The 142,105-nt window shown below is 46.2% G+C and overlaps 5 protein-coding genes across 9 annotated transcripts; 1 reads left to right on the top strand and 4 right to left on the bottom strand.

Moving 5' to 3' along the window:
- Window positions 1-20,607: 20,607 nt before the first annotated feature.
- Window positions 20,608-45,639, bottom strand: MKNK1 (MAPK interacting serine/threonine kinase 1). Of its 3 annotated transcripts, none has more exons than XM_072867935.1 (14): window positions 45,526-45,639; window positions 44,414-44,500; window positions 39,685-39,791; window positions 36,139-36,237; window positions 35,160-35,257; window positions 33,608-33,687; window positions 32,090-32,163; window positions 29,830-29,934; window positions 26,705-26,760; window positions 26,025-26,120; window positions 24,870-25,064; window positions 24,062-24,226; window positions 23,347-23,390; window positions 20,608-22,429 (listed from the first exon to the last, which is right to left on the bottom strand). In XM_072867935.1, the coding sequence occupies exons 4-14, from the start codon at window positions 36,233-36,235 to the stop codon at window positions 22,201-22,203; spliced, it is 1,239 nt and encodes a 412-aa protein (XP_072724036.1). In that variant the 5' UTR covers window positions 36,236-36,237; window positions 39,685-39,791; window positions 44,414-44,500; window positions 45,526-45,639; the 3' UTR covers window positions 20,608-22,200. The 3 variants fall into 3 exon arrangements, with proteins under 3 accessions (XP_072724036.1, XP_072724035.1, XP_072724037.1); XM_072867934.1 differs by lacking the exons at window positions 44,414-44,500; window positions 45,526-45,639 and adding exons at window positions 42,792-43,079; window positions 43,760-43,850 and having other exon boundaries at window positions 36,139-36,261; XM_072867936.1 differs by lacking the exons at window positions 44,414-44,500; window positions 45,526-45,639 and adding exons at window positions 42,792-43,079; window positions 43,760-43,850.
- An 11,456-nt stretch (window positions 45,640-57,095) lies between these two features.
- On the bottom strand, window positions 57,096-80,832 carry MOB3C (MOB kinase activator 3C). Of its 3 annotated transcripts, none has more exons than XM_072867141.1 (5): window positions 80,621-80,832; window positions 79,978-80,149; window positions 72,185-72,680; window positions 62,930-63,132; window positions 57,096-58,640 (listed from the first exon to the last, which is right to left on the bottom strand). In XM_072867141.1, the coding sequence occupies exons 3-5, from the start codon at window positions 72,600-72,602 to the stop codon at window positions 58,611-58,613; spliced, it is 651 nt and encodes a 216-aa protein (XP_072723242.1). In that variant the 5' UTR covers window positions 72,603-72,680; window positions 79,978-80,149; window positions 80,621-80,832; the 3' UTR covers window positions 57,096-58,610. The 3 variants fall into 3 exon arrangements, with proteins under 3 accessions (XP_072723242.1, XP_072723243.1, XP_072723244.1); XM_072867142.1 differs by having other exon boundaries at window positions 80,684-80,832; XM_072867143.1 differs by lacking the exon at window positions 62,930-63,132.
- Window positions 80,833-86,519: 5,687 nt separating this feature from the next.
- On the bottom strand, window positions 86,520-97,913 carry ATPAF1 (ATP synthase mitochondrial F1 complex assembly factor 1). The gene is made up of 9 exons (XM_072868191.1): window positions 97,679-97,913; window positions 97,193-97,301; window positions 96,582-96,632; window positions 95,779-95,841; window positions 94,299-94,349; window positions 92,432-92,479; window positions 90,294-90,389; window positions 89,600-89,707; window positions 86,520-88,623 (listed from the first exon to the last, which is right to left on the bottom strand). The coding sequence occupies exons 1-9, from the start codon at window positions 97,873-97,875 to the stop codon at window positions 88,429-88,431; spliced, it is 918 nt and encodes a 305-aa protein (XP_072724292.1). The 5' UTR covers window positions 97,876-97,913; the 3' UTR covers window positions 86,520-88,428.
- A 2,576-nt stretch (window positions 97,914-100,489) lies between these two features.
- EFCAB14 (EF-hand calcium binding domain 14) lies at window positions 100,490-117,108 on the bottom strand. Its single transcript, XM_072867673.1, has 11 exons — window positions 116,726-117,108; window positions 115,612-115,760; window positions 112,114-112,259; window positions 110,070-110,168; window positions 107,106-107,216; window positions 106,152-106,232; window positions 105,098-105,289; window positions 104,361-104,441; window positions 103,048-103,159; window positions 102,060-102,191; window positions 100,490-101,000 (listed from the first exon to the last, which is right to left on the bottom strand). The coding sequence occupies exons 1-11, from the start codon at window positions 116,905-116,907 to the stop codon at window positions 100,825-100,827; spliced, it is 1,461 nt and encodes a 486-aa protein (XP_072723774.1). The 5' UTR covers window positions 116,908-117,108; the 3' UTR covers window positions 100,490-100,824.
- Window positions 117,109-118,062: 954 nt separating this feature from the next.
- On the top strand, window positions 118,063-131,428 carry LOC140654545 (cytochrome P450 4B1-like). The gene is made up of 12 exons (XM_072867933.1): window positions 118,063-118,667; window positions 123,220-123,364; window positions 124,012-124,056; window positions 124,599-124,726; window positions 126,283-126,407; window positions 126,525-126,676; window positions 127,262-127,368; window positions 127,700-127,890; window positions 128,478-128,611; window positions 129,248-129,312; window positions 129,828-129,910; window positions 130,668-131,428. Exons 1-12 carry the CDS (start codon window positions 118,488-118,490, stop codon window positions 130,834-130,836), a joined length of 1,524 nt encoding a protein of 507 aa, XP_072724034.1. The 5' UTR covers window positions 118,063-118,487; the 3' UTR covers window positions 130,837-131,428.
- Window positions 131,429-142,105: the final 10,677 nt, after the last annotated feature.

Raw genomic sequence — 142,105 nt, 5'->3', positions numbered from 1 at the left:
TCAGAGTGCTGCTTCTGCAGCACCGCAACTACGGGTCTGTAGCGATGAACAGCCAGGGTCAGATTTACTGTGCTGGGGATGGGACGTAGGACGGGTGATGCTCCAGGCCTCCCTCGCACTGTGCAGAAGGCGGTGGCCACACAGATGCCTGCCCACACCACGGCTGCATCCAGCCCCACGAGGCATCCGGCTGAGATCGCTCTGCAGCAAGGGGGAGGGAAGGGAAGGAAGTCAATGTAAAGGATGGAGAAAAATAGCAGCCTCTGTTACAGAGTCAGCCAAGAATCAAATACCCTGATCTCTCAGAGAAAGTGCCAGCAACCACCTCTTCTGCTTGTTATCATTCCTTTTCCGTTTGCTTTTAATTTGCTCAACCTATAATTTGTTAAACAGGCTGCCCAGTAGGTATCATCTCAGAGCTGACTATTATGCAGGTGCTGCTTTTAGCCTGGAGCAGAGAGAAACATATCAACATCAAGACTGGGGATACAGCCAGGAAAGCTGCTGATTTCACTGAGAAAATACTAAACGTAAATTGTGTCCTGCTTTCGTCCTGTAACACTTTGAGCTCCTTGCAACAGCAGCATTAAAAATCACAATGCAATCAGGACATTACACAGACCAAAGATGAAACTCCACAGGATTAATGAAGGGACATAGATCACACAGGGGACCCACTTAGGAACGCAGAAGGACTAACCCACATCAGAGACTCCCAATTTTTCGAGGCAGGGAGCTGTCTCTCTGCTCTGTGTTTGCAGTGTAGCACTGGATACCACGGTTCCTTGAGTGGAGATGTGAGTAGCAGAACTAGGCAGAGCTGATCAGAAGTCTTTCAAACCTTTGTTTCACCAAGAAAATCACACAAGGTTTCTCCGAAACCATCTCAGGTCCCATGAATCTAAGCTGATTTTCTTGCAAAGATTGGATGCCTGCTTTCCTCCTAGACTGACCAAGGACTAGCACCAGGTCCCACAGCCTGCTGGCATATGGATTAAGCAGGGCTGAGCTCCCAGCTTTGCAGCAGAGACCTTGGAGCCTTGAGATGGCTACAGAGGTCCCACAGAGCCTGGGACCCATGGCAGTGTGCTGGGCCAAAGCCACCGATCCCAAAAGCTTCCTGCAGCTACTAAAGGAAACTGGAGTCAGTGCAAAACCCACCGACATCCCGGAGCAGCTACCAGGCCCGAGAGCATCTAGCTCACACAAAAACATGACTCTAAACCAAAGTCTTCTATTCTGCAGAAAAATTGGATTTTTCAGCCTGCTGACACTCAAGGACAGCTACAATCCCCAAACATAAATAACAAAAGCTATTTGGCTACTTAGATGTTTTGTGGTGGGAGGAAAGTGGCATGACTTAGACCAGAACAGCCTTCAGTTCATTGGGAAAAGGAATCCACAATAAGGTATCGGCTTCCGACACTTGCTAAAGCCTTATTTGCCCTGCCGAGCGTCTGTGGACACCCAGCAAATGTTACGGGTTAGACACACGGTGCCTGAGGCCAATTCCTTCAGGAGTGAAGGACACAGACTGACTTCAGGCCAGTTTGCAAAATGACCCCAATCTCCCACTTTCCGCTGTCATCTTTTGCTTTCTGTAAAATTCCCTTGGGTAGGCAGCACCACTGCCAGGCAAGCTGTATTTTAGACCCTTCTCAAAATGTTATCTCTAGCTATTTTTGATGGGTTTTGGAGTGGAGCCCCAGAGCTCCAGCACTGCAGGCTCTGACCCCCCATGGGTTAATGTCCCCAGTCCCGCTGCATGAGGCACGTACACAGGTCTAGGTCCAGCCAAGGACAGATACTGCTTCTAGTACGTCAGAAGCAATTTCTGCCAAACAACACACTGTTCAGCTCACCCACAGAAAACAAAGGAGTAAAGGCAACACGTGGTCAGTCTGCAAGCCCTTTACCCAAACCAGGCTCCCGTAATGTTCCCATAGCCCGGGTACTGCCAGGCGCAATCCCCAGAGCCTGGCACCCAGCAGATGCGTGAGAAACGCTGTTTGTCTACAACTTCTCCCTGATTTTCAGTGACACAAGACAATTTTGTGGCCAGCAGTTTCCATCAGCTCCAGCTAGAGCAACCCCTTTAGTTGTAGGCGCAGGGATGGGGGAAGACAGTTCTGGCGTTAAACAAGACCATTCACCCCAGAACAGCATCCCACCCTGTCCTGCCAGACCTGAGCACGCTCAGAGGTTCATCGCCCTTTTGTCCTAGCGTGATTTCCTCCTTTCTTCCGCACCTATAGCCTCCTTTAACCCAGCACAGGTCTCCTTCCTCTGCTTCACATGTAGTCACCACCATCCTGGGCCTCCAGGGCTGCAAGAGCAGAGCAAGGCTGCCTGGGGAAACGTGCCGTTAGGGTGAGGAAGACTTTGTGACTGGTCTTGGTGAAGATCTGGCACTAGGAAGCAGAAGATGGAAATGGATATTCATCACCTGCTGTGCTGGACTGTTTGGTCACTGATTCAGAAGGCAGGAACTCTTCCCAAGATTGCAGCTGACACATCCCACCCGGAAAGCTCTGACTTTGCAAGCGATTATTTCAGGATGAGGATGAGCTGCTGTTTCTCCCTGTAAGTCTTGTGAGAGCAGTGTGACCCAGTGTTTTTCACCCACTCTCCTCCTGTTTTCATCTGTCAGAGGAAGCGAACATCAGCATTCTGAGGCCAGACAACTTCCACTCAGGTTTCACCACCAACTAATTATTACAAAGGGGTAGGAAATAGAAACCAGCCTGGGATCATACCAGACGTGGGCTAGGAAAATTCTCAAGTTCATCTTCTGTGACTAAGCTGCCTATTACAAGCTGAACAAGAAAGATGATTAAAGATAGTTGTTATTGCAGTTTAGAGCCAAGAGAGACAGCTTGTACTGGGAAGCACAACACGTTGTGCCTGAGAAAGCCCACTGTAAGCATTAGATTACATTGGCTCGAAAAGTAGCAGGCTGAAAGACAGAAAGACACAAATCTTTGGGCCACCGAACAGCAGCAAAACAAAGAGAAAGCTGAATGTCATTCGAAATGGGGAAGATGAGGCAGAGAGATAGGGGGTGTGGCTGCACTAAGATAGTCTAATAGACACTGCTAAAGCAGCGCTGCTGTAGAAGGTGAAGCAAGGGGCTGCAGCAGTGTAGGATAACATGTAGGATAACAAAAATATCTAGCTACCTGCTCCCTTGCTTCTGATGAGCAAGGCCAGCACCTGTGTGCCACATTTGGGTCTTGCAAGCCCACTGGGGTGGGCATGGCCACTGTGGTCACAGTGCAACTGCATCTGCTCTTCGGGACAGGACTGAGCCCATATAGAAGATGCTGACAGGCAACTCAGATGTGCCACAAAGGAAATCTTTCTGGCCCTTTTTCACATATTGAGATGAAGTGGCTTGCATTGGATCACACCACAAGGCTTCAGTAGGGCTGAGGACTAAAACTGCTCTTTTTCCAACCATTCTCCCTCACCCATATCATGCTGATAAAGTCTTGGTCCTAATTTTCTCTCTCTGTAGTAAACCATGTACCAGCTGAGCATGGATGTATCTGAATCTGCAGCTTGTAAAGACACATAACAGTTATTGCATCTAATAATGTATAAAAATACATGTACTGATCCTATTAATGTACCAAGCTCATCTTGGGGCAGCAGGAAAGTCTTCTCAAAGCCTTCTTCAGTCCGAAAATCTATTTCTAATCCCCAAATCACTCTTCTTCCTTAAGGCACAAGCTGGGATGCAGTTGGACAGGTTTTCTTAATCTAGTGAGACAACGATGCAACACCAAGGCCAGGTGCTGAAGACAGCAGGCAAACACGAGCGTTGCTGACCTGCACACAGCACACACATCTTCCTTCCTGCATCAGATTTTGCTAATTTTACAACTGGCATTTTACTAAAAGGAGGTTTTTATTTCAAGTTTTACTAGAACTGGCCCCTCCAACTTGTTCCACCTTTTGCATTAATATCATGATGCTCAGAGCAGAAGAGGATGTGGTTCTGTAGTAGCTTATAAGCCTCCCAGCCAATCTGGGAGACAGGTTGTGTTTATACAAGTTTTTAAGAAAGTAGGCTGCTAAGCAGAGAGGGAGAAATGCTCTTGCTGAAGGAAGGGCAACAGTTGGCTACTGTCAAGTGAATCTAGATAGAAATGAGAAGGTCTAGGCCAGGGCAGACTGACGCTGCTCTGCAAATGGTCAGTGCTAAGATAGCCAGGGCAATGGCATCAATACAAGACACAAGCTGGCACAGGTACCCCCGCATTTCCTACAGTCTCCGTCCCATGATAGCTTTTCACATAAGCAGAAGAGACAATGCTTTCTGCAGCCCCCATAAGGAGGAGACGTCCAGAACTCTGCATTGTTGTGGGAGTCCTTAACAGCCCATAAATAGAGCACTTGTGCTAAGAGACAGCCCATTCCTCCTACTTACGCCGCCAGCAGCTGCCCTCTCCTAGCCACAGCAAGAGCACTGCAGAATAAAGGACCTTGCCCTTTCAGAGCTGGTGCCTTATTTTAGCTATTAGCAGTGAAGCCCTGGTGACTGGAAAGGAGAAAAAGAGAACAAAACGGTGGTGAGAGCTTTATGAAGGTACCAGCAAGCAAAGCGCCAGGAAACCTACAGCAATGCTCCCCAGGAATTGCACTTGGGGTTTGAGCCGAACAGCAGGGGCTGGAAGGAGGAGAAACAGCAAGTTCAATAAACAGTCCAGCTCATCCCTGAAGCCACAGGGGTTCTCCACAGTCCCAGACTCCTCCTGGACCATACAGAGGAGCACATCTTTAGTACTGACATTGCTCTGTTATAATCAGGGTGAAAAAGCAACACTCCCATAGCGTTATGCTATGTGAAGACACAGGCTAAGGTCCTGAAGACTGGATGTCCCACATAAAGAAGGAGGAAGATGAAAATTAATTATCCCATTTCCTTGCTTGAAACTGGAGGTAAACTGAGGCACAGAGCAGTTCCCAGGATAGGCATCTGTGTGCATGGCTCAAGTCAGGGATGCTAGAGAAAGGGACCGTGTGTTTCATGCATCAAAATCTCTAGGGAATCAGTCTGAAGAAGAGGAATATTGCTTTCAGTGACTGCATTTTTAAAACACAATAGGTATTTTATTATATTGCAGGAATCACAGCACATGTGTTCTTGTGTTGTGCAGACTTGGCCCCTGTCAGGCCTCCAGCTTCTCTCCAGAAAGAAAACAATGGGAAAAATCTGTATTCCTCTCTGAAAATGTTCACACAAACAGCAGCACAACTTTAATTAATATAATTACCACTCATAATATATTTCTGTTCTTACAGCTGTGACAACACAGATGCCTTGAACTGTACTGCTGCCTCTCCAGTGTGAGCTGGGACATTTTGTCCTCTTTCAGCATGTTAAGCCACCGCCACAAAGAAAGTTCTTCCTTATGGGTTTTCCATCGGAAACGCAGGATGATGGATGATTTGGTGTTTCACAAGAGCCTGTGGTTGCCCATCCCATCTTTAGAAGCAGTCTAGGTTAGATCCAGTGAATCCAGTCCTGACCGTGCCGCTGAGAAGCCCCAAGCTGGTTCCAGCTCCCTGAAGCGGACAAGCAGGTGCCATAGTCTGCATCCCTGGAGAAGGCGGCAAGAAACCCTGAGCTGGGCTTCCAGCTGGGAAGACTGAGGTGTGCTACCAGGCAGGTTCGCGAATTCCTAGACAGCGGGGAGACATTTCTATCATGGCTGGAGGAGAGAGAGTGATTTTTACGAGCAAGTTAGACGCAGAGGGAAAGGGTGGTATTAATCCTATTTTCCTCTCTCCCTTTTTAAAATCCTTTGCTATGGTCTGTGTTTTTTTCAGTCTGTGGCTGAACTAGATACCATTAGGTATCTAGTTCAGCAGGTTTTTCTGGAGGTGGGGGCTTTAAATACATTTGTTTGGAGAAGGAGACAAAAAGTGGCAAGGGAACAATGGATAAGAAATGATGTGGGAAGAGTGGAGAGAGAGGCAGCCCCCAGACCATCCCTTCTCACCCCTTCGATACCAGCGGGCTCACAGCTGTGCCCTTTGCACTGCAAGATGCAACTTTGGGACTGGTGGTAGCTCTGGAATAAATTCTGAGAAGGGATTGAGGATGCAGACTGAAAGACAACATGGATATGCACCCGATGGGCAAGAATCAGAAAGACCTGTTATCCGTACAGACACTCAGTAGCAATCATTAACTGCAGTCAAGTGTATTATCTCTTCATGTGCTCTTCTCCTGCGGACCCGATAATTCGTCTCATCCTACACCTTAAAAGATCGGATAGCTGGGAGATGTAACGAGTGAGATCTCGCACCACGAGACATCATTAGTCTGACTACATCTACTCAAGGCTGTTTATTTTTCTCCAATACAAAGCAGAAACATTTAAAACCTTGATGTACAGTCATGAGAACATGAACCAAGAGTGCCTAGCACATCTGACAGTTACCCTCTTTTGCGTGCTTCTTTGCTAATTCATGACTGCTGATGTTATGTGACAATTATCCCCCTCATTAGCAATTACTTATCAGCCATATAACTCCAGTCCACACACAGCCTCTGCACTGATGCCCGACGAGGCCTTGGCTGTTTCCTTTCCCAAGGGAGCAAATACACCTCCCACAGCCTCACTATCCCCCAGACCAGACTTTTTTCATCATCCTCCCGCTCTTTTTCTTTTGTTTTAAGAAACTGAAATGAAGATGAGACTGTTTCTACCAAGAGATGGTGGCAGCAGCTCTGAAGCTCTTATGAATTACAAAAAGTCAAAAAGGATAAGCCTGCTGAGTGGAAACAGGGAGGTATCACTTGCTGTCATCAGAGGACCTCCTGGGAAGAGCTGAACCCTGAGTGTCCCAAAAAATTAAGAGTGTAAATTGATATGTGCTCCTTCGCTTCACAGAATCTGTGCGTCATATGAGGCAGGGGTAGCTGTTACCACAGCAACTAATCTAATCTTTATTTTAATTTTTGCTGTAGTCAGATCACAACAGATAGAAAATAGCCATGCTTGGAATTAGAGCAATTGTATGTGTGAACACGTGCACAGAAAACATACGTAATTGCATATGTGGCTGTACCTAAATGTAAAAAAAATGTTCTTATATGGGGAATACACTTTTTAAGGAAATAAAACCAAATTGGACTTGATCTCAGAGACACACAGAACAGAGATAGCTCTATGCACAACTATTGTGTTGAGTGTAACTGAGCCTATCAGCATCCTAGCAGAAAGGACAATGTACAACTTCTATACCTTGAATTTGGAGAAGTACCTTATCCCATCCCTGCCTGTCAGCTCATTCTCCCTCCCATGAAGGCTTCTTCTGGAGAAGAAACACAGGGACCTATCGGCCATGTTCTAATACAAAAGCCCTGATATCATCCCAAAAAACATAGTCCAGGCAACAATATGCCCTCAACACAGTAACATCACCATCCCAAAGTCATACATCTCAGGAAGGGAAATGCTTGAGAACTTCCTTTCTTGACTCATCACATGGCTGGCAACCATTGCCGCCCATCCTTAGGGCAGGGAGCCAAACAGAAAGCGTAAATAGGCCAAAATCAGGAACCCTAAGCTTGAAAACCCTCAAATTCCAGGTGTCAAAACGCTTGAAGCTCTGAGCAGGGAAGTGTGCAGTGCCTGAGGCACAAAATCCTGCACAGATAGAGCTGGCATGCCAGACATTCCTTAATGCCAGATGGCAGACATGGACAGCAGAAAAACCTTAAGCACGTTCCCAGGGATTCAGGTACCTGGGTGGTCACCAGTCATCACCACAGTCTTCCAAATATGACAAGCCAGATCTTCTCCTGCTCTGAACTGGGACAGTTCTCACGATATCATCAACAAAGCTAAACTGGATTATGTCAACTTTGTTTCTTCAAAGGGTCCTATCACCAAGGACTCTTTTTGGGTTGGGGTTTTTCTTGTTTTCTTTTACCTGGAGAGTAGGATTTTCTGTGAAGAGGTCAGAGCCAGAACACCAAACTCTGACACTGCTGCTATCAATGCAAATCCAGTAGAGAGCTTGCAAAGTTACAGCTTAAGGAGACAGCACACAGCAAAACTCATCACCTACAGGACCCACCCTGAAACATCCTGAATCAAGAAGAACACCTTCAGCTAAAATTCAGCCTGTCTTCTGAGCCATGAGGCTGTAGGAGTGTTGCGTCATGGGTGAATCAGACAGGAAGGAAACATGGAATAGCAAGTCTTCTCTGAGCTTTACAAAGACAACAAACATCTCTGCCTTCTGCTGACTGCACAGCACATCTCCAGTTCGTGAAGTCCTTAAACTGCTGATTGACGAAGGCCAGGGTTTATGGGCAGGGACAGTATTCTAATTACACGTCTTCCTTCAGCATCTCCTCCTGGCCACTGACAGAAACAGGATGCAGAGTTAGACAGGATTTAGCTTGACCCAAAACAGCTGTTCTAATTCTCAGCAAGAAGCCAAGATGTTCCAACCTCCAGTTTAGAGGATGATGGGATTATCGACCCTTCCCTTCAGCTATTACCGATCTAGACCCCTACCTTGAGTGCCGGATCTCTCGTTAGCGCAGGAGGAGACAAGCCAGGATTACAGAATAACAGGTTCCCCAAAGGTAAAGTTCTGCTTTGAAGCAGTGACTTAATTTGGGCAGCTGAGATAGGTGTTTAGAGAGAGATGGATGTTTGTGCCTGGAACAAGAACAAGCAGAGGAAGTAGCTCAGTAAATATGTTTTTAGGTATTTTTAGTAATGTAATGCAGCAGTAAGAGGAAAACAAGGAAGGAAGAGCAAGAAACAACGAAAATCAGTTCAGCTTCAACCAAATACAATGGGATCACACTGGTGCATCAAAGTGGGCTTTTGGCCATCACCTTTACGGGCAGGCTAGAATAAATCCATTCCTATGATCCCACTGTCCGACACAAGGCCTAAGCCCAGAGCAGGGCTGAGCACACCCCATCCCAGTGGATTTTAATCACACGCCACCAAGACAGATCCCTCTTCGTCCATCTGCTCCTGGCTGCTGCTGGGAACCCTCCCGTCACCTCCAACTGCAAAAACAGCAGCTGCAATTAATAATGTGCAGACACTCTCAATTGCTCATCTTGGCAGCCATCTGGCTTTATATCACATATATCCCCGCTATGCAAAACAAAAGGGTATTTTATCTCCTGCCACCAATAGCTGAAGGATGGACTAAGAAACAAGCAAGACTGATGTGAAACAGAAGATAGACTAGAAACAAGCTAGAGGCAGAGAGGAGGGTGCTCTGCAATACATTTGTGCAAAGGAAAGGCGACCGCCTTTCAGAAGCAACAATTATGAGTTTGCATTCCCTGAGGACCCATTTTGAGCAATGCTCCATGAGATCTCAGTCATTCATTTCGTCTGTTTTCCTTTGTTTTTCTACCATCATCACTTTGTTCATCTCAATTTCCCCTCTCCAGGCTTTGAGTGCAAACAAACATAACTAGTCAGGTCTTTAACCGCTCTAATTTGGTGCAGTTCCCTGGATGTCCATATAGCAAGGTTGATTTAATTCAGCCTTGTATCTTCAAAGGATCCTTTAATAGCAATCGCGGGCCAGATGAGTGGGATTTTATTTTCCAGTTAAACCAGCTTAGCTCAGTTCAGAAGTGCCAAATTTTGCCCAGCTCTGCCATTCAGCTCAGTGTTCTGCATTTTGTGTAAATGCTGGCAACACAACAGGAAAGCAATGAGAAAACACACTTCTTGGGATCAGGACAATCTCTTGGAGCAATGTTTGTACAGCACCTAGCATAATAGGGACCTTTGCTATATGTGAGGTTTTTAGATGTACATTTTTTAAGTCAATATTTGAGATAAGAGTCTCTATCGCATTAAGCATCCCATCCCCCATCCACTGCTGAGAATTTGGCCCCAAGACCTAAGATGAGTATCTTCCCTGTTTTGCAGAAAACATCACGCAGTTAAGATAACGATGTTGAACTCGGATGCAGCACTTGGTGTAATTTTAGTTCAGCTGCAGAATTTCACTGGGCAGGGATTCAAGATGAGAGTTCTGGTCTCGGGCAAGCTGCTGGCTTGCAGGAAGACTTGTCTGAGCCACATCAGCTTCTCAAGTCTCTGTTTCCTCATCCCTGAAACATGAATGACATTGGTATCTCTGGATGAAAAGCTCTGTTTCTGACATTTTCTTGTCTCTTGGCTGCTCCCTTCATGAACACAAATCTTTGCTTCAAAAGCTAAAGTGTTGACATTGTTTGCCCTTTCCCTACCACTAAACTGCTGCTTAACAAGAAAATAGCTATTCCTTAAGCACATTTGTTAAGAACTAGACCATTATTAGATATCCAGCCAGTTCTCAAAGGGATTTGCTGTCAAATCCTTAAGGGATAGAAGCCTATTGGACATCCTGATCAGCATCTTGGTAGGTGTGTGTCTTTGGTGGGAGATAACAGTCTATTCCCAAGCCTTTGTTTCTGTTCGTGCTTTGCCAGCTCCCATGTTCTATTGCAACAGGACACAATGCTAATGCTTCCACTTCCGCCTAGGGTGATAAAAGCTTTCAGCACTGATCTAACACAAAACCAAAGAGCATTTGCTACTGACGTGATGTTCAGGTACTATTCTTTGTCAGTACTTCAGCTACATATTTAGTACCTACCACCAAAATGAGATTCGTACCGAGTTTAGGGACCTGCTCCCAGAGCATCATTTAGGCTAACGCAAAGTAGGGTCCAGAACATGATGTGACCATCCTTACCTTATGCATGTGGGGACACATTACTTTATCCAGGTTCCTGCTTCTCATCCAGCTTGTGTTTCTGCCTGATTCACAAGTTATGACAGTTATTGTCCTGCAAAGGAGATGCAGGACCTTGCAAATGTCCCCACTTGCTCCCACTGACTTGAAGGTCAAGCAGGACTCTTCAGACACCCAGAGCTGCTGAGCCCTATTCTGGTAAGTAGAGGTGGGGATCCAGGAAAGAACAAATGAAAGAAGGGCCAAGAACAAAACATTTGTCTGAAACATGTCGGTGTGAATCTTGATCTGAACAAACTCAACCCAATATGATCTTAATGCTATTGTAAAGGGGATTAAGCAAAGTGCAAAAAGGCATCACATACATATATTTATTTTTTTAAATCCCATCTGTGTCACATGGACCGTAAAACATTCAGATTAAAAAAAAAAAAAGTTGGCAAAGAAAAAACCTGCTCTCTATACAAAACTTTATTCACATAAATGGAAAGAAGCAAAGCTGACAACAGATACACCTACACCCATCCTCTGAATTAGTGCAACTATGTCTCTTCGGCAAGTTAATGTCCTTTCTCCCATACAGCTGTCCTGCTTGCAGATATCAAGAAAAATGAGGTTGCAAAGAGAGTTCTATTATCATCATTTCCTTCCATGCACACTTCGCTTTCGTACTTTGCTCTCCCGTGCAGGGCTTGGGTTTCTTTCATTCTGTTTGTTTTTTCTTCCTTGCCCACTTAAGACAACAACATTTTGTTCTGTATTTCCATGACTATTCCACGGTGATTTGTTAACAACGTTGGGTTTGCAGTCAAACGACTGGAAAGATAAAAAGTTAGCAAGCTGCTTCCCTCATTAGGGAACACAGCTCTCAAGCACTCAAGTGCCAGCCTATTAGTTGAATTATTCGAAAGAAGAAAAAATACATGACAAATAAAAAAAAAAAGCTACAACGAGAGTGGGGAGGGAAGGGAAGCTTAATGACTTTGGTGCTGTTGGAAAAGTTTGGCAGCATTCCTTGAAGCTCGGTTGTGGGATTAAACCCATCTAAGGAACTCAGGCAAGGCTGAATGGCTGCACAGAAGCAGACAGAAGCTGGCATTCATAATTCAGATATTGGACTGTATTGTTGCTGTCTTGAACTGATAATGAAGAAGCCCAAGGGGGGAATATTTCCAAAACCATAATGTAAGGGATCTGTTTATGTGCAGTTTGTGAGTAATTGGTTGGGTTGGAGATCTTCCATATCCAGCCACAGGCTTTAAGCATTGAACAACTCACCATGAGGATCCACAGTAATAGTTTGTGTGTATTCTTATTGTGTAATAAATACCGTGTAATTCAGAAGAGCTTAACCACCCATGACAGAGGAGTGCATTGCCTTGCCTGCGCCAACGGCAAGAGGAATTGACATGTGGCAAGCCTATGCCCTTACAGCTATGAACTAGACCAAAAACTCTGATGGGAAAGTCAGGATTAGTCTCGCTTCCATTCTCATGTAACCTGAAAAGGGAAAGTGCTTGATTCGGGCACAAAATTAAGCAGTGTGGTCAAAACCTTGAGGATCCTCCTATCGCTGGGGAACTGTATGCAAGTGGGCAAAACCAGGATCTCAATCTTAACTCCTGAGGGAGATGACTAAGGACGTGGCCTCTGGTGAGAGACTTCATCCACCTGAGAGGTAAAATAGAGTTGGTATCTTGGAGACACCTCAAGATTACAGAACGAAGTCCTCCACTGGAGAAGTCGGTATGCAGACTGGACTGCAAAGGAGAGCATGGACAACTGTCCATACTCCTGAAGCAGCGTGGGCAGGGCAGGAGAAGGGTGTTATTTGAAGGGTTCAGAAACAGGGACTGTGTGATTTACATAACAACCAGTAACCAAAAGTAGAAGAAATTTGGACTTGTCAGACTTGGACTCAGAAATGGGGAAGAAAACAGAAAAAAACAGCATGAGATCTCTACTTTTTCTTACAGCTGTATATTTCCTGTGCTAAAGCAAAAGGCAATAAGTTTTATGAAACTTCATAAGCTATAGGGGTCTGCTTATTTTACTTGTCATGTGATGTTAGGAAGATAAAACCTGAATCTGGAGATCTGGGAAGGATGTCCTTTAGCTACTGCAGGGCCTGAAAGAGCAGTGCTGCTTATGCAGCGGGCTACCACCCACTCGTTCATTCCCAGGCAGGTTCTTTCTTTCACCCAGAAACACTGTACAAGTAGATTTTGTACATTTTTGAGAAGAGATAGGAAGAGATTGGTTATACATACATCTCATGTAAAAGTAACTTCAGTGATGTTAGCCCCTGGGAGGGATCTGCGTAGAAGCCAGAATTTTTATGCCACGGTTGTGCTGACAGGAGAGGATCTAACAAATGAGGAGAAAGCAGCAATAATGGAATTCACCAAGCAATTAAATTATTTTTACTTGATGACCCAGACAGAAAGAGAAGTCAGGCACTGAGATCTGCTGATGACACTGAGCCATTACTTCAAAGAGGACCAGAATATCACAAGCATGATGCTGAGCACCTCAGTAATGTAACAGGGCTGAAATTCAATAGCAGACAGCAATGCCATTAGGGAGTAATTAGAATTTTTGCTGTAAGATTGAAGACTCGACCTCTGGTCTATTGTTCCCAGAGGAGAGGAAAGGACTGGGTATGCAGAAGCAAGTTAGTAGCTGCAAATACCGAGACACCAGAGAAATCTTAACATAATCAGGTGAGAGATTTCTGGGGACCAGGGAAGCATCAGTGCTAGCGTGTAAGACAGTGACATGCCTTCATGCACACAGCTGGTGTCAGAATGGGGGGCTCTTCCCATCCAAAGGGCTCAGTGTATTTACCTGGATATGCAAAGGCTGAGAAGGAATGTGAATACGAGGAATAATGTTTAGAAAAGTAGAGATATTTACATTGGAAGATGAGCTCATTGCATGAACTAAGGGGTAGAGAGTGGCTACAGATGTGTTCAGATGTTCTGTTCAGGCTCTCCTCCAGCCCTCACAACAGCCCAGAGCTCTCATGGCATCTGTACATGGCTTTGAAGGTGGGAGAGGCAAGTAGCCCTGACTTCCAGCAGGCAAATTGAGCTAGAGGGCTTACATCACTTCCAGCCCCGCAAAGAGCTCCAGGGAAGCCATGAGACACAGGCTGAACAGATGGAGAAACTCTTCTTGGAGCAGCTCCAGTGTCAGCTTAGTGTCTTCCCCAGAGACCCCCTAGATTCATCATCCTTTGGGATAATGTGTGTGGAGGGAAAATACAAAAACAAAATACTAACAGGATCACTTTCAGGTGACAGTGTTTCATGTACATTTGCAATTCTACACTGAGCATAGCTGATGTATCCATATGGAGAGGACCAGTACAAATTGCCATCTGATCTCCTAAAAATCCCCACCACTACCCCAATTTTTTACAAGCAAAAGCAAATCACCCAAAATGGCTTCAAATACTTGGATGATACTTTGGCAAATTTTTCCACCATATCAAGGCAGCAGGGGAGAACCTATCTATTAGTCTTGAGGCACATTTGGCTTTGCCATTGCTTAAAGCAAAGGCCTTGCTGCTCCACAGACCTCAGGCAATGCTTTTGACATTAGGCAGTGTGCTGACATGGTCTGACAAAGGGTAATTAATCAGAAGCCAGTGTAAATGAACACTCCCACTGCTGCTCAGTTAATCTGATCACTTCCCTTATAAATCCATAATCGCAGCCTGTGACCGCAGCAGATCTTATTTATATGCCAGAGAGGTTTCCAGTTCTGAAAGACTCACAGGTGTCTGGGACAGCACAGGACAGAAGCGAAGCTGGTTATAAAACAAAGCACTCGGCAAAGCTGCCTCCTTCCCTCCCCCAAACGCTCAGTTCCACAAGAGGCAGGAGCAGAGAAAGAGAAACAGTGCAGGAGAGGAGGGAAATGCTAAGAAATTAAACGTGCCGAAGACAGCAAGAGGAAAATGGCAGTGACCGGGGGGGGAGAAAAGAAAAAGGAATTTCAGTGAGATCTCTCTCCGTTCTGGATATGGGATGTTTGCAAATGACTTCATACCCTTTTCCTCTCTTTTTCCCCGCTCCGAAGGGTTCCTTTGTTATGCCATTCATTTTTCCCCAAAGTTGCAGGCTGTTATATTAATGAATAATTAATTTCACAATGCCATAGCAATTGCCAGGCCTGAAATTCAGAGAGAGACAGTCACAGGAATATGCCTGAGTTTCTAGGGCGAGGCAGAGGTAATGTGGACCACGCTCTGCTCGCAGCAGGGGCTGGCAGGGGGAGCTGGGACAGTGCAGTGGGTTTAGGAGCAGACAGACTGTTCTGCATTTCCACCCCAAGCCCTATGGCTGCATTCAAGCCGCTATTACAGATATCACTGCTGGCTTTCTGCGATGCAACTGCATGGGGAAATCAGATGCTCCAGTAGCATATTTGGCATGAATAGCAGGATGATGGCTTGCAGAGCTGCCCAAACGGTTAGACCTAAAATGAAAAGAAACGGAACTGCCAAACCCCAGAGGGCCCTCATGTTATTTTCCCACAGAAGATGGAGCCTGTCCCAGTTTCAAGTAAAAGTTGAAGTAAACTGCTCAGAACAGGGGGAAGTTTTACAGATGCTCCTTCCTGCATTGTAGTGAATCTGAGAGCAGGTGTAGAGATGAGAGGGAAAGCGCTCTGCTCTGATGAAACACCACGAAAATGGCTTTGCAGGGCATGATAGCACTGTGAGACAGTTTAAGGCAGGACACGAGGAAAGCTGCATCCAGCAGCTGCTGGGAATACACGTGGGGGATAAAGGGGATTTTTCCCTAGCCAGGGGTGACACGATCCTTTCACAAAACACGTCAAAGAGCATGTTCTGGATGGCAACCCCCACTTAGCTCAGAGAGCATTGGCAGTCTGCTGTAAACACAGCCTGGAAGTACCCAAACTAGGTTAACACTACTCTGTAGAGCAGCAAGGATATGACACAGCTCAATATAAGAGGAAACCAGCCAGTGTGGGACCAACGCTCGCTGAAGTCAGTTGAAAGCTTTGTACCAGAGCTCAGTGCTTAGGATGAACATGGAAGGCATTTGCTCCACAAAAGGTTTTCATGGCAGGGATATAAATTTTTCTCTGAAAACAGCATGCCCCCATGGAAAATGTCACACACCAAAACACAATACTCACTTGTGACTTATCAAAAGACTCCTGGATCATCCCAACAGTGCTGAGTGCAGCCATTTCTGCCCATCCCTCTCCAGCATCACTTGTTGTCTCAGCCCAATACAACCTCTCGCTTTCATTCAGCTTCCCTCCGCTAGAGGAGAAAAGCCAACGTGCTTCATCCACCATCACGAGAAGCAACCGGATTGTTGGTGTCACCAACAAAAGCTCCCGGCAAAGCTTGGTGACAAGCAGGACCCTCTGCACAGGTCTCCAGCAAACAGCTGTTTCTGCTCATAACAAAAGGACGTTGCAGCTCTTGCATCCCCAAAGCTAGCAGGTAGTACCCCCAAAAGCAATTCTAATTTCTGATACAAAACAGCAGGCACAGCAACCACAAAAGTGTACTGGTCAAGCTGGCTGCAATTAAGCTATACAAAACATTAATACAGACAGACATAGATATACCTTTTAATTGCCCCCAGTAACTCTTTTAAAGCTGGAACAGATTATATTGGAATTCTTCCTATAACCCAGCTCTCTGACTGAAAAGGACAGGACTTGACCCTTCCCACGTTCCCAGTTCACCAACCTGTGTCACAGTCTGTGTCTGCTCTCCTCCTACACGTATCTCCATGAGTTGTTTCTCCATTTCATTCCACAACAGTCTGTAGAGGCCACAGCAGTCTGCGGGAGCACCCCCTGGCTAAGCAAGCGGATCTAAAGCTGCTGCAAGGGGAACACCTGGATGAAGAATAGGGTGAAATCGGGGAATAACAGAAGGAGCAGGAAATAAATGAGGCAACTTTGCTTTCCCCACGAGCAGCCTGGAGCTGCATGCAGGCATTATGATTCCCAAGACAGCTAATCAGAAAAAGTCTTTGAAGTCCAGAGAATGATGATTTAGGGTAAGGGAACAGTGAGGGAGACAAGATCCACCACCCCCTCCACACACAGTGTTGTCTAATAACTGGCCACAGGATGTTGATCTGATCTAGCGCCAGGTTAGGTCATGAGCTTTCCTCTGGATCAAACAGAAAGCATAAACAGAAGGCATCAGACTCCAAGCTCCTCTGCACCATCTGCCACACAGAGTCCTTGCCCTCGCCCTGCTTCTCGCTTAGCAAAACATTTCAGGAGGCCCCATTCCCCTTTCCCTCCCACTCCAGACTGAATCAGAGCAAAGTTGCTGAACTAGGGCTGCTTGTCACCCTGCCAAACTTTGCTAACCAATCTTGGTGTGAAAGCAGCTGTGACAGGCAGCGAGAGAAAACCTAGCATCAAATTAATCAGCTGGAAGGGACCCAGCAAAACACTGGTACGCTGTCTCATAACCACTGGATGAGTCAATTCTCACCATCCTCAATATTACAGATGCTGAACTGGATGCAGGGTCTGATTCCCTGAACCAGCCCATGCCAGCCAGTCCCCACAAAATAATCTAAGGAGGAAGCATTTCTTTTAGGGTTCTTTTCCCACTGGAAAGGAATTTGTGGCTCAGTGACACCTCCCTCCAGACTTGCAACAGATTTTTGCAAACAATGCCAGTGAAATGCCACCATCGCTTTTACACCTTTTTTGTTTTCTTCCCAGAGAAGTGCATTTCTGTGCTTGGAGCTTTTTAAATGCACTGATTGAATCTGGCAGGGATAACCAAACACACACATTGCACAGGAAACAGAATGAAGGAGAGAAGGAAAGGTACAAGCAAATATTTCTTCAGGATTGTCAGCGCCTTTCAGTTACCATGGCAGTATGTTTCCATGGAAGCCAAATTTGAAGCCTGTTGCTGCCACAGGAGTGGCCCAAAGAAAATTATTAGTTTTGAAAATTAACCAAGCTGCTCTCTACCTTGAAAGCCAGCCCACCCACAGCCCTTAAAAAAATAACGGCATCTTTCCATCCCTGCTAAAAGGATTCAATAAACACGTGGGGAAGGAAGAGAGAACAGAAGAAAATACCACACAATGAAAAACAAGAGCTTCCTTTTATGCAACCAACAATGCAGAAACATCACTGGTAAGCACAAGGCTGAATGCACTTTATGAAATACTGTGCGTAGGGGTCAGCAAAATCCTACAGAGCATCCTGTGCCACCAGCTCCCGAGGGGACAGAAGGGGGGGACTTTGAGACTAGTGCTGTTTGGTTGCCATTTGTTTGAAATTACTCACCCTTAATCATGCTGTTGCCTCTCCCTTGGTTTGCTCACCCACCTCCCAGGAAAAGCTTGGGGAGAGGAAGGAGAATTTTCCTGGGGGCTGCCTTAGTCAACAGTAAAGATCAGCTTAGGTGCTTTGCTGCTCTCCTTGCTGGTCAGAACATAGTTTTGAATTCTTGAAAGTCACCTTTTGCCTTACCCGCCCCATTTACCCACCAAAAAGACATTTTCTGCAGCCCCTTTCATTTTTCAGAAGCCAGGGAGCCCGCATAAGCTGCCTGGTCTATTTAATCACCAGTAGCTGAAAAAGCATGGCACAGAGATTCAGCCCTTTCCAAAGGGGAGATGGTGGGATTCAGTGATGAAGCAGAGTTGTGTTCTACAGGCTGCCCGAACACAAGACGTTCAGGCAACAAGAGCAAACCCAGCACTACTTCAAACGGACAGATGACAGAGTCTCTGGATTAGTGACTTCCCACCTAGAGATAAGTGCCTCTTTCCTACTGACATGAAAAAAGCATTATGAAGGCCTACCAAATTAAGCCCTCTGGGGATAAAACACCTGAAGAAAGCTGAACTCTCACTGAAAGATAAAGATCAGAGGGAAAGAGACACCTGTGATGAGAGACTGTTGGACCATCAGCTGAATCTGACTTCTCATTTTCAGGCAAAGAAAGATCTAAGACCTGTATCACTGAAACATTGCTATTGTACCACCACTACAAGGTCTCCTGTGCTCTCTGCTACCTCTCTTGCCTGGGAGGAAGAGGGAAGGAGAAGCAGATGGTTTTAAAGCACAGTTCAAACAAAAGCACTTAATCTGAATATGGCAGGAGGATTTCCTTTGAAAGGAAGGCAAGTACAAATAAAGGGCCTGCCACCTGGTTTGGGATCCCTGCTCTCTTCAGACTTCACTGGAAAAGGAACTAAAACCCACCCACCGTGTTTGTCATGGACTGATCTGATTATGCCAGGCACGAGCTTCACAGGATACTGGGGAGTGCTGCATCTCACCTCTCTGGCAAAACAACCTTTCCCACCCAAACTCCATTATAAACTCTTAGCAATAGTCCTCCAAAGAAACTTAAAAATTACTCTGCAAGAGGCAGTCAAAACTAGACTACACATGAAAGCAGAACAATGGCTTAAATCAACACCTATTCCCTGTTTGGGTATGTTTTCTCAGTTCCTGGAATTACACAGCTCTGGCATCTACTGCTGCTTGCCTTCCTCTCTGCCACAGGTTACTCCCTTGCAGAAGGAAGAAAAGCATGTCCAGATTTCAGCTCTTCAGTGAAAAGCCTGACATCGTAGCTTCAAGTCCCGAACAGGTAAGTTTGCAAGTATGTACCAGTGGGGAGCAAGGATGCTCTAATACAGATGACATGCGGAGGTGGCTGCTGGCAACATCCGCAAGGCAGCTGAGAGCACCAGAAGAGCCACATGGGGCCCTGAGACATCAGCTGCAGGTCTTGTCATAACCATCAGGCAAAGTTTAACCATTTAGTGCACGTCCTGCTGGGCACTTCCAATGTTTCACACACCAATGCTTAAAATCTTTCGCACTGCACACATCCAACAGCTGAAGCGTTCTCTTCATGCAGGAAAAGGCTTCAAGCCCAGAGGAGTACTTGCTCACCTAGATGGCAATTCCACTAGCTGAAGGTAATGGCACGAATATCCCCAAACTAAGGCTTTCTTTGGACATTTCACACTCTCCTCCCAAGCTCTCTTTTGTAAAGGGAAAGCAAATCTGGCTAGCAAGCCAGCTTCTTCCTCGCTGTGCAGAAGACACATGCATTGGATTCACTTTCCATGATGGGTTTTGGAGAGAGAGGCAGGCAGGCAGGCAAGGACTGACTGTCCAGACCAGTAGTTCACCTAAGAACAAAGGAACAGGAGCTTTGGTCTTTGCTCGACTAACTTGCTCTCTGGGTCTACCTCTACCACCAGTGAAAAGCAGCAGTTGCAGAGCAAAGTCTGCAAAGGACCACTTACCAATGCTTGAACAATCTACCAGACCCCCGTCATCGCTAGGCCAGCAGCACCGTTCATGTCCCCTTTTCACGCTGCCATACTAATGCTGCTGCTTAAACTTCTGGAATCTGAAAGGCTTCAGGGTTCCATCCAAGAGGAGTATTTCGCATCGCACTGCCACTCCTGGCCAAACTTCAGGATTTTTGCTTCATGCACAAATCAAAGGGAAGAACATGAAATGTAACATCCAGATAAGTTCCTGAACTCACTCCTCCTCAGTTATCTGATCTCCTATGAAGGTCAAAAAGGATCACAGGATCCCTTCCAGCCCTCTGTGCAGTCATATCCTTGTTTTACCTCAAGAAAGCTGAGATCACAGGAGCCTCCAGAGACTGATAAAGCAATGCAGCCATAGAAGAGGGAGGTATGCTTAGTCTTCAGGGATTTAAATTGTCTTAAACCCAATGTCACACAGAGAAGTAAGGAAGTAAGTAGTTCTCTATTTTTCCGTATCACCAAAAATCAAGAGGAAAAAAATCACACAGAACTGCCAAATGTGTTAAATCCATAACTTAAAGCATTTTAATAAAAACAAAGCAAAATACATTTCATAATCCGTCCACTGGCACAACGTATAAAATCTTTTAAATAACAACTTTAATATTAGTCACAAAATACAGCATGTTGTATAAAAATAGCTGTATGCACACTGCTAAAAGATAATGTAAAACCACTCTGAATAGGCCATGCAAAGACATTCAGCTTTGACCTTTCAATTTCAAGTGCTTGTTGGATCTGGTACTTTATTCCTTCTCATTCTGCTTGTGAGGGCTTTGTGCTGGTACTTGGGAGCCTCCTCCTCCCTTTCTCTACCCTGCACACAATGCCCTGGCAAAGGTTTTCAGAAATAGCTGGCAAGTTTAAGGTGCATCATGTCGGGCATCTTAGTGGCCCAATTTTCACAGCTTACGTTTCAGAAAGTGCTCAATATCTATGTCCTTCTCTATGGACACCTCACCTTGGTCATGCAAAAACTTCAGATCTTCAGCCAGTACCCTTTCAAATTACTCCTGACCCCTGGTGCACCACAGTACTAAAACTGGAAGCAAAAATCTAGACACCCAGCCTGAGATCACTGCAGGAGGCAGAATGCAACAGCTGCAGCACCATTTTTGCACACATGTACCTCTGCATTTGATAATCCTAAATTATTCACACACCAAAATTCACTGAAGCCTGTCCATTCACATTAAGAACTCCAGGTAAGACACACAAAAGGACTTGGAGAAATATGAGTTTACAGGAAGGAAGGTATAACTGGGGACAGCATTAACATAGAAAAAAACCCAGATACTAAATATAAACTGTTATATAAACAGTCTGTTATACTGTGGTTATCAGACTTAAGAATATAACTGCCAGACAAGGGGATACAGTGGACACAAAAAAAAGATGATATGGAGTACACTTTAGTTAAGAACAAATAGATGTCAAGTAAAGAAATAACACAACTCCAGCTTTCATTCCACATGCTGACAAACTATCAACAGGATAAAAAAAACCAAACAAACAACCCCGTCCTCTTCATCTCTACAAGCCTGAGCAATCCTTGCACCTTTACAGTATCATCCTCATACAATTTAAGCCCAATAAAGGTAATGGAGACAGATCCACCCAGTCATTGTCTTCGTTTCCTGAGTCTACAGAAAGAGAGAAGGGCACTGCTGGTTGAAAACAGTCCCTGCTGCTGACACTAGCAGCAGCACCTTGCAAGATGTGCCATCAAGGAGATCAGCCCTAGGCAGGGAGAGACTTGATGCTCTGCTGGGCAAAGCAAAAGTGGTTTTTTCTGATGTTTTCAAGTTCGCATTTTAAAGCATGCTCTTCTATGAAGAAAATAAGGAAAGCTTAGTGATTTATCACCTCAGATAATACAGCAGCAAACCCATCTTCTCCAGTTTAAAAAGATCGGTTAAATTATCTTAATGCACCAGATCTGACAGGCAAAAAACATTCCCATAAAAAGCTGTCCCCTTAAAGTTACAAGTCACATCACAAGAGCAAGCTTCTAATCAAAGTGTCAGAAGCAGAGAAGCTTTTATCAGCGCTGAAAATCCAAATAAGAACACAGGCTGATCTTGCCAATCCATAGCAGGAAAGAAGTTTAAAAGGCTTTATGAGGAACTGGCTGAAAGTCACTCGTTTTGGTGGCATGTGTCATTGCTCTGCGCTTGGCGAGGCGGGACTTGGACGGAGGAGAAAGCTTCATGGAGCACACAGCATGGGCAACATTCTCCTGCTCTGCGCTGAGTTCATTCTCGTGCTGAGACAACTGGCGGTTAAGGGCTATAGCCTCAGCAGCAAAAAGTGTCAGGTCTTTTGTGCTACTGTTCCTTTCAAGGGAAAAGGAGAAAGCAGTTACAACACACACAGAGAGTCACTTCACCTGGTTACCCTCATGGCAGAATATCTGCTTCCAGGCAGTTTTATTTCTCCTATCAAACACAGCAGGCAAAATGACCAGTTAATATTTGCATCTCTCCTCATTGCGAGGATCAGCAATACATAACAAAAACACTCTGGGATTTTGGAAACAGCCACAGTTCTAGTCCTCGTTCTGCCAAGGACTTCTGATGTAAACCCAGGAAACGACCTGAGATGCCATGCTTAATCTCTGCATGTTAAAAAAGGATGGGCATATGGGGCAATACTGTTGTCTTTCTTCAGAGAACTGCAATCCCACTATAATTGCTTAAGGAAATGCATTTCTGATGGGAAGAACCACCTGGAATCGCCAGTGGCAGACGTGGAAATAGAAAGAGAGATGTGTGACTCAGGCTCTCTGGCATACAGAATCTGCCATCAAATCACTTTAAATGAGGCTTGCCCTGCTCACAGTTAAACTGATACTGTGATTACCACCAACTACAATGAAAGTCAGATCCGAGTCTGTGTATATGATGATTATTCACCCATCAGAATGTAGTCTCTGGATAACACATGCCTTTACGCCTTTTTTTCCCTTCTGAGCAGCAAACTGCCAAAACCATCGTTATTTCCTGTCTAAGATTAGCACTGCACTGCAGGAATCCTCTCCAATGCCTTTCCCACAAACAAGCAAGATTAGATCATAAAGAAAAATCAGAGCTTTAGTATTTCTGATGTCCTTAACAAAATTAGTGCTGCACATTTATTAAGTTCCACTCTCAACCAGGGATCTTACCCCCGCAATTTGTCACCTCCTATCTCTCCCCATTCTTTCAGTAATGATTCTTGGCCAAGTTTACAGACATTTAAAAAAAAATATTACCTTTGAAGAACTTGGGGGGTAGGTAATCCCCTTTCAGGAGCTTGCTAGAAGAAGCAGTTAAGAAAAGTTAGGTATTAGCAGCTGGGAACCAAGCTTTCCCAAGAAAGTGATATAAAACACTTTCTCTTGTGAGTGTTTTTATCACTCAAGACTCAGGCGACTCCCACAAATCTTTACAACTAATGGATATTGCATATAAACTAATTCACTGTGGGCTTACAAATCACTGTTGGTTTACAAATCACACTTCATAATCCGTCTCCCCTCACAAGAAGATACCACAGTTTGCAGGTATAAGACTAAAGCTTTGGAAGCTCTTCAGAGGGTCTATCCTTTCTTTTCTGAATTGGGAACTAAAGCAAAAGAGAACACTGCTGTTCTTTTAAACCATATCTACCAGCATTCTGCATTACTGTATTAAAGAGTAACATAATAATTCATGTACTGCAGTGCTTGGTATTCACAAGAAAGCCATTTAAAATGTATAAAGCAATAATTAAAACAAACAAAAAAGAACACTTAAGGCTTGACAGATTCATCCAAATATTTACCACACAGAGCTCCAGAACAAATAAAGCCACTGTATATTGTTTAATTAATCAAGATAAGAGCACTAAAACATGCACTGTCTCTATTAAAAGTTTAGAGACAGGGAACAGCTTGTTTATCACTTTGGAAGAATAACCCTTGAAAAAATATAAAGGGGGATACATACTCCTTGAACCCATGAATGTTGCAAAACTTGAGCAGCACTAAGTCGTTCTTTGGCATCACGAACCAGCAACCTTGAGATGAGATCTTTGGCCTCTGAGGATATATGTGACCAGTCCTTGTCAGGAAATTCATACTTGCCTTCCTGAATGCTCTCAAAAAGCTTGTTCTAGTAAAGGAAAATTTCATTAATTTAAATAGCAACCAGAATGCAACCAGAAGACTTCTCAGGTGGGATTCTTCTCACTCAATTTTATCCACCTAATGTGGTGGGTGACAACTGAAACTATCCAGTCTCCTTATGGAGTCAACGGAGAGTGACAGGCAGCTCCACAGAGTGGATCAGTGCATCCTACAATGGACATGTTACAATGTCTGCTGGCAACACCTCTCTCTCTCCCCAGTAACAGTGCAGCTCACGTACTCAGTTTTTAGAAAGAATAAATTCAGGCCTTGCGTGAAGACTCTCCTGGGGCTCAACTTTTATCTGAGAAATTGTGGCAACTACCATAAACCAGATCAATAATTACAGAATACAGGAGGATTAGGGGGTGGGGGAGAGGACGAGAAGAAGCTCCAAGATCTCACATCAGAAGGAGAAAGAGGCAGTTGCCAAACCTTACTTTAGAAAGGGATATCATCTCTCAACTTTTACATTACCACCCTCACTTCTCAGCGACAGCTTATCCTCCCAGATAACTGGCTGGGTTACAGACACAGCTCTTCACTACTGGCATTATGGCAAGTCTTACACCCGAAGTTCACAGGGCAAACTAAACTCTCCCACATATGCCCAGGGTATGCACATTCACCTGGCAAACTCTGCAGACTTCTCCTCTGTCCCAGCCACAGTCTGTGCCACAGTTGCCCACAAATGGGGGGTAACCACTGAGCATGATGTACAGAATCACTCCCAGGCTCCAAAGATCACACCGCTTATCATAGAACGTGGCCTCCTCCGTGAAGACTTCAACTACTTCAGGTGCCATGTATTCTGCAGACCCACACTAGGAAACCAAATTCAAGCAAGTTTTCAAAGGGAAGATCAAATCAAAATATAACTCAAGTTTTTTACCATTCTTTACAGTAGGCAGCTTGGTCTAAAAGCAGAATTGGGCATCAGGGACTACTGAAGTTTACTGCTTTCAGTGCAGTCTCATTTTGTTACGCCAAATCACAACTGCTGCATCCCTCAAAGGTTAAATGGAATTGCCAAGAGCTTTGAAGTATGTTGTGAGCATACTGCACGGGGAAAAAAATTAACACATTTCAGGTGTAAGGACTACAGAGATCTAATAGAAGGCAAAAGAGTTCCTACTGTTATTTAGCAGAATCATAAGCTGTTCCATAAGAATCTATGACCCTTTATACAGGTAAAAATATTAATTTATATATTTCAGGTTTTTAAATCTTATCCATTGGTTATCAGGCTTTTCAGAAAGTAAACAAGTATATCATGGGAGGTGATTTCTGTAAGACTTCTGCAAAACTGTCAGATTTTTCTTTCACAGCAATGCCAAAAGCATAGCACTGTGCTTTTTCAAACTAATGTGTATTATAAAGCCACACACTGATTACAGGGGTTGCACTGCCCTTAGGCTCATGGGTCTTAGCTACAGAACCCAAATATGCAGAAATGAACACAAAACTAAGGTTCAAATTCAGTCCATAAGCACACAAAAAACTTCCACGAAAAGCTTCCTCATTTGATGGGGTAAGAGACAAACAGGATCAATGTGTTACTTTCTGGCCACAGGGTAATTAACACTATAAGCTCCTGGGCTTTTCTATATTTGTTCTATGACTGGGAAAGCAAGACAGTATTTACCACACATACACCCGCTTTAAATGAACTATCCACCACTGGGTGTAGTTGCGGCAAGCCTTTTGGAAGCTCTCCTCTAGAGATAAGAAAAATTGTTTTATGGTAGAAGAGAAAAAGCATGAATCCACAGTAGGTCACTTACCGGCGTTGTTAATTCGGGAGTAGTTATTGGAGTACACGCACTGTTCAGCTTCACCCCGCTACCAAGATCAAAGTCACATATTTTTACCGGTGATACCTAAAAACAAGGACAAAACAGTAAGAAGTCCAGAAGACTGGGACTAATGCAATATATATGAATACAGCACCACGTGGAAAACCCCAGGACAAAAACCAAGTTGTTCTAGCAGGAGGACTAGTGAAACCCAGTCTCTTACAGGTATATTCTACTCCTTGCATTTGCCTCCTCTGTCCCAGTTGCTCCCACATCCCCAGTATCTGACCCTATTACATTAGTTTTTAATTTGGCTAGGCAAGTGCCAGTACACACTGGAGCAGTTTGGGAACTATATTTAATGTGACCAGCTGGGCTGTAAATGTTGCTTGTCCATCTAGGTACTGCCTCAGAACAGATGAGATGCTAAGTTGTAAATGCCATGCCCTCTCTAAGAACAGTTGGCTTTTTATCTCCTAGCCAGATGCTCACATTTTTACAGCTCACAGAAGAATTTAGTCTCTTTCGAGCTTCAGTTCTATTAAATTTACTTGAAGATCACTAATGGTTTCAAAAGTCTTCAAGAAGAGAAAGACAGAATGCGAGGGCTGTCTTTGGAAAGCAACTTAAAAAATACACTTCAGAATGTTATGAGACCAGAGCAGCACCTTTTCTGGAGATTCACACAGGATGTTTTCAGGCTTCAGGTCCCTGTGAGCGATACCTAAACAAGAGTACAAGTGTTCATTACAGAAGATACTCTCCTGTTTTATTTCTCATTACCTCTCTTTATGAGAAGGTGGCCCGGGAAATATTCTAGGCCTGAGTTTGCTACACAACCTCCCCTTTATGATACTGCAAAAAATTCAGTTTCAAAGCGTGTTTGTTAAAAGTCACTGCTGCATCCTGCTATGCCTTTATCGTCCTTAAATGTACATGAAAGTCAGTCAAGCAAATAAAAACCTGCTAACACTGGAACTTTTTGGCTTAGCCCAAATTAATTATGTTAATTAAAACCAGCTTATTAAGATGACTGACCTGTAGGAAAGTTTACTTGTGTACACAGTTTACTCGAAAGATTTTTGTGCCTTCTACAATGAGGTCCTTCTTTCCAGAGGGATCAACTGGTGGTTTGCTGAACTCCTACCAGCACAGACAATACCTGAGACTCTCCCCCCCAAAGAAACCCTGAGATCCCAAGTGAAAATATCATCCCTTTAACGATGAGGTACATACTCATTCCTGAAGTAAAACAAAAATTAAAGGGTTTGACTGGAGATGCAGAAGAAACGGCTAAAGGAGAACAACCAAAGGGCTTCTACATTCATTCAACTGCTATCAGAATAGGCAAACCCAACAGGGAAACGCAAAGTTATCTACCTGTTGAATTCACATGCAAAGGAGGTTCTATGTTGTCAAAGCAGTTCTTCAAATGCCTGAACAGACAATTTCTGGAAGTTCTCCATTTAATATGATCAAACTTAATGGGAAGGCAGAAAATGAGAACCAAAAATCAAATCAAATGAGCAGCTTGGCTGTAATATAACTGCACTTTAGCTTTGCTTAAAAAAATTACACTCCCAAGCACACTTGGTACTACTTCAGAGTACGAGAAAGAAAATATCCCACCAAATTCTAGGTAAGGGAGTTCCTAATGTCTTTTCTTCAGCACACTCCACAAGACATGACTTAAAATATAACATTAATAGCATAGCACTGATCTAAAGGAATCAGAGCTTTCATAATGATGCAGTTCACATTGCTTATGCATGGAAGATGGGAAACATGACAAATTAAAATGGCCCATGCTGACATTTACAGCAAGGCTGACAAAACTCCCAACAGTTGGCTTGGCTTGCAATGTGAAACCCAACAGCACTTTTTTGTATTATAGTTTGAATTAAAATGTCTGATTATATAACATTTTATTTTGCAGTTGCACACAGCACTGAGAAAAAGAAAACAACTGCCTTTAAACACTCCTCCAGTGGATTATTAGCAACAAAGCACACATATCCCAAGTGGGTGTAAGGCACTATTATAATCTGCTGAGTTTTAAACTACTCCTGGCAAAAGAATTAGCTGTCCTCATTCAAATTTTTTTTAAAGCGTCTAGCTATAGCACTTCACCATTAAGCTGTGCAATAAAACTGCTTTAATTTCCTGTTTACTTTAGTGTTCTCTATGCTACTTACTAATTATTTTAATGTCACATGGAAGAATCATAAAGAGAACAATAAAATGAAAGGGGATGTTGTAGCCAATTCCGTAAGCCATGTCCCCACTGTACCAATTCACAGCAAACCACAAGAAAGAAAGTAGATTGCTGCTCTAAACGCATTTTAATGAATCACTCTCCTCTTGTTTGGGGAAAGAGGAATTAAAACTAAAAACTGAGACAGAACTACAGAAAGATATTGGCTGAGTCTATGTTAAACTTCCTTGAATAGTGTTCCTAGACTTTCAGCTGTTAAGCAACCTACTATAGCCCTAACACATCAAATAAGTATGTCTCCACATGTTCAGCCTAAGTTGCCTGTTCCTTATTTGCCCCATATCTCAAAGTCAAAATCTTCTAAACACAGGTATTCAAAGAGTACATTCTCTGCAGGTTGGAAGTTGAGTTACCACATAGACAGGCTATGAAGATTACCAAAAATCTTAATTCAAACTAAATTTGTTTCCACGTTCAAATTAACTTCTCATAACATAGTCACAACATGTGACAAGATCCATATTTGTCAGGTTTACCACTTTCTTTCTTCCCTATCTATTGCTACGCTTTTCTTTTTAATGGGCTCAACCTGTCAAGGTACCAACACCATGATTCCAACTCAAGCATATAAGCTTGAGTCCTGTAAGTCCTGTGACTTACAAGTAAAGACCACAATTAAACATTTATTGAAACGGTGCCAGTACTAAACAACTTAGACAGCAAACATAGACCTGCTGAGATCTACCTGGCCAATCAGAATGGCAAAATAGAGAGAAAAATTTATCAAAATAAATAATGAATAAACATAGCCTCCAATCACATGCCATGCTATTCAGAAGTAGTCACTGTAACATTAACTGAAGCGGCTTAATCTATGCAAGAGCAGATAATCATGACATAGGAAAGATTTTAAAGGTATCTTATCACATTCAACATGAACATATACTCTGGGATAACCATAATGCACATAGATAGTGAAACAAAAGTACTCCCAAGTAGAAAAAGCAGCAGGAAAACATTTTAATGTAAAAGAACTCTCTACAAACAGAACTGCTTTTAAATCTCAGCAAATCCCTAATGAAATGAGGACACCTTCAAACAAGGACTATGGTTCACTTGTAGGTCTCTCAACCCAACAGTGGAGGTCTAAATGTGGAGATCAAAAGCTACTACAAACAAAGAGGTCTTGTAACCAGCAGAAATTCTGGGTAAATACAGAAAAGCATCTCTGTAGACCTGAAAGAGGAGGAAATTAAAAACAATATTAGCTCCCTTTCGAGTAACCTTTACATGGTGGCTTAGGTAACAAGAACAAGCAAACAGATTCAACCCTAATGTTAATTCTCCCTGGATGCTGATTTAACTTTTCTTCTTCAAAAGGCTATACCGTCTTAAACACAGCTGATTACTTAAACTACGACATTATGAAAATAATATTATAGAGGAAAACAGCATAAGTCATCTGGCATTGCTGTAAATAGAAATGCTAGCAAAGGCTGACTACTTACAGATAAAACATGCTCCATAACCTAAGTGTACAATATCAACTAGTAAAAAATGGAGACATCCTTCTCTTACCTTTCGTATGAAGAAAATCCAGAGCAGAGGCAATATCTCTCACCACTTTGCTAGCTTCTCGTTCATTGAAGTGCTTCCGCTTTTGTATATGGGCCAGGATTGAACCTGTGAGAGCAACAGGTGAAAGGGAAAACCTTAGTATGAATGCTGCTCAGGCTGAGAAAAGGCTTCGTCAATACAAGCATAAAAACGCAATAGCCACTACGAGCCTGCCATAAAGGGAGAATTGATCTCAGTGTGAACAGGGCCAGAAGTAATTTAGAAAAAGTTACTTGCAGCTAACACTCTGTCCTAGTATGTTTACATAGCAGAAACTGAAGTGTCACAATCCCAAGTTTTTATATGAAAATAGCCTCAGAAAATAATGATGAACTAGTACCAAGTATCATGAATCCATAACCTCATTTCTCATGTTTTATAACAGCCTTTCACAGCAGGCAACTTCTGTGGACCGAACAGGGGAATGACTAAGAAGAAAAAGGTACAGCTGAGCAGCTTCAATACTTAAGCATGCTAGAACATAATTTTCAAACACTGCAGCCCTCTAGTTTAAGCACAGCATGAGAGGCAATCACTTTTTACTGCCCCAGCACATGACTGGTCTGTTTTCCACACACTGTGAACAGTAGAGACTTGCTAATACTCCCAGTAAAACTCAAACATCAGCTAAGGATCTACACAGCACTTCAGCAAAACCCACCCTCCCCCAGGTCACAGGTGGCCATGCTCAAACTAACTCTCTTCATTTTGTGTAATGTGACAATTGAAACCCTGCACTGAAAGTCAAGTATACACATTTTGTCTCAACACCATCAAAATGAAAAGACATTCTACCTTTAAATACACATTAAAATTCCCACTGACATCAAGGTAAGGCTCATACACTGACCTAAGCCAAAATTTTCCCAGGGACATGAAGTCTGACAAAAAAACCCTCTCGAATATGAACATACTGAAGGACTGGTAGCTTGCAGGCAGAGCTCCACTGGTATCCCTTTAACAAAGGATAAAGGCATGTTTGATTCCTTATCTTCTTTAAGTGAATTCCATCAATCTTCTCAAAAGATTAAAAATGTCTTTAAAAAACCAATTAAATGTAGTCCAGAGATCCAAGCCCACTAAATAGCCTTACTGCTGTCTTCCATTTTCTTACTCAGAGAGGTATATTTACAAAATCAATCAGAGAAATTCAAGAAGTAACTGCCATTTGTTATTAGCCCCCAATACAGTAAACATTTTATATCTCAGGTGATTTAATTTTTATTCTTCAGTTCTAGATGTGGAAGGAAACCTCCCATCTCTATTGCGGTAATTCCTATTCTTCTATCATCAATGCTGCTGCCACTCCTCCACAGCGAGGATTCAGAAGGGAAATGGGAAAACACTCAAAAAGAAGGATGGACAAAAGACTCTTCAGATATGCACAGATACACTGTGTCAGATGGGTGGAGGAAGGCCACATCTCCCCTTTCTAAGAAGTTCTGCATCTATACTGAAAGAATTTGCATTTCTTGCACATATGGTTTGCTACTGAAAACCTTCTTGACCAGCAGAAATAGATGATGTTCTATAGACAGAAGTATACTCCTTCAGAAACTCAGTTTTTCTTTGAAAGGTGGGCCACACTTAACTCACAGTTTTTGCACAGCCATGCAATTAATGAATACTGTAATTATGCTCAATGCAGACAAATGTGAGGAAGTCCACAAAGTGCTTGATGTAGCCTTCTCATTCCCCAGGTGAGTGTTAAATGCTAGAGACCAGTGACCACACATGCTCCCTTGATTGGCCCTCAAACAGCCACAAGCAGACTGCTTCACAATTACAGAAACCCAAGGCAGAAACAAGATGTTTTTCGCAACAGTGCTCCGTGAATTTCAGGAAACAAAGTCAATCCTGTACCAGGGGAAAATGCTACCAGAGTATATGGATGCTGTACTAAGATCAGAATACCTGACATACTGTGTGTCTCCCCTTGCCTGAAGGTACCAGGACCTACCAACTATGTTCCAAAGCTTCCACTTTAATAGAGATGACATTTCCATCACTTAACTACAGAAAGGGATCGCAAATGTATGACCAGACCCATCAATATTCAAGAATAACCATACTTCAAGCTTTCTGTATTCTTTCCTCTACTACTTCTTTGTCTTAAAATTCTCAAGCACTTAAATTAAGCTCTTCATTTTCTACTTTAAAACACTGAGACAAACAGGACTGAGACAATTCAATGAACAAAGGCACAGTTACTGCACAGTACCTCCTCGCAGCTTCTCAAAGACAAGGTAGTATCTTGTGTCATCTTCAAAAAATTCTATTAACTCCAAAATGTTCCTTTAAAAAAAAAAAGGGGGGGGGGGGGTGGCAGAAATAGAAGAAACAAGACAGAGCAATGAAGAGTTTCAGCATGGATAATTAGGAAGTGCCAGAAGTAACTAAAAATAAAAGTTCTAATTAAACAAGTTGCTTTGGTTGCCTATGGCATTAAAACCACATTTCCAGCTCACACTGAAATTTAAGTGGGGGGAAACAGGCCAAACACCAAAATCAGGCAGGATTGTGAAAGAGTTCTGCTACTGCCCAACTGACAGGAAGATAACTGGTAATAGATTGTATTTAATAATTTAGAACACTGCATTTCTGCTGAAGGCAAGAACAAAAAAAATAATTAAATTGGCATTCTTTCTCTCTGGAAATCACAAGGCAGAACACACAGAGCTCAAAGGAGACAGGCATCTGTCAACATGACATTAAATCCAGTGCCTTAATTACCATTTTTAGACTAATTAACTCCTGTTTAGCTAGTGTACAGTCTTTGCAGCACAACACAAACACTCCATGTTGCCTTGAGAATGTCAAACGTGTAAGTCAGATTTTTCTATACTTATAGTACACACAAAATCCAAATTCTGCATGTGGTCATGAAAGCTTGAATTTTTCATCAGTTATGTACTGGGTGACCATATGTTCTTAACCACACACAGAAAAGATATAATTTGCTTCTCTATAGCACAACTTAAGCCCATGAGTTTGGTAAGCAAGTTAGTTTTGAAGTGATCTTTAAGCGTTGTACTAAAACTTTGTAAAAAAGGGCTCAATATAAGCTGCACAACTGTAGTATAGATAACAGCTGTTGTATACATTCTAGATTGAGAGAGACATCTAAAGGAGTAGTTTCAGAATTGGCTTAAACTCATCATAGAGCATGCTGCCACTAGCTGTGTAGGCTTTCCCTCCTTTTCAGCCAGGAGTAGCAGCTTTAAAGTTGCTTCATCCTGTGGCTATGTGAAGTCAGCACACATCCAAATGAAAACTAAATTAGCTTTTGGCTGATCTAAGAGTTCCAGTGCAAAAGCAGGAAGGCTGTCACAAAGAGAAGAACAAACCACGCATTAAGGAAAGGAATGGCAAGACTGTTCCTCTCAACAGCAGCTAGTATCAGGTCAGCTTTTGCTGATGGTGAAATCACAGGGGAGAGTGTCAAAATGTTAATTCCTCATTCAGACAAAAGCCATGCATCACTGAAGCACATTCAGGCTACACTGACCTGGTGGCTAATTGAGTTATGTGACTTTTAATTTGTAAATATTTCCCTAAATTTCACAGGTAAGAGAAGGGGAAATTCTTATTTTGAATAGGTCAAGTCTAAATTTCAACTGGTTTTAAGGAGACGACTGCAAAGCTCCTAATCTAGTCACACATAAGAGGCTTAAAAATTTGAAAAAAAAAAATTCAATATACTTTAAATAAACAAACACACACAAGACTGTATACTTACTTGTTACCCTGACACTGGTACAGCGTTTCTATTTCACGAAAAACCCGACTCCGACTATGCCCAGCATTTTTTTCAATGATCTGTGGAAAGAGTTAGAGCTCATATTTGAAAAATTACTGCAGGAACTGTGCATGTGGCTCTGGAATTAGATAACTGATCTAAAGCTTGAATCTCAGGCATGCCCACCAGAGAGAAACATTCCACCTTTGTTTGTTTGTTTAATTTCTCATCTGTCATTTATTTATAGTGTCAGCAGAGCTCTGGAAGGCATTCAAAGGACAACAGAAATGAGGACAGGAAGAGAAGAAAGGAACTAAAGCCACAAGTTACACAGTCACTGACCAGTTACCATGAGCTTTTTCTTGCATCATTTTAACTCTGCAATGTGCAGAAAAGGATATCCTTTTGAGTTCTAACAAAAATAGATTTGAGTCACATCAGACATTGAACAGTCAAAAATAAGAGATTTGTCATTGTAGGCATTTAAGTAAAAAGTACTAAATTCACCACAAAATGAGAGTTTGGTTCATAGTGCAAACTTCATGGAGACCCAATAATAGGACCTAATGTATTAAAGAAAATATACATTCAATCTCAGAGCCTTTCCGTACTGCCAACAGAAGTCACCTTCCATCACACACTCCTCAGACTGAAAGAGGACAAGGGCTTTCCACGGAGGCTGAGAGTGAATGATTGCTACATAAACAGAAACCTCATGACATTACTGCCAATACTACCACCATCTGTACCCAATATCAGTTTCTCATTTTTACAGCCAGAGTACTCTGGTACAGAACAGGCAACCATTCACCAGTACTACATGGGACTTGGTATTTGATCACGTCTAATTCATAATGTAGCAGTTTGTTTATTCTAGACTTTCAACTTCAACAATTCTACAAAGTACACACAAAATTCTAGCATCTATAGGACTACATTTTTAAAGGGGCTTAAAATTTTGTGCCCATGTTTTTTGCAAAAGAATCAAGCATAAAGCTTTCCTATTACTATTATTCGTGTTTGTAATTAAATGGGGGACTCGGGATAACCACAGATCTGCAAATGAGCCCTAACACTTAATATAATGGTATTACAGAAGATTCGCCTGTATCAAAAAAATAAGAGACAGCTTTACATGAACTAATGGCAGTAACTGATGCTCTCTGAACTTGGACCAGCACTCTCAAAAGCTTGCATTATTTGGTAGGCCATGCTAGATAATGACTCGGCCTCTTCTTTCATAAGAAGAGAGAAAAACTGCTAGGACTACCATCAAATCAGGACATGAGAGGAAAGCTTGCCCTGAGAGCTAACCATCACACAGTCATTTACTGTTGTGAATTCTATCTGTGGCTGATATACCAATTCACTCCAGAGGCACAATACTTAAGACGACAGATATCTCAACGGTTATAAAGCAAGCTCATTTCAAGCATCAAAAATTTTCCAAAAGGTTTTGCTATTACCCACTCTATTACAGGTTTTCACTGAGATACTAGGAGGGAGAACACATATGACAGACAGAAGTGATGCTGCTTTATTCTATACTTACTTTTACTGCATATTCTTTCCCAGTTTGGAGGCTGACAGCACCTTGAACTTTGGCATATGCTCCCTGACCAAGAAGCTCAGCAGTCAGCTTGTACAAGTCTGCCAAAGAAATCCATCAGAAAGGACACATTAGTCAAAGCATTTCAGTGAGTAACATCAAGACAAGCTATTTATCTGATGAGCATCCCTCATATGACAGCAACTGAAAAAACTCCCGTGGTAATGAAAACAGAAAACAGATTTATGCAGTATTGAAGTAAATGTGCCAGCCTTAATTATGCCTCATTTTTCACTTCCCCCCTTCAAGTTCCCAGAAAATTTGAAGTAGACTTCATTCCAGCATCAAAATTACAAGGTTGTTCATATGAGAAACATTTTATATCTCAGCAATTGCTAGGACCTCATCTGCCTTCCCTGTCTTCATGTAAAACTCAGAACCAATTTTTTCAGGTGGAAAACATTTCACTCCTTGATCAGAAAATGCCTACCATACAAAAATCTACTTGCAGAGTTAGTGTTTTAAGTATAATTGAAATTTAAATGTTTAAACCTAGAAGACTCTTAGGTTTAAACCTAGAAGACTGCTACCATCTTGATTTGCAATGTACCTTACAATGCTACGTGACCACTAAGACGTTTTGTACCGGTCAGCTTTGTCACACTGAACTGTATTTTACCTACAATGCTTCACAGTATTTGTGCTCACATCTATTCAATCAAAACATTTTGACATCAGCACTGATCCTATTAAAAAAAAACAAAACCAAACAAATACCAAAACCAACAAAGCGTATTATGCATAGGACCCAGATTTCACCACTAAGAGAAAAAAGAGACTGAAGACCAAAACATGGGGGATAAAGAAAAACAGAAACGTTAACTTGTAATGCTTGCCAAAAAGCAACGTTTAGCTAAGAAAACCGAGAACAGCAGAGGGAAAACAGACCATTACAATTAAAAGCTTAGAAGTTGCCACCAACCTTCAAATTTCCCAGGGACATGATCTGTGGCTCTGGTTCTTTTTTTCTTTTTCCTTTTCCCACTGTCTGCTATGGGAAGAGGCTGACTGCTGACCATCTCTGTGTGGCAGAACATAAAGGTGCCTTTAACGCACAAACAATTACTTTAGGAGAAAATTAACATGCTCTTGTGTGTTTATGTTCTTAAGCTATCCAAAAGTTTCTCTGCCTGTCTTCATCACAGGCTGCCATCTCTCCCCAAATACCAGAGGAAACCTAAAAAGACAATTTGGGTGCTAATTAACAGCTTTGGGGAGGTTTGATAAACAAACATAAAAACAGAAGAAAATAACTATGCATCTATACTGAATCCTCCTCTCACAGCACAGGAAAGCAAAGCATGGGAATAGCCTTGTCAACAGCTACCATGAGATACCCACAACATAACGCAGGCCCTGATGCAAGACAGGATTTACAGCCCTCACAAGGGCACTATTCTTTGAGCTATTCTACTGCTCTACAAGTAGATTTTTTCAAGTCAGCTTAAGAAAATGAGCTTCCAAAACAGGAGGAAGGTGTGGGGAAGTTTCAAACAACCTGGTGAAACAAAGCAACCACAGGAGTTAACAGGTCAAAGGAGCAATCTAGGTCAGTTTATGCTGGCAAAAGGCCAGAAAAAAACCCATTTCTCAGATCCATGATGTGCCTTTCTAAATCACAGATCAGTGGATAACTTATGCTCCAAAACAAGCAGTGTTTATGGCATTTAGATATTTTTTTTCCTGCATTACTAGCTGCAGATATTACAAGAGCTTAGTCAGAGATAACAATTCACTGATGCAAGATAATATGGAAGAAAAAGAAAACACACCCACATATTCTTACGGAAGGCCTAAATAAAAACATTGCCATACACTTTCTCTGCCAGAGGCTGCTTCATACAGCTAACCTATCTCCAAAAAGGTTAAAGGATTCCACACAATACTCACATGAGCACTTCTCCATAACACCAGTCACATCTTGCCAAGTTGGCCCTAACAGTTAAAAATCACAGCTCAAAGTCTTTAAGGCAGTAGCAAAGCACTGCTAAGACATTTTACAGCCAGGATGGTTTCTAAGCAAATTCACAATAAAGATCTTGTACTACAGAAAAAACTAAATCCCTAGAAATAGCGTAATTATGAGAACGCCAGTAATGAAAGAAGAGCAACCCCTAAAAACAACAACAACGAAGTTTTCTGGCAATTCTCCTTTAACAGAGAGCCTTTGTGAATAGCAGTTTTTCTGCCTTTCACTGCTTCTAAAGTACTCTGAAAACGCAGCAGAAGCTCCCAGGCAGAAAATATTACACAACAATCTACCAATACATGAAATACTTTTTCTTTGCTTCTTTGTATTTTTCTTGTCAATATCTGTCAGTAATAGCTATTATAAGCATCACTTAGAACTCACATGTTGTCTGAAGATTTGACAGGTACTATTTTGAAAGCTTTTTCTCTTTAACAACTTACTGAAACACTTAAAAATGTATCACTCAAAGCCTCAAGACAATAGTAAATCCTAATTTTCAAGTCTTATGCAGAATGTGTTAAGAAATCATCACGATGGATGACGTATGTGAGCTCTTAAATACAATAAGAAATGTGAAAGCATACATTTTTACCTACTTCTGAAGCAACAGCTTCTTTTTAACTCAAACTGACACCCATACAGTTTTGAATTTTAACATAAAGAGAAGGCTAGCCTTTGACAGCAAGTTCCAGCTCTCCTTGATTTTAATTCAGCCTGCATTAGCAGTTATTCAGAACTGGGATTGAAATGACACATATGAAGCTGCTCAGAGATAGAGCTGGTCTGCTTGAAGGAGGTGCTTGATTTCCAGAAGGTGTCAAACAAGTCATTTTAATGACCTGACCTTCTGCAAGTCAACAAGTCATACCTAGACAGGTTCTATTCCATTTCAAATACTACACAGTTTCAGAGCTTGTAACAGAGACTAAAAATTATGCAAAAACACAGGAGATGAATCCTGCGTCTTAGCACAGCTGACATATTTCTTCACAACCCTCTCCTGCACTCTACCAGTTGGGTATGATATCTACAGCCTGGCGTTTAACAACTCATTACATTATTCCAATTCCCTTTAGTCTGACTCAATTCCTAAATTACAGAGAACTGCTTCCTTGAAACCAGGAAGTTCACTAGTCATGTATACAGAAACCAAATTACTGAAAAGCTGATGTTTTCATCCTATTGTCTCAACCAAATTTGCTATCAGACAGGCATGAAATGTTTGCTATATTAGATTTTTATTACCCTTCTAGTATGCTATTTCACATCATTGTGTGGTTCACTTCTGTGAACACAGCTTTCCCTTTAAAGGTATCACAGCTTCATTCTCATTATTAATTTTGTTATAATGAACCGGTACTTAAGTAACAGCTGGTATGACAAGAAAATGCCTTTAGCCCAGCCAAAGGCTTTAGATGTTTTTCAAGCTTTCAAAGAAATTCTTGTTTCTGTGACTGTACACCAAAGAGTTTCTGATGACACTGAAAGACAGTGTGCCTCAACCATCTAAGCAATGCCGAGGTGTTTTGCATACTGCAGGACTGCCTCTGGTGACAAGGACACTGTGAGTTCTGAGGAAGCTCACCCTGCCAGACAGAAAGCTCAGAGACTGGATGAACTGCTCTGGAGGGAAATGGCCGATGGACACGTCAGGTCCAAGATGAATGGTTAACTGTGGTCATTTTAAGGTCATTTTACAATGTAGCCCGAAGCACCGAACCCCTGCTTCCACCAAACCAACGTGTCCACCCACTTTGTGATCTATTCTGGCTGAGTGCAGGGAGGTGGGAGTAGGACACTACTTGGTGTTCAGAGCAGACTAGCCAAACCTTTGATAAAGAGCACTTCTTACCTCCCTCTCGACCATAACAGAGTCAGACTGTTCTCCAAGAGACTACTGTCTGACTAGCAGTCTGACAAAAGCTGAAGAAATAGGGAACAGTTCAAATTCTGATCTGTCCTTCTCTTCCACTCAGGTTACGACTATTACTCACAGATAATGTAACCCAGCAAAATCCATACTGCAAGCAAAAAGAGAGCAAATTTCTGTCTTAGCTGCAGTCTTGTTGAAGTCCTGTATTTTAGTATCATCATAATTCAGTGCTGAGGCAATATTTAACACATACATTATTCAGTGCCTGTGTGGGAAGGTATAGTTACAGCCTTTCCCTTTTGCTATTGTGACCTCTACAATGATCTTCAAAAGGATGAATAAAAGCACTTATCATAAAGACTAACAAACAATGCCAAGTGAAGGAGAAAAGGAACAATTACCACAAGTTTCACTTCATCCAGATCTTAAATCACCCTTCATCTTGCTTCCTAACACTCCATACACAAACATGCCAAAATCCAATATCCAGACATAACTCCCCTCTCATTCTAATCTGCTTCCCAAAGGAAGAAAGGGTATATTTAGAAAACAAGCATACACATGTACAGGAAGCACTTGGGAGAACAAAGTACAGATGCCTTTTTTGATTAAGAAGAAGATACCTTGTTTGTGCGTTTGAATTCAATGGAAGAAAGCAGTTTAAGCAGACAGTCCAGGTACTACCACCTGCTTCAAAACTGGGTCTTGCTTGAGCTGGGTTGTCCTGCAGCTGAAAAGGAATACAATCACATTTACATTCAGAAATCACATAAACTTTGTTACATACATTCAGGTACTGCCCAGAGCCTCAAGAGATTGCAAGAACCTGTTGTGCCGGGCTTCATGTGAGCACACAGCAAGAGCACACCCCTGCATTAAAGACTTTATAACTCTTAAGTACAGAATGCAAAACACTGTTATTTCCAGAGCTCCAGTCACTTCAACTGAAGAGGAGATCCACTCATTACAGTCTTGCAAAAACAACAGAGGGATTTATGGTGTTCATTAGTTCTTGTTGGTATACCATTGGAGAACCACAACAAGTTTAGATATAAAATACAGAATTACTCTTAATGGACAAGAATTATCATACTCCTAACCTAGATCAAGATTCTGCCAAGATAGAGAACCACAACTACAGCCATAACAGCACCAAGTCAAAGCATATCTTGAACTTGGTCTTGAAGGCAGACAAATGGGCTCCAACAGACCCGCAGCATGAGAAAGCATTTTCCACAGCTGAAAATCTTCTCCTGAGAACAGGTACCACTAGTATTGAATTCACTCCTAGCAAGCGGCAAGCAAGGCAGTCATGTTCAGGTAACACCTTCTGAAGAAAAGAAGAATCAGGAGCCTCAAATAAAGCTTTCTGTGGATTCACAGAGGACAGCCACAACCTGAAATTCAATAGATGGAACAAAGTTGATGTGCTGGCACAGGATGTTTTCAAACCACTGAGGTGGTACCTAAACAGCTGCAATTACAAAAATATTACTGCCCCACAGATACTGCAAAAGCAAAGGCTTTTTATTCAGACCAAATAAAAGACCACCAAGATCTCTGATGAGGCTTCTCTAATTGAGATTTAAAAATACTATTTTGACTAACTGAACAACAACAGGCAGACCAGTCTGCACCTTCTGAACAGCATCCAACTTCTCTGTTGATTTATGCTTATTTTCAAAGCCATTGTTTACTTGTTCAAACAGCTACCGATGGATTCAGTAAGTTAGGCATGAGTAAGTCCCTTGATTCCACAAGCATGACGTACCTGTGACTCTCAGACTTAAAATGTAAAAGTGTGTGCTCAAAACTCAAAAAAAAAAGTTAAACCACTTTAAAGTTTCAGACATCCAGAGTTTTGGACAAAGAAACAAAATGGAAACAGACTTCAGTCTCATTTTCCTCCCAGCTCAGTTGCTCACACTGTTCTTAGACCCTCCCTTCTCTAGCAACACTTTGATTCCTGTAGATGTGGCTCATAATGAAACAGGACTCACTCAGCAGGTGCTGATTCCCTCAAAACCTGCTGGTTGCAGGAAGTTCAGAATAATCAAAGCTACCTTTATAAAGCAACTACATAGTGCTTAATTGTGCTTGTGATGTTACAGATCAAGAGAAACACAATTTCAAGAGGAAGGATGCCCAATTCTTTAGGACAGCCCTGTGTCAAATCCAGAGGCAGATTATTTTAATACTCATTCTGTATTGCATTAAGTAAGAATATTAATTTCAACTTGTAAGAAGTGAGCATTCTTACAGATTATTCATCTTTACAGTAGTTTGTCATAATTCATTCATAGCTGTCAGAGTTACCTTCTCATCCCACCTACAAGAAAACTTTTAGTATCATTTAATTCATTAATCTGAATTATCCATAGAATCATAGAATCGTTTAGGTTGGAAGAGACCTTTAAGATCATCAAGTCCAACCATTATCCTGGCACTGCCAAGTCCACCACTAAACCATGTCCACGTGCCACATCTACATGTTTTTTAAATACCTCCAGGGATGGTGACTCCACCACTTCTCTGGGCAGCCTGCTCCAATGCTTGACCACCCTTTCAGTAAAGAAATTTCTCCTAATATCCAATCTAAACCTCTCCTGACACAACTTGAGGCCATTTCCTCTTGTCCTATCACTTGTTACTTGGGAGAAGAGACGGACCCCCACCTCGCTACAACCTCCTTTCAGGTAGCTGTAGAGAGCAATAAGGTCTCCCCTGAGCCTCCTTTTCTCCAGGCTAAACAACCCCAGTTCCCTCAGACGCTCCTCATCAGCCTTGTGCTCTAGACCCTTCACCAGCTTCAGTGCCCTTCTCTGGACACAATCCAGCACCTCAATGTCTCTCTTGGAGTGAGGGGCCCAAAACTGAACACAGTATTCGAGGTGCGGCCTCACCAGTGCCGAGTACAGGGGCACAATCACTTCCCTAGTCCTGCTGGCCACACTATTTCTGATACAAGCCAGGATGCCATTGGCCTTCTTGTCCACCTGGGCACACTGCTGGCTCATATTCAGCCAGCTGTCGACCACCATCCCCAGGTCCTTTTCCACCAGGCAGCTTTCCAGCCACTCTTCCCCAAGCCTGTAGCATTGCATGGGGTTGTTGTGATTCAAATGCAGAACCTGGCAGTTAGTCTTCTTCAATCTGAATCTGTTGAATTTTCTCCCCTTCTCTAAAATGCCTTAGTATGTACATCCTAAAATGACTGGTTGGTTCCTCTTCCTGAGGCAAATACATAATTCCCATAAAAGAGAAAGAGATCAAGAATGGGAGTGCTTTCTCAAGTATTAAGCATGCAATCCTGCCACATTAGCCACTCTTGCCATTAACCGTCTACACATGGTACACCTTTAAGTCAAAGACACCTTAAAACAAAACCTTATAAACAGGCTCTGATCTGAATTCAGAATGTTTTTTACAAATTACGAGTGTCAAGTGCAAGATTGTTAAAACCATAGCGAGGGAATTACTAAAAGAGGAACTTAAAAACTTTACGACATCTTCCCAATAAGAAACAGGAGCATTAACATTTTAAAATGAACAGCCGAAAGTCTACAGGAAGCCCGAGCAATCTGATTTCATGAAAGAGCAAGTCGGAGAACAATTATCAATTCTGCCTTATCACAGGCATTACTGTAACACCCACACAGTATAACAGCTGACACCACCCTTCTAAAATCCTTCACTCTGTAGAAAAGGTTACAGCAACCTTTTTCTTTACCTCTATACTTCTCTCTGTGATTTCCTTCTGTCACACTTTAGAAGACCAGAGTCACCTTATCTTCTGGGTACTCTCAGCTAGCCACTTCCCTTGCAAACTAGGCATGGGGTTTCTGAGGTTCTGAGTCAAACCCTCCAGCGATGGGTGGATCTCACTTTGCAGGAGAGCACATAAAGTTATTTCAAATAGATTCCTCCCATCCCGATTTATTACTTCACCGTGATTACTACGGGGGAAGCAGGGAGAACCTTAATGGAGAGGACAGCACACAGCATTCCCTTCCCTCTCCTGTTGGGAGAAAATAGCATATTTTAGCACACATGCTGTAGACATGAGATCTTCTGCTGAGGTCTGCCTATGTTTACACAGACACACATGCATTTCTTTAAAAGCATTAGTTATCAGTCAGAATGACAGCAAAAGAACTGTTATCATCCCCACTGGAAAGACAAAGGCAAACAAGACAAGTGTGCTGACCCTGCTATGAGTTAACAAGTAAGGATAACAAGTGAGACTGAAGGTGGCTTAAAAACACACAGTAATCTTTTTAATTTCTTGTTCCAGGACAACATGCCTCTGAGGCAGCCACATGGATGCGAGGACATAACAGGGTGTATTTCACAGGGCTAACAAATAAATGCGAATGGTAAGCCTCGCCAGGAACAACATGGCATACACACTGGTTATTGCACTAAAGACCATCTTCCCTCCTTCCACGTACAGCAGTACAGCCAAACATATTTAATGCTACTGCCCGCTGGCAGACAATTCATATTTAAGAGTTTTCATCACAGTGCAGTAGGAACTTAGCTGAGAAATTATTTTAAACTCCAGATCACACGTATATTCTAAATGAGAAAAGTCCTTGCAAGAGTACTTTGACTCAACTACTCAAAGCTTCTCTATCCCCTAAAGCACTTTTAAATTAAGGAGATATACAAGGCAAGTAAGTTCTGAGGGCCACTTACTAAACAATAAGCTGCTTACTCTCTTCTACATCTGATGGCACCAACAACTCTCAGAAGACTGTCTCTGCATCGCCAATTAGCTCCTCTAACCCCACTCAGCTCCCTTGCTAGTTTTCAACTCTAAACCAAAGAGAAAAACTTCTCAGAAGACAACTTTAAATTTCACACAGATACAAGATAAGCATTTCCTGCTCTTACTCCACACCCCACAAATGATCAGATAATGACACTTGTCACTGGAAAAAAAGCTACACAACATACTCCCATATTAGCAAGCAGCCTTGTTTGGAGAGGTTATCTAACTAAATGTGTTTTTAAAGTTTGAAGCAAGACTGAGTTTTCTTCCTTTTCTCCTCCTCTGTACTTTCAACTCTAAAATTAATAGTCATTAAACTCCACTGCATTTTCACATTTGATGTCACATAAAATTTGTACCAGCATTTTAACATTTGTTACCAGGAAGGTACTGGAAGGTGAGAGGAAATTCCTCATAGCGGTAAATACCTTTTTTGAAAGCATTAGGGCGTACTGATAGAACATTCATTCCATGAAATAATGTCATTATGGACAATACTCAATGTCAAGAAGCTTTCAAGTGTCCACGGTACCCAAATCCACTTTACCTGGAAGGCTGCCAATACGAAAACCAATTACCTTCAGAACTGCAGTGGAGGAGGTTCAGCTCTGCAAGTGTATTTTGCCTTGCTTCCATCCAGCACCTGGAAAGCATGAAGAGGAGCTCTGTTTTGAAAAAAAAGTCAAACTGTAGTTCTTCAAAGTTATCAGAATATACGCCAATCTTTCCAAGCTGATTGTGGGGCATAAATCTGTATGATAAAGAGGCTTTTATAGGCAGAAAGCTCATAAAAGGAAAAAAAAAACCTAAAGAGTGGTTTATTTCTAAACAAATCTGACACTTGACAAGCAAGTGCCAACAGTGTCAGGGGAATGGGCTCATTTTTGGCTATCACACTGCTGAAGTGTGGAGCTGAAGCCAGGAGCTGAGCTATCACCAGGGCTGTACCGCTGCCTTGTGTTTGCTTCCCTTCCCTCTGAACTGCCTCGGAAGGTCACCCTGGTCAGGCTAACAGATACTGCTAAAGTTAAGTATAGATTAAACCTAGACAGATTTTCAGCGTTCCCAGGGGTTCATAGGTCTCATCATTTTATGACAGATGAAAAATACAAGGAAGAACTAAAAGACCACTTGTGATCAAATCTAGGAACAGGTTCATTCGCCTTTGCCCGCTCTTCTTACACTCCAGCAATATTCTTAATAGAAAGCAGCAGTCACAGGAGTTTATAGACTTACCACTCTTTATTAAAAAACGCACTATGTATGAAATACAGCAGTTTAAGCCTTCGGGGAATAACCAGCTCCAAGCAATAGGAAACTCCCACGTCCTTCGCAGAGCGCCCCGAGACCCGAAGCTGCCGGCCGGCATTTTACCACCTTCCAGCCGTGCCCAGCCACCGGCACCACCCCCAGAAACCAGGGCCGCCTCCGCTCCCGGTGTTCAAGTGTTTATTCCTCCACACGCCCCGTGCCTCAGAGGAGCCCGGACAAGCCCCGGTGGGGAGACCTGCGCTCGCAGCTCGGGGAGCCCAGCGGCTCTCGCAGGCACGGACCGCTCCTCCTCAGAGGTCCCCTGACCCTCCAGCTGACCGGGGCGGGGAGGGCGGGGAGGGCGGCGAGCCGCGTCTCCCCCTCACCGCTGCCGCCTAGTCCCGAGGGAGCGCCGCAGCCCCGCGCCCCCCACCCTCACCTCCATGGCGGCCGCCAGCGTCCCTCGGCGGGGGCGGCGCTGCGCCGCCGGACCGCCCGCCCCCTGCTCCGCTGTGTGTGGGGAGGACAGAGCGCGCATGCGCGTGGCACCGCCCCGCCTGAGCAAGCCTGGCGGCAGGCGCCCACCCACTGTGCGCATGCGCGCGAGGCGGAGGGGGGGCCCCACGGGGGGGTGGGGGTCGCGGCCCACCGGGCGCGCAGGCGCAGTGCGGGCGGGCGGCAGCCGAGGATCGAGGGGAGTGGAGTTGCGCGCAGGCGCAGGGCTGCGGTGGGGGGCATCGTCACGACTCTCCTCTGAGGCGCCAGGGAAAGGGACGTTATGGGGGGCATCTGGGCCGGGGCATTGCTTCCCAAGCTAGGTTGGCAGCTCGCAATCTTCTCTTTCCCAGAAGAGGGATATGCACCTGATCATGTCCCCACTCATGGCAGGAGGGTGCAGGGCCCCTCAGGGCAGGTGGGCCGTCTGGGGACCCTCTGTCGTAGCCTGAGGCCGAGAGTCAGGTGGCTGCCATCTTGTATTGCTGCCCGCCATCCCTCTGCAGGGTTGCCAAGAAGCGCTTGTGGAAAAAGCACGGTAATTAACAAAATTCAGCACATGCACCTTTGCAGAAAAGACTCTAGTGAGTTAAAGAAGCCAATTAGACTTTCACATCTGCTTGCACCAAGTACTGTCTCTCACAGAACTGTTAGGGCATAGGAGGGGTGATAAGGATAACTTTCTAGAAGCCCCTTTATTCTGGAAAATTTATTTTTGTGTCAGCTTTACAAGTTGATAATGTACTGTCTATGTAATGCCAGCAACATAATAGATAATTTGGAAGTTCATTTCCTTGCCTGCTTTTTCTGCTTCCTGTGCTCCCCATAAGCGTTTTGCATGAGCCAGTGATTTTTCACAGGTTTCCCTTTTGGCCTCAGGATCAGCTTAGTGCTGGTGTACCTCAGCAGTTGCTCAGGTGACAAGGGGAAAGTGTCCCTCGCCTTTGCCTTCAGAGCAGTGTGCTACAACAGAGGAGTTTGGGGACATTCAGTAAGCCAGGTGCACCTTCAAGCAGGCCAGACTAAGAATGGAAAGAAAAAGTAAAGTAATAACAACCAAGAGCTAGGGATAAACCTAGGGAGGCATAGCATGAAAATCCTACTGTAGGACAAAATGTCCAAAGGACTCTGAGAAGGCAGTACTGTACACCTGACTTGCTGCTTCTCCTCAGCGGTGGCTCTGTATCCCAGCCTCACTTGCTCCTACCCCCTTTGGGATAAATCATAATCCTACATTAGGATGTATTTTCTCATTTTTTCCATGCTCTCTTGAATAATTTAGACAGCAGCCTTATTTCCTGCAGCTACTTCCTTACCTCCCCAGAACTGCTGCCCCTTTTTATCTGGCAGTGAAAGATAAGTCTCCTTCTTCATGGCCAATACAGCTACAGAAGAGGGGCAGCAGTGTAAGAGCAGTGGGGCAAAGACAAACATGCTGCTCAAATATTTTTTAAAATCTTTTAAAATAATTACCGTTGAATTAGGCTTTTAATTTTGCCGGCTTTATCCCTTTTTGGATTGGTTATATTGCCTGGAAATATATTTGACTGGAAAAACAATCAGGATTTCTTCTCAGCAGAGACACAAGGTGCCAGCTCTGCACAAGACCTCCAAGAGAAAAAAGGCTCACTAATAGCAGAAATCTTGCTTTGGAGTTTGCAGATGAGTCCCTTCTTTTAGTTTGACAAAGAGAAGCTCTGATCTACTTCTCAGGTGCTAAAAAGGCTTGGGAAGAGACAGTTATCAGTGCTATTTCCCACCATAAGGCTGTGTAGGGGGGTGGATTCATTTGCAGAGAAGTATGCCTGGCAAGAAATAAGTTCTTTTCCATATCAACTCAGATTGACATTTTATAAGGTTATTCTCAGTTTGGGTGACATTTCAGTTCTCTACTCATTGTAGTAGACTAAATGAAAAGATGTAAACTTGGTAAATTTAGAGTTTGTATATAAAAAAAGAAAGAGTAGGTTGAAATCAAGTCGAACAAGAACTCCTATGAGATACTACTCCCTACCTCATTTGTCATATAGTATCTTCTCCATAAGGATTTCGAACATCAGTGGAGATACTAGCTTTGCTGGGAAGCAGGAGATGTTCATGCCTAGAGACTGCAAGCTTTGCTGCACTGTGTGTGTGCGCAGCTTTGCTGCACTCTGTGGCTACAGATATCAGAGAGATAATGGAAAGCTTTGAAGCAGAACCTGAATATGCCTGGAAAAATCAAAGCAAATTGCAAGTTACCAAGTTAGCAGGACTTTAACAGTCACCACATAGATGTTCTAACTCATTTTATTTTGCATTTGCGAAGATCTAGGAATTTGCACACAGTGTTACCACATTTCAACTGGGAAATGGTAACTACCACATGGCAGAGCCTGTAAGACTGTGGATGGCAGAGAGATTTAGCCCTTCCCACCCCCAGAGCACCAGAAACCATCTCCAAGTTACCATGGAGGGAGAGCAACCTCTTTTAGTTATACTGGCTGAAAACTTTCAACTCTGCTGCCCTATATAGGCATACTGTTGTTGATAACAGTATTTTTCACCCAAAGCTGTTCAATTCTGCTAGTGTTGGCTATTGTTAAAATGGCTTAAGAGAAACACCAAATTCAGCTTAGTGAGTGAATTACAGCTTTAACCCACGAGCATCCCAGCACTGGATGGTTTCAGTCTGGACATGCAGCTTGGTACCCACAACTCTCAAAGACACAAGCTCAGCAAATCTAAGGCAAGTTAAGACATATGCTACCTGCTCTTGCTGCCTTCTTTGCCAAGGGGCCAGGAAGATGCACCACAGTTTGAGAGAGCTGCCAGTTCCTCAGCTGGGTTCAAAGGAAACAGCCCAGAAGCAGAGCAGTGCCTGACACAGCTGAAGCCTGCAGGTCCCAGGACAGAATGGGGTTACTGAACATCAGTGGTATCTTTGTGGTATCCTCTCCCAGGATGAAAGCATGCTTTGTTCTTTCCACCAAACTGACATGGAAGAGCATGTCCTATAAACAGCAGAAGCATTGAAGCATCCTAAGGATGCACTCCTGTGTGCACGTTGGTGCAGTGTTCTGATGTCAAACAAGGTGCAAGCCCAGGTGAAGATTTCTCCATGGCGAAGCCACTCCAGGCAGCTCTTCCCCACATGAATCTCTGGTGGCCCATCCAGGTTGAGGACGCTCCTGTTTCCCTCTCCCCTCAGGGAGGGCATTAGTAGTCTTCGCTCTCCACTACCTGCCCACCTATTTCCACAACACATCGAAGCCTTTTACCCTTGAAGGGTTCAGGACTTATATCTGAACATCTTCGCATGTATACCTCCACTTGAACAGAAGTAAAGGGTGGTCTGCGAGAGTAGCTCAAATCCATGCAAGCACATTCAAACTCAACATCTAGGACTGTATCAGTTCAGGGGAGATCATCTCAAACTTTTGTAGTGTGTTTTCAAATTGAGTTCATCATGGTTTTTAATTCCCATCCATTGCTTCTTGTTACACCTTTCTCTGCTGGGTTAAAGGGCTCTTGCACAACGCAGCATCTTCTGCCTGTGAAAGCAGGCATCCATTCTCAAAGCAAAATGTATATACTTGAATCTTTGTTTTTCTGTCCCTTTTGTTACTTGCAAGATAACCCAGATACACAACACACTTAACCAGAGGGCAAATCTTAAGTTTCAATCTAGCCTGTTATAAAGCAGGAGGGAAAAAAAAAAGAAAAAAATAGTATTTTGATTTTCGTTTTGTTGTTTTTAATAGAATAGGCATGGTATTTCTAGGAAATTATTATGCTAATATTTCAGGGCCAAGTCCCATGAAAAGTGAAGAAGGCGGCACCTCCTCAAACAGTATGATTGGTTTATTAACCACAGTAAAATAAGTAGTTCTTCCATGTGACTTTTCCTTTTTTTTTTAATAGCTTTTCTAGTACATGTCTGCTTTTTACCCATGCAGCAAACAGCATAGAAGATAAGGAGCCATCTATGCTGGCTGTTAGGCAAATAAGAAGTAATTACCAAAGCTAGTTTTGATTTAGCAGTGTTAAAATTGGATCACAGTACTTTGGCCTATGTTTTACTACTAAAATGATTTCAAGCCTTGACTAGAATTATTCCTCTCTTATCTGCCCACAGCCAAGCACCTAAATCTGTATTTAAGCACCTGCAATCTAGTCTAGTCTGATTTTCAGGACACAGAGCATGTACCGTTCCCTCTGCTGTTCAAGGAATTTGTACAGGCTCAGTTTCTCTGAAAATTATACTTCTCATTTAGGCGATTAAACCCAGAGACAGGCTTACGCAATCACATTTGTCAGGATCAAGCTTCTGTGTCATTCTTTTGTTGTGAATGTCCCTTCTCCACCCCACCCCCCCCCAAAAAAAAAAAAAAAAAAAAAAAAGAGAAAGAGGAAGTGCTGTTTCTTTCAGGAAACCTTATGAGTCACCTTATCATTCACCTTCTACGACCAGGTGACCCGCCTAGTGGATGAGGGAAAGGCTGTAGATGTTATCTACCTGGACTTTAGTAAAGCCTTTGACACTGTCTCCCACAGCATTCTCCTAGAGAAGCTGGCGGCTCATGGCTTAGGCGGGTGTACTCTTCGCTGGGTAGAAAACTGGCTGGATGGCCGAGCCCAGAGAGTTGTGGTGAACGGAGTTAAATCCTGTTGGTGGCCAGTCACAAGTGATGTTCCCCAGGGCTCAGTTTTGGGGCCAGTAATATCTTTATCAATGATCTGGACGAAGGGATCGAGTGCTCCCTCGGTAAGTTTGCAGATGACACCAAGTTGGGCAGGAGTGTTGATCTGCTCAAGGGTAGGAAGGCTCTGCAGAGGGATCTGGACAGGCTGGATCGATGGGCCGAGGCCAATTGTATGAGGTTCAACAAGGCTCAGTGCTGGGTCCTGCACTTTGGGCAAAGCAGCCCCATGCAACACTACAGGCTTGGGGAAGAGTGGCTGGAAAGCTGCCTGGTGGAAAAGGACCTGGGGGTGTTGGTCGACAGCCGGCTGAATATGAGCCAGCAGTGTGCCCAGGTGGACAAGAAGGCCAATGGCATCCTGGCTTGTATCAGAAATAGTGTGGCCAGCAGGACTAGGGAAGTGATTGTGCCCCTGTACTCGGCACTGGTGAGGCCGCACCTCGAATACTGTGTTCAGTTTTGGGCCCCTCACTCCAAGAGAGACACTGAGGTGCTGGATGGTGTCCAGAGAAGGGCAGCGAAGCTGGTGAAGGGTCTAGAGCACAAGGCTGATGAGGAGCGGCTGAGGGAACTGGGGTTGTTTAGCCTGGAGAAAAGGAGGCTGAGGGGAGACCTTATCGCTCTCTACAGCTACCTGAAAGGAGGTTGTAGGAAGGTGGGGGTCCGTCTCTTCTCCCAAGTAACAAGCCATAGGACAAAAGGAAATGGCCTCAAGTTGCGCCGGGGGCTTTAGATTGGATATTAGGAGAAATTTCTTTACTGAAAGGGTGGTCAAGCATTGGAACAGGCTGCCCAGAGAGGTGGTGGAGTCACCATCCCTGGAGGAGTTCAAAAAACGTGTAGATGTGGCACTTCAGGACATGGTTTAGTAGGCATGGAGGTGTTGGGTTGACAGTTGGGCTAGATGATCTTAGAGGTCTTTTCCAACCTTAATGATTCTGTGATTCTATGTGTGGCATTATGGGTAGTCTGAGATACCTCTACCCCTAGAGACCTGTTTCAGTGTCTCATCTGGCAAAGCTGTTCACAGCAGGGGACAAGGAGAAGTTCTCAAAATGGACATTAAAAGTGCCCATATGAATGTGAATGCCAGGCTGAAACCTGCTTTTCCTGTAGCGAGACTCATGGGGAGTACTCACACCTTCACACAGTGCTACCCCACTGCCCACTGGGACAGAGATCCTGAACTGACTCTATTTAATGGAAAGTCCCAGTAACATGGGACCTGGAAAAGGTGTGGTCTGCTGGAGACCAACAAACCAAACCTGCTGGAAACAAGCAGAAGAATGCTTGTGTCCACTGTACAAGCTGATCATTAGAGGCTGTTACTGCATACCCCTGAACTCACCCACCTACCCCAAACAGCAGTAGCCAAGTGACTTCTACCAGTCCAGATTGCTTTTCATCCTCAACGGCTCCTCACTTTTCTGCTGGACTCAGCAGGACCCATTACAAATCCTGCCAGTCCATTTCCTATGGTGTCCTGCTTAGGAGGGCAAGAGGAAATGGAGACTGCATGCTATCCCAAATTCTAGGCCCATGGACAACCACTGGAGACACATTGGGCTGTGTCTGACTTAAGTGTTAGAGCTTGGTATTGATTATTTAGGTGGTGCTTATGCCATCATTGTCAATGCAACATGGACAAGAAGGGTGAGATCTGGTGATGTTACATGTGGTGTTTTGATGATATATTCTTACTAAAATGAACAGGGCTAAGCTATCTCATGCCCTTGGGTTCCTCAGGATATTACCCAGATGAGTAACAGGCTTGTTGGCCAAAGTTCTGGACGCCACAGTTTCATCCTATGTGCATGCTACATCTTTCTGCGCTATCTAGAGATTTAGACAGCATTTGCACATGGATAAAACAAAAGTCTTGGGGCCAGGGATGAGCAAAACTCTCAGAAAGTCCCTTTGACAAGGAAGGGTTGATATCCTCATCCTACCCAACTGGGTTCCTCAGACATGAGATGCGCTGCTGTGGTCAGCACCAAAGAGGGAGGCTCGCAGAGTCTTCTGTTACGTGCTTGTGCAGGAGCAGGGGCTTTTTTAATCCTCCTATTGCTATGGGCTGGTTACAAGGTAGTATAATATAAGAATGTCTGTGAGTTTTAATTCATTTGGAAGTCATAGCACAAAAAGGGTTTCTTGGGGAGGAAATTGTAACTGCTAGGAACAGACGTGGGAAAACCATTTTCCTTCTGAGTGGCGACATCCCAGTCAGTGCAGCATCCCAGTTTCATTTACTGCATTCCTGTTCTACTTAGGTATTTATTTTTGCATCAGAGAGCAGTAATATCGAGCAGATTGCAAAGTCAAGCAAGGACTTAGACAAGATGCTGGGGCTGCTGCTTCCAGCACAGAGAATACGTTAGCTGAGTTCCTAACAAGGCCAGTTATGGGTTACAGAAGCAATCCAAGGACTGAAAGAAAACAAGTCCTCAGAAAGGAGCACAGTCACCAAAACAGAACATTTTGCCACAGCATTAGAAATGAAGGCCTTCCATAACATTATCTCCACCTATATGTAGCTACCAAAACCAGCACATCCACCCTGTTAGTTTAGGCTGGGACAGAGACCTTGTGTACATCTCAGCAATTAGTCCCCCCAGTGCACATAAGCGTGGAGAATCCTGGCACTACTGGAAGACTGCAAGATGAGTAAGACCCAAGGGAGGGAGACCATGAGTGCAGTGCTGGTCCTGGCCTCCAGCCTAGGATGCCTACAGCAAGTTGCTCCAAGACTGCCAGCTCTTACATATGCTCACCTGACAGCCACATGAACGGATGGCAAAATGCTTACCTCACTCTGTCATTAGGGCATAGCCCAAAGCAATTGGTAACTGGCCCAGTTAATATAAAATATTAAATGACAAAGGAGAGGTCTGTTCCAGTATGGCAACTCCCAGGTCATACAGCCTCATTAAAGTTAATAATAAAATAGCTTCTGGAGGGTTACCCAAATGGCGGTGAATCTTCTCCTTCTAACACAGGCTGACGAGTCATACAAGTTGAAGAATCCTGAAAATACGGATCCTATTCCTCCCCCTCATGAGTATTGTTCCCAGCAGGAGTATGTTAAATGCATACCACCGCTTGCTGAGTATGAAGCAACCCTGTACCCCAGCAGCCAGCACCTGGACCCAACTGTTCTGCGAGAGAAGCCCTACAATCCAGGGTTCCTGCAAAGTCCCAAACTCCCTTGAAGTTTTCCACCAAAACACATGATTTGGGAGAACAAGTGCCAGATTCTTTTAAGAAGCAGTAGTTGTGGAGCTGCTGGACTCACTTAGGACTCAATGGGTATCATCTGATCTATCCCAGTTATCCTTGTTGCTGCCGAGGAACCTGTGGCTGGCCCCGGCAGTGAGCCAGCTTGGATGGGGGAAAGGTTGGGTGAGCTCACACAGTGGAAGAGACCAGAGACCCTGGGGCAGTCAAAATGTGGCCAGCATTGAGTGACTACACAGGTAGTGAGTCCTGCCCTATGGATGTCAGTAGCAGATGCCATCACCCGGTATCTCAAAGCATCAAAGTAAGGTGTCTCGTTGGAGCTGAATGGATTGTGTTCCACTGAGACCTTAAACTTCAAGGTATTTGCAGGCAGGCCATGCTTTTTTTTTTCCCCCACAGCCACCTCTACAGAAAGAGACTCTCTTGTGTAAGAGACCTCATTTGCTGTTGCTATGTTTTGCATCCATGCAGACATGCAGTAGACCCCCACGCACTGCTGGCATTTCAGCTCTGACTCAGGGTCTCTCTTCAGCAGGGAGCTGAATGCCACACTCTTGCTTTGAGGTTTTCTTGACACTTATGAGTCATTTGTCCTTCCCTGACCTGCATGAGGGAATCTGGCCAACCGGGCTGTGCTAGCAAAGCCATCAGCCTCCAGAAAGTAAAAGCTGCACACGTTCAAGAGAAACACTCTTGCCTCTACTTGTGAAACTCTCTGCTAGAATCAGCACCTTCCCCCACCTCCAAGAAAGTGATCAAGGAATGGATCTAGTGTTATTAACCCATCTCATCCGTTTCTGATCCCAAGTAGATTCGTGGTCATCTCCCAGCATGGACAGATTTTTTAACCTTTGGAAACAACAGCTTCTCCTTGGCTCCTTTTTCTCTCTTCCCAAGTCTTCTCTTACATTTTACAAGCATTCACTAAGAGAGGATGAATATCTCAGACCAGATCATGTCATGGTTATTGTGACCGTTCACCCAGGACTGTCCAGCCTTAGCATGGGCAAGCTTAAACCCAGGAGCCACCACTCAGACCAGCAAACCCCCACCACCACCCCATGGCCCAGCCCCACTGGGCTGCCTAGGTCAGCCTTGACCCCTGCCTATGCCCGGCCAAAGGCAGTATGCTTCACTGGCCGAGCCCAAGTCCTCTCCATGTCCCATCCCTGTGGCACTAGGACAGGAGCCATTATGCTCCACAAAGCCCTTTTTTCCCCCATGCAAGGCTATTCCTAAATTCTCCAATGTCTGCAGACATTGCATAGCACAGGGCCTCTCCTGTGCCAGCCTCTATCTGAGCTGGTGACCAGCGCCACAGCCTTTTGTTCAGTCCCGAAGGACATGGTGGCTGCATAAAAGGAAAATAAAATCCTGACAGTAGCACATCTCCCCTTCATCAGGAGAACCCAAGGATTTTGCAAAGAGACAAATGAGTCCTAGGGACTTGACAGCCAGCTGAGCAGATGAGTCATTTGAGGAGCTGGGGCTAACAAGAGCTATGTGCATATTTAATGCATCCCAGGGTTCCTGCCTGCTTTCAAATTGTGCAGGGATGTTTGTTGAAGCTCTGGGGATGTTGGAGCCTCATAGGCACAATTCAGCCTCCTGAAAGGAGAAGTTTGACTTAGATACTTATCTCAGTGCTTCTGCTTCATAAACATCTGTGCTGTGCTCGGGCATTAAACACTGCAGGCTGGGAGGCACTCAGGCTCAGTATCTTGGAGAGAGACAGAAAGACCTTTTTGGCAGTGGATGGTCCTACAGAGATCCGCTGCTGCTTTATTACTAGCCCTATAAATGTGGTAGCAATTCAGCCAAGAGGCCGCAGATACCCTAGTAAGGGGCAGAGCTCCCTCTGCCCCCCACCCGCGAGGCTGGGACCCTCAGTGGGGATGAAAGTCCTGGAGCAAGTGGTTGAATGTGAGGAATACCCCTGAGGGAGGCAACCCTATGGACAGAGCAGCTGATGTCGGGGCAAAGGGGGAACATGGACATGGGGGTGGTCTGCAATTTGTCTTCTCCATTGCACAAGCACTGCAGTGGCAGAATTTGGAGCTGAAGGGGGCAAAACTCTCAGCCCGTACATGCTGCTGCCCGCTGGGATGGAGGGTGCTTGCAAACATGATTTTTCTCTTTTATTTGGGCACAAACTCTGAGCAATATGGATGACTTCCATGCTACGAGATAAGGCGTGCACTAATTTAACAGGAAGAATTTGACACCCAGCATTTAATGGCTAACAAGGAATCCAGACAGCAGGGAGCTTGTGATCCTGCTTGGCTATGAAAGTCTCCCATGTGGACTCTCTGGTGTGTAATAATCTGGCTGAGTTCATCCAGCAGAACACAGTAGAGACCTTCACTCAGGTCTCCTTCTGTCTGCCAGAGAGTAACTTCAGTAACTGCTTCCAGAGTTACTGCAGGTGCAGTTGTCACAGCACAATCATGAGCTGTGTTTCCTTGGGTAAACTAGGTTAAAAAGAAAAGAAAAAAAAATACCAAAACAAAACAAGAAGACCTTCTAAATTATTTTTTAAATTGCTTCTTGAGATGAGTCTGTGGGTTGGTCTTTCAGAAATAATCAGCACTTTCTGTACTGCAGGAATCTGTGGGAGCTCTGTGGTACAGCGAAGGTAGAGGTGAAACATTCTCAAAGCAGGAGGGCTGAAATCCTCAGGCATGTGTTTAAAAATAAGCTAAGTACACTCCCCTTTTGTAATGCGTAGTGCATGACTACCTGGTGGAACTCATTGCCGCAGGACAATGTGGAGGACAAAAATATAAGCAGGCTTCTGTGCGCGGGTGTTATTTACACCGTCTTGTTAAACTGAGGATGGTTAACGCTTCCTCTCTGGGTATCTGTTCACTGGCTGCACCACCCTCTTGGGTTATTTTTCTGTTGTCTAATTTGAACCTCCCAAGCCACAAATTGTGGTTGTTGGTCACTGTCTCACTGTCTTCCACTGTCGAGAAGAGGTTGACTCTGTCATCTTTATACTTCACCTTGAAGTAGCTGTAGACTGCTGTCAGTTCATCCCTTAGACCCCACTGTTGAGACAGCTTCTCCGTAAGTCCCAACCTTACCAGCTTCCAGAGGGTCATGTGCATTGAGTCCAACCAGGCCTCACTCCTCAAAGAGGCAGAAGGTTCCCAATAGAGCTCTTGCCATCTCCTGCCTCTGCACCACACAGTGATTTGTGCCTGCAGTTCCTGACTGTAGGAAGAGGATGCAAGATTGATGCCAGGACCCAGGAACCACACACCTTTGGAGAAAGTAGTGAGCGAAACTCACCACCATGCATCACTGGAAAAATGCCTTCAGGTGGGATGCTGGTGAAAAGTCCGCAAGGGGAGGATGCAGACCAGCAACATTAGTCTATGTCAAGCCATGTTCTGAGATGCAAGCAGAGGTCTCAACGTGGCATTGAGATCCATCAGTGCTGCAACTCTCAGGGGAAATCCACTCTTTAAGTTATCCTGGGTGCTTTTTCATGATGCCAGTCTTACTACAGATGAATCAGGGAAGAATGAAGTACACCAGGCTTATCACCATTTCTTTAATTAGTAACAGAACAAAAATGTTTGGACTTTTACTTATTATTTTACACAGAAAATATTGGAATGATGTATCAGGTGTTTTTGTGTCCATTTTGCTCCATTTTATTTCCATGTAAAAATATACATCTGGTACACAAGATTAAAAAAAATAGATTTTTGCAACAAAATAAGTGCTTTGAGCACTAAAAATTCACTTGTGCACTTTAATGTTGGCCTAAATATTTACATTTTCTAGCCACATCCCCTCCCTACCCCAAAAATGGGCAAACCCCAGATTATAAATATCAGCTATGTCTGGTATACAAAACTTTCCCAGAAAAAGGGCAGGAAACACAAACATAACAATGCTGTGGCTCAGACAATTTGATTTTAACTCCCCCAAAACAGTAAAAAAAAACCCAAAATACTTCAACTCTTGTCAAAAGAAGAATGGCACAGGGAACACAACACTAGTCATTAGGCATTGCAAGCAGAAGGGGAAGAAATTTTGAGATGTGATACCTTTCAGGGGGATAATGGCACAGACCAGGTAGCAATAATACGCTTTCAAAAGGTCAAAAAGGTTTAAGAAGGACTGATCTTGCCTTTTTGGAAGGACAGGGTAGATTAGATGTCTCTTAAAGTCCTTCTCCACCTGATTTACTATGCTGTAGGGTTGGATAATGGAAAAAGAACAATTTCCACAGCCAGCATCTGCTGATCTTGAGCCAAGACAACATGTCAAGAAATGCTGACATGTTGAAAATGTTGTTTTCTGGCAATAGTTTCTTTCCACCACTTTCTGAGTCTTTCTCAGGTAGACTGTGCTGATCACACTGAAAAGTGGCATAGTTCACCTCCTCTGTCATGGGGCTACCTTGCCATTAGTCCAAGCAGTGTTGGATGCATCTTAGAACATCATGAAGTCCCCTCTGCCAAGCATGAAGAATCCCTTGGGAGAGAAAAGGGTCCCTTTGGTAAAGCATGAATTAGGGCAGAAGGAGAGACATTGGCTCACGGTTAAAAACAGTACATCAGCAGCTAACCACTTGAAGGCAGTTGGGATCAAATGTCACCAGCTTTGCAGAGCTGATCTCAGATGTTATCACAAACCCACTGCATGTGGGAAAGGTAACAGGCATTACTCAGTAGCCAAGGTCACACCTGCTTACAGGGCAGGAATCACTAATAAAACATTTGGAGATCAGTGTAGCTGAGGACAAAACAAGAGGAAAGGTAGCTGAAGTGATGTTATCAAACATGGGATTGAGTCTTAGAAACCAGAGTGTGCAAGAGTCAACCAAACTTGCCTCGTTCTCCAGTAAGTCAGTGGCTTTCTAAGACAGGAGCCATACAACAGAGACTGGGATCTACTAAAAAAAAGATCTGTCCAGAGATGCTTGTCAAGCTTAGGATTCAGCCCTGGCCTGAAGAGGCTCTTCTGCAGTGTTCGTAGTTCATTGAGTTGAAATGCCCAGAGCGAGTCCTTGGGAAGAGGTGTCCCACCATGGGATGTGTTATCCCATCAGACTCCGAATGAGCCAGCTGAGTTCACCTGCCAAAATGCTTCAGTGGCAAATTCGTTCTGTCATTTCTTTCTGCATTGAAGGAGGAGAGAAAAGAAAGAAACAGTAAGTGCCAAAGACAGGTTTTAGTAGGGTGACATGTCAGGCAATTTGGTAGGTGTCCAAAAACAACCCAAGGAAACAACCGTGGCAGTCTTGGGGAGTGTTTCTCTATTTCCCATGCCACCCCTCCTGGGAACTGCTGTGCCTCAGCAGCTCCTGCCTGGCATCCTCCTCGGTCTCTGTGGCACAAGGCTATTTTGGCTGTGCCCTAGCTTTGCGAGCAGTCCAAGGAGAGAGCATTGGCTGAGATGTTGAAGGATGCAGGTCCTGCTCCTGACTCAGCCACAGAGCAGCCAGACAAGGCAGTGCCGCTCTCAGAGCCTCCGTTTGCAGCTGCCTAGGGAGACGGGACACAGAGCTGCTCCTGGGAGCTGCTGGCTCTCGCTCCGGGAGGTGACAGCAGCTCACCCAAAGAGCCTGTGGTTTTAGCAAGGGATCCCACAGTCACACTGCAATGCAAATGAGCGCTAATAACAGAGGGCCACAGGAAACCTGCAAGAGCGAGCTCTGTTTAGGCTAACAGACTGTTTTCTTTAGCCAGGATGGCGTCATGCCAGCTGTGTTAGGAAGGTACCCAGCTTTCAGCTGGTGGAACATGGTATTTGTCCTTGCCTTAAGGACCTTAACTAATAGCTTGAAAATCATGTACATTGGTGCAGTGAGGAAAGTCTGTGATTCTCTCTGGTTCATCAGGTTCATGGCTTGTGAATCTGCGCACACAGACCCCCTCACGCACCCCAGAGAAAGGTTTGCACATTAAAATGTACTCCCAAAATAGATCTGAAGTAGGACTGGTCTGCAGAGAAGGAAGGATGCAACTCTGAAAAAAGGAGAACTAGGGAAGTAGGATGACCCTTGACTAACCCTATAAAAGGCCCTTTAGTGATATAACCAAGGGGGACAGAAGCTGCAATCTCACCTCTTCAGTGCTGAGAGCTTTGTTTTTAAAATCCATTGGGGGAAAGTGGCAAAGAGAGAGTTTCTCTGTAGGAGTAACATGCAAAATCACTCGAGCGCAGAACCCTGCCATCAAATGAAAAGCCGAGGCTCTGCCACAAAATCACATTGCAAACAGGAAGTGTTTGCAAACATCTCAGAAGGAGAAAGAAGAGGGGGGTGAGAAGACTGTGAACATCCTCTTGCAACAGCATCCAGCCCACCCCACTAGCACAGCACCATGCACAAAAGCAGCCTTGAACGGGATGGGCTGGGGTGGCCAGTGGACCGCCAAGCCACCTGCGAGCTCCTCAGGCTGGCCCCAAATGTCCAAGGCATTCATCACACTCTGGGAATCCCCACAGCTCTGCCTCAGTACGTAACCAGCTGGACCTCTGCCAGCGCTGCTGCCCAGCACCATGACCTGCCCTTGTCAAGGAAGCAAGTGCACGGCTTCTCTCTGCCCCCGTATTTCTTGATTTGTTAAGAGAGTGAATCACTGCCTTTCCCTAGTTCTGCCTGTAGAAAGGATCTATGTCATTCTTGGCTCCCAAGATTTGCTGCTAAGAAATCACGTCCCAAAGAAGCTTGGCAAAAGGGAAACAGGCGGAAAAAGGAAGATTCAGACAGAGGCAGGCTTAGAAACCAAAAACTCCTTCATCCCACAATCTCTGTAATTTTTCTAAGCTATTTGGGCCTAACAGGACATTTTCTGGCTGGGGAGGTGCTGGTTTTTTCTTTCTTCTTACTCCTAAATCTGAAAACTGGGGCTCCTCAGTGGAAAGCCCACATCTGGAAATCTCCAACCATAATACAGCACTCAGATCTGCTGTCCTGTTCCAGATGTGCTCCCTCCACATGCTTGGTGGCCCTCCATGGTCACATGCAGGGAACAGGCACCTCTGCAGGCAGGAGTCTCCTCTGTCATGGGATTCATGTGGACTAACTCTGGCCATCTAAATGGAAGGTTAGGACAGTTGTCTGGGCTCATGAGGCAATCGAGAGAGACTGAACCTCTCAAGGACAGTTCATCTCATCCCTACTGAGAGATTATTGCCTTTCCACAAACCTTGAGAACCTGGAAAAACTAAGCCCTGCAGTCTTAGCCTAGAATGAAGGCAGATGCAACACACCGTCTGTCCTTGCTTAAGTGTCAAACCAGCTGATGAATCCTTCAGGACTTAAAAACACTTAGGAGCAGGGCAACAGCTATGGTGTGGCCCAGTGAGAAGGGGAATGAGCAAAGCAAGTCACTGGTGCTCTGCCCTGGGCTGGGGAGAGCAATTAGCCACAGGAAGGTGGACTGAGGTCAAGTGTAAAGTGCTGCAGAGGTTGGATGTTACTATTTGTGCATCTTCACAACTGCTGCTGAAGCAAAGCCAGAACAGCATGAACACGGGGCTCCCCACGTGCTCCACAGCACAATGAACCGGAGCCACACCAGGCTCCCGGGGGCTCACTGGGAAGCCCCTGGGATGTACATGAAGAAACTTTCCATTATTGCTTTCCCTGCCTGCAGCAGACAGAAATGCTGTTGAAAGCTACTGGATCAATCCTAACCCATGCAGACTTTGGGACTGGTGGCAGTGTGAAGTTGCAGCCTCCCTGGGGTAACAGCATGACCAGAAGGACCACTTTCAGTTTTTGAAAGTTGTTCATAAGCTGCAACAACTTGTCCCTCCCTTCTCAACTCAGCATTGCATCGGGGACACAGCCGTCCTCTGGTTGCAGGACACTCTCATAGACACACCAAGTCGTTGCCTGAGAGAAGGAGGTCTCCCATGTGGTTGGGTCTGCCTGGGGCTTGGATGCCAGGCAGTGAGCACACCAAGAAATGAGACACAGATAGACCAGAGGTAAACGTGTCTCATTTCCTTGTAGTTTAACCCTGGTTGCATCACACGGGAAAATCTGTTCATCTGAGATTCATCCAGACCCATAAATCATCTCATGTTGCATGTGAGTCACCGGCATTGAAAGCCTATTTAGCCATGTCAGCCTCTGCTTTGGCTGTTAGGTGCTAATTATTTACATTAGCAAGCATCAGTCAAAGCAGATTACACCATTATGGGCTGTATATCAATCCTAAAGAAGTTTGTCATGAGGAGCGGTGGTAAGGAAGACTAACAGAGGACAGAGTGACGCTGAGCTGCCATTTTCTGGAGCTGAGGGCCACTGTGATAATATAGGTCACAATCAAACTCTGTGAAATAATTAATGTAGATGCTGTTGTCATTCGCGTCTCCCCTGATTCAATCATCATCTCTCCATCCCCCCCAAACCATGATCAGAGCAGACAGGCAGCAAATTGACTGAGACAAATGAAAGCAGAGAAGCAGTAAAGCGCTTAGCACTTAGGGGTGGGGGCTTCCCCCCCCCCAGATACTCCTAAACAGGCAGCTCATGCTGGGACTTCTTTCAGCTTTGTCTGCCTGGGATTAGATCCTCTTGGTCTTCCCTAGCGCTCTGCTGCTGGATATGGCCTTCTCTGCAACCCAGCCCTTATCACAGCGTGCTAACTACTGGCTTCCCCATTAATTCTTCTCCCCATTGCAACTTGCCCTTCCTAGGTCAGGCTACAGTCAATCTTGCCTGTGACACACTTACTTCTCTTACAAAACTATGTGCATTTTCTAGTTTATGTGCCCAGGCTGTCTGGCCTCTGCTTCCCACCAGTCCTGCTGTTTTCAAGGACTCTCACTCTCTGCCTAGCTAATTGCTTCCCAAGGGAGGCTGCAGAGAAACTTGGAGCTCCAGCTGAGGCCTCTCCAGCTTGGCCTCTATAGCTATTGTCTGGAGCTACATGTCCTACGGGGGCTTGCCTTCCTGTAGCCTCATTGTAATTCACACTAGACTCTCAAGCAGGGACCTTAGTCCACTAATAGGAGAACTCAAGACTGTGGAGAGGAGACTCAGGCTCAAATTTGACCCTTGAAAGCCATGTGGACAGAACTGGCTGGAAACACTTTGATGTGCAAATTGCATTAGACCTACCAAGACAGTATAGAGGGACCCTATGTTATGGTGGTCCTGAAGATACTGAAGAGCAATTCATAGACCTGGCAGCAGAGGCAAAGTTTAAGGAGGGTTTTCAAAGAGTAAAAGTTTTCCTCAGTGTTGCTGGGAAGTTCTCTCTCAGAGCACTAAGTCTGATGGTTACAGGACAGAAAACATGGGTGTGCTTCTGAGGTAGGGTGGCTGAAAGAGTCCAGAGAGGGTGACTGCACTGCTCAGAGTCCAGCCCCCACCTGCATCTACCTGTGCTGTGTTCAGCCCATGCCTCTCTCACCCCCTCCACCTCCCCATCCCTGGGGCATCCTTACCAAAGGCTCCAGCTCCCGATGGTCAACGAGGCTGAACTCCCTGATGAAGTAGTAAAAGTGCTTGTAGCAGGTGTTGACATGAGCCTCAGCACCCATGTTGATGATGCTGTCAAAGTGGTGGATGTAGACATGGACAAAGACACGGAAGAGGCGGGTGAGGATCTTAGTGCAAACTTGCTGGAACTGCTTGGGGAAGGGAACACCTGCAAAGCAGAAGCAAGTTGGAAGCCATTTGACCATTTCCAAAAAAAACAGCTAGAGTTTGAATGTCAGTGTCGTGCTTAACAGGCAGTCATGGATGATGAGGAAGGACTCCCTTGGCTAATGTCAAGAGTGACAGCTACACCAGGGCAATATGCCATCTAGCTCTCCCCACATACTTCCCCATTGCCCAACTAGCAATTTCAGACAGGCGTGGTCTGAGGATTTGGGGAGTTGCAGTAGGAGAGAAAATTTCTCATCCAGTGGAAGAGGCCACATCTCTCCACAGCTGGCTCTATCCAGAGCAATCTGGCAGAGGATCCTTCTGCACTCTCTCCCTGCCTTTCCCCTACAAGCTTGTGCAGGCACAGCATAAGTCAAATTGTATTTACCCAGGTCCATGAACAAAACTAAACCTCCTCCCAGCAGAAAAGATACCTTCCCTGGTCCTCTGAATCAAAAGCATGGTTCATGCTGTTTTTCTTCCTTCACACACCCTCAAACATCACTTCTGATGCCTCAACAGAAACAGGTGGGGTTTCTACCTTTTTTCCTTGTTTCAAACAAATGTCTCATTAAAACAGGAAGAAAACTGCCCATCTTAATGATCCTTAGGTTGTAATTTCATTGCGCCTGTATGATGCTTACTCCTGAGATGTCCTTCCAGGTTGTTCAAGAACGGGACCCACCACACATTGCTCTATATTTTTAGCCTTGTCCCACACAAGGACACAATTTCATACTCTACATTTCCATCCTTGTCTAAATGCACTGCTATCACAGTGAAAATCTCAGAGGTGTGATACAGTCAGCGTCAGCAAGCTTAGAGTAAATCTCTAAAGGAAACTTGGCTTTGAAACCCCGAACGTATTTTTTGGGAGGAGGAAAATGAAACAACTGGAATTTGTTTTCCTGCAGCTTCTTCCTCTCCCCTGAGAAATTCAATGCAAATTTGCAAAGAACAAAATAAAAACCTCCCTTCCCATGGTTGTACCAGCCTCCTCCCTTAGCTTCTTATTAATGCAGCACATAACCTCTTAAAAATCTTTCCAAATAATCTCCGCTCAGCCATGGCCAGCTCACACATTTTGGCGCTGTGGAAGCCATCAGCAAATCTCTTAGCTAAAACAACTAAAAATGGTAACTTTATCTTTGAATCTTTCTCGTCAGCCTCGCTAGGCAATTAAACTACTTTTCCCAAAGGCTGCTGGCAGTTTTGTTTCCCAGCAGCAGTGCCATGCCCCTCTCCTCCGTGGGTGGCAAGCGCAAAGGATGTGTCCTTCAACATCATGCATGGAGCCTGTGTTTTCAATGGCCAGGGTTCGGCGGGTGCTGGGTTCAGTATCACAGCACTCGTAACAGAAAATGATCTTTGCTCTAAAACAGAGTCACCCTCAGCCCAGCCCAGTCTCCCTTTGCTTCGTGCACAGCGTGGGTGCAGCGGGCAGGGCAGAAGCACGTGTGCTTATGCCACAGGTGGATGTCCCAGTCACCACTTGGAGGAGGACACGTATCTCGGCTCAGCATCACACGAGAGATAGGTGGTTTTAAGACTGATTCACGGCTGCTGCTCTGCATAACCACGAGCATGCTGCAGCCCCAGGGCTGCTCCTGCAGCAGGGACCTCGGCATGACCCGTTTCACTGCCAGCTCTAACAGATCCCATTAGGACTTCCTGGGAAACATGTTTACATCTGGCAAAGTACAACCAGGCTCTCCCCATGCCAGCAGCTTAGAGATGGTACTGGAGATCTGCTTCTGCCCTGCACCCTTGACTGACAAGCTCTTCTTGCCTGCCAGTCTGATAAGGGCAGGGATCAGAGAGAGATCTCCAGGTTTCCCTGCAGTCAGTAGGGACACGGTGCTTTATCAGCAGCTTCATTTGAGCTTTTTGCACTGAGTGAGAATTTGCTGAGCAAATAAAAGACGTAATCACCCAGCTGGGAACTCAGACATGCCATTAGGGTGGCCCCTGCAGACCAGCTTTGAAGAACCAGTCAAGAAACATTTTTTTTAATAAAGAAAAGTTCATCCCAGTAAGTAATTTCTGATGAGCGCACATTGCTGAGCCCCAGCTGGGGAATACAGACTGTTCTGAACAGCCTGTCTCCCTGGGACCAGAGGTGAGCAGTTGCTGCCAGAAACTCAGCAAGGTGCCAGCAGGCAGACAGCAATGCATTTGTGGCCTCCAGTTTGTCACCCGTCCAACTTGCCTAGTGCTTCCTCTGGTCAAAGCAGGCAGTGAGGAAGAAATCAGACCTGACCAGCCACCAGGAGTTTATCACCAAACTGCAAGGAGTGATAATGAAGGAAAGCAGCAAACCTCAACCCAGTCCTGAGCTGAGAAAGAAAGAAGATCAGTGAACAGCAGATCAAAAGGATCTCAGACTGCCAGGGCTGATAGCATCTATGGTCCAGATACTGCTGTTAGATGAGCCACCTCCAGAGCTGGCAGATGGTGACAAGTGGCTTTCCACCACTTTTGTCTTGATGTTAGTCAGGAACTGTCCTGTCCTATAAATCAGTTGCCAGCAAGACTTCATGGACACGCTGGCAGCTGAGAGACTTAGAAGGGAGACACCTCCCGCTACATCCTGGGTTCTCCAAAAGCAGCTCTTGTATCAGGGAACAGAGATTTAGCATAAATCATAGAATCATAGCATAGTTTGGGTTGGAAGGGACCTTTAAAGGGCATCTAGTCCAAATCTCATGGCTGTCAGCAACTATAGGAGCTGCTGTGCTATCCTATACCTAATGATCCCTGGAAAGATATCATCAAGCTGCCAGGACCTACAAGTACCCTTCTGGGCTGCCCCACCACTGTGCTTTCACATGAACCCAGAAGCAGCAGCTCCCGGGAGGTGAAGCTGGGCTGCTCTTCTTTGTGTCCATCACAAGGTGTCAGTGTGCGGCCATCCCCTCCAGACATGGCCAGGCTGTAGTGGGGGCTGGCTGTCACTAATGGACTTCTACAGGTCACCCCTCACCCTACCATGTCATGACACCACCACCGACCGTGGTCCTTTGGGTCCAGGGATCACTGAGCTCCGGCTCTGGGTCTTTCTCTCCGCATCACCCCTCTCACTCGCACACAGCCCCAGCAGCACAGGGCACAACCCTGGGCCATCGGGTCCTCCTTCTTTTCCCCATGCTGCAGCCACATCTGCACCTCCTGTGCCAGGACCCTCAATACAGGCTACTGATGCTTGACTGGACCTTGCATCTGGCACGGGGGCCTGCGCTAGTTGATCAAAGCACCTCCCCGCAGGAAGGAAGCAGGGCGGATGTCTGATAAGCAGGTTGCCTCTGCCAGCAGCAGTTGTGCCTTGCCGCTGATCTCCAGTGACTTGGAAAGCAACACACAGCAGCCCCAGCAGGCACGGGCCACGCTGGCGAGGAGCCGGAGAAGTTCCCCATCCCCTCCCGCAGAGCTGAAAGGAAAGGGCTGTCCAGTAAAGGCTGCATCTGACCAACCCGAGGAGAGCAGCAGAAAGATGTGGTATAAATACAGCTTGCCCAGGGTCACGGCTGCTGGCGCAGCGGATGTCCAGCAGACAACGCACGTGACATCCTCTCCAGCACACAAGGGGACACAGCGAGAGCAGGCTGTGCCTCCTCCCTGCAGCCAGGCGTGCATTGCAGCCAGCACATCCCAGCAACGGGAAAGCCCTGGGACGAGGATCTCAGCACCGGCCGTGCACCTATCCTGCCCTTGCAGATGTTTAGCTTTAAACCGAGCAGCCAGGCCCTCGTATGTTCACGTCGAAGCCGTCCTAGCTGCTAGGAGAGGTCACTGTGACAGCGAGCAGGGAGCAATGGGGCCCATGCCCCAGGCATGCAGGGCAGCAGGTACATTTCACTTACTGCAGGGCAGCCAGGGCACTGGCGAGTGGTGTGACTCACAGCCCTGAAATGAATTAGCACCTTCAGTTTATCTTGGATGTCTTGCTTGCAAAGCCCAAGATGTGATTTAATGCTCCAAGAAATCTCTTTTCCCCACTCTGTGCTGATTGCTTCAAAACATAAGGAAACCGTGTGGCATCACGTGTAAAAGGAAATGAAAATGAGAGGTAACAAAGTGCCTGCGCTTACGGTAAGGGACTGCGAATGGCTTTTGGATCTTCCCTGCCATCTCTCCCATCCCTCACCCTCATGCTCCAGCCAATTTAATTTTTTCATGATGAATCAGTACTGGGAAGCTATTTTGCTTCTTGGCAATTGTATTTTTTTCCTCTGCAAAAGCAGTAATTCAATGAACTACGTGATTAATTATTGTTGTTGTTATTATTTCTCAATTCCATTTTGGCCACTGTGGGGTGTTTGGCGATTCATTTTTTCCTAAAAATAAGTCTTTAAAGCCCCATTTAAAACTAATGGCATGGTGGCAGCTGCAAGCTGGTGTGGTGTTAATTTTGGAAGAAAATAGGCTGAAAAAAAAAAGACAAATCACGTAAAAAATAGCCAGCTGAGAGAATGGCAATAATTAGCTGAATTATGAACATTTTTCTCCTGCTGTTATGGGGAGAAAGCATCGGATAATTTTGCACCAACTTTTCTCTGTTTTTTATAATTGTTTTGGGACCACGCTTGAATGGCAGAGCTTGAGTTTTGAAAAGCTTTCCAAGAACTGTTCCAAAATCTCCTGTGACTGATGCTCTTTAGAGCTACAGGCACATTTGGCAGAGAGCGCAGGGTGTTTCCGGCGCTGGGTCGGGTCCAAACACTGCGTCTGCGCTGATTTAATAATGGAGAGGTTTCAGCAGCTGCGATGGTGCTGATGTAGGATGCCTGGCCTTGTGCAACCCGCAGCCTGGTGCTGGGCTGACCGGTGCAGACGCAGCCGACTGCCACTGGCCCTGCAAACCCCATCCACCCAACCCTCCTCCCCAGTGTGCTACAGCCCAGCAGCAGCTCCCTAAAACCAGACACCACGGGGCAGAACAATTACCAGGAGGAGCCAATATTTTCCAGGTGGTAATTTGTTCACATGGCCACTCACTGAAGAAATCTACTGATATAGTTTTACCAGCTGGTAAAAATACACCTGTAAAATCATTAATTTTTCTCCCTGCATGGGAACAATGCTTATTCCCCATTTCAATGTATTTTTCAGGACAGCTACATTGGTTGGAAGAGTGGAAACAGGCTGCTGGCACATGCAAACTGATACGGGTCATCTGGGAAAGCTGCTGCTGCTGTAGATTTATAGCAGTCAGGTTGGCATTGCTCACCTCATGCAGGGCTTTGTCTCATCCTGACTGGCAGACAAACAGGTTTCCGCTCCAGAGGAATGATTATACAGCAAAGCCTTTAAGTGGGACCGAGCCCTGCATTTAAGTGGGACCGAGCCCTGCAGGTGGATTTCCCTGGGGATGGGGAAGACACAGTACCTTCCCCCAACCCTTGCTGGGGTATGCAGAGGGCTTGGCAGCCCCCCCTGGCCCCATTAAACCACCATAGGGATTTTCTACTGGTGCAAGCGTGCCATCCAAGGGCTGCGGTCCTGCTGGTTAACTCTGCCAGGTCACAAGCTGTCTGCTGGCGTCAGGCTCCTTTGCTGCCATTTTGGATGTTGGCTGCCCCCTCCGGCCTCACTGCAGAGCCAGCACAAGCTCTGCATCACACAGTTTGGCTAAACCGATGGCATTTGTCACCCGGGTCGCTCTGCTCCCCTCCTACCTCTACAGCTCTGACACGTGCTGAAGGACCAGATGCTTTAGTGCTGCAAATCAGCCTGGCTCTGCTCTGGTCACTGGAGTTGTGCCCATTTACCCCAGGCAAGGTCTCCCCCCTGATGCCAAAGGACCCTGTGAGCCCACAAGCCAGTGAACTATCTCTGCTCATTTCCAGCTGAGCCTCTCACCCCAGGGTTAAGGATTTCCCCCCTCTGAGTCATGAGATCCCTCTCCCTTAACTGTCAGGACAGCCATGAGCAAGCCCCGCTGAATCATGTGCTGCTTCAGGCTTTGTAGCTTTTGGATGGAGAAGGATGCTGAGGCTAGCCTCAGGCAACATTAGCAAGTTTGGAGAACACTTGCTGTTTCTAAAAAAAGAAAAAAAAAATAAAAGTCTGTTTTGTCTGCGGTCAGGTGGCCTTAGCCAGGGAAATCTTTGTGCTGGGACAGTTTTATTGCACATAGCAAAGAGGGGCCAGGAGGGAAAGCTGAGATGCACACAGCTCATGAAGCACCCGCTGAGACGGTGGTCAGCTAAGCTGGTGGACCTCTCCAGTACAAGCAGGAGTGGAACAAACCTTCATGTTAAATCCCATCTCTGCTGCTAATATTGAAGACCCTCACCGTGACTCCAAAGCATGACATTTATATTTTCCCCCCCATCACCTCATCAGACTCCTTTCCCCTCCTTAAAACAGCTCACATCTCCCCTGTGTCCTCTCGGTCTCTTATTCCCCTTGTCCTAGGTCTTCTCCCAAGGGGCTGGCTTTTTAGGAGGGAGGCTGAGCGTCTTCCTTTCACCCTGGCCGCTGTCCCCGAGCCCCGCGTCCCTCCCCACTGCGTGTCCCCCAGCCTCCCCCGCCACCCAGCGCGGCGACGAGGAGCAGCCCGTCAGGAACGGGCGGATGTGACATTTCCCTTCGGCCAAACACCTCCATGTTCTGAAATGCCAGACCTGCCGAGCAATTACCCGGCACACAAGGCAGGCCAGTGAAAGGCAGTTAATTGGGGACATACAGACGACAAACTGCCACCGGCTCCCTCCTCTCCCTGCCGACAACAGCCTTTCATGCGTTTTAAAGTGCGATCTCAGGCTAAGTTCCCTTTTACATGTGCGAGGTTAGAAGCACTGAGACATGCCAGCAAGGGGACTGAAGTCACTCGGGGACACAAGGGTCCGTCCCCCTCCCAGTAAGGGGCTTGGAAGAAGGACCCTGGGAATGGCTTTGGAAGAGAAAAAAAAAGGGTTTGCCCCCATGACCACCTGCAGCCAGCCTGGATCTCACCCAGAACTATCCCCACGCCACAGCGAAAGGAGAAGTGGAAACCAGAGGCACCAGCCATCCCTCCTCACATGTTACACGGCGGAGGGAGAAGTGCCAGAGACAGGGTGAAAACCAGCAGGGCCATGACTGCACTTGGCTTTTGCGCCTCTGAGGGAGACGTGGGGGAGCGGAGGGTGCCGCGATGCCGCTGTCCCTCCATGGCTGCCTGCTTTCTGCAGTGTTAAGACTCCCTGTAGCCCTGACTCCCCAGAGCAGCTTTCAAACCCCAAATCCTACCTGAAAGGCATGAAATTGGACCAGGACGCTCTCCTTTCTGGCCGGAGGGAAAATGGAGTAAATCCACGTCTGCGCCCCTGCTTTTAACAGCACGCAGAGCTTCTCCTTGGGAACAAGCCACCTTGGAAAATGGATGATCCAGCCTGTACTCTGTGGCTGCCGTTTCACCCCTTGGCAGCAGCAATCCTGTGCCCAGCTGCAGCCAGAAAGAACAGGGACTTTGTTGTCCCCAGCAGTGCTGGGGCTGGCAGCATGGAGCACCCTGCACCGACGCTGTTGGCCAGCCGCACTTCCAGCCTCCTCCGTCCGCCGGGATGTGGGGATCCCATTGAGCCCACGAGGGAGGGATGCCTCCATGGTGTAGCGAATGCCCCTGGTGAATCCCAAGGGCTGACTCCCCCACGCGCCCCGAAGGCAGCCTGTCTGCTGTCCTCCAGCACAAGGATCCGGCACTGCGCTACCCAGACCACCAGCAAGGGGATGAAGGCAGCTATTGCCCACAGGTCTTGGCTTCAGGTGATGGAGGGAGAGAAAAAGAAAGCCCTGGAAGGCAGGTTGTACCACTCTAACCCCAGGCATAGCCAGTGCAGCCAGGTCAGACCAGTGGTCTAGGGGGCCACCCCATCCCAGAAAGCTGGAATTAAGAGTTTGGCACAATCAGCCTGCAGGCGCTGCCTCCCTTTTGCTTGCAGAGAGCCACGACCCCTCTGACCCTCCGAGGGCTGGAGACTTTCCCAAAAAAGACATGCAACTAGATGCTACAGCACAGCCGAACAGGGCTACAACAGTTAGTGGCAGCCAGTAATCCCACATGGACCATTTTCTTCAGTGTTTGCCAGCGTATTAATGTAAATCTTGAGCCTAAACTGCACTGATTTCATACGGCTCTATCAGCTGTGCTGCTTGGGAAAACAAAAGAGGTCAAGCAGACTTGTTTCCCCCTGAAGCTCCTTAAATCTTCTTTTACATTCAAGCAGCTTTGCATTTCATCTGAAAAGCAACCGCTCCAAGGTGCAACCTGAACTCTGTCAGCCCCACCACGCTCCAACCCTTGAACTCATCTCCCCAAACTACAAGAAAGCAGCTAAGTAGCAGGATTAATACCAGCCCCAGCAGCTGCCAAGCACTGCAGGTCAGCAGCAGAGGCGTTAGTTTGCAAGACGTGTTGCCTTTGGCAGCTGCTGCAAGCTCTTGAGGCCAAACTTTTTGAAGGGGTGCATCGTACACGCTGGGGGTTGGCAGCTGGAAAGCCAGATCCCGGGTCAGGCATCTCTGCTTGGGTGATGCCTCAGCTAAATAGCAAGATGTGATGTATAATCAGGGCTGAGATGAATTAGCAGAGATGGAAAGGAGCTGAGAAGTGGAGCAGCAAGGTGGGACAAGGGTTAGACCTTGGGAGCATGAACCTACCTGGAAAACCAGAAAGAAATTGAGTTGGTTAGTCAAGAGGAGAGCACGCTGCAGGGATGTGATGACCACCTCTAACCAACTCTGTGGCTCAGCTCCTTGAGGGAGGGCAAGGGGGCCGATGACCTACCAGCCCTCATTTCTCGCAGTCACAGAGTATGTGGAAAAAGTTCAAGCACAGAAAAGAACAACATTGTTTTCCACATCCCCTAGGAGCCAGACAAGGAATCCCAAGCTCAACTTGCAGCAAGAAGGTGTGTGATGGACCCTGAGGAACACCTGTAACAGGAAAGGCTGCGATCCTCGGGATCACAGAGTTCAGCAATACGAACTTTGAGGTGCACCAACAGCTTGGGAACCTGCACCAATTACAACCCCAGCCTTCCCACGAAGCACCAGAGCACACTCACCTATCCTGGTGGGGAAGATGTCCTCGTTGTTAATGAGCATCTCAATCCAGTCCATCAGCATACACATGTACTGTGGGGCCGACAGCTTGGTCGGCTTCTTGTATTTGCTATCATCCTGCCACCTGTACTCATACTTGAGCCCGCCCGACATGATGGGGCAACTCTTCTCCGTGCAGTACTCCGACATGGTGCCGTAGATGAGGTTGATGCGGTTGAAGAAGTCCACCACGTGCACGGCAATCCAGTCGTTGATGCTCTCACCAGGAGGCAGCTGCACCACTGCTTTCAGGTCCAGCCCGGACTTGAGGGAGGCCTGGGCTTTCTTGTACAGCTCAAAGCGCTGGGTGCCTGGCTCAAACTTCTTTCGGGGACGAAATGTTTTGTCTTTGTTGAAGACTTGCTTGAGACACAGCGCCATCGTGGGCAGGGCCAGCCAGGGTGAGGGCAGAGGCTCGGTACAACGTGAAACCCAAGGGGTCTTCAGGGGTGGAGGTTTCTGGGAGGAGAAAGAGAAATTTCGGTCACCTACGAAGGCAGCTGCACGCGTGGGCGTGCTTGCAGGGACGAATTCACACCAGGACGCTGGCTGGCCCTGCTGCTGTGGCGGCACATGAGGACAGAGGTTTGGGGTGAGCTCCTGGCCCTTCTACACTCACCGAGGTGACCTGGAGCAGCTGCTGCCACCTCACACAGCAGCTCCCAGCACCGGAGAAGGCGAGTGCTGCTGCACGTGCCCCATGCAAAGTTCAATGGCAGACAGAGCCCTTCCTCCCTCCTGAACATGCCGGGAGCTCATCGGGCTTCAGCCAGCCTCTTACCTCCGGGGCTTTTATCAATAACTGCTGTAATAAAGTGAGAGCCACGATATCAGTGGAGCTCACCAGCCCAGACAGTCCCAACCTGGTAGCTCTTTCCTCTTCCAGCAAAGGGGAAGCGTCTCTTTCCCAGGGATTTCTCAGTACAAATAACCCCTGACCCTGCCGCGGTGGCTGGCGAGCGATGCCCCGGGGACTTTGCTGCGACCGCAGCTGGCTGCTGGTTCACACAGCCCCAGCGCCGAGATCAATGGGAAAAGGGGGGATTATTTTTGTTGTTCTGCCCCATGTATTTGTTCAAAAGAACAAAACCCGCATCCAAAGAAGGGAAACGGCAGCCCAGCACAGCAACGAGACGTGCCAGGATGCGGCTGGCCCTCCAGGCATGCACACAATGCACACAGGAGCAGCTGGGGTGGCAAGCCGATGCTCCGGGTGACTCAGTCTCAAAGTCACGGCTCGGCAAAGCGCTGAGCTCACCCCTTTCTGCCTGAGGTTAGCAGCACAGATGAGGGTTGCAGTATTTCCCTTTTTTTTCTCTTCCTCCCTGAAGCTTCAGTGGAAATCAGTGGAAATTTCAGACAGGCTGAAATACGCTCGTGCATTTAGTTACTTGCACTCATCACTGGTGGTGTTAATGTGAGATCAAGGCCCCCTTGTGCTAAAATGCTTTGCTGAGGCCTAGGGAAGAGAAAGTCCGCCAACAGCCTCCCCCTGACAGGAGGAGATGGAGAAAGAGTTAAAAAAAAGGAAGAAAAAGATTCACGGAAAGGGGAAGTGACTTACCCAAAGTCACGAGCAGGAGGGAATGGTGCCCAAGCCAAACCTGGATGCACATTCATCATTAAAAAGACAGCTTTCAGCCAAAAGCTTGCTATATAAACTCTTGTTTTCTAAACTTAGTCCTGAGCCACAGGAAGATCCTGTCTTGCCCAGCAGAGGCCAGCTAAACATCTTGCAAGGGAATCCCCGTGCTCCCCTCAAAGCCCACCCATGGGGGCATCACCGGGAGGCAGCAGGACCTAGTGATCACCCCAAACACCAGCAGGATCTGCCCTGCGGGGATTTCTCACCACAGCCAGCATGTGGCTGCAAGGGGAAAACCCTGGTGTGGGTGCCGTTAGTGCACTAACCATGGCCTTTCCCGCAGGCTGGAGTGATGCTTTGCCACCATTACGTAGCTCGCACCATGGTGGTACCAAACCGCACCATGCTCTGCTGTACCCAGGTACAACCAGACCTGAAACCGTATGTTTTTAGGTGCTTTTTGCCCCACGGAGGGGGTCACAGCCATCATGCAGTGTTATGCAGGATGACTGTAATACCGGGGTATCTGCAAACCTTCCCCGGCTCGTGTGGCTGGGTGAGATTTTAATGGCTCCAGCCCTGTTATCCTCATTTATTGCTGAAGGGCAATGACTGGGAGATATTTCTTGGATGCTTTTTCCTCCCCTGCCCCAAGCAGCCGGCTCTGGCCATGTCAAAGAGTTTGTTCCCCGCTTCAAAAAAAGAGCACGAGCTCTCCAAAATGCCAACCGATGGAGGGAGCCAGCACCATGTCATGACTCCTACCTGTCCTGAGGGGAAGGGTCTCCGGTGTGGCAGCCCCAAGGGAGCCCAGCAAAGGCCAGGGGACTCTGCGCACAGTGAGGCTGTAAAGAAAAGCCCTTATCCAGGGCTTCCCACCCGGCTGTCACATCTTCAAGGCACATCCTGTTGATAACACCTCTAAAAAAGGCTTCCTGGGGAGTTTGCTAATGCATAACAGTTCTAAAATACGTACGTATACATAGATACATATTTATATTTAACTACTGCAATGGGGATCCTAATCTAGTAACGTAGGAAGTGCCGGGCTTCCCTTTGGGATGAGGCATCCAGCAGGGCCTGCCCATATGGAGGTGGGCGTGATGGGGCTGAGCAGTGCCCAGCCCTGCAGCCAGCGTGGGAGGGAGGGGGCCAGCAACGCCTCTGGTGCTTTTGCCCCCCCAAAGCACTTGTCACTAACCGGCTCTGCCAGCCACAAGCCAGGACATGGGGCTGCCACCATTGAACCAGGACATGGGGCTGTCCCTGCCCTGCCACTGTCCCTGCCTTCATACGTGGTTTATTTTTCCTCTCTCTCTCCTGTCACCAGCCAGCGGCAGAGGGCTCTGGCTGAAACATAAAGACCATTCAAATGAGCAAAAATAAACACTCATGCACCTGATGTTAAGTCAGGATTTCCCCACCTGACACTTGGCAGCTTCCCAGGACGGGGATGATGCAGCACCCACTAATCCGTCCTGCAGCTCCCTCATCCCCTCCCCAGCCAGTGCACAACGCCCGACAAAGCTGAGCAGCCCCTTTGCCCAGCACCCCAGTAAAACCCAGTGATTGCTCCCCAGAGGGCTGGACGGGCATCGCACGGCACCACGCCAAGCCTGCGTCCTCGCTCTCTTTGCCGGGTGGATGGAGGATGAACAGCTTGGTTATCCCCACGTTAGACCGGAGCGATGCCACCAGGTCACACAGTCCCTCGGGGTTAACTTCAATACAAGCAGGGACTGGGATCTAACCCAGGAGGTTTCACTGGGATTTCAGCAACACAAGTTGTGCCAATAGACATTTCTCCACGTTGCCATTTCTGCTGGCCTCAGCTTCATTTGCTCGGCTCCAGGAGCTATTGCTGTTTGCAGGCTCTTCCAGGCAGAGGCCATGTTTGCTCCGGGGTGATGAGAAGCCACCCTGGCAGATGATATCCCATCAAACACATCACTTGCAGGGGCCATCAGCAGTGAAATCTGTTCACCGTGAACATGGTGGGGTTCCCATGTTCCTGTGCCTCACACTGAAAGTCCTCTGCAAATGTTGAATCATTTACTGGAAAATAAACTCTGCATCTCATCTCCTGAAGCCATCCTACTGCCCCGCAACTCATCCCACACTGCATCTCTGCATCATCCAGAACTGGATCTGTGTGTTACCCTGCAAGCTGCTCTCACTCATCAAGCAGGTGGGAATGTGCTTCATGCTTCAGTACCATCCAAATAAAATACCAGTTCAGGAAAAAAAAAGAAAAAGAGCAATAAACCTGCTAAACACCTGCCAGGTGTTTTCCTACCATGCATCTGTTAGAGATTCCCAGGAAGGGGGGAGCAAAACCCGTTGCTGCCTGTGTTCGGAGCAGACCTGTCCCCTCTGCTCCGCAGCCTCTCTGCTCCCTGGGCAGCAGCGCATGCCAGAATAGCAGGAGTGGTTTTGCTTTCAGGATCCTCACCAGCATCGCTACCAAATTACTAAGTCACTAAAAGGCCTTGTGAATCCTTACTGGAGAAAAATGTTCTCCAGAAATTAAATTTAACACAAAGCCAAAAACACATCCTGGGATTTACGATCCAAAGAATCAGGGAGAGGCGCTGGGCCAAAAACCAGATTTCTTCTCTACCTCGCTCCAAAGCTTTCACTGCCCAGAGAGACTGATGTGCAGGGAAGGATGTGAGCAGTGTAGGGAGGGAGCTGCTCGGAGGCCAGGACTGGGGCTTGAAATACCAACTGTGGCCCTTGCAGCTGGGGCACTGAGATGGGACATACCAGCTCGGAGCAAACAGGTTCTGCAAAGTCACCAGTGCCTCAGTTTCCCCTCAGGCAGGGACCCAGCACCCGGCCCCACTTTCTGGGAAGAAAGGCAAAGTCCTTTGGGAACGGACTCAGATGCATCCCGAGTGTAACTGGTGGAAAAGGGCACCAGCAGCGAACGCAAGGCCGGATTTTCCCAGTGTCTGCCTTAATGCATCCAACGCAGCCGGTGCTTTTCCATCACTGGCTGAGTATTTGGGACAGGTCCACGTAAAGAGACCGAAAATGGGAGATCTTCCAAGGTTTAGTTGCAGTACGGAGTTCAGCTGAGCCTGATGTTCATGGCTGTCGCGTTCCTGGAAATCAGGCTGTGGTCTGCTGGGGCTTGGGGTGGGACGGGAGACCCGTCCAAGTCCAAATCACTGCTCGCACTGCCCGTTTTGGGAAATCCAAAGGGCGAGCTGCCATTCAACAAGCTTAGACAGCAGCTTCCTATGACATGACCGTACACATCCCGCTGCCGGCCCGTGCTGGCGGGGCCTGGACCAGTGCCACGGTGGCAACCTGCAGGTCTCTGCATTTGGTTCCCACGTGCAAATCAAAGCTTTCCCCAAGAGGAGCCTTGGCAAAGGCTGCAACCCCACTTCACCACACCGCAGTTCCCATCACGGGGTGGTGCCGGCACTCTGGGGGCTCACATATCCCTTTCTGAAGCATCTGCAAACCCCCAAATCAAACCTCGTCCTGCTCCCAGGAGGGGACAGGGAGTGAAGCAGGTGGCTGTGGAGCCGGAGACTTTCCCCGCTGTCGCCCTATGTCCCTGTTGAGGACGGCTGGAGGAGGATGAGCGAAGCTGCCGGGTGGAAAGAGGCTGCCGCTTCCCGTGGGACATCCACGCCATGGCGTGCCCGGTGCTCACCCCCACCCGAGTGCCCAAAATAGCCTCGGCTTTGCAGAGGGCTGGCTTCAAATCCAGCTGGGCGGCTGCAAAACCCTGTCCATGGCTGCGAAGGCTGCAGCCTTCAGTCCTGCCCGGTTTTACCGGCAGCAGCAGAAGCGAAACTCAGTTGGGTTTAGCAAGAACCAAGTGAGCGCAGGGTTAAGCTCTGCAAGGGCAAGGCAGAGCCGCTGCCAGGGACGTAGCAGGCAGAGACACTGAGAAACTGATTTCCGAGATTGCTGTCAGGTCCAGAGATGAAAGGAAATGAACTGGATGGGGGGGATGTAAGTTCAGGGTCAAACTAAGCCACTAATTTCAGATTTGAGGGCTGTTTTGCTTTTTTACTTAAGCTTTTTTTTTTTGGTCGTCTTCTTTTTTTATCATTTGAAAACCACAGAGGAACATGGGAAGGCGAAGGCTTTGTCGTAAGTTAAAAACAACTCTGAAAGGTCTGTTTAGAAACTGGCAAAACAAAAGGGGAAAGCAGGGAGAGCGGCGGGAGGGGGGCTTCCTCCCCCTCAGTCCTGCAAGCGCAAGGCAAGGTCACCCACAAAAACCTCCAGTTTTGACCCCAAATAAGCTTTAGTCAGAAATCCAGCAGGAAGGATCAGTCAGACATACTGCCAGTCTCCAGGGTGATGGGCACCTGGGATGGTCCCGCGCTCCCTGCCTCAGTTTCCCCAATTTCGAAACTCCTCTCCTTCCCCGGGCTGCCTTTATTTTAAGGGCTTCAGAGGGAAAAGTGCTTTGCAAGTGCCCCTGAGAAGCATTAATGATCCTGGAGGGTAAGGAGAGAGCAAAGCTCTGACACGGGCACCTCCTGCAGCTCTGGTGCCAAGCGCATCCTCTCTGGATCCAGCCCGAGACAGTTACACATTCACACAAGCATCTGAATGGAAACCGCAGGCGGCTGCTTTAGCAGCACGCTCCAACCCTCACCGGCGGTGCAACAGCCGGGGAGCACAAAGAGGGGTCCAACACCGTGGGCAATCCGCAGGGAGACTCCGGCTCCCACTGCTTTGGGAAGAGGCCACGGAGGGAGAGCACAGATGCGTACAGCTCCAGGCACCATAGAGCAAAGTGTACGTTAAATATTACCAGCTCCGCGCACATCCCCCTCAGGCTTCCCCCGGGGGATCTTGCCTTTGGCCACCCAGAGGTCTACTTCTGCTTCCTTGCTTTAGGGGATTCCCTTCTCCGCACCACAGGCAGCGTAAAAGTCCCGTCCTGCCCCGTCCCCGATGGAGGAGCAGGGCAGGCATCAGCTCAGCCACCATCTGCCAAAGCCCTGAAGCAACCAGCCAGCCTCCAGATGGACAGTCTGACCAGAAACCAGCTGGACCCGGGGCTCGGCTGGCTTTTCGCTGCTCTAGGAAGCGTTACTGTCTGGCTGCCGACTCAACAGCCCTGTCTCTGAGCTTCCCTCCAAGCCCCAGAGAAGTCCTGTCACAAAGTCTGGTCTTCAGCCTGTCCTAGAGCATCTTCACAACCGGGGCTTCTTCTTGGTGGACTTGAAAGTACACCAGAAGCTCCCCAAATGCCAAACCTGCCTCTCCCAAGCATCCCTTGCACTGCAGCCACCCCAGCCCCAATCTAGCCAGGGGGTGTGGGTATATGGGGCTTCTAGAGAGGGGAACGTAGCCCCTCTTTTCCAGCCTTCGCAATAGCCACGTCTGGTTGTAATCGTCCAAGGAAGGGGGGTTGCAGAAGGAGGATGCTGGGGAGCACGGTCTCGGGGTGCTGGCCCCGCTTCCTCTGTGCTTCCTGCTGGAGCCAAGCCCCAGCTGGGCTGTCCGTGAGAAACGGGGTTATTGGCTGCCGATCCCAAATATAACCCAAACGATGGAAAATTCCAGGAAACAAGCCAAGACAAGATGCCGGGAAGGGGATCAAGGCCCAGCACGTGAGCTGGGGGAGCTGCAGAGAAGCCCTGAGCTCTCAGTAGCATCTCCCTGCCACCAAACCCTCCTTGTGCAAACCCCCTGGGTGCCACGGAGACCCACGAGAGGCGCGAGCGTCCTCCGAGCAGCCCCCGAGCACCCGTCTCCAGGGCAGCCACCTCCGGAGAGGCAGCAGGACTCGTCCCCCGCGCCCCGGTTGGGGACAGCTGCCAGCAGGAGGTCACCCTGGTGCTTCCCTGCCTTGCCTGGCGCTCAGAAATCCCCAGCTCGTGCAAAACAGACCCAGCACAGCTTCCAGGAATGGTACCGCGTGCACCTTGGCTTGCCCCTCGGCTGGCCCCGCTGTCCACCGGCTCTGCCCCGCTCCTTGCCCTGCCTCCCTGCCACGGCACCGGCAAAGCAGCAGCTCCCTGGGAACCACAGCCTGGCCCAAAGGCACTGAGAAGTTTTTTTCCCCCCAAGTCACCCAAGATGCCTCCAAGTAGAAAAGCAAAGCCCCATCTCTCCAGGCTGGAGGCAGCATATCCAGTTCATTTTGGGGGTGATGCCCTTGTAGGGCTGAGGGCTCTTTGGGGATACCTCATTCCTGGGGGCTGGGATCTTGCTGCTGCTGTCAGTGACTTGCTGGGAGCCCTGCAAAGAGGTGTCCAACAGGCTCCACGGTGCCCGGCTGCTCTGGTTCGGTCCCAAGGGTGATTACTCTGCTGTCAGAGCCGTAATCCCAAACACCGGGAGCTCCAGGCCTGCGAGCCTTGAGAAGACGACGAGAGGAGACAAGTCAGCTGCTGAAAACCCATCTCCGCTGCTCTCTGTCACCCAGCTCCCCCGCCCACAACTTTCCGCCCTCCCTCTGACACGGGCAAAGCCGCTGCCGGGACTGTCCCACCCGGGAAACGGTGCCTGCCCACCCCGTGTGCTGCCTGTCCCCCATTCCCCTGCGCATCGCCGGCCATCTGCACTGGTCCCCTGCCCCACCAGCGATGGCTCCCGGATCCTCCCGCGTCCCCAAAACAGGCTCCCTCGGCATTTACACACTGGCAGCTCAGCAGAGGCGTGCGGGGGGAAGGGGAAGAGCCTTCTGCAGGCATCCATGCCCCGGCCAGATGAAGGATTGCTCCTTCCCAGGCTATCCCCAACCAGGTCTTGCCCAACCCGTGCTTAACAGCACCCCGGGAGCATCCTCGGGGGTGCAGCACTGGCTTTTTCCGCACCCAGCACTCACCTCATCCCCCCGGCACGCCTGGCTTCCAGCCCCAAATCCCTCTGCTGCGCTTTCTGCTCTTACTGAGGAAGAAGAAAAAACAGTTGAGAAGAAAAAAGCCCAAGCCAGGCTCCCCGTCGGGACTGTCGGCGGTTTGGGGATCGCAGCGGCAGGGAGAGCCACCGTGCTCCGGCACTCGCCGGGGTTCCGTTACAGAAACCCGGGGCCGAGGGTTTTTCTCCCGGCGGTGATGTCACATCCTGACCCCGCGGCAGCTCCGGCTGGCCCTGGAAAACCCGCGGGGCAGTTGGCCGGCCAGCCCCTGCCAGCCCCCGCGGTGGGCACCCACGCTCACGGGCGGGCACCCACACCCACTCCCACGCACCATTCCTGGGCGCTGAGGTCCTTTTTGGCGCGCAGCCCCGTGCTGCTGGCTGGCTCGGGGCTTTCGCGGGACAGCAGCACGCTGGGGGAAAGGAGATGAAATCCTGCAGTATTCCCCCCCCATCTTTCACACAGCCCCTCTCCCTTCATCCTTCCCCCCTCTGCACGCACACAAAAACCAGCCAGAGGTTTCAGTGCCAGGCCAAGCTGGACGCTGCCCAAAACAGAAAAGCCAGAGAGAGGGGAAAGAAAAAAAAAAAAAACCACCAGAAAAACTTTCGTTGCAGGGAGCAGACTTACTTTCTGTTGGTCTCGGAGGTGGGGTGAGTTCCGAAGTGTTGCGGTATTTAAATACTGCTCGGTGAAAGCAAGCCTGCGCCAGCACGCTCGGCGCCGAGAGGAGCGGCCAGCCAGCGTGGGATGGCTCAGCGCGGGCCGGGACTCTGCTTCGGGGTCAGACTCCTGGGTGGGGATTTAAAACTCGTGGAACACCCCACCTGTGATGTTCATGGGTGTTGCAGTGGGGTGGGAGACAGCAGCATGGCCCTGGCACGCGGTCCCCGTCCTGGCATGGCAGCACGTCTTTCCCAGGGGAGCAGCCCGGCTCAGCCACGGCGAGATGAGATGCTAGCGTTGCTGGAAACGTCTACAAATTGTTTGGCACCAGGACAGCTCTAGCAAGGGAAATGTTTCTAGGCTTTGCTTAAATGTGTGTTAAACTCAGGTTCAGCCAGGCATTTGCAGGTGATGGGGCGAGCTGCGGGCTGGGGCGCAGGGTGAGGCGGGACTAAGGAGCAGCAGGAGTGTGAGAAAGGAAACCACAAACCCAGCAGCCTGAGACTGCAGGAGGATCCGGCTGCTGGGTACATTTGCATGAAACAGGAGGGTTTAGGATGAGGGTTTGTCTCCATGAACCCCGCCTGGCTTCCCCTGCTGCTGCGGCCGTGGATTTACCTTCTGACCCCATGCAGACTGTGCATCCAGTAGCAGGCATCTCTGCAGGATCTGGACTCCTTCCCCCATAACGGGGCTTCTCAGCTACAGGGGATGCCAGGGTTTGCCCTTGAGGCACAATGTTCAGAGACAGTCTTTAAAAATAAAGTTACGGGCCTGGTGATGGCAAACACCCTCAATTATCCAGCAGCCTCCCAGAGCAGACGGCCATGAGGGAGCTCAACCTGGGCCCTACAAGGCATCTGCTCTCCTTTCCTCCTTCTCTCTGTGCTGGTGCAAGGCCCAGCACAGTGCTGGTTTTGTGCAGGTGCAATCGAAACTATTTGTCACCTGCAGCAGCATCTTATTAGGAGCAAAGAAGACATCAAAGGGCCCGTAGCATCAGGCAGCAGCCCCTAGAAGATTGCTTTTGGCCGGAGCCAGAGGGAATCAGGGTTTGCACACCGCAGCAGCCCCTTGCTTTCCTGCCTGTCCCTGTCTGGGACGTGGCTGAAGGGCAGGTCATGAGCCAGGTGGTGGGAGAAGGACACACCGAGGACCCGCAGGATTCACCCGTGTTTGGCACCCATTGCAACACAAGATGGCTGAGATGCCTCACCCCTGCAGCATGTTTCTGCAGAAAAGGTAAAACCTGGAGGCAAAGTGCCCTGCACGCTCAGCTCCTGGGGCAGGAGGGAAGCACAAGCTGATGAATTCATCTGTCTGGCTGCTTCCAACCACGATCATCAGCTAATTCAGTCCAACAGCCATAGCCCCGAAAGCCCAGCTCTGTGTCTACATCCTCCCCAGGACCTGCAGGCTGCTTTACGGAGGCAGAGCCTTTTCCACATCAGCCTGGCCCCGCTCCTGAGCGAATCAATCGCAATCATTGCAGATGGTCTCAGGCCGAAATAACACCCCTAAAACCAGGATCCGGCCCAAGGAGAACAGCAGGCTCCTCCTGGCCACTGGTGAAGGGAACAATTAAATAAATTGGACATGCAGATGTCCTTGCACCTGATGATCCATGGAGGACCATCAAGGACCATCCACAAATACTGAAGGAGCTGGATGGTGGCACTGCAACCTTCAGGCAGCAGCAGCTCTACAAAGTCTTTTTTCGGCACCTGGGGGAGCATCCCTGACACTGAATGCTCCCTGCTTGCACATCGCAGCTGGCCCGAGTCCCAGTGAGGGCTGAGCAATGCTGCTGTTCTCCACTCCCGGGACCAGGCAGGCACCAGCGTCCACACTCGTCCCCGAGGGATGCAGGAAACCACAAAACAGCCTTAGACCTTGTGAGCAGGAGGCAGAGGTCTGCAGAGCCAATGTAGCTCCTGACAGACAATGCCAAGCCAGGAGGAAACTTTCAACTGAAACCCCAGCAAAAAATGAGCACAAATCCAAAACTGAGGGCGCTTGGCCATATAGCAAAGATCCCAGAGGGAACTCACAGCCAGGATTTACATCCAGGAGAGATGGAGCCAAAATACTTAGAAGCAAGATGGGGTCCTCCCACCCTCACCAGTCTGGAGCCAAAGGAAAACAGCACAAGGGCTGAAGTTGCATCAGCTGCAGCCCCGCAGGTTCGCAGGGGTGAGCAGCACCTCCCGGTCAGGGAGTTACCCCCTCGCACGAGGCTTTGGGTTTTGGAAACCTCACAGAGCAGAGAGCCCACGGTCACGGAGCCAGCTGGGGTCCCAGCTGTGGGGAGGGAGCGCAGGAGTCATGTGAGAGAGAGGAAAAGTTTGGAGGGGCAGGAGGGACATGTTATTGTGAAGAGGGCATTTGTCGGCCCCGGAGGAAGGAAGAGGAAGGTTGGCCCCGCTCCTGAAGGCAGGTGCATGGCTGAATTTATCCGGGGGGAAGGAAGCAGGGAAGGAAGCGAGCCCGGAGCACTGGATGGCTCCATCAGACCTTGCGGGCGGTCATGGAAAGAGGCCCAACAGCCACGTGGCTTCACACGGCTCGGCAGGACACAGCTGCACTGGGGGGGTGGGGGTGCAGTGAGCCCCCCAACAGCTGCGGGGCCGGGCCAGGCTCTCCCCAGCCACACGATGCCCTGCACCCCATCGGACAGGGAGATGCTTCGTCCCAGGCAGGGTTTGAAGGCTCTGCATGCCTGTGGAGACCACAAGACACAGCAAAAGGGAGAAGCGGGTTTGCTCCAGCTATTCCCAGAGAGGCAAAGGACATGCCCAGAAAAGTTTGCCTGGGCTATGCAGCATCAGGAACAGCCAGTTCCCCCTCCCCACTCCACCAAGTCCTGCGCAAACTCAGACAGGGAGTGGGAACTTCCTCAGCCACGGATCGGGGGGACTGTAGTCTTGCCATTTTTTAAGGCACACGGAAAAAAACAGGCACAAATGAAAAAGGATTGGAGTCAGCATTTTAAGCGAGGGTAAGAACATCATCCTTCAATCTGCACTTCCTTGAGTGCTGCGACAGCCGCCCTTCACAAGCCAGGCTGTCTCCCCGGGGAGCAGGACGGGATCCCGCGTTTCCTGCTGACGTGGGGGTACGTCTCCCCGGGGCGAAAGGGGTGGGTGGGCAAACCAGGTTTTGAGACTCTGCTAACAAGAGCCTCTGGCTGCAAAACTTGCTCCACAGCTCCTAGCAGGAACTACTGCCACATCCCTGGCCCTGGGCTTTCCTCCAGCTGGAGGCAGACGGCAGGCAGCACAGAGGGAAGGAAGGAGGTGGCTCCTGCAGCACCTGGTTCAGCTGTGAAGACCCTGGCCCACAAATGGCTGGAAATCAGCAAAGCGACCTGGAAAACTATTGCAGGATGTCTGCCCTCCCCAAGGCAGCTCATCTAGGATCTAGGACACCAGCCTAGGGGAACTGCTGGTCTAACTCAGTGCAGCCCACCACGGTACCGACCATATAGGAGCAGCCTGGGCATCCAAATGTTTTTTAGCACAAAACTCACCCTGAGTTCACAAAGCTGAGCGGACAGGCTCATGCAAGCTGTGTGTGTGCTGGTAGCTCAGCATAAGGAGACAAACCTTCCCTCTAGTGGCTGTACAGCACGTAAGCCTCACAGTTACCTTCTCTCCCCACGCCAAGACTAACAGTGTTGTTTGCACCAGCTCTTAGGCTCAAGACGGATCCTAAGTGCATCAAGTGTCTTACAAACATGCCGAGGCTACGCCAGGCAGCAGGCAGCACAGTTCATGCACAAGTGCATCCCGGGCACCAGAGAAGCCACACAGCCACGAAACACCACTAACCTATTTCTGCAGCAAGGATGGTTTGTGGGGCCAGCTCGTCAGATGAGTTGCTTTTAGTGGGATGGAGGATCAGGCCAAGTTTCTCTAGGACCTTTTTATTACAGGTCTTGATCCCAGTTTCAGCCTCATCACCACCACAGCAGCAGTCAGTGCAGATCCTAGACTGTGCTGCTCAAATCCTAACTGTAGCACAAGCACCCAGATTAGCACACACATTTCCAAAAGGACTAAGATTTTCCACTTTTCCATTTACAAATTAGGGAGCTTATCCACACCCTGTCAAACTTGCACCCTACAACTGGGCCACTGAATATTAAACCAACTCCGTTGTCCATGACCAAGATGCTCTGATGGTGCAGCATCTCAGACTACAGGGCCATCTGCTGTTATAATCTGTATTCCTACATGATGTTATAATCTGTAGGAATACAGATTATAATCTGTAATACAGATTATATACAGACCATACCAGAATACAGTAGAAAATAGCCATCTGGAGCTTCCCCGCTCACAACAGCATTTCAGTGGCACAGTCCATTGGACTGGCTTCCTGGAGAAAACACAGTGGTAACATTTTCCAGGGCTGCAGTAAACCCCGTCCTCAGCAGCAGATCTGGGAATATGTCCCAGGATGGTGTGCAACTTTCAGCTTTGTAAGCCCTCTGCTATCTCCCTGCCATTGCACACACACATGCACATACAAGTCTAGCCAGGTCTTTGCTCCTCAGGGAGATGCAATACAGCACCAGAGCACTGACACCAAGTCAGTAATTTCTGTGCCAAGTGGTCTCACCCTGACACAAGGGTTAACGTGTTATGGCGTGCACTGCAAGGCACATGAATACACCTGCAGAAAAAAGCCCTTGCTCCCTCCATCAATCCATTCCACCTCTGCCAGGGCCAGAAAATGCAGTCTCTTGCAAAATGTCTGCATGCGGTACAATCAACTTGGCCTTTTCAGTTTGGGTCTTATTTAAAAACGTTTCCAATGCATGCAATGCAAGAAATGCTTCCTTTTCTTGACTTTGCCATTTCTGTCTGTCTTAAACCCTTGGAGAAGTTCTTAGCTTGGGATTAATCACATGATGGATTGAAAAATAAAACAAACACTCGAAGTTACAGGTAGTGACTGCTACAGCCTTTACTAGCGACTTTGGTCTTTTAAGCTCAGAAAGAGGCTCAGGTGTAGATTTGGAAGCCTTGAATTTCACTCCTGTCAGCCGTTACTCACCCAGGGATGTTATATTATAGCTATATTAAAAATGAATACAGCAACTTTGACTTCTTCAAAGCAGGAAGTGAATAATGAATCAAAACTGCCCTTATTTCAGCTAAGGGAAAATGATAAATGGAACACAAATGCTACAAAATAGAAGTAGAAAGGCTCTTTATTAAAGGTGATTTGCTGTTCAGATTATAACAGCCCTGTCCACACCTCCTCTGATTATTCCCCTGCTATGCACACACTCACAGACCCAACATAATCAGAAACAAAAAGACAACATTACCAGGGAGCAAGACCATCTTCTTGCAGCAGAGCCCCAGAAGATGATGTGCCTCTTCTAGAAACATCTTATAATTCCCTGAATGGACAGGAGTTCACACCCAATGTATACGAGTCACTGCTAAAATAGACCCCAACAATAAAACCTTACTACCTACCTTTAGTGCTTAGCTGAACACTGTTCTTGTCCAAAGAATGGGCTGAGAAAGTACGGAGTGACAGCGAGTATAGCAGCAACAGGATCCTACAATTCCATTAGCAAACAGATTGTGTAAGAGCCCTTTATAACTAATCAAACCTCCATATCAGGTCACAGTTAAGGTTAACACAGAAAATCTGTCACCAGCCCTGCCCAGAAAATTGGTCTTCCTCTAACAGAGAGACAAGTTGCGTATTCTTCTTGCCTCCATTTCTTTGGCACAGAAGGGAACGCTTTCCAGCTTCAACAGGCTGATGGAAGATGCAATGTAGCCTGGACATAATGGATAATTAGTGCTAAGAGCAAGTTAGTGCCAGGGATTTGATGTGGATATGGGAAATATTTCAGCGTTGCTCCTGGGAAGCTCCTGGCTGTCTTGTGTTTACTTGTCTACCTGTGCAGTAGTGGTATGCTGGTAATCCATGCACAGGCTGCACATGACTTAGCCCTGCTGCAGTATGCCCTTGTCTGCAGATGCACTGGCTGCCTCTGCTGGGAATGAAAACAAGACAAGCTGAAAGCACAAATGCTTTGGGATTCTTTTGTTGAAGGCAGGTTTAAAAAACGAAACCACCTGTCATCCTTAAAACCCAGATTCTTGCCAACACGGCCATGTTAAAGCTGCTGTGCATATTCACACTAATGCATTTTTTCACGCATCGTCACTTAGCAATTGAGAAACCAGTTGGTGGCTCTAGCTCTGTTACTATGCAATTCCATCTTGCTTTTATTGGAGATAGCGGCTTTCCTGAAATGGGAACAAGAGCTATTCTTTGTCACTCCAAATACCATTTGTAGAGTTACCTGACTAGCTGCCAGTCTGAGAAAAATTAATTCTCTAAAGCATGCAATAATTCCTCTACACTATTCAAAAATATACAAAAATAAAACCATGTTTATAATATCCTACTCCTCAAGAAAAACATCTAAGACAGAAACACAGCAACAGGATAAAATTAATATATCAATTAAGAAGCACAAAATTCCCAGAACAAATCTAGTCACTCTTTTTTAATCCTGAGAAAAAACACAGGCCACAGTATACGTCTGTGTAAGGAACCACACAAAAGTAACAAAGGGAAGTCTGTTTTAGACCATTGGTCCTATTCTCTTTTCTTGATGGACAAGCCTGTATAAATTCCACACAGATTAAAAAGCACTGGACCATGCAATTATAATGGTGGAGGGCATTTAAAATGCATTTACTAAGAAGAAACATTGATTGTTATCTGTCTCCTGATGTCAATATAGTCCATTACATAGCTCCTCTTCTGTCATTTTATGTCAGATTTCAAAAATACAGCATACAGCAGTAAGTTACAGGATGGGAAAATGGCTCGTTCTGATGAAGTTACTGAAGTACAGGGCTCCATTTTGGCAATTAGTTATTGTCATTCAAATGGCCCACGTCCTCATCTTGCATCAGTGCCAGACAGGCTTGACTATCACACACTCCCAAGGACGTCTCCAGATCCTTTCTGTGGCCAAATCAAATTCATAAAACAAAAGAAACAGGACCACCCCATCTAGGAAACCCCCTGCCTGCTGCTGGCTTGCTTCACCCACAGGTCAGGATCTATGACTTGTCAGAAACCTGACCAGGTCTCAGTTCTCGTCCAAGTCCGCTTTGCTCAAGCTCTGCTATAACTGACATATATTTAAATTCACTAGATCTGTGGTTGAAGGTCTCCACTAATTCGTAGGTCTCTGAACGATCCGTCGCATAGAAAAGCTGCACCTGATTCGCCAAGCACTGTGCTTCATGGACCACCTGCCAGTTAAAACAAAGAATTTGTTACCATCTGGTTTTGTTGTATTTGAGTATCCCATTGAAAGAGACTCTTCAGCAGCTGAAAGTCCTACTCATCAAGTGACTCCATACCAAGTCACCTTAGTTTTGCAAATCTCTTAGTTTGCAAATCTCTTAACAAACCACCTCCCTCTTGTTCCTGACCTACTTACACACTTTAGCACAGTGCCTACAAACTGCTCTCCTGCCGAGCATACACCTCAGAGGTCAAAGATGTCTTTCATGATCCCTGCCCCCTCAAAGGCACTGGAAATGCACCAAAGTCTCATCCTTTCCTTCTTACAGTTGACCCGTTTGCAAAAATTGATTGTCTACTCTGAGATACAACAGTGCAAATGCATTACCAATGACTCCTCTGCACATAGTTTCAGGACTGGTATAAGTAGGTCAGTCAGAGGTGGGATGCTTTAGTTATCTTGTTACACCAGTATAATCCCTAGTGCTGTTAGTCCTAGCACCGTACTATTACAGATATGCAAATAACAGCACACCCACACACAGGGAAAAGAGCAAAGGCATGCAGAAACCTAACACAAAGCTCTGGAAGTTTCCTGACTTGACGAGCAGTATTAAGCTTCACTGTTTTAACTTGTTGGCAGGTAGCAACAGCTTTCATTTAAATTTGCTTCCATTAGCAAGAAAAACAGCAGCTTTTTTTTTTTTTTTTTAACAGCAATAAACTATAATACCCAGAGTAAGAAAAAAAAAAAGAAAAAAGAATGTATGAGCTGAAGTCACCAGATAGCCAAAGACTGATGACTTCCTTCTAGCTTTCCCTAGTACTAAGTAGACTAGGTTAAAGAAATCCAGTAAGATCACTCTTTGGGAAAGCATCTTTTAAAGACTTGACTTTAATTTGGTTTTAATTCAAAATTATAGGAGGAGTTGCAGCATAAAATGAAGGAAGCCAGTGAACAGATTTCTCTGATTCTCTTACCAAGAACTTTGAGTCCATTTCTGCTGTCATTAGTACTATCCCTTTTTCCTTCTGCAGCTCAGGATAATGGTACAAGACCAACTGGCTAGGAGCAGTGTCACCTTGGGTCTGAATGAGATAAAGAAACCTGTCAGTATCCCATAAAGAACTTCAGCTCTATTGCAGATTTTGAGGCTTGATTAGAAAACTTTTGAGTATTAACTGCTATGGAGACAGTCATTTTTCAAGGCTTAAGGGTCAGTTCTAATTAAAAATTCATTATTCCCAGTATTTAGAGAAAACAAGGGATTTGCAGAGTTAGGTTGGGTTTTTTCTTGACTAAAGACCATTTTGCATTTAAAATAACCTGCAATTTGCAGAAAGACATTTGATCTCATAGCATCTACTGGTATTTTAAGTAGTTTGCGCAGACAGTTCTAAAAAGTTTGGCTCTTCTTCTATTTTGAGACTATTTGATTTCTACCTAATTCTCCTTTAAAGAGACACTTAATACCCATAAATTTACTGATTTACCTGTAATTAATTTACTAATTTACCCATAATTAATGGCAGTTTTTCCCTGATAATTCTTTTCAAGTTAAGCTAAACAACCTGTTCATTAAAATACTTAGCAAGTATTATATACTGTAATATGCTGATATTATATATTTATGGATCGTAAGCCATTTTTGGACTTTTTATTTCAACCACTCACCTGAATGTTTATTAGGGACGTGAAGTGCAATTCTGTTCCTGACCACTGCCCCACAAAGAACTCATAGCCTTCTTTTCTTGGCAAAGCATATAGAAACTGCAGAGAAATTATAAAAAAACAATTCTCCCTTTCATAAAACAAAATGATGCCCATGTCATACTGGCCTCCAGCATAAAAGCTTTAGCAAGAGAACCACAACAAAAAAAAGGGTTTCTTTGCCCCACCAGGAGTGAGAGGACAGCAGGAACCAGACTTCAAAGTAGACAATACACCAGCATTACCTTATCAGTATTATTTCATTAGCAAATATGTTGGCACATATTTTTATCAGTATTATACGAGACAGACAAAGGAAAAGAAAGGGTAGCGGAGAACAGTCTCTGACCTTTTTGTTCACGTCTAGAAAACTAACAGCAGAAATGGTCAAATACAAGATAAGTAGCATTCAGAGTTTTTAATCCTGTAATTTCACCAACTGTCCCAGAACAGGCAGCAAGTATTTTCTCTCTAGAGATTTACGGTCTATTTGGCTTCATAGGCTAGGGACTTACTCATTTTCCCACACCAAGAGAAAGGACAAGATGGGAGCAGAAAAACAAGCAGGATACCTGACTAAACGCCAATGCACTGTACAGAAACGCACTTAAAGCTATAAATAACTTTCCAAGCTCTGAGTAGCTCAGGAAGTCAGATATATTTGATCTTGCTCTTGGCAAGTGAAGTATACATGACCAATCCATCAATCCAGTACTGTCTCCCATTCAGATCTACAAAAGCACCCAACGCAGCAAAGTCTAGCTACTTTGTTTTCATAAAGGAGTGAAGCATTTGGTTTCTGTCTCAGCACAGTGAAATTTGCACGAAGTCCATGCTTCGGTGCACAAATTACTGTAAAAACACATTACTTTCAACAGAAAACAATACTAATCCAGCAGCATGTGGTACGAAACTGCAGAATATATTCTTTATCTTGTTAGCTGTTCCGCTCTTTTGCAGTTTAACTTCTTCAAAGCAACAACCTGCTCATTCACACAGGAATCTTCTAATTGAAGCTTACAAGATACCCACCAGCCCACATGAGAAACAGTGAACCCGAATCTTGGGAATCCCCTCATTTCTGAAATAAGCATATTAAGCATTCTCAGTATTTTATGCTTTGTCGTGCTGGCATACACAACCCACAGAGTATTTACTCTGTATCTGTAGTAAAGGGTTTAACTACACCCAATTCCCTGCTTCCTTCCCCTGTCACAGCTGTTGAATTACGATGTCCTGCAACAGAACTTACGCTACTCAATTTTGCAGTGCCATATAGTCTTTTTTGACAACTCACACTGCCATAGAGACAGAGATGCCTTATTTACACAGCATACTGCCTGCCCAGTTTGGCTTCCACGCAAATAGCTCATATTCGCTTACCAATGTTTACCTATCACAGATCACCAGTGTCATGAAGAAGGCATGGCTATGCACATTTATGATCAGGAAACACAAAGCTAATAGATGAGTAGGTTCAGCTTGTTCTGTGGACAGAACCTCAACATACTGATTTCCTGCCCTTTCAGATACTCCTGCCTATCTTCCCTGCCAGTAAACAAACATAAAAAGAAAGAGAAGCAACTCACACCAACCATAAGACAAGAGAATTCACTTTCTCCATGAACATGGAATGTAATGCCACGGTGACACGTAGCTACAGCTAACAACAGTTCCTCCAGGTTAAAGCAAGGATGCTTTAAGCAATAAGGAAAGATATGCAGGAACATCAATGAAGCTGGCTTACGAGGCTTGGCCCTTCACAACACTACACAGAAGAGATTTAACCACAAGACATCAATTAATGGAAACCAGAGGCATGTCGCTAAATCCATTCCCTGGGAGATTCTGTGCTGTCATTATTAAACCTTACATCTCTTATATCTAGATATCTGATACCAGATCAAACTGTTTAATACATATGAATAGCCACTGCTTTTATCTGAACACCAATACAAGTATTTGAACACCTGGATTTTACTAATAGAGCTGATACAGTAAGTCTGAATACAGGAGGGTCAAAAGTTTATGAATTTGGCTTTAGAGAGGAGAAACGCATTACAGCTATACATCCACGCATTGCGAGTCTCTGCCATACCTACCGATGGACATTTCTGGGCTCTCTTCCATGTTAAATCAAACTTCTCTGCCTTTGAGGAAGGAGAAAGAGAAATTCATTTTCATAACACAAACATGGATGCACAGTTATTCAGAATCATCTCATTTACCTTTACAGGGTATAACTTCCATCTACAGAAGGTCTCACTGCAGGAACGGCTAATGATGAGTGCGTAGAAAACTGTATTTAGTTCTTAGTTACCTAAATGTCATCAGTATCCCATTTTAACAATGCTGTCTCTAAGATACAGCAGCAAACTCCTTGGATCCAAAGCTTTATTCCTTGGAGGTGGGGGGCCCACGCTTTAGGCTTACATTATGTCCTCTTTCAGTAATAGCTCCACTGCATCATGTAGTGTCAACAGTTGAGCAAGACAACACATCCCTGGCCCCAAATTGTAGATTTTACATCATAGCCATCTGTTCTTCAGTATTAAAATACAGCCTAGATATTTACTCAAATAACATACTTATTGCTTAGGTTTATATTAAAACTACAAACATATTTGGTCATCCCTGATGAAACCTGGCAATCTCATTCACGTGTCCTCTGCGTTCCCCAAGTCTTTTGCCTGCTCTTCTCTTCCCAGCACCATATATTAATACCTACTCTAAGGTGTTCATGAAAGAAAACATATGCCATTCATCAACATGAAATTCCTCCGTGTGTGCTTTTAAGCACTCAAGAATTATGCAAGGCCTTTCTTCCAGCCAACAAAAAGCTGCTGGCAAAAGACATCATTTCTTCCCCCGAAGACACCATGAACTACTTCCTAATGCGCCTAGGATCTGGTTTGCATTAAAGCCTTAAAAGCTTCCAAAGCTCCTCTAAAACAGTGCACCAGAGAACAGAAGAACAGTGCCAGCCCCACTAATGAAAGACCTACACCATCTTAACTGGAGTCCCTGGCTTTGGCCCTCTGCTACAGTAAATGTGCAATTCAAACTATTTTCACAAATCCACATGTTGGGAAAACTGAAACACAAAGCTGCTTGACTTCAAATCCCACGTTGCCATTTTCAGAGCATACAGCACTTCATACATTTAGAACACAGCCTCCCATCACTTCAGTTGCAGCTCAAAGGGCCAAGTACAACTGCAAATCAGACCCCAGATCTAAATGAGGTTTCAAGAACTCAAGGAACACACAGTTCGTGCCCAGCTGTGAAAAAACAGATTTAAGAGATCATGATCACATAGAGACTCTGAAGCAAAGAATAGAAAGAAATCCCAAAAGCGAAAAAAACTCCTTCAGCCTAACGCAGATTAACAACAATTAACATCTGGTAAAGTTATCAGGAATAAGAAATACGATCTTATCACAGGAAGCACCATGCAATCTCAATGAAAGGCAGTGCTGCCAATAATTTTAAATGTATGAAAGTAAGTCATAAGTGATTAGCCACGTGCAAGTTATTAGCCAAATGCTCTAACACTGCCATATTAAACTTGAGTTAGCAGTCCATGCTGCAGGGAAGAGGGGAAAGAAACGAGCAACTCTGAGAAAAAATGATGTGAAAATACAAATGCTACCTTAATAGATACTAGGGCCCTGTGAAGAGTATTGGATACTCGTAATAAAAAAATGCCTGGAAATTCAAGCCAGGTGTGCAGAAAAAAAAAAGTACTAGCTTTATTGAGACTGATGTAAGTGAGAAAAAAAGGGATACACATTTTTGGAAACAAAAGCCTTTCTTTGGGGCAATAAGATCACTCAATCAGAAGGAAAGTTTGTTCTTGAAACCTCATTTTCCTTCAATGATTGCTTTTAAAAGCAACAGAATCACAGTTAGAAAGGAAAGCTTTGCACATTGTCCTTTCAAGTGCATAACTACAGGGGAACCACTTACAGGAATAACAGCATAAACCGTATCTTTTGCGGAAAAATACTGGTTCCAAATCTGTAGGACACAAAGGAGAAGAGCTACAGTTAGAAATCAAGTATCTAGCAGTAATATTCAATGCTTTAAAAGAAAACCATTTGTCAACTAACCTTTGTAAGCACTTTGAGAAGTCATTTTTCAGTCAGGCCTGACTGACTTCCCTGCTAATGCAATACACTTCTCCTAAGGTTCCAGAGTACTTATACCAAATTACAGATTTCAACTAGATAACAGAAATAAGCAGTGGGCTCAGAGGTGGATCGAGATTTACTAGCTATCAGAAGTGCTTCTTACATTTTTCCCAACAACCGCACTAACAATTTCTAGAGGGTTTGAGGTTTTTTTTTTTAAACAAAGAACATACAAAACATTTTCAACAGAAGACAACACTTTGTGTAACGCTCCTCTGTGTTCACAATCTTTTTCTTCACCACAGCAGGAGGGCAATACCAACATAAAAGCTCAAACAAAGTCCTTAATAAATGTATAAACGCAAGTAAAAGCCCAGAGTCCAGGACTCTTTCAGTTGCTCTTCCCCAGTCCTACATAACTAATGAGAATTGTCAGTAAGATGTTTAATCAATGAAACGGAAATAGAGGAACTCAAAGGAAACTCATGTGTTATCAGATGCGCTCCCTGCTATAACTGGTCACACACTATCCCCTGCAGAGCACATAACCACTTCTATAATGTTCTCAAGCTATCAGGAAAGCAGCTAGATTTCTGCTAAGTTGTGTCAGAAGGCTCCTTCATATGTGCTGCTCCCCTTAAATGATCATGCCTACATTAAGTTTCTTGGCATACAGTCTGATTAGGAAAAAAAAAACCAGATCCAACTCAAGCTACATCAGCAATGTGGAACAGATGTGACTTGTAACTAGATGAAAGGGAACACAGTGCAAAGCCAAGCAGGTATTAGGGAGAATAACTTGATTCACACTGTTCTTCAAACAAAATACACCCACCCACCTCCTCCTTACCCTAACCATCTTTAGTATGGGTACAGAGACTCCTGAGTGACAGATAATGCAAGCAAAGATAGAAGATGGCAAAAGCTTTGATTTTATTCCTGCAGAACAGAGGCAGCATAATCCACATGAACTACTGCTAGGGTTTCCCTTTACCTGGCTTCAAACCTGACAGGAGCTTGCTGATGCCAATTCAACTGCTACACATTAAATGGCAACAATAAGAATTACAATAGAGACAGTTTTTGAGTGATCAAGTCCAGACGCATTATTTATCAAGTGGGTACATCCTAGGTGGACTTACCTATATGGACAAAACTTTATCTTCTGCTATTGATATGCATGTGAATGTACTTTTTATAAATATACATCCATAGCCATGTTTCATTTTTCAGTCTAAGTAAAATTTCCACCCTCACATGTAGATTACTATTAAGCAGAGATGTGGAGCAAACTTTATTCCATTTAAATCCATCACCTGTTTTATCTCCTCCGCTGATTTTTCTTTCACCATCTCAACATTAAGAATCGAATCAAGCGTCTGCAAGAGATAGCATAAGGAATCTGGCATGATGACAGTTCTCTGATTCAAGTGAGAATCCAGAATGAATGGATGCAATTACAGAGAACAAAATCAAGCTGGAGGAACTTAATTTAATTTACAATGTGACTTAGTCCTCTGAATTGCCAAAGAAACTAGTAAATCATAAGCAGTAACACACCGAGAAGTGGGTTCACACACTGAGGCAGAATATAAGAGATTGTCAGGACACAGAACACACTTTGCTCCAGTTCTGCAGATCTCCACTGAAGCTGCAAGAGGAGCTGCAGCCTTTTCCCTTCAGCCATCTCAGACACAGGCTCTGCTGGCAGATTTACACAGAAAGTTTGCCAAAATACAAGACTGTGAAAGAATAAAACCATTCTCTTGTCCCTCTGCTGGCTGGTCTCTGGAAATATATTTACATGCTGTAAAGGCAGCTTATTAACCCTTTCAGTTTTTTACTGTCCGCATTCAGTACAGATTCCCTAACTAGTAGGAACTTCTGGGATGTCAAGAGAGAAAGGACTGGGTAATACAACACCAGACTGCTGGGAGTTTTAAGACTTGAATGTGATCCCAATAGTAAATCAGTATCTTATACTCAAGTGCAGTACAAGGAACATTAGTTTTATCTCAAGAAGCTCTTGGCTGAAGCACTGATAGTAGCAGTACAAGTTAATCTACATCCCTGATTTGCCAGCAAGTCCTCTCCTAACACTTAGGTTCATTTCCCTTACCTTATCTTTTGTGAAACCTCCCTTTGATGTCCTTGTGCCCAAGCCTTCTGCCTAGAAGAAAACATTCTTCTTTAGTTTTAATAGCTGATGCTTTAATACCATTTATTTGCCTTCCTTGCCACACATAACATGCCTGCTGACAAGATCTCCTGAGTATGAGCTCAAACTTAAGATACTTAGAGACTGCTGCAGTGCATTTTATTAAAATAAAATATTGATTAAGAGAATAAGATGAGTAACTTAATGTGAATTACAAATTTCAAGATAAAAAAGGATTAAAGCAAACTATTATGCATTTTGGATCCAGTGCTATTGAACAGCTTTCCTCCATTCATTACAAAAACGATAAATGCAAGATCGTGTCACTCCATCTGGCCAAACTAATCTGGAACGAATTAAACACTTCAATAAGGCCTGAAGCACAGAATTTACAGCCTAAAAAATAGCAAAATAATATGCTGGAATACAGAACAATATTTTTAGCCACCAGAGTGTGAAATGCTGGGGCTCCTTCCTAACAGGAACGCTCTATCTTTGTAGCATTATGCTGAGCCTATATAAATGACATTATAGCTTTAGTATATGTGAATTACAATGAAAATTGGCCTTGCCTTTTCCTCCATGCATCTGACAAATTCTCCTTGATTGGAATATCCCACGGGCTGCTTTTTCACTTCATTTCTTTTTTCCATACGGGATTCAAACACATCTGGACTGGATCTGAATTGGGAAAAGGACTATTAACAGCACTGGGTGATTAACACCATTTGGCTTTTTAAAAATGTTTACTGTGGTACTGATTCATGTTACTTAAAATTTTAAGTTCTTGTCAGTAAAACAATCTCTTATCAAGCTGATTACGTTGGGAGACGCCTCTCTCACTGACTTGGCGGCAACAACGTAAGTGAATTTCAAGGCAGCATTTGGCCTAAAGTAATTCATTTCCTCGTAAGGGTACAAGGCCAAAAATGCCCTCCCTCCTCTCCCCCCCTCAAAAAAAAACCCCAGCTCCCCAAGCACCCCCTGTCCCCAAAAACCGCCCCCGCCCACCCACCCTGCTGCCCCCTCCTTCCCCTCAGGGCCCGGCCCCCCCGCACCTCCGCAGCTCCTGGATCTTGTGTCGGTACTTCCCGTAGAAGGGGTTCTCCTCCAGCGCCGCCTCGCCGGACCCCGACCCCGGCCCCGGCCCCGCCACCTCCCGGCACGGCGGGGCCAGCAGTCCCAGCGGGCGGAGAGCGGCGCGGCTCTGCAGGGCCGCCCCCAGCCCCCAGGCCTGCAGCAGCGGCCCCGCCATGGCGCCCGGTCCGGCCCGGTCCGTCCGCCGCAGCGCTCCGCCCGCCGCCCCGCCCCGCCCCGCCGTTCCGCCGCCGGAATGAAACGGCCGGAGCCGCACACTGAAAAGGAACTTTTATTTAGATAAATTAAGAGTGGCGTTACATGGTAAAAGGCGTGGAGTGCCGTAGCTCAAACCCAGCGGAGCAGAGAAGCGCCATGCACGCCCAGCGCGGTGCGGCTCCGCTCCCTGTACAGGTCAGTAACTGAACTGAAAGATACACAGTGGTCCCTACACAGGAGTCACACAAAACACACAAATACAGCCTGAAAGAACCCAAGAATCACAGCATAACAGCAAGTCTCAGCTACAGCCCCAGCTGCCGCTCACAGACCCGTCAACTCGCACTGTTTAATTTTATTTCAGCCGTTACTTTTTTTGCTAGACCCACAGAAGCGTGCAACCTCCTCAGGCTGGCCGTCAAAACCCACGGTCCATAGGCAGGAGCTACAGCAGAGAGCAGATCTGGACAAGTGTATTTACTACGCCTGTGGCTTTTATGCCCTCGACCATCTGCAGCGTGAATAAAACACGGGGGAGGAAGCCTGCCAACACCCAGCATCGGGGCTGTGGAAAGCATGCAAGATGGAGACCAGCAGCGTAGCAGAAAACTTGCAGAGATGGGAGCGGCTGGCTGGGGACCGGTGCTCCCAGCCACAGCACACCGCTACCGGCTACCCGAGGCCAAACAAAAGCGACCACTGTACTCGGGGATGATCGGAATTTGTTTAACTGATAGCACAAGTCCATCCTACAACAGCAGTGACTACAGCAATTAGCGATCCACTATGCTCTTGACATGCAAATTAAGCAGCACCACTGGACAGCTGTGCCCTAGTGCCAATTACTGACCAGCTCGGCTCCTTGGCCACAGGCAGAGGACACAGGCGGCTGGAGCAGCACACGCTGTCTCTAGCTGACAGTTTCACTATTGCTGTTGAAGAGCCTTCTAAAAGTAAAGCAGACTGCAACAAAACAAAACACTAATAGATTCACATGGCAATACAATAATCCCTTAAATTTTAAGGTGAGTTAAATTCCGTACAAATCAAACTTCCAAAAATATTTTGCAAACTCTGGCATATGGCTATGATACAGTATGTACAAATAAAATACCAGAATGGTTACGTTTTATTGCTAGCTTTTTTTTATTTGGTTAAGGAATTATACAGTAGTGTATAAAAGGGTGTGGGAAGTGGCAAGAAGCAAGTGTTGGCCTCTTGTCCTCTCAAAAGCCAAGGTTGGTTGGTTTTGTTTTGTTTTGAAACACCGTATTTTCAAATGTCACATCAAAAGCATCTCCATATTGGGTCACGTCTGCATTACCCAAACAGGATAGAAGAGCAACAGTGAAAGAAGCCTAGGCAATGGATAACAGGGTTCCATTTTGTGTATTCCTTCACTGATTCATACTCCAGGATACAATTATTCATAAAACATCCAGTCTAAAGTTATATAAAAGTCAACAATTATGAACCAACTTCCACATAAACTGATGTTTCAGCGAGGTGGGCAACTTCAATTCACTAATCATGCAACAAACCTCACAACAAGATCAGTGGTATTTGTGAGCAAAATCATCCAACTTGGCCCTGATCTAGCCTGCAAGAGAATCCCTTCTGCAAAAGTCATTTTCTATGTTCCAGAAACACTCTGTGTTTACATCCACTAGTATAAACATACCCTTAAGCTCCTCTATAGTAAGGAAACCTCGCTTACAAAGCATGCGTCAGTAGAGAACACCAATGCAATTGCATGCTCCCATCCTGCTTTTTACATCCTTCTGTTAGTGAGAACACAAAAGGTAAAGGTACCAAGAAGTGATCACGTTCACATTAGTCAGGAAACAGCCAACAAGTCTACTCTGGGCCTTCCCCAGCTGCTCACACTCCTAGTGGCCAGGAGCTTTGCTCAGGGCACTTCAGAGTGACCTCAACAGCGGATGGAAGAAGCCGGCAGCACCAGCAATCCTGTTCAAAAGATCTCCAGTGACTAGTCAGCGAGACTGTCAGCACACTGCTGATCATACCCAAGGCATGAACTATTCAGGTGCTACTCAGAGCAGGCTGTATTGTAGACTTCTACCTCTTAAAGCATCTGTTAAAGTTCTTCAATAGCTTGTTGGTTTTTTTAAATAGACAGGCTCACCTTGCAAAATAATCTGGACGCAATACAACATAGCTAAAAGAATGCTGAAGTGAAAACCCAAGCACTTGGTAGGTAATTGCTCCTGTAGGCTCATGATATAAACACACTTTCAACTCTTCCCTCTAAAAAGAAATCCTGCTATAGATGGGCATGATTTACCACTCCTGCTTTCCTCTGACTGAGTCCAAACTCATTCATGGATATACTCACTCAAAATTAGAAATTTAGCTGAAGCTCTTAACCACCCCTTTTAGGCTCAGTCTCTCATCATAAACAGCTTACTACCAACACAGCCCCTGACACAAACTTCCCCTTAAATATGTATAATTTACTCTATCTCAAATATTTACAAGCATAAGACACCCATCTTTACAAGACAGATTTCTTTCTGCTCTACATAAAGTGCAGCTCTCTAATTTAAGGCAAATTTCAGTAAAATATAAAACCATAGTTTTATTTTAGTATGTACACATTTTAAATTAAAAACAACAACTCCCTTGAAAAGGAAAGAATGAGAGGAAAATGTTTCCAAGTTTGGGAATTTTCTGCATTTTAACACAGTCCCAATATTATGTCCTATTGACATATAAATTTGTAAATTTCTTTTCAATAAACGCAAATAAAAAAAGAGGTGGCAATGTGTACAGTAATTTAGCTCCAAAGATCAGAAAACAATGGGAAATTGCGGACGTAGTTTTTCATGTCCTGTAGTTTCCTTAGGTACAGTAGCATCCATCAATACCACATTTCTAAATATATATCCTATACACCTAAAGCCAATCTCAGTTCTTGTAATGAGTATTTCTCATCTCCATCTGTGTCAAATTTCTTAAAGCTCTGTGACTCTTGGGCTGTAGAGTGAAGCAGCTTTTGGAGATCTTCATATGATAGTTTTCCATCAGCATCTTCAAGTGCATTTTCAAACAAATTCTGAAGATCTGCAAAGAGAAAGGGATTTAGAAGTAGCTCCTTTAAGTATACAGGAGTATCCTATAAGCTGCTCTTCCAGTTTTACTGCACTATGTCTTACTACCTAGCAATTAAATAAAGCAGACCCAAGTATGTAGCTTGCCTTCTGCGTTGTTGCAAGCTGTCAGTAACAGTTTAGGAAAAAAGCATGAGCATTTCTGGATCAAATTACATTAAATCTGAAAAAAAAAAAAATCCCTATTTCTGGCCACGACTGATAGCCCATTCTACAACCACTAACTGCATACAGATGAAGTTATCCTCCACAAAAGCAAGCTCTGAATGACTGTTGCTATACCAACAGCACAGATGATATAAAGGGAAAAGTGTCTATTCATTTCCTGATGCAAAGCACTGCCCTTTCAGTAGCTGAAGAGACTGAACAGCAAGATCCAGAAACCATTCATTTGACCAGGCAGTGTTCTCTTAAAAAAAAAATAAATAAAAGAAAAAGCCCCAAAACATACACACTCACACCTATGTCATTTTCCTTCAGCACCCTAATTCTGCCCTTGACTTCTCAATCTCTGGGGCACTTGGTACAATGCTTTAGCACTCAAAACAGTTACAATTCACTTATAATGCACAGTCCTGTTTAAATCCCAGTTCCTTTTCTTTTACATACTAGCCTTTTCTTTTACATACTAGCCTTTTCTTTTACATACTAGCCTTTTCTTTTACATACTAGCCTTTTCTTTTACATACTAGCCTTTTCTTTTACATACTAGCCTTTTCTTTTACATACTAGCCTTTTCTTTTACATACTAGCCTTTTCTTTTACATACTAGCCTTTTCTTTTACATACTAGCCTTTTCTTTTACATACTAGCCTTTTCTTTTACATACTAGCCTTTTCTTTCCTTTTTTAATTACTTTTTTTTTAAGTCTATAGCTCTCAAGATTTTAAAATTGACCTCACTTCTCCCAGAATGCCCAGACACACCACCATAATTCCAGTTTACTTACAGTCTCCTAAACATTTACATGAAATATTCAAAAAAAGAAAAGGTCAGCTGAGAAAGGACATACCTTTGATGCTGGAAATTCCTGGTAAGGACAGATGTCTCAGCTGTCCATTACCCTCCGTGTTGTCATCAGCTGACCTTGAAGCCAGCCTTGAAAGGTCTGTGGGCTTTGCTGTAGTACTCAGACTACTTTCAACTGTTACAAAACAATTTCTATTAGTCTTACTAATTCCACAGAATTACAGTTAGCAGAAAAAAAAAATTCTGATAAAACAAATTAATTTTTTTTTTTTCATCACAGATGCTGTATGGGATAAGAATGCTGCAAAATCATTTCAAAATACAGCAGTGTTGTCCCCTTTTACCAATAACTGGAAGAACAGAAGGAAGGAAACTTTTTCTGGACAGTTATACCGCTTTAATCTTTCATGCTGTACTAGGAGATGTGTATTTGTAAACCCCATACAAAGAATTACTTGGAAGTGCTTTCTACTTCCCAGTCTGAAAGTGCTGAACAAGCTTTATTAAGCAAATTATATCTACCCACCTGTGTTGATTTCACCTTGTCAATGGAGGTGTTTATCTCCCCCAACAGCAAGGTCTAAAGTTGCTGACCAGCAAATTAACAAGCACAGTTCTATTGTAATGAAGTATTTAAAATCTTATCTTCAGCACTACCTGAATATATACAGCAAAAGGGCAGAACTGAGACAAGTCAGCAGACACGCAGACCTTTCCTCTGTTACATTTAGATTTTGAAAAAGCAAAAATTGATGTTACTGGGTATAAATTTCTACAAGTTAACCACTGTACGCCTTCAAATACAAGCTATTGATGTATGTAGATCCTGCTACACAGATGGAAAGTCACCTTCAAACTTTTGTAGTCATATGTAGTTTTCTGTTTTAGAGCCAGTTTCCTACCACTTTAACTGAAATAATCTTCACCCAAAATCTTAAGGTACAGTCTACATTATCCATCCTTGTTAGTTATTCTTTGAACTACACAGGGAACCTTCAGGTTTATGTATTACTATTATACAACATTCTTACCATTCTTTGAAGTCTCAATGGGTCTGTCATTTTCTGGCTTGCCTGTGAGAGCACTGATCAGCTGAAGCTTCTCTCTTAGTTTTGATACCTGAGAATCTCTAGTTCCTGTTTCCTGCATATGTAGAAAAAAATTTGCTTAAAAAGCACCCCTTCAGTAGATGGAGAAGATCAGGAAAAGAAGTAATTTAAAATATGTAAGTACTTTTGAGTGACTTGGAGGTCTCCAGGCTGATCAAGTTTAAAATAATAAACAAGATCTAAAAATAAAACCAAAAAATCTGTGGGAAGATGCAAGGAATAAATTCACATGGTCTGTAAGAAAACAATGGAATGAAAAGTACAACCTGAAAAGTAGGCAACTATTTTGCAGACACTGATTTCAAAAGACTGACATTTAATTTCTGTATTTCTTATATAAATGAGCAAGACTCTGAAAAATCGTAATATAAAATAGTCAAACATACTTGGAGCGAACATTTATACATTAATTGAATTGCATAATTGTTTTAAATGTTTGTCTGCAGTACTGACTACCTTAGTGCTGGAGTCACTATATCCCTGTCAAAATAAAACCACCACATTTTTTAATCTGGAACTCCTTTGCTCTTTTTACAAGTAGGTTCCAGATGATAGGTTGAGTTCACTTCAATCCAAGCCTAGAACTGACAGTGTAGCCAGTTCACTCACCTGCATTTTTTCCAGAAGATGGAAACTAACCTCAGCAGCGCCGCCTCTTATCCCCAGCCCACAATTTGGCTATTCAGTTAGTCTGTTAAACTTGCCCACAACCAGTCATCAGGTCACTACTGAGAGGCAGCTTTCATCAATTCCTAGACTCCATTAGTGCAAAGTTTCTCTAAGTCAACCCAAGAAAGTTTTTAAACCTGGATAAATGCCATAACCCCCTTTGCAGTGTGAACCCACAATAGTTGGGCTAGCTGGGTTGGGCATGCTGAGAGCATGGCAATGGGTACTCAAATGAGCTGGCTGCCAGAGTCCCCTGTTCCACTGGACCATGGTCTGAATCTCCCAAGATTCTTTCAGCTGCACAGAAGGATATTACAGCAGCTCTGCTGTGGTATCCCATAGGTAGTCAGAATGGCAAGACTTTAAACTGTTACAATTTGTCTTCCATCCTAATTGAATTCCTGTCCCCAAAATGGGGTGGCTAAGCTGTCCTTCTGCTCTGAACTTTTAAAAGAAACTGGATCAGATTAGCCTTCTTGCAGATCTTTCCTCAATTAGAATCATGTTTTAAATGAGACAATGACATGCTCTACTAATCCAGTGTAATTTGCGTTTCCTTACTTTACCTTCAGTTCTTTATCTGAATGAGGTTCATTATCTAGTTGATCTTCATCTGCCACTTTTAGAGAGGTAGTTGCATCATTCCCCTACAGGGAAAATGGAGGAGAGCCAAGTTTATTCATGTGCTTATTATTTTCTACAATAGGGTTTCTTTCCTTCAAATTTGTCAGGCATGAAGCATGAAACACACAGGACAAATACATGCTAGAATAAACATGAAGACAGTGGGTTATGTAATTTACCACAGCAATGTCAGTGTGTTCCTTATTGCTAAACATACAGAACACATTCTCAGAGACTGGCCCCAGTATGGCATACAGAAAGCACTGGAAGGATTTACAAACATATTTAGTAATTTTTTTTTTTTTTTTTTTAAGTATTTAAGCACCACTGAACAATCCAGAGGCCCACCTAGCTCCTCAGTGGTCTTAACAGACACCTTACATGCCAGAGTGCCTTCCTAAAACATAGTTAAAGAGGTTTGTGAATCCTGTCCCATTAAGCAGTCACCCAAGTCTTAAATGTCACAGTGCTTTGGACATTTTTCTGTAGATTCTGCAGGGATTCTGGTTATCTGTTCAGAAATATGGAACAAATTCCAGTCTTTTAAAATGAAATCCTAAATGTCCCAAGTTTCATTCTGACATTTTCTTTAGTTAGGTTTGAAAAGCTCTATCTGTAGTGTATATAAAGTATTGAAACTACTAGCCTGAGTCGACACCCTTAGTCATGAAATACTTACCACATTGGTAGACAAATTCTCTCTTTTGTCCAGATTATTCACAGCAAGGGGAGAGCTTTCTAACAGCATAACCCTCCGGCTAAGGTTACCAATGGTTGAATCCACATTTAGAAGTTTGATGTCATTCAACTTTTGGTACACCACTACAGTATTATTTAGATCCTCCAAAGCTGCATGCAGCAACTGGCTTTCCTGAAATATAAAACCCACACATGTCAGTTTACTCAACCTCTGCAGCACTCTTGCTGTTAAGGTAGTGACTGACCCAATTTAACCAGGCAGACTTCAGACTGGCTCTCCACCAACACTGCTGAAAACATCCAACTGGAAGCTTCCAGAAAGTCATTTCAGCTTTCAAAGTTTGAAACTGAGATTTTCCTCCGGGCTAACCTCTTTGTTGCTAATGTAACTACTTCAACTGTGCCAGCAAATACACAAAGCCTATTCATCTAATTTTCCAGGGCAAGCTTAGTAACCACACCAACTATTTTTCCCAAGAAAGCATGGACTAGGCATATTTATACACAAGATTCATTTTTGAGGAAGATATCGACTGTATTAAGTGTAAATAAATGCAGTCATTCCATTCCAAGCCATTCAGCTAAACACACATTATCCTTTTTTCTTGTTGTTGTTGCTGAATCCCTGCTTTCCACACCTCATTACATTGAAGGTGACTCAATAAATGCCACTCCTAAATTTGCTTAGATTGACAAGTACCTGTCATAAAATCCATTCATTAAAAAGTCTTTAACTCCTTTCCATGAGCAAAGTACACCTATAATTTGTTCGATATTCCATTTCAGTCTTTTTACTCCTCATCCAGTTAGAACACACACACAAAAAATACTCTCAGACTAGGATATTTTCCTGTTTGCACACACACAGGAACAAACTACAACAAAATTATCTTACACTTAGTTTTGAAGGATGCTATCTGTATTGCTTTGATAACAACCATAATTTTTTGTACACTACAGTACTGCAAAACACACAAAAAAGTTAAGTATCAGTGATACCTGTACCAAGATTCCTTTGCAAGGGAGAAAAATACCTGTTTGCAATTTTCTGTCTGATTTGTCTCAGTCCTTGGCACAACAGTGGAGGGAAGTGAAGGTATCTGTTTTAATTCCTCCTAAGGAATGAAGTAGAAAATTATGTTACCAAGTGCCTGTAAAAAAATACTAAGCTTTTAATAACTGGCAGGCTGTAGCTAAGGATGTTTTGCTACAATTATATAGTCACTCATGTCTGTTGTGCATGCAGTATTTTAACTAGGCTAATGCAGAGTTCTCTTTCAGACACATAAGGTCCAAATTTATTTTAATTAAACTCTCCTAATTAGCTCTTCTCCCTTTAATGAAGTATTATGATATACATTTCACTGCTACCATACACACTGCCATATCTGCAATGTTTTCGTAGCACCCACTGACTGAATCAAGTTTTATAATGTATCTGATTTAATTTTATCCGCAAGTATTCTTAAAGTAATGCTGTATTGCAGTTTAGCTGAAAAACTTCAATTATTGGCCCTGTTTGTTAACCCCAAGTGAGAGGTCAGTATACATACAGTGAGTAGTTTCTGGTAAAGATGGTCAGTAATTTCATCCTTATATGCATCCTTAGTTCAACCAACAAACTGTACCTCAATGCTTCCACCATCCCCAATTGCTAAGACAGTGCAGACAGTTACCATAAGCAGTACTCTGCATCACACAAAACCAGAGATTCCCAAGGCTCTATATCTGTGTAGTAGGAAGCAAAAATCTGCAGGATGGGAAGTATAGAAGCAACCAACAATTCTGGCTACAGAAAAATACATATGTGATACCATATAGGAGGTGCCACACAGGGGTTACGAGATTAGCAGTGTACCAATCAGCACCTACTAGAACTTCAAAAGTTTTTCAAAGGCATAAGGCAAAACTCCACACAGTTCTTAAACTTGCTTCATATTAGGCAGGTAACCGTTAAAACACAGTGTTAAATCAGTACATTTTCTTACCACATCATTCTGGAGTATTTCTATGGATTTCTTGTATTCTTCAATAGCTGTCTGTATATTTTCAACATCATGAGAAACGCTGGTAAGAGTGCTACCTATGTTCGCTACAGTCTGGAAGAAAGAAGTAGACAAACATTTCAGCCTTCCTCAACTGTACTGTTCCAGAGTTTCAATCTGCTAAATACTATGTTTCGCTAGTGAAACTGCAGGCAGACCGCCACAAAAATATGCACGTGAGTTGGGAGTATTCAGAACTTCCTTTGCAGACAAAACTGCAAATTATACCCATCGCATCTCCAGGCCAATAAATGAACACACACTCTACACCATGAGAGCTTAAGCTAGATACCGAAATTACAGATTTGCTATTCTCACTCCCAAAATACTACAAATGTTCTGGCATTAATTCACAAGAAAATAATCCTGAGATGAAGACGTCGTGCCTCCTCTCTACATGGAGTACTTGTATTGAATACAAGGATGCTGACATCACCCATTTACCCTGCCTTAATTGTCTTTCAGGGCTACCCATCAGACACATCATACACTGCAAAACTAGTCTGCCAAAGGTCACTGATTAGATTTTCAAGCAAGTATTACCTTTTTTAAAATGAAAGAATAGCTCTGAAGCATCAGGAAAGCCCCCATGAATTCTGCAGGTACAGGCAGTGTGCTGACAGCTACCTTTGCTGCTGACTGCTCCCGTCCCATCCTTCCCTTGCCTCCACCTATGTGAACTCCCCCTGCCCCCAGGTCTAACTTTAGAAAGTAACTATTCTGTAAAGCTGCACTGGTGTTTTAGCAGCTGACAGCATGGCACCTATCAGAGTCGGATTATCAGCTAGAACATCCACAAACACTAGTGGCAGTTACAGTAACAAGACACAGCATGCCCCTGTGCTTCTCATTCCATTTGTAATACTTTCTTCAATCATTAAAACAAACAGAACCCATCTAAAAATCCCCTTTTTCTAGGACCCTGTTATGCTTAAGGCACTGAAGTGACCCTCTAGCTACCCAGACTATATTCAAACATCCACGCAAATGTTCCTCCAGCTCTTCATTTTGCAAGTCTGAACACAGGTTCAGTAACCAATCTCTCTGCCCTGGAGGACCTCAGGGCACCTTTCATCACTCTGAACAAAAGCCTCTGTCCAAGAGGAACTCCCTCAGTAATCCTTCAGGACTCTACCACCAGCAGGCAGCTCCCCATTTTCAGGAACAGTACCTAGAGGGAAAAAGGCTTAAGAAAACCAAAATCCTATTCTAAGAATAGCAGCCTTTTCTTCCAAGAAAGGCAGGTAATTCCAAAGACAGCTGGATGCAATGCACAGTTGAGCAGGAGATTTTTCACTAGGGCTATCAAAAGCCAGGCTACCAACCTACACCCACTGAAGTTCTCCTGTGTGACAGCAGGTAGTGCAGCATGCACACAGGGGTCAAAAACAAGTCCAAGTCTTGAAACCTATCGCTTTTCATTAACATGACGCATACAAACCATTAAAACTACTTTATTTAAACCTCCAAATAGTTTTTCTACACTCAACACTTCGCAATGCACCTCCTGGAAGGATTCCGGTTCTGTTTTTATTATATGAACCTTCCAAAACATAAACGCAAGCAAGACGGCATCAAGAGAGCAGTGGAAACAGATGCCACATCTAACACCTTACTTAGACTCATCAACAGAGACTGGAAAGAATTCAAACGTTCCCAAGATCTTTGATTTTCACAAAGTGTGACCAAGGACAGACTTATTTCAACATGAAAAAGCCTTGCTGTTCAGCAGAACACTGCAAGAGGAAGCCTGTTGGCCCTAACACTTTGTCCTGACGGTACTGAAGGCAGCAAGATGACAACAAGGTTTTTCTGTATTATATAAACAAAGTAGGTGCAGGTTCCAGACTGTAGGCACTGTCTTAAGACTCACTTCTGATATGACACAGTGAAAATCCAGCATGCTCATAACAGCAAATTAGAAGCTTAGGAAATAGCTTTGTACTCCTCCCAGAAAAAGAAATCCCAGCAGCCTGATCAGCCAAACCACACTAATTGTTTTGCATATGACTAGCTTGTTGATTATACATCAATTTTGTAGGGAAAGGAAACGAGAAGTGGAAATCCATAAAAGAAGATTGGACTGACATTAGGTGTTAGCCCAATATAAATATTTATTGCTAAATAAACAGAACTGTCATGGAAGAGCCAGGGAAGTTTCAACAAGCCCTTCTTTTTATCAAAATAAACAGGGCAATTCTTTGGTAAAGAATGCTCGGCTAAGGCACACAGTAAGACACTGTATTAACAGAAGTCACTTTAGAAGTAAGCCTGTGTCACCTGGTAGGGCCCATCTTTCCAGGGATTGTCAGAAAACCATCCCAGTACAATTCAGGTTTTGCTGTGCATGTACTGAACACGAAGAAAGCTCCCACACTAGCGTTCCATGCCCACTACTCCCAAGTTAGACCCCTACCCGTCTCAAGACTGTAAACGCAGAGCCAGATGTAGAACTATATACTGCTCAAGATGAGGAAGTTTTCCAGATAGCAATCCATTTTCTTTTCTGATTAAAAGAGCTAAACAAACCACCTGTTTACAAGCAGATTTGTAAAACTGCAGACAGACTTTTTGCAAGTGTCTTAAATTATATTAAGATCAGCAACCTGAAGGAAAGCAACTAGAAAGATCAGCTCCAAGACAAAGAAGTGATAACATAATACAACCAGAAACAAATGCATCTCCAGAAAGGGACAACCAAGGCCTTCAAATTTTTTATCTGCCATACATTATTGTAGGGCCATACAATATCAAGTATATGAAGCCAAATTTAAAAACAAGATGGAGAAGCAAATATTCCTCACATGCAATTCAGGTAACTCCTGTTGTCACTGCTGTCCCCAAGAGCCCAGCTACAGCTTAGCAGCATAGAATGCGTTTAGCAATAGCCACATTTACAGTACTTGCCTTCTGAAGTTTCTCTACTGTGAGAGGAAGAGAAATCAGATCAGAACCAGACTTTATGTTGGTTTTGAGATGATTTACTGTTGAGGTCAATAGCGATATCTAAAAACAAAGAGGAATATTTAGAATTAGTCAACATAATCCTGACTCTGACCTTCCCCAATACTAATCGCTTAATTTGTAACATTAAAACACAAGGCAAGACAAAAAAGATATACATACCCCCACACACACAACACACCCCTAGCTCTAGGTTATAAGTCCTGCCTAGACTTTAACTTTTAATGCCTAGAACATTAAAGATATTCTGCCTCTTGCAACAGAGGCAAGATTGGTTTTTTTAAACTGAATGAAAGCCATAGAAGCCTCTTCTTTTCAATAATATACCCTCTGCCCATTTTATGTTAGTCTCCTTAGAGGCTGTTGCCCAAGAAAGATTTTAAAAGTTGTGCAAGAAGCCTTTACGTGGAGGAAACAGTCATCTACTTCTGTATTTAGCAATCAAACCTGCCTGGCAAACCCCAGGAAAGCCATGCAACTTCTCTAGCTGAGTGACAGGCAAAGAAGTTGCACGTATCACCCAAACCTTGTGCTACAGAAGTGGAACAGTGACAATCTAGGTACAGTGGTTAGCTCAATTTCTGTCAACTGTTTGACCCAGAAGGCAAGTTATTCAATGGGTCTTCAGAATTATTTATTCATTCCAATTGAGAGGCTGTCAAATAAATTAAAAACAACCACATACTGGTCATTAATGTCTAACTATCACTTTAAGATCAATTGGCAGCCATCAGTAGTCAAAATGAAGAAAAATAATTTCTGCTTTACTTCTGTGTTGTCAAATGTGAGAAGATTAAACCCACTTTCTTCTGGTTAAAAAAAAAAGTTGTTTCACAAGCCGAGGAAATGGACAAGATCCTAATTTTACATTAGGCCAACACTGATCAGCTGGCATACAAAGTCTCTGGTTCCATAGCTGTGAATACTGGCTGAAATAATGCCCAGCAGTGCACCCTAAAAATTTATGGGTTTTTTTTTTCCCCCAACACAGTAACTAAATTTTGATCCCCAGAAGAGCTGACTCAGACTGTAACCAGACCCTGAAGTAACATGAGGGCCTGCAAGAACCATGTGCAAGTATCTTTAACGTCCAGGTGCAGATGATAGCGTCTTAAAAGTCCAATGAAGCACCTAAATATCTGTGGATAAGGCATACTGTCAGATGCCCAAGAAAGCAAGTCAAATTTTCAAATATATTTATGTGCCCCATTAAGCACTTAACCACTGCACAGGACTGAAGAAAAACCAATCTGAGCAGGCACCACAATACTCTTAAAAACCAAACCCAAAGCACCAGCGTCAGGGAGGGTTCCTCACACACACCTCTGGATACCACTAACGGTGAGCAGCTCTGAACTTCTACCCTCCGAGGCAAGAATTTCAGTAAGACACTCGCTTGACACTTTGTTTGAAGCATGAGCTAATACATCAGCTGAGGAAACAGCTTTCTGTTAAGTGGCTTAGTTCTAGTCGCGTAAACAGAGCTAAGATTTACACTGGCTCAGATTCTGAGTGTGTATTAGCAGATTTTATATTCATGAGACACCAGTACTTCATTTGTAGCAACATGAACTTCCACTGGTTCAGGTAACTTCCTTCCGTGCTCATGAAGTGTTTGCAGACACTCTCGGAAATCTGAAATGTCAAATCTCTCATCATAAATATCACAATTATTTGGCAGAAAAATTAAGAACTGCACAGTTCTCAGGTTGTTTTAAATTCTGCCTGAAGTCCTTCCACCAGCTGCGTAATTTCTCCTCTTTGGGATCAGTCTCCAGTCCAACTGGATGCTCAACCTTTTTTTGCTTGTTTGCAACGGCTTATAATGGCTTATACTCCATTTTAACTTTAAAAATAAAAGTTTAAGCATATGGTCAAGGAATTCCTTGAGAAAAGCTTAGCACTGCACTTGAAATTAACTTCTGTAAAAATAAATTTGAATTGAATATTTTATTATTTTTCAAAACCAAGCTCTGATCCCTCTCACCTGTTTATTGATCTCTGTGATATTTATCCAAATTTTATTTAGCCCCAGGTCTCCAGTCTCAATTTGTTCTAGTTGCTTTTGCTTCTGCACCAAATCTTCATTCAGTTTAGGAATTTCTTGGAATGATGTCTTTTGATTAGATTCCACTAAAAAAAAAAAAGGAAGAAAAAATAATTAAATTTGTTTTTAAAAAACCCCAAAAGTCCAGGTAAACAACACTGAAAGGCAAAAGACAAATCACAAGCAGCAACATCTACAGCAGTGAAAGGCGGCAATAACAGTTTCTACGTATGGGTTTATGGCCAATTCAGAATTACGTGTTTGTTCAGAATGACAGCTCTTTTTTGTTTTAAGAGTACTAATGTCTGCAGAGAGAACCCAGAGAGACCGTACTAAATTTAACACTTTGCAATAGTACTGTCATTCTGGCAAGCCTGAGCAGGCCTTTATTTAGTGCAGTTATTTTGCATTACTTTCACAGAGGAACATGAAATACTAATGGGACTGTGAATAAGAACTGCCAACAGTAGCAGGGCAAAGGAGGCACATGAAATGAACCTTGGTGCCCTTTTCAAGCCTGCAAAGGGGCTGCCAACAATGAAGTGAATTCCAGAGAGATTAATGTGATTACAGTTGTTCCGTGTGACAGAAAGACAACTGAAAAAAATGTATAAGCTTACACAGTAACGCCTGTTGGTAAACAAATCAGTAAACAAGGTCCTTGGAAATAAAGTCAGTTATTACTGCAATTAATACTACAGGAAGGGGGAAACAGGCAACTCAAACCAATTCAAGTAAGCTTCAGAAATGCAGCTCTTCCAGGTCTGCAGTGACTAAGCTGTTTAGCTGCGAACACTATTAGGCAATCCTAAATCCCTAGGTGTGGAAAACAAATATGCAAAGGTTTTGAGATGGAGATGACGGTTCTCCAAAACCTGCACCTCCACCCTACAACACAGCGCAGGAATGCTCCACAACAAACCGCCATCATTCAGACCACAGACCACCAAGAGCAGTGGGACCTACGTGGTACGTAGCTGGCAGCTCCCAAAACAAATTTCCATGTGTGACCCATCCGGTCAAAAGGGGAAGCCTTCAGGAGTGCTTCATGCCCATGGAGTGGATGCCCAAATACATTGCTTTCCAGTTGTGTGTATCTTCAAAAACCCACTTCACTTTTCCTGAAGCAAGTCCTAAAAGTCATTTCCAGGTACAGAGTAATCTACATTGATCACTCAAGATCCAAATAACACTTTCGGTTAAGACCTTGAAAGGTGTATTTTAGTCAAAACAGACCGAGAGCTAATTGTGGGTTTGACACAAGCAGTTCACACTGAATCTGATGTTCCAGAGATTCTTGTAGACAAATTATTTTCTGTTTTGCCACTCTCACTGTGTACAGTGAGACTCCACTTAAGTTTCCTAGCACTGCAAAAAACTCTTAAGTGCTATATGCATTCTTAGCATCATTACTAACAACCAAAGGGAAACACTACAATAACTTCCCCTACCCCAAACATACTAGATGCAAAGATATCTTATTTTTAAAAAGCGCTCATTCCATACTCAGTTTGTTCAAAAGATGGCAGAACATTAATAAATACTGCCCCAGGAATCTGCTCTTACAGGGCAAAGATCTAGATGAAGATTCAGAGGAGGAAGGTTCTTTTTCCAAACTTGCTGTAGGACAGATAGATCCCATGCCTTGCTTCCCCATCCACCCACCCACCTCGCCAAAGCACAATGTTACCTTTTGGAACCAAGTTATTCTTTCTGTCTGTTTTTTTGTTGTTGTTTTTAATGCTGTGCCTCACTATGAGACTCCCATCCAGCTTCTAGGCATGCTATTACAATGGCAAGGAAATCTGAGACTGTTTTATCACTAGACCAACTATTAAATGCATGGCTTTTCTAGCAGAGCTATTAAGGAGAAACCAAGCACATCTGTAATTGCCAGACAGTAAGCTCGGAGAGAACAACTGCTTTATCAAAGAAGTCTACATAGAACAGGAATGATGAAACTTAACTACATCAAAGCCAACAAGTGTTGTCATCGTGCAAAACTTTTACTGCCAGTACACACTTAAAGCAGACCAGTCCATGAAGAACAGCAGCCAGCTTACCCAGAACACAGAAACAGCTACTGCAGAGTTGTTCAGTACACTCACAGCCACAAAGCAGCGCCTGTAACTGAAGGTATCCTCCATAACTGGTGGACACCAGTTACAGCTAACTTCCAGAGTTCAGTATCAGTTAATACAAAAGGACATCTATTAGCAATGCTTTCCCTCACTCCCAACCAGCCAGCAGGTTCCACCTCGGCAGACAACTCCCCACCTCACAGCAGAGTTACACACCCTAACAGGAAGCCCTAATCACCAACAGCAAACAATTTCTACACACATTTCCTCAATACCCCTTTTACCACAAGCAAATCAAGCCCTCTGCTTACCTCCAGCCTCCTAATTTTTTAATTTATTTCACCAGCCTTATTTTTAAGGTCACCTTCACATCCTGGGCACAAAAATTCTAAGATGAAGACCAAAGCTATGGGACAAAACCCACAGTCAACAGCAGTGCTCCTCAGGCAAAATCTAACTACCTAGCTTTCCTGAGGCAGCTAGAGACTACCTGAATGCTTAAGCTTCACTCTTCTGCTCCATTCACACAACTCCTCAGCTTATCCTTGTCTTTTTCAATATACAGGATTTTAAACACTACTAAAATAAGGCACCAAAACATATCTTATGTCCAGAGGAGAGGTATAGAGAAACGAGAGCATACGTTACATGCAAAATCTCACCATTTGTTATACCTCAGCGCTACAGAAGTTATAATATTGAAATCTTACACGGACAGGGAAAACCTGAGTGAGACCTACAAGCAAAATGCACGACATTAAGTCTATACTTCAAAGTATTAAACACGATGTAACTCCACACCATATGCAACGTGACATAAAAGTTGAACAAGAACAGGTCAATGCAAGCAAGATAAATATTCAGAGGATACGAAGAAAAAACATAATACCAAAGCAACATTCAAATTGCAGTAATGCCATAGCAAGTATTAGAAGTTTTTAAAAGAGCTCAAGACAAAAACATTGTTTTCCATTAATTTTTTTTAAGGAATGCATCAAAATCCCCTAGACTGCTTTTACAAGGCTGATCAGAATTTTTTCTTTTTAAATAGGGGCTTCCTCTGGAAGAGACTACTCCCAAGACCAAAGTCAGGAATTTTAGAAATGTACGTACAAGCAACTACAGGCCCACCTAGTCCAGCGTCCCTGTTTCTCAGAAGATATAGAGCAGGCAAGGATATATAACACTTGCCTTAGATTCGCCCAGCCTCCAAGTGTTTTTGGCTCAGAGGACTCCTCAATTCAGGGACAGTTTTGTCTACTCAGTACTTTCAGACTTTGAATAAGCAGGTGGGCTACTAAAGCTCTTCATACTGCCCAAAGCAAATGTGAAATAGTGCAGTTACATTTATACTTACTAGTTCGAAACTTCTCCTTTATTGCATCCAGATCTTCCTTGAGAGCCACCTGCATCCAGACTAAGCCAACGCATGCTACCACACAAGCAGCAAGAATGACAAACGCACATAACGGGTAACAGAATTTGCAGCATCGTAGATAGTCTCCCCTGGGTAAAACAAAAATAAGAGATTGTGCATATTCAACAGTACTGAGAAAAGTTTTATTTTAAATGCTGATCTGTCAAAGCAGGGGACAGCGCTGGAACAGCACACATGTTTTGGCTGACAAGAACTAACGAAGAGCTTTTCCAAGAATAACTAAGGCTATACAGTGAGATCAGGGCTATTACTTTCTGTTCAGTTTATCCTCAGGAGGCACATCTAGCATATTTAAGAGCAGCTGTCAGGTTTCTCTAACTAAGATTTCCTGCTCTGCTCACATAAACTTATGTTAGGAACATCTGCTTGATAGCTTGGAAAGCAGGCTTTCAAGAAAGGGTATTGCCATAATGTTATGACAAGTACTTCTAGATTATCCTAAACTGCAAAAGCCTAAGTTTCTCTGCGATGTGCCTACTTTTAGTTATTCTTAGAGGCCCATTAATAACACTGTTACTTAACTGAAAAGTTTATCTATTGGCAAAAGCACGTCGTGTCCATGATAAAGCCAGCACTGCGTCAGCTCGCAGATACGGGATTGTGCCGTGCTGAACACACGGGGATAACCGTGCTCAACATTTCAAGCAACAGACCCCGAGCTGCTCTAAGGACTTCAGTTGCAGCGAGCATAAAACAGAAAAACCAAGAAGAAAAAAGCCAGAGGATGGTTCAGATCTACTTCTACACCCAGCCAGGGGACCTGTTGGGCCAGGCACACTCAGCGCAGCTCCAGGTCTTTCCTGGCAGTCCCCAGCGCCCCACAGCCCGCCGCAACTGCGAAGCTGACCCGCTGAAACGACGCGGCCGCCTCCAGCACCGCCCCGGAGACCGGCGCTGAGGCGAAGGGCTCCCGCCGCGGCGGGCTGGCCTCTCTCCCACCGCGACCCGCAGCGGGGCCGGAGCCCCGAGGCAGACCCCCAGGCGGGCCGGGCAGGACCGGGCCGGGGACTCGGCGGCAGCCCCGGGGACTCACTTGCCGCAGCGGCCCCGCGCCCCCGCCGCCGCGAACTCGTCCTCCTCGGAGCTGGACTCGGAGTCGGAGGCGGGCGGCTCGGTGCGCAGCAGCCGGTGGCCCGAGCCCTTCTTGGCGGGCTTCTTCCTGCGGCCGTCGGCGGCCAGGCCGATGAGGGCGTTCAGCTCCTTCCGCTTCTTCATCCTCTTGTGGGGCGTCGGCGGCGGCGCGGCCGGCGGCTGGCTCCCGCCTTCCTCCTCCGCCGCCGCCGCCGCGGCGGCCGCCGCCAGCGCGCCCCGGCTCGCCAGCCTGCGGCCCGGCCGCGGCTACAGGCGCTCCGTGGGGCCGCGGCCGCTGCTCCCCCGCCGGCCCCGCGGCGGCACACCCGGCCCCGCCGCCGCCCGCCCCGCCCGCGCCATGGCTGCTCCCGGCGACGCCACGTCCCGCCCCCTCTACCTGCCAGCAAGCCGCGCTCCCATTGGGCGGCGCTGCACCGCCCCGCTCGGGGCTTAAAGGCCCAGGCGCGCCCTCCACAGGGGCTGGGAAACACTGGAGGGGTCGCGGGTTCGAGTCCCGCCCCCGGCGGGCGGGACGAGCGGTGAAGGAGGCGGCTAGAGGCGGCCGAACGGAGGGGCACGGCCCGCCTGGTGCCTCCCTCCGCCGTTAGCCTCCGTCCCCTCGCCCACCAGGCTCGGCGGGGGCCCTTGCTGCCAGAGATAACGGTGGCAGGGCAGCGGTGTTGCCTGGCAGCTGCCTCCCCTCTGCCTGCCGCGAAGCTGAGCCAAAGCTGCCACGTTAGCCAGCCTCTCGGCTTACACGGCACCGCAGAACCAGCCCGGTGCAGGACTCACCGCGCTCACTGTGGAGGAGACGATGTCCCGGCCGTTTTTAAGATGCGGCTTAAGACGATAGCTCGCTCGGGGTGCCGGCAGCCGGAGGGAGGGGGGGGAGCTGTCGGCCGGGATGTCGGGGTGGGAATGGATGGAGATGAGGGAGAAACCTTGGGAGGCAGGAATAGGTGATGAAGACCTCGGAGGGAGGAAGCCCAGGCTATGCCTATTTTCTCCTTCAGGCTTGTGTGCACTAAAAGCCTAAAGAGCTGCATGTAAAAGAGCGCTATTCCCAGCCGCCGGCTTCCCACGCCCGGTGGGACGCCTGTTACACACCCTCGCTCAGCCAGGCTCTTTGTGCTGTTCTTCCCTAAAAGCCCCGAGCGCGCTCGGTCTCCGCAGTCTTCCCCGGGGGCAGTGCCCAGGCCAGCAGCCGGGCCTGGGGGGGCGAGCACATCCCGGGCCGGGCCGGGGCGGGGCAGCTGGGCGCAGCCCGCCGCGGGGTGGGGAGAGGCGGGGGAAGGCGGGGCAGGCAGCCGGGCAGGTCCCGCTCGGCCGGCGGTGCCCGGCATGCTGCCCTCCCTCCGCAGGCTGCCGCTCCGCCGCCGGCACAGGCCGCCGGCCCTTTTCCTCCCTTCTCAGTCCGCATCCCTGCGGGCGCCTGCGGTCCCCGGCGAGGCGCAAGCCGGTGCCGGCGGCGGGGAAGCAGAGCGGGCGGCAGCTTTGAGCCCGTTCTGCGGGCCAGCGGTGCCGTTTCCCCGGGCCCCGCGGGATGCTTCCCTCCCAACAAGCGCTGTCGTGATTTGGCAGCCGCTCGGACTCTGAACCTGCCTCTCCGCCCTGCATTGGCTGGATGCGGCCGGTGCCGGCCGGGGCGCCCGGGGGGTGACGCCGGCCTCCGCCTGAGCCAGCCGGCAGCGGCAGGCGGCCGGTCGCTGCCTTCGTCGGGGGGGATGAAGCTCTCCTGGCTGGGCGTGGATGTCTCCCGGGTGCTGCACTTGGCTGCCGTCTTCTGCCTGACCTGCGTCCTGCTGAAGGCCATCCAGCTGTACCACCGGCGGCGGGAGCTGCTCCGGGCTCTGGCCGACTTCCCCGGCCACCCGACCCACTGGCTCTTCGGCCACGTCCACGAGGTAGGGCGAGAGCCCGGTCTGCACGGCCGGTGGGGAAGGAGGGAGTGCGGGGAGCAGTTTCCCCGCGTGGGGGGGAATGATGCTGGTGGGACTCATGTCCGTGGTCCGGGAGAATGGCTTCTCCCAGTCCCAGGGGGAAGGGAAAGGTGGGCATCCTTTCTCTCAGCCGTACAAGCTGCTTTCTCTGCTTGTGATGCCTAGAGAACAGCACTTGCAGGCTGCTGCAAAATGCACGGTGGTAGCTGGCTGGCAAGTCAAGAAAGCGGTAATAGAACATGGCGTGGGCAAGGTCGTCCCAGGGTGTAACCCGGCATTGGTGCTGCAGGCAGCAGGGCTGTGCTGCTCTGTCCCGGGACAGGCTCCGCTGTCACCTCGCTGCTCCTGTGAAAGCTGGGGCACGGCCGTTGCAGCTGCCCCTGCGACGCTGAGCAGATGCACGCTGCTCCCAACGTCCAAAGGCACCTTCTCTCTCTTGCCAGCTTGCACCAGCTTCGCGGCCGGGTGAGCCAGACAGGGCATGGATCATTTTGAGTCGTGTTTAAGCCACAAAACACATCCCAGGTACAGCATCTGGCACAGGGACACGGATCTTTATAAGGTTGCATTAAAGCCATGACTAACTAAACCCACATACAGAAGCAAGCCTTGTTCTGGGCACTCGTGGTGTGGATGACTGTTCCCCAAGGTATGCTCTTGCCTGCACAGATCAGTGTGGTTGCCTTGGCAAACATGTTTGCACCACCCATCGACAGCTTTGTGAGGAGTAACTGAGCTGCCTGATGCGAAAGGCTTTTCCATACATGCTAAAGGCTGCTTCAAATCGCCCTGACCTCTCCTGGGCTCTGCCGATGCCCTGCTCTGGCCAATTCTGTGTAACATTAAATAACTGGAACCCTGAAAAGTAGCTGGGAAATCTGGAAGGGACCTCTTAGGCTTGTCTCTGCCATGGCAGCCCCAGTTTTGCTGCGCTGGATGGGACAGGCAGTCTTTTGGCAACGTAAGCACGAAGATGGGCCAGTTCAGGGCTTTGTTGTGCTGCCAGTTAGACTTTAAAACTGCAGTGAAATAACGTATGTTCACCTGTTTGTCAGTTGTGACTATTTCTCCTGGAATGGGATTTAACCATTTGTGCCAATCACTTGCTCCCACCGTGGCTAGGTTGTTCACAGCTCAACTTTTACCTCGTACAGTATTTTTTGAAGAATTCCTGTTTTGCAAATTTAATCATTTGCTGATTAAATGCTTCTGAATTCCCCAGAGTCCAACAGTTCATTGAGCCAGTGAGGAAACTGGCAATGCTCGGGGCACATGCTGAAGCTTGGAGGTAAACCTCAGTTTACATGCGCCTCGGAGGAAGACCTGAGAGCTGTATTCAGGGAGAGCACTGACATTTCCTATTCTGTTGATTTAAAGTGATTAATTGCCAGTTTTGATTCAGGTCAGTTTAGTATCTCAAATGTTTGTCATGCTTTGGGTGGGTCTCCTGGGAATACATCACTTTGTTTTAAAGCATTCTTAGGTATTAGCCTCTGCTTATCCAAATCACTCGGTCGAAATTACATTAAAATATCAGGAGAGGTTGTGCAGAGCTGCTCAGTCTCGCTGCAGCAGCACGACTTAGTTATAACCCAGAGTGCCAGCCCTGAGCTGGCCAAACCGACTTCCCAAGGCCACAGTTGGTGGGAAGCAGAGAGAGCAGGGAGCTGCCCCACGGGTGCAGGGGGCTGTCGGTCCCTCGGCAGCCCTTTGCCTGCATCTGTCCCGCGCGGGCGGCTGGTGGAGGGGAGCCAGCCTGGTTTTGATTGAGCAAGGAGCAGCTTCGTGCTTAGATTTCAGTTCCTGTGTTTTCTGTTTCATTTGCTATTGGTGTGTAGTCATTAAAAGCGCCTTTAAGCGCCTCTTCCCAGATGCTTTTAATGTTGGATCCATTTCAAAACTTGCATTTCCGCATGAGATCAGGCTTTTACCTTTCTTCCTTACACCCAGCAGGGGGTTATACTTTTCTTTTCAAGCCCTCAAGGGAGGAAGAAGTAGAAAGGATGGTCTTTCATCCAGAGCCTGGTAGCTGGAGCCCTGGTTAACAAGCAGGAGCTTTCCATTCCTGTTCCTCCACAGCCCACAGGACTTTACACTCTCTGCCCCCGGGAGTGCTCGGCACAGCAGGTGCAGGTTACTCACCTTGGGGGTAATCTCTCCTCTCAAATAAACCCAACCCACCCTCTGCCAGCGCAGGGATAGCACAAACCGAGGCCAGCGCTCCAAAACCAAGGTTGGATGCAAAGGCTTCTAGCATTAGGACTTCTGCCAGCGAGGCTTGCTCAGCCTCTCCCAATTACTTCCATTTATGCTTCCTGTGATTTTGTGATGGGAGGAAGCACAAGCAGCCCTATCAAAGGGACTTTCACATGTTCAAGTATGAACTCAGCTAAAGGCACCATGCCAAGCCCCGCTTCTGGTGGCATTGCTGAAGGAGTGGGTGCTGGGGAGGGCTGCCTCCTTTTACCCTGAAACTTGATCCCTGCAACCAGAGAAATTGATGGTTCTCTTTAATAAGTCCAAAATCTTGAACTTGAGCAAGAGAAGTTGAACAATAACTTTCTATCTCTTATGCTTTAGCTTCAGTCGGCAACTAAGCACCACACAGTCACTTGCTCATCCCAGTGGGATGGGGGAGAAAATCAGAAAAGCAAAAGTAAGAAAACTCATGGGTTGAGATAAGAACAGTTTAATAATTGGGGAAAAAAAAATTGTAATGAAAAGGAAAACAACAAGAGAGCGAGAGGGGAACAAAACCCAGGGAAAAAAAAAAGTGCTGCAACCTCTCACCACCCGCTGACTGATGCCCAGCCAGTCCCCGAGCAGCGATCACTGCCCCCCAGCCAACTCCCCCCCATTTCTATACTGAGCATGACAGCATATGGTATGGAATAGCCCTTTGGCCAGTTTGGATCAACTGTCTTGGCTGTGCCCCCTCCCAGCTTCTTGTGCGCCTGGCAGAGCATGGGGAGCTGAAAAGTCCTTGACTAGTGTAAACATTACTTAGCAACAACTAAAAGATCAGCGTGTTATCAGCATTATTCTCATACTAAATCCAAAACACAGCACTGTATTAGCTACTAGGAAGAAAATTAACTCTCTCCCAGCCGAAAGCAGGACACTATCATAAATTATAACTGGATGTAGTTTGTCATTCTGCCAAATGCGGGAGACACACAGGATGTGCTGCAGGGCCCCCTGGCTCGCAGGGAAGGGGGCTCAGCCTTGGTGCACGGAGCCTGGCCGTGCCCCCACGCAGCCTGCACAGTGCCCTGGCAGACGCCCCGCAGCTCCTGAGCATCCTCTCCGAGACAGGTCTGACGTGGGTGATTATTTGCGTACAAGCCATCTCCCAGGTTGAGAAACACTAGCCAAACGAAAAGCTGAGCTGACATAACTCAGCACCAAAGCAGTTGAGCAAATATTCACTTGACTCAGTCAATAGGGTGACTTTGTGGCTGATTTCTACACCAGTATGCAGATGTAATTGAACTTCAAGCTTCACGTCAAAGCAGCAGCAGCTATGTCAGCCCTAGCTCACCAAAATCTTTCCCCCTGCATATTGTGGCAGAGTAGTTTCTATTCAAAGAAAAGGGAAATCAAAGAGATTTTGTGTCTGTGATCTTTTTTTCTCTGCCTGTGACTTTGGATCTTTCCACCGATCATTGCACTTGTTCTTTGGCTATTGCCTGTTTAATGTACAACAACACTGGCTATAAAAGCAATAAAACGGTGGTCACTTTTGAAGAGTGAACCTGCCAGTGTCACTGATATGAATGCTGGTGCTCACATTACTCCTCAGCGTGCAGCTCCCAAGGACCAGAGATGAACCTTTCTGGGAGCACCAGCTCTTTATCACCTATTAAATTCAATTCTGGGAAATCAGTGAAATCCTAATCTGACGTTATTAACCAGCGTCCCCTCCTCTGTACACTCTGTTGGTGACTGTGGACTCATTCTGCTGAATTTTACCTGGACACTGGCCTTCTCCGCCTAAATGGCTGGAGGAAGCTGTGGCCCAGGTTTCCCAGTCAGGAGGCACCATTTCACCGGGGCAGACACAGCAGCAGTGCCGTTGGCTGCAGTAAAAGTGCTGCTGTATTTACTCATGACTGCAGGGTGCTAATTGCTCAGCCATGTGCAAGTGAGAACATATTTGCACACTGTAAAATGCAGATGCTGTCTGGGGCAAATCTGCGTACCCCATCTTTGGGGTAGCCATGGAAAAAGAGCAGGTAACGTATGTGCACTGATAGGCACTGCCGCTGTCCCTAAGGATGTTCTCTATGGTTAGGGTCAATTGATAAGGAAGAATTATTTTATATGAGGTTTAAAAGTAACAAGCATCTCTACTTCTGTTGCTCTGCAAACCCAGAGGGACAGCACCTCGTTTGCCATTACTTGGTTTTGTGATACAGAAAGACCTTGAGCTTTTTAAGACAGTGGTTTGGGAGAGTATTGATTTTTTCCTCTGAATCTAAGTATTCTTTCTCTTTTTACTTCCCCACAACTACAGTTTCTCAAGGAGGAAGAGGTGCTGGACAAGGTGGAGATCTGGGCACAGAAGTACCTATACGCTCACCCTCTCTGGTTTGGGAGTTTCTCAGCATTCCTGGTTGTCACCGATCCTGACTATGCTAAGGCTCTCTTGGCCAGAGGAGGTGAGAATATGATGCCTTCAGCTGCAGCTGACAGATTGACAGCAAATGATACCCTTTGCTGGAGCATAGCCTGCAGATTTCTGCAAGAGGTTGTCTTGCAGAAATCATCTAAAGGCATGGAGAGAAACTCCTCCTTCGTGCCATGCCCTCGGTGCTTCAGGCACAGGGCTGCGGGGGTGATGGGGGCCCCTCCAAATCTGGCAAATGAAACTTCCTCAAGCGCTCCTTGAAAAGTTATCTTCTCGGTGCCTGACCCCAGCAAGGAGAAGACAGCTGGAAGCTTTTTTCTCAGCTCAGACCCCTGGCTCCTACTGCAGAGCCGTATCTTTAGTACATCAAGAGAGGAAGGTGCTAAACAGTGCTGTCTGGGAGGGTTAATCGTTTATCACACAGCACAGACTTTGGACTACCAATATTCTTGTTTATTCAGGTCTGGGCATCTGCTTTTATAAGTGTTTCTTGCAGCTGGGCCAAACAGTGTTGTTTTGTTGTGAAATACTGTTGAATTCTGCAGGGATGCTACCAATTCCATTTCATACCCCACCAAAAGTGAGAGCCCAGAGGGAGCTTAAGGTGCAAACCAGTAAATTGGTTCTGGTGAAACATTTACCATTTTCTTTTCCATTTTTTGATGATTTTTTTTACAGATCCCAAGGATAACATCAGCTATAAACACCTTGTCCCGTGGATCGGTATGTATTCCCAGGGCTTTGCCTACGAGGAATGATTCTGAAGTTAGTGAAGAACATGCTATAAATAAACAGCATTGTGCTTGTTCCTTGATGCAGTTATAGCTAAAAGCTTCCTGAAATTATGACATTTATTGAAAAAGGTACTACATAATGCTATTTTTTGTGATATGAGGAAAGAAAGTTCAGACATAGTCATACGTACAAATGAGAACCACTTACACGTCCATAGGTAGCAAAGGGCGGTGATGGGAGAAGCTCAGATTCGGTGGAGGACCGGAGAAAAATGCATCTGCTGATCTGAACTTCTCAGGTCCAGCAGTGCTGGTGTTTCTTTTCAGAGGCAGCGCTGTGTGGTTTCAGTGAGCAGGGCTCTGCTCAGCCCGGGGAACCCGGGAGCTGACAGCAACACTTGGAAACACTCTCTCGTAGCAGCTTAGACAGCAGATTTAATCATGCTCCTTGCAGGCGGAGGCTGTGTCTGCCTGCAGGTGAAAGCAGCCTGCTCGTGCCCAGCAAAACATACCTTGCCTGTGTTTCCCCAGGGAACGGGTTGCTGATCTTACATGGGCCAAAATGGCACCAACATCGAAAACTCCTGACTCCAGGGTTTCATTACGACATCTTGAAACCGTACGTGGCCCTGATGGCAGAGTCTACTAACGTGATGCTGGTAGGACTCATATCTGATGCTCCTCGCTCTGGCCTGTTTTCTTTTCCCTGATCCTGACTGGTTAGAAGGTAAATGCTGGAGCAGGGTTTTCTTGCAGTGCTCTTACAACCTGGTAAGTGTAAGGACGGGCTGTGTAAGGCTTTGGCGGTCAAGGTTTCTGAGCCACCTCAAATCCCTGAGCGTGGGCTGGAAGGAACAAGCAGGTTGAGCCTCCCTGCGAGGACTATGTCTCTGGTACTGCTTTGGGCTCTGTGGCTAAGATTTGAGGATTAATGTTACTGCCGTCCCCAAACTGTGCATAATCTCAATCCCAACTGCAACTTCTTATAAGGTGTTTTTGTAAATGAAAAATTGAAGTAAATATCGGTTCATAATAAATCCTGAAAATACGAAGGTTGGAGCAGAGCTAAACTGTGACCTAAGGCTAAAGGGTATCATTTGCTGTCAACATGCCCATGACTGGATTGCAATCCCTGCCTTGCCTAATACACAGTGAAACTGCACTGTTCTTCCATCCATCAGTCCTGGGCACGATGGAAACCAGTGTGTATTACAGGTGAGGAGCACCAGGCTTTGTGCACGTGAACCATCAGGAGTCTGAGTGCCAGATCTATTCCTTCTCCTTTGCCTCCCTCCATCCAACCTCCCCAGCAGCTGCACATGGATCCTGGCTGTCCTCCCTCCCACCAGCCCAGGGAGCAGCCAGGAGATGGGGGCTGGAGAGCCAGGAGAGCTTTTGCGATGCACACAAGTGCCTGGCAGTTTATAATTCCTTGCAGACAATGCAAAGTGCCTATTGTGGGAGCTCATGCCACCAGGTGGCAATCTTTGTATGTGCTAAGGATGTAAGTCTGTCCATATAAGCCCTGTTCCCCAGCCTGGTTTCATGCTGTGGGAGCTCAGATGTGACTGTGCTCCTCCATCTCCTCCCTTTCTCAGCTTTTGAGTCCGCTGGTTCCTTACAGGCACGAAGGGACAGAGGATTCGTCATAATTTCATGTCTGCCAGGCAAGAGAGACACTATATTTACAGTTTCTGTAGGGATCCCCTATGGGAAGAGTTGAGCAAGAGCTCCTATATTATATGCTCGAAAAACACAGTGGGAGAGAGATCGTGAGGTGGAAGCTTGCATCTTAGACACCAAAGGCACTGACGTCATATGTGCTTGTAAGAGAGAGACAGAAAACACAGACTCATTGAAGCCCAATGCCAGCATATGCTGCTCTTGTGCGGGGAACACGCTGCACCCTAAGAAAGACTTTGGTAACATGCCCTCTCACCCATCCTGGGCTTCTCTGGGGTGTCTTTGCCCCAGGACAGGGTGTACCAGGGCTCACTGCTGCCAGGATCTGAGAGTAGCAGCTGCCTGAGGCAAATCTTGTATTAACCATCCCGCTCTTGGCTTCTGGGATTTTGATGACAACTAAGAGATCCTCTTCTTTTTTTCCATTTCTCTGGGATGTATCCCTAGCTGAGCACTCATTTAACCAGAGGGTGACTGCAGATCATGCAGAACTGTCCCTTGCCTTCTCGTTTCTGTCTCCTTTGCACCCTAGGATAAGTGGGAACAGCTGATCACAGATGGGAAGCCGGTGGAGCTCTTCGAGCACGTCAGCTTGATGACTCTTGATAGCATCATGAAATGTGCCTTCAGTTGTCACAGCAACTGCCAGACCAACAGGTCAGTGCTGGCTGCCCCAAACCCTGGCAGAAGGTTTGCAGCTCCGAAGGGAAGTGGGCAAATTGCTTGTCGTGTTGGTCCCAAATTTACAAACTTCCACCATTCCCCTGTCCCCAGGAAAAACACCTACATCCAGGCTGTCTATGACCTATGCCACATGGTGCACCAGCGCCTCCGCATCTTCCCCTACCACAACGACATCATTTACTGGCTCAGCCCCCACGGATATCGGTTCAGGAAGGTCTGCCAGCTCGCTCACGACCACACAGGTATTCCCTGCCTTCATCCTCTCCCAAAGCTTTCAAGCAGGGTGGGTGATGGCTGACCAGAGGCAGTCAAGTTACCTCCTTGCCCATGCAGTGATCCTGCCTGGAGGCTCGGAGCCAGGATCCAAGCAGAGCATCAGCTTGCAGCAGTGGTCTGATCTAGGCCTGAAGCAAGGGGGTCTCACAGCTCCTGGGTTATTAAACGGGACTAACAGAGGAATTCCCCTCTGGAAACGCTCCTGTTAAATGACCAGAGACTGGTGAGACAAGGGATGGGTGCTGCAGGCAGCACCAATGCAAGGAATGACTTTCCTCTCCAGGCCAGGTGTGATTTTAATGTAGGAGGGGTGGGTAAAATAGGCTGAGGAGTCTGTGGTGGACAAAGGAGTTTGCAGAAAAGGATGTTTGCAGTTTGCAGAACAGCATTTGCTGCTGAAAAGGCCAAACTGCCTGGGATGCAGAAGCACATGTCACATGCATCGTGAACTGAGCGGTGGTCACCCCCTTGGGTGAGCTTTGCATTGGCAGGACAATTTTGCAACTCAGCATCTCCTGCCCCTGCTGAACCTTTAACTATTTCTTCCCCAGACAAGGTGATCCACAAGCGAAAGGAGTCCCTTAAAGATGAAGAGGAATTTGAAAAGATCCAGAAGAAGAGACATTTGGACTTCTTGGACATTCTGCTGTGTGCCAAAGTGAGTGGCAAGGAGTGACGTTGATAGCCTCTGTTGGGGAATACAACACACAGAGGGGTTTCATAGTCTTGCTGGTTTAATACGGGGGGGATAAAGGGATTTAGAAGCAAAGGAAAAGAGGCCCTGAATTCAGTCTAAACAGAGATTTATTTTGTTTATACGTATCCCAGGGGCATCACCACCCCGCTTTGCAATAGTTGAAAGAATATAATGTCCCCTCCTGGGCTATTCCATTTTTTATACATATATATATACATATGGGCCACTATAATGAATATAGTTTTTATATATACATATATATGGGCCACTGAAATTGTCTCTGGGCTGTTAGGATGAGAATGGAGCTGGACTGTCTGATGAGGACCTGCGTGCCGAGGTGGACACGTTCATGTTTGAGGGCCACGATACAACGGCCAGTGGGATCTCCTGGCTCTTGTACTGCCTGGCATCACACCCCGAGCACCAGGCACGGTGCCGGGACGAGATCCAGGGGATCCTGGGGGACCGGGAGACGCTTCAGTGGTAAGGTTCAGTGCACATTTCCTCAGCTGGTAACTTTTTCCCATCGCCGGTATTTCTAAGTGAGCAATGTCTTCAAGGCTCAAAAGCTGGTGTGGTAAAGGACTGATTTGTAAGGTTGCTGCGTGCACAGGGACTTCAGAGGATGGAGCAGATACTGCATCCTTCAGCTAAATCTGCCTCCCTGCCCTTCAGGGCTTCAGGGCTCCTATTGCCAGGGCAGACAAGAAAAAAAAACCATCCCAGACCAGGAGGACATGCTGGATGCTGTGCCAAGATCTCGGCCACCAACATTGCCCTTTGCTCTCTCCTGTTTTCTCGCCACAGGATGTTGTGGTTGTGGCTTTTCACCTTTCACTGTCACTTTGCATTTGAGCTTGTTCAGAGGTTGTTGAGGTTGTTAAGGTTGTTCAGAGGTGTCTTGGGGTCCCCAGCTCGCAGCAGCCCGTGGTTGGACGTTGTGCGTCCCTCTGTACGCCCCATCTGTTGCAAGGGGGTCTGCCCAGGGGGCTGATGGCCGTGGGGCAAGGGGCCTCCCGGCACAGGGCAGCGGAGGGAGCATGCGGCTCAGCCTGCCTCTGTCCCGGCAGGGAGGACCTGGGCAAGATGACTTACAGCACCATGTGCATCAGGGAGAGCCTTCGCCTTTACCCACCGGTGCCTGGCGTGTCCCGGCAGCTCAGCAAACCCATCACCTTCCCCGATGGTCGCACCTTGCCAGAAGGTCTGTAGATCCTGTTCCCCTTCACAAAATTGTGCTCTTGGACATCTCGCTGCCTGCCGCAGAGCAAAGGCAACAGCCCTGCTTCTGTGACCTGGTCCTTGCCGGCGCAGATGTTCAGATAGGACTGTGCAGATGTTGGCATCCCGTTGATAGACTGAGGTCTGGGTTGCACAGCAGTATCCCCATGGCATCCTTCCTGCCACCACTGCTATTGGGCAGCTGTGCCTGTGCCCAAAGCCCCTTCTCTTCCTGGCCAAGCACAAGCCCATGGTTCACCCATTTTGGCAAACTGCAGGCACAGGGGGATGGGGACTGGTCCCATCCTGGCTTGTGGTGTGGGAATTGCCCTGTGCTGCTGCTTTCCTTCTCTGATTTAGCACACAAGTGGGCAGAGTCGGTGGGGAGACAATGTGCCTATGGTGCCAGTGCCTTCCTCATTTCCACTGTTTGGCTGCTTACAACTAAACAAATGGAAAATATTTATTTTTCTCTGAAGCCAATGACAAAACTCTCATTGGTTTCCAGTTGACAGATAAGACCATGCTGATTTAGACAGACCTTCGTGTGAGCGGGCTGCAACTTCTCCTTTAATTTCTTTGTCACTGAGCCCTTTTCTCCTCCTCGATTGCTTTACAGGCAGCATCGCTGCAATAAGCATTTATCTCATTCATAGAAACCCCACGGTATGGAAAGACCCTTTGGTAAGTTTTCTTTTGCCCTTCTTATAATTTTTCCCCTTTATGCTGTGCCTCTTCAAATGCCCTCTTCACCTGTTAGCAGGAGAGCAGAGCCTTCCCTTGCTGCCGAGCATCTTTGGCTGAGACATGACCACCTTGTGTTAGTCTCGGCCAGCTGCGGCACAGGGCGGTCAGACAGCAGCGTTAGGGCTGGGTGCTGCCCAACCAGTAAGACAGAGTGCTCTGAAGAGCTTGTTGTATTAACAGGCAAAAAGATTATTTTTTGCTCAGCCTTCAGGTGGAGAATTGAGTCCTGGCTCCCCAGTTTTCTTCATATCTGTGTCTGGTTTGTCTTGGCAACACCATTGCTCAGTGGAAAGCAAGGGAGTCTGGTGTATGAGTTGCAGTCCATCTCAAAATGAATTCTCTCTCCAATGGGGTTGTTCAGAAATTATGGGGTGTCATGTTTCTGAAGATACTGGTCAGAACTGTGTTCCTTAAATAATTGCTTTTTCTTGCTGCGTATTCTTCATTTCCAGGTGTTTGACCCTTTGCGGTTTTCCCCGGAGAACATCTCCGGCAGACACTCTCACGCCTTTCTGCCTTTTTCTGCTGGAATGAGGTAAAGTGTATTGAACGCTGAAGGACTAGTGGGGAGAGAAAACATGCGTCCTTGGAAACTGCTCAGCCCAAGAAGTGTGTGCTGCTGTTATAATTGCTATTGGGGAAGCACTCGCAGAGTGCTTTCAGAGACCGCCACCTGAAGTCCTGGCCCTGCAGCGTTAAATAGCTCACGAGCATATAACAAGCGTTTGTGCCGCAGAGGGGTTCTGATACCAGCGGGCAAAATGGGAAGGAAACATCGCCGGGCCCCTCTTAGGGATGGGGAACGGGGTCCCAAAGCTGCCGAGCATCCTGCTGGCATCACACAGGGAGCCTGCAGCATCCTGGGCTCTCCTGCTCTCCTTCTCTCCTTGATGCAGAGACCCCATCTCACCCCCTCATCCTTTGATCCCCTTGTCCCCTCCTTCCAATCCTTCTCTTTGCCCTGTGCTCACCCCAACAAGGCAAACACGTTGCAGATCCTCCTGCTTGGAAACCCGCTGCCTCGGCTCTGCTGGCCTCTCCTTTGGCTTCCCCATCTCCCCTCCCCTCCCTCTCTGTGCTCATTGAACACACATCCAGGAGTTCCTCTCCCCCGATGCACCCCCAGATTTCCCCTGCTCAGCCCATGCCCCTGCTTTTGCCACCCAAAATGCTGCCCGGGGCCCCCAGAGCTGCAGAGGGGAAGGGTTGTGTGCTGGTGTGAAAGGGCTGGGATCCAGCCATGGGGTGCCCATGCTGAGATCGGGTGGCTGAGCTGCTCTGTTTTACCCCAGGAACTGCATCGGGCAGCAGTTTGCCATGAACGAGATGAAGGTGGCACTGGCCCTGACCCTGCTCCGCTTCGAGCTCTCGCCCGATCCCGCCAAGCCTCCCTGCAAAATACCTCAGATCATCCTTCGCTCCAAGAATGGGATTCACCTGTATCTAAAGAAAATCCGCTGATGCTGGAAAATGTCCTGCCTTTGCCGGAGGGAGGGACCAAGCAGATGACAGGACAATGTTTCTCTGGGGCAAAAGGTGCAGGGCAGGACTTGGGGATGAGGATTCCTGATTTACGTGCTTCTTCCACCAGCTGAAAACCCTTTTTGGCCTGGGCCCAGGTAGCCTGGGTCTCAGAGCAGCCAGGCATGGCCATGCCTCTTTGCTGGCTTTCCCCTCGCCCCACCGTGGAGCCCAACCGAAGGGGCTGTAAGGGCTGTCCTCCCACTGCAAGGGGCCTGGGAACATCTACAGGTCCCACCAGCTTCCTCCTTACCAAATCCTGCCTTCGCCCTCATGTCCTGGCCGAACCCATGACCATTCCCAGCCCTGCTCTGTCATCAGCACCTTCCTCAGTGCCTAGAGGTCAGCCCTCCTCTCCTGCAGCAGGGACAGCCCGTGGCAGACCTCTGTCTCCCTTCTCGCACTCAACGTGTCCCTGTTTTGTTAAAAGCACTAATTCCAGTTTGGGCTCTGAAATTCTGCCTAAACTGCAAAATATTCTGTAATTTTTGTGTTAATAAGCCAATAATTATTCCTGTTACAGCATCTGCGTCAGTTTTTATTGGTGATGCTTGCTCACTTTGTCACAAATACGGTGTAAAACCCCTTTAGAAATGGGAGATGAAGAGGAAACCCATGAGCAGCAAGAGACAACCCTGGGGGTGTCCGACCAGGCCCCTGCCCGTGGGTTTCCAGCTGCAGCCAACACAGCATCTCCTTCCATGGGCAACCCCTTAACAGGGGTCCAACGTGCAATCTTCATTTAAAGCTGCAAGGGAGGAGTTCTGATAGTTAGAAAGGGTTTTTTCTCTCTTTTTTTTTTATTATTTTCCTAAGCTGATAAAGTTAGGAGAGTTGTATGCTTGAGGTACGCTGGGGGACACTAGTGAGCTGTCCTCTGCCTCTGCAGAAATCATTATTGGGGTAGAAAGTGTCAAACGGGGAAATCCCAAATGCTGCTGTTGCAATCAGTGTCACAGTGACATCAACTGCAATTCTGGCATTGTGACCAGGCTGCTGTGGAGTAAGACTGCCTTTGAGAAGGGCAGCGAAGCTGGTGAAGGGTCTAGAGCACAAGGCTGATGGGGAGCAGCTGAGGAAACTGGGGTTGTTCAGCCTGGAGAACAGGAGGCTGAGGGGAGACCTTATCGCTCTCTACAGCTACCTGAAAGGAGGTTGTAGCGAGGTGGGGGTCGGTCTCTTCTCCCAGGCAACAAGTGATAGGATGAGAGGAAATGGCCTCAAGTTGCGCCAGGGGAGGTTTAGACTGGATATTAGGAAATTGTACTTCACCGAAAGGGTTGTCAAGCATTGGAACAGGCTGCCCAGGGAAGTGGTTGCGTCGCCATCCCTGGAAGTATTTAAAAGACATTTGGATGTGGTGCTTAGGGACACGGTGTAGTGGTGGTCTTGGTAGTGTTAGGTTTACTGTTGGACTCAATCTTAAAGGTCTTTTCCAACCTAAATGATTCTGTGATTCTGTGATCTGCAGAGATAAGGGAGATAGAAAGCAGCAGGGGAAACAGGAGGACCTTTTTGTGGGGTACACTGTGCTACACTGTCAACACCGCTAGCCCAATCACTGGTGAGCCCCATTAATAGAAGGTTGTATCAAACATAAGGTTTTGTCCAATTTTAATTTTAGATACACAAAGGATGCCCATAATAAATAACAGAGACAATACAAATAACTTGTGTCATCTCACACTCTGAGCATATTACCAACCCACTGCAAATGTCACACCAAAGGTGTCCTCAGAACAGCTGTAATTGAGAAGCTGCAAAAACCAGGCCAGTATGTTGTGCAAATAGGGTTGCCCGTGCACCTCCTGTGCCCCATCACCTGTATCTGCTCTAACCACAGCTGTACCCACAGCTACCACCAAGCCCCCCACAAACCCCTCCTGTGTCCTCTCCACTTACCTCTGTGCCAGCACATCCAGCCGCCATCGATAAAACCTGCCTGCCGTGGGGTGCTCGCTTTGCCAAGCTGCCTCGAGAAGACACCTCCATCAGCCAGCTTCACCTCCGATCTCCATACCTCATGGTGCTCCAGGCACCCAAGCCACAAATTAATCCCTCCTATGAGCAAAACCTCCAGGCTGCCCTGAAGCCGCTGCTATGATTCAGTAATGTCCCATTTCAGAAGAAATGGTAAAAGAAAGAAATCACCTGCATGCATGGGTAACATGAAGGACACAACTGCATCATCCAGCTTCACCCTGAATTCAGTTACAACTTTGTTAAGCCTGAGTACACAAAAAATACCAAAAGATTCCCACCCTGCCATGGATTTGCATCCATAGCTTGCAAGGAGAAAAACTTGGGTCACTCCACATCCTGGAATAAGTTAAAGGAAAGCAATGATTTATCTCCTCCTGATGAGGCTCTGGTCCAGCAGGAAAGGAGTAAATGCACCTAGCTCAAAGCTGCTCGGTCACAGCCTCTAGTGATATGGCAAGTAATAAGCTGATAAGAGCTAGTTTCTTCAGTTATGTTCAATCATATTTCAAGGTCACTGGGTAAAAGCTGATGGGGTAAAAGCTGCAAACTTGCCTCACCTCAGTTACTAAACTAGGGCTGTTCCAGCTACAGCAGCTGAGGAGCTACGTATCTGGGGTGAATATCCCAGAAAATACCATCCCAGAAAGTACCATCCCAGAATATATCCCAGAAGATACCATCCAACATTCCCATGCAAACCCACGGTCATCCTTTTGTGTTGAACAGACCCAGCGAGGTGGAGCTCAGCACAGCAGAGCCATGCAAAGACCCACCACAGCGACAGCAGGAGTGCTGTGCATGAAGCGCGAATGGAAATGGCTGTGTATGAAAGCACTAGAAGGAAGAATATAAAGCAAAGATTGCAAAAATGGCCTGTATCAATGACCAGGAACACAAGGGACAGCAGTAAAACTGTTGAATGCTGAGGAAAGCGTTGTTTACATCAAGGCAGGTGGCCCCCGTGCTAAGAAGGCCACGGTGCAGATGACTCACCAGCAGAAGGTCTGTGCTCTGGTGGTAGGAGGATGGAGCAAGGTTGCATCACCTTGTACCTGCCATTCCTCTCCTGGCCTTTAAGGGATTGTAACCCCTTAATTTACCATTTCAGGTGAGACCTGAGCCACAGATTGCCAGCTGGTGAGCTGAGGCAGTACAGACCCTCCAGGAAAGATGAGGTGCCAGTCAAGCTCCTTTCCTCTCTCCTCCTGTGCTGAGACCTGAAGCAGTTTGTGATCAGACCACCACAGCCAGAGACCGAATGAACAAAACTGGCCACAAATGGAGCCGACCCTGCGCTGTGACCCACCAGAAACTCCTTTGATCCTTATGCCCACGGAAAATGTACCCACGGGAACTATTTTGCAGGGCCATGGAAATGCACAGACACCCCACCAGTGGGAACAGGGGCAAATTACAAGTGCCATTTAAAATTCAGTTCGAGTTTGCAAAGGACAAAAGATTTAAAGCTAAAGAAAGGCTTAGTAGCACCAGATATCTGGATTCAGCACCTAAGTTTGATGTGCAGGACCATGCAGAGCGCAAGCCAACTAGGTGAGAGAACCTAGAAACAACCTTTCGCTATTATCATCACCTTGCGAAAGCAGCCGGGAGAGCATCTGCCAGATCAGGTAGTTCATGCATCCTCAGGGCCAGGACCCATCAGCAGTGCTGGAAGCGTGCCCCAGCCTTGTCCCTCCCGCATGCACCTTCATGAGTCCGTCCCGCTTATTGAGAGCACTATGCGTCCCTGGAAAAGGTTTGCAGGAAGACCTACTATTTTTTAGGCAAAAGATTTGAAAATCTGTGATATTGAATTGATAATTTTAAGAAGAATAACTAATAAATAAATAATAATAAATAATAATTTAAAAAATAAAGCTCACAGCAACTTCTCATGGAAAAGCATGAATGGAGCTTAGGAAAGTGGGGAGCTCAGGGGCCAGCCTGAGCCATCGGGGTTACCCCACTTCCCTTAGCTGGTCTGGGTGGGTTAACAGGGATTTCAGAGTACAGCAGATTATTTTATATGCCATACTTACGCCAAAACAGCACATGAAAAAAAACAAGCATCAGGCCAGACTTCAGTCTAACCCAATTATTATTTTCTGGACTCAAAAGCAGAAGAGATTCAAAATGCCATTTCTGTTTTCAAACTTTTTGTTCCTTTGAAAACCAGGACTTTTCAGAGGTAAAGCCTCCCAGGAAGAAAAATATTTACTGAATTAAAAATGAGAAATTTGTTGAACCTCACATTATAATCTGAATGATGATGCTACTCCATTCCTTTGTAATGAATTCCACCAACAGAAAAAATCTGAACTTAGAGAAAGATAGATTTAAAAAATACGTTTAAGCTTATGTGTAAAGGCAGTTCTTGTCAAAAGGCAGCTCAATCAGCATGCAGTCTTAGGAGTTGCTCTCACTTATATACATACGGATCAGGACTCTAGAAAATAAAATGAAAATAAGATTTCTCAGTAAATGTGCTTTTCCATGTGCTTTTTCATCTCTATTTCCTGCCCTTCGGCAATGTTGGCTTTCCACCTACGCCAGGAAAACTGAATCCCACTTCAACTTATTTTCGTTTCCAAGTTAATCCAATTTATTTCTGCCTGAGCCAGCTCCTCTCGAAGAAGTGGGAACGTCGGCACGATGGTACAGCATCCGCTTTGCAGGGGACGCTCACTGCGGCTGCAGCCGCCGCGCTGGGGCAGCCCGGGCAAATGCCCGCACACTCCAGCTGCCTGTCCCCTCTTCAGATGAGGTGCAGCTCTTGAGCTGAAATCCGAGATATCCCTGCAATGGAGAGAGACACGATATGCTTATTAAAATGTAAAATATTATAAAACTATGAGAAGCTGCAAGCATTCTGGAGGGCGGTATTAGGATTCAAAATTATCTTGATAAATTGAAAAAATGCTCAAGTGAATAGGATGCGAGTCCGTAAGCACAGGCACAAAGCACAAGAGCAGGCACAGCCATTGCACAAAACCAAGAGGGGAAATGACTGATAGGCAGCAATCTCTCCAAAAGGTATTTTGTAGATATAGAGGCTCACAAAGGTAATGCGAATCAATAATATCCTGCTGTTGTAATCAAAGCAAACATAATACTTGGATATACAAATATTTCTCAAAAATTTTTCACTTGCATCTCCTTTCACTAGGTGAAATGAGACAGTGTCCTTCAACCCTGTTTGGAGATTTAAGTATAAAGGCAACTCCATTTACCCCAAAATGTACCTTGCCTACATATTCTAAAGTGTAAAACGAGAACATTTTTAATCAAAATAGCTGAACTCACTAGAAGCAAATGACATGCATCTCTATATTGGATTCAATTTTCTTTTAAAGATAAGATTTGAAAAAAATACCATCTAAAAAGGATTGGATGAACCTTGGCATGCAAATGTGAAAGATTAAAGCAAGAACATCTGATGAGCAAGTGCACAAGGCTGAAATCACAGTGTACCCACTGAAAGGGAGTGTAGGTAAAAAGGGATCAAACTAGGGGAACTTGGCATAACAGTCCTCATGTAAATAAATGGCAGCTGCTAAATTGTGTTTAGGTAGATATAGATTTCATAGCATAAAGCATTCCCTAAGGTTTCTTAAGCCCTGGCATAGGTTGCCTGGGGAATCTGCATTTTCAGAGCTTTTAAGAGCAGGTCACCATTTTTGCTGCATAATCTGAAAGCCCAAAGAAGGCAATGAATGTGGTGTAAGGCTACAGCAGATTACCTCTGGTCTGGTTTTTGGGAGCGGACTGAATTGGGGGTAGAAGAAAGGCTGCACTGCTGCTTTCCCAACTGGATCGTCCAACATGTGAATATTCCTGGCCCTGGGATGGAAAAGCCAGGCTGCTCCTGCCTTCACCCTGCTCAGTCATTGTCCTTCTTGTGACTTTTAGGATTCCCTAAAAATCTGCCTCTTCATACCTGAAGAGGAAAAGGAAAGGTGCTCTGCAGCATTCCCATCCTCCTCTCTGCGTTGTGCTCGTGGGTTCTTGGAAGGGGAATGGAGCGGAACCCGGTTCCCCCTGCAGTCGCATACCCAAACCCAACATCAGATCTGCCCACAAACTCTCCTTGGTGCTAACACCCTCCGAGGCCAGGAGCTCTTCTAAATAACGCCACGCATGGCAGCCCAGCTCCCAGTCTCCCCAAGCCACGTGGGCCAGCGCTGCATGCCAGGCCAGCCAGCCTGCATCCTGCATCCCACATCCTGCATCCCGCATCCTGCATCCCACATCCCATATCCTGTATCCTGCACCATCCCACATCCCGCATCTTGCATCCCGCATCCCATATCTCATATCCTGCATCCTGCATCATCCCACATCCCGCATCCTGCATCCCTGCATCTTCCATGGCTGCTCTGCTTTTGAACTGGAGAGCTGGGCTGAGGCTGCAACAGGGCTTCTGGGGCAACTGTGTCCCAGTGCCAGAGTGAGCCACATCTTTCCAGAATGTAATTTCTGAGAGTCCGTCCCCCCAATTACCTTTCCCCTCCTAGATATTAGAGACATGGTAGTAATAAAAAGACCTAGTCACATGGGATGTATAACTGAGAGCAATAAAGACAGCCAAGGACTAGATGCAGAGAGGTTACCTCATTCTTTAATCTTTCCCTACTTTCTGCAGAAAGGGTAATTGCAAAGATGATGAGCTGGCCTTGGACTGCCTGATTCAGACCTTCAGATAACTAATTTAACAAGAATTCATGAGAGGGGCTATGCGGGGTGCAACAGGACAAGTTTGTTTTGGTTAAAAATATCTTGGATTTTTCTCATTGCTGTAGCTTGGTCTTTCAATAACGGCAGAGCAAAGACGCCATCTATTCACGCAGCTATTCCTTTCCCCACAGAGATTGTCTTTATAGCTGTACAGCCACATCCCAGTCATGTGAAGGGTACCCGTCCGTTGCAATCTGGTGGTGGTACTTTCTCACATGCTGCCAAGCACAACGGGAGCAGCAGAAACAGGGGCGAGAGCAGCTTGCTCACACCGCCGGGGAAAGCGGTCCCTGCACAGGACCCACGCCGCTCTCCAGGCAAGCCCATTATCAGATGGTACCAGCAATTTCCATCTAAACCCCACTGGGATTTTACACTGGAAGCAGCCTGTAAATTAAATAAGTATTGCAACATATTTGTAAGACAGCTGTATTAAATGCTTCCAGATATAAATTCATCCTCGAGACATGTGTGGTCAGATGGGATCCAGGCAGCTCACATTACTCTGCAAAATTTGCTGGGCTCTTGCCTTGATTTCCTTATATATCATGTGTTTGGAAGCCTGAAATGTTATTATTTTTTTTGGCATTACAGCTACATTTCATCTGTCAGCACTAAGCACTGCAGGAACACACAGGGACAGATGGGCCTGGACTCCTCTTCCTATCCGAATAAACACAGGCACACCCGGGAAAGCAGCTGCTGCAAGGTCACGCTCTGGGGCAAAGTATCGATTTGCCACCTAAATTTCACCTGCTCAGTAAAAGAGTTCTTCTGCAATGAATGCCAAGAGTATGAGTTCCATCAGTGAGGAAGATCCTCTCCTTCTTCTGTTTAGGTGTCTAAATTAAGTGGAGAAATTCCCAAGACCCTGAAAGCAACTTCCACAGACTGATGTGTCCATGGTTGTGGTACGGGATGGGAATTCTTCAGTGTAACGTTTGGGTTTTTTTAACGTTTATGGCACGACCTGTCATGGCATACACTGCCATCATGTGGACATCCACAGCATCGAGCCAACCGTGCAGAGGCTCTTTGCAAATATTTGATGAACTTCCACGTGTCCTTTAACACCTAACTGTAGTTTTGCCAGCCTTAGATGTCCAGAAGGTCAAGACAAGACTCTGTTCACCCTGCCAACCTCCCCACACCACTCTGGCTATCAGGAGACTCTTGTGGATGCTTCTTCATGCTGAAATCTTTTGCAGGCTCCTTACTTCAGTCGGGACACTTGGAAGCAACAGGGCTGTAGGTTCTCCTGGTGCTAAGCAGACTGTTTCTGGTCTTGTCCCAACCCCTTACAAGGACCAGACCAGTGCTGTCCCCTTTCACGTTTCTCCACTTGCAGCTCTGTGGCCACTTCACTTTCTCTTTTGAACTTCCACGGTTTCTTCCCCTGCAAAAACCCCTGAGTTATGACCCCAAGCTGTGCTAAACAGTGTCAGATCGAATGTTCATAGACCCTCTTGCCATGAAATCTCTGAAATAGGTGAGAAAGGTGCTTCTCTCCCCTCCACCGGTGAAACAGAAAATGCAGAGGCCGGAGGCTGAATTAGGCACCCAGTTTTGCTATCACCCAAGCTCAGATTCTTGTTCCAAATCTCTATAAATGTGGGTTTAGCCACTCTGTCCCCTATGGCTCCTCCCTATCAGCTCAACACTTGACATCTCACTTGACCTTCAAGACAACCCATATCCCCTGGGCTCCATGATCAACAGTTGTTACTGGTTATTAAATAACTGTCAGGGAGCCAGGTGGGTAAAAATCCACCCTGCTCAGTTTGACCCATGGTCAAACCCATTGTCCAGGGACTTTGTCACCAGTGAGAATTTCTGTGTCATTATGAAAGTTTCACCTGATGCCATGCCAGCAATTTCACCAGTCTGGCCCCTCCACCTGTGGATCTTGCAGGATTTCTGAGTTATTTTGTAGGTGATTGTTGGAAGGTGCTGGCCGGATCCAGATCAGATGGTCTGGCAATTGGGTAGGTGCCACAGGACATCCCAAAACAGCTCCATTGGTGTTAACCAAAGGCTCAACCCCCAGCTCTCCCTGTGTTCCTTATGTGGACCTTGTAAGGCACCCAACTACATGACATTGCTGGATTTATAAGCATGCTGCAGGTCTTCACACGAGGGACCCACAGTAGCAATCCCACCTTCCAATGTCCTCAGTTCTATGGAGCTCCCCTTCTCCTCCCTCCCATCCATAGTCACAGTCAAGGCCAGACGAGAGGCTAGTTGTTCATGGACTATTTCCTAGAGGGAGGGTCTCTGAAAAGGCCTAAAGGCCATTTTAGAGCTGGTTGAGAGGAAAAAAAGCCTGGAGGAGGGACAGCTTTGGGGCAGACCCCATGATGCATTGCAGATGGGGCATGGGGTCTCTTGTAGCATACACCACTTGAACCTAACTTCAAGGTTAATCCCAACTCCAAGGGTTAACTCCAAGGTTAATCATGGAAGACCTGTCCAAACCCTCTCTGTGACCTCATGTGATAACAGGAGAAAACGCACAGTAACATCACTGTCCTCACACCCTTCGCCCGCCCAATCTGTTTAGGTCAGCTCCACATTTTCAAGGCAGCCTGCAAAGCCATAGATCTGGCTCAGGCAGCCCAAAAGTGGCTCCTTGTGCTGCATGTTCATCCTTCTCCATCTCCTCAGGTAGGCAAGAAGCCTCAGCAGGAGCCTCCCGAACAACTGCAACCCACATGCTTCCCAGCCACCTTGCCAACCAGGCAACTGGACAGCCGGCCAACCAGCCTGCACTGCCTCCTCTCCTGATGGGAAGCCTGTTAATCACGGTGCTACAGGACAGGCGGAGGATCATAGGAAGAGCTAGAGGTACTAGATATTTCTCCTACACCTTCCATGGCCATGAGGTCCCTAGAGTCAGGTGCTCCTGCTCAGGAGTGTGAAGTTGTCATGGCAGATCGGGTCCCTCTTGCTGTGGCTACAGTCAAAGCCTTCCCTAAGAAATGCCTAACCTGACAGACTGCAGCCTTCTGCCCCCTAAAGAACAACCTTTAACTCTTCTCTGAACTTTTGCACAGATCCAGCTGGCTTGGCGTAACGAGATACACTTAGTCTCATGAAGATGGCCAAGTGTGTGAAAAGCTAACGCTGTTCAGTGCCTGCCAGGGATGTTCTCCAAGGCAACACAAGGAGAGTCAGTATGTTCCTTAAATTTTAAAATTGTTGATGGATGTGGCTGTAATGACTTACTAGGCCCTGGCCCAAAGGATGCAGCATGTCAGCAATGGTGATGGGAAGAAAGCAGGATGACAAATGCCAGCCAGAGGATTTAAGTCCTCCTTCTTCTTCTTCCCAGTCTGAAGAACCAGAGGCACCATCTTAAAGTAGGTTACAGGGGTCCAGTTCAGGGGACAGTCACTCTCGGGAGATGAAGAAATGCACCAGGATGGCTCATGCAGCTGAAACCTCTGAGTCTGAGGAGATATAAGAGATTTTCAGCTGTTGTCATTGGCTCTTCACAATACATCTTCCTGACATGCTAACAAAAGCCCAGTGCCATGTGGACAGCTGTAGTGTTGACTGGGTCACCTTATCCCAGCTGAGGAACTTATGCAATCATTATTTCTAGGGAAATGCCAAAGAAACTTAGTGTTATAGACAACCTTGGCAGATTAGCAAAAGGGTATTTGCAGCCTGGGAAGAGAGTAGGAGTAGATCATAGAGTTGATGCCTTTCAAGAGAAAAGTGTATTTCTAGAGCAGTCTTCTACTACCAACGTGAAGAAGTAATGAACAGACCCACTCTTCAGCCCAAACTTTAGCAGGCATCTGGACATGCATGGTGGGAGCTGACTGTTAGCTAGCTGACATGCCCGGTGCCTTTTGTGCCCTGGGTACCCACGGTGGCAGGTATCTCAATGTCAGCGTTCTCATCCCATTTTATGTGGAAATGTCCAGGCTGCCAACCTCAGGATGCAACCCCAGAAGTGTGTGAGGAGCTCCTGAAACATCATCACTGCTGCAGCTGGAGGCCACTGTTAGAAACTGCCACTTCCAACACATCATGCCTGAGTATTTGCAAAATATCTTATCACCACCTGAGAACTAGGTGATGATACACATGACAGAGACCATGTACCACACTAGCTAACGTCAGCAGCTAACAACGTCAGAGGGATCGATGTTCACCCAGAAAATCCACAGCTGAACTTCCAAGAGGAGACAGAAGCAGTGGGATGCGTAGTCCAACATCCTGCCAAGGGATGTGAAGGTGGAGGCACCTGAACCCGCCAGGTCCATCTGTGAACTATTCAGCTGTGAGGTTGAGTCTTTGTACAGCACTCAGCATCCTCTAGCTGTGTGGCAGGGAGGACAAATCTCCTCCCTTGCAAGGACCCAGAGGTAATATTGTAGTGCTTGTGTTGGAAAGAGGGTCAGGCTGAGTCTTCCTGATCTGTGCACTAGTATACCCACCCATAAAGAGAAAAAAAAAGCCATGCTGAATTAGATTGTGCATT

Source organism: Ciconia boyciana, chromosome 7 (assembly GCF_034638445.1).
Source record: "Ciconia boyciana chromosome 7, ASM3463844v1, whole genome shotgun sequence".
Taxonomy (NCBI): Eukaryota; Metazoa; Chordata; class Aves; order Ciconiiformes; family Ciconiidae; genus Ciconia; species Ciconia boyciana.
This window is presented reverse-complemented; position numbering and strand designations above follow the sequence as displayed.

Bases quoted from the DNA above. Each gene is read 5' to 3' on its own strand.
- MKNK1 (XM_072867934.1), bottom strand. From the start codon at position 36,253: ATGTTCTGCCACACAGAGATGGTCAGCAGTCAGCCTCTTCCCATAGCA. The intron at 26,761-29,829 runs GTAAGAGAAGGA...ACTCTTGTTTAG, and splicing joins GGATTTTCTTCATACGAAAG to GTATCGCTCACAGGGACCTG. The intron at 23,391-24,061 runs GTATGTATCCCC...TGCTTCTTCTAG, and splicing joins AACATTCATGGGTTCAAGGA to CAAGCTCCTGAAAGGGGATT.
- MOB3C (XM_072867141.1), bottom strand. From the start codon at position 72,602: ATGGCGCTGTGTCTCAAGCAAGTCTTCAACAAAGACAAAACATTTCGT. The intron at 63,133-72,184 runs GTGAGTGTGCTC...TCTGCTTTGCAG, and splicing joins CATCTTCCCCACCAGGATAG to GTGTTCCCTTCCCCAAGCAG. The intron at 58,641-62,929 runs GTAAGGATGCCC...CCTTCAATGCAG, and splicing joins ATCGGGAGCTGGAGCCTTTG to AAAGAAATGACAGAACGAAT.
- ATPAF1 (XM_072868191.1), bottom strand. From the start codon at position 97,875: ATGGCGGGGCCGCTGCTGCAGGCCTGGGGGCTGGGGGCGGCCCTGCAG. The intron at 96,633-97,192 runs GCAAGGCCAATT...GTTTTCTTCTAG, and splicing joins TCAGATGCATGGAGGAAAAG to GCAGAAGGCTTGGGCACAAG. The intron at 94,350-95,778 runs GTGATGGATTTA...TGTGTCCTACAG, and splicing joins CAGCGGAGGAGATAAAACAG to ATTTGGAACCAGTATTTTTC.
- EFCAB14 (XM_072867673.1), bottom strand. From the start codon at position 116,907: ATGAAGAAGCGGAAGGAGCTGAACGCCCTCATCGGCCTGGCCGCCGAC. The intron at 110,169-112,113 runs GTGAGAGGGATC...CTTTGTTTTTAG, and splicing joins TCACAGAGATCAATAAACAG to ATATCGCTATTGACCTCAAC. The intron at 103,160-104,360 runs GTAAAGTAAGGA...CTACATATGCAG, and splicing joins ATTCAGATAAAGAACTGAAG to GAAACAGGAACTAGAGATTC.
- LOC140654545 (XM_072867933.1), top strand. From the start codon at position 118,488: ATGAAGCTCTCCTGGCTGGGCGTGGATGTCTCCCGGGTGCTGCACTTG. The intron at 127,891-128,477 runs GTAAGGTTCAGT...CTGTCCCGGCAG, and splicing joins GACCGGGAGACGCTTCAGTG to GGAGGACCTGGGCAAGATGA. The intron at 128,612-129,247 runs GTCTGTAGATCC...ATTGCTTTACAG, and splicing joins TGGTCGCACCTTGCCAGAAG to GCAGCATCGCTGCAATAAGC.